Raw genomic sequence first — 122,951 nt, forward strand, 5'->3', positions numbered from 1 at the left:
AAAACACAAGTAGATAGGCTTATACGTGTCTATGTAATTTAGGGATTTAAGAAAAGTGAACATCTTATCTTGAATGCTATTTCCTTTCTTGATTTAGCATAGCCTACTACAGCTGACAGCTAGTATTAATCCAAACACAAGTGTACTAAGGTCAGCAAGACACAAATCAATAATACTATCAAAATCACATTTGCTTGACCCATTTGATAAGAGCCCAGTTGAAAATCCATGTTATATTGGAAAGCAGACCTGGGTTGTGAGCTATGATTCAGATAGGTCAGTTATCTATTGTTTGTACAGGATGGTTGCATTGATGGACACCAGCATGACATTGTGGGACAGATGGGCTTCTGGAGGTCAATGGCGTCTTCAGGGTTTTCATAATAGCTTGGTCCAGATTATTTAGTCGAATTTGTGAGAATCCCTCAACGCTGCCTGAAGAAGATTCTTGTAGTCGAAACACATTGCAGTTGTATGTCCTGATGTTATGTAAACCATGGGCTGATCTCCTCCTACTTACAGTATAAGTATTCTTTGTCAATATTATCTGTAAATATTTAACAAAGTTTTCTGCATTGTACTGGCCGGCTACTTGTTTTCTTTCTTGAGAATCCCTCTAAAGAATTCTCTATTCCATATAAATTAACAAAAATGTAAACCATTGAGTCTGCTCATGTGAGTCATTGACCTGTCACTCCTCCCTCACTCACAATAGTCGTTCTGTCAATCCTGGACATGAGAGGCTGCCTCCTCCATTCAAGGTCACGTCAGTCAGATGTTAAATAGTTCCTCATCCTCCCCAGTGTGAGCCACTATGTGCTGGCTCTTACTGTAATGTTCAGACCACGAATAGTAAATGGCTTGGATGAAACCCCTACTCTACAGGAAGATGATAGTCAGAGAGTGGAGAGGATGCAGTAACAGCTACCTTGCACAAAGTAACCCACTTTCAACACAAAGCAAGCTGTGGATAGTATTTTTTGTTAGTAGTACATGTTCATTAGGGAGTAGGATATGACGTGTGTGTGCTTGCATGTAGTTATTTAGGTGTCTAGGAGCCTCACTGTCATCATGACATCACTATCCTATCTGTCTGCAATGGATTCCCCCCAGATACTGGTATTATTAGGGCTGTGAGAGATAAGTCCCATGGTCTGATAGATATGGACATAGATTCAGCACAGGTCACCCCATTACCCATAGGCTATCTATGGCCAAATCAGTGTCTATTAGCAGGCAGCTAAAAATAATACCTGAAATGATGTTGCAGAGTCCTGTAAAGTTCTACTTCATTCTGTTTCATTGACACGAGGGGGAAGTTTCCTGGACACAGATTAAGCCTAGTCCTGGAATAAAATGCAAGATCAATACACAATTTAACATGCTTTTTCGACCAGGATTAGGCGTAATCTGTGTCCAGAAAACTGCCCCAAGAAGTCTAGTCTGTACAGAATGTTGTGTGTGAGAATATCGCCTTTGAAAAATTGAGCAGTGATGATTGACATTGGTCCCTGGTTGTGAGTTATACAGGGGTGTGAACTGTAGTAAGAGATGGTTTCTGCCTCTTGCAGCTGGCTATTGTCTGCCTGAGATTGTGGTTATTTATAGATACTGTGACATGGTTCAGCTGATGTGGGGTTGTTATGGCGATCTGCCAATTAACTTGTCCCAGGCCCTTTTTGAATTGGCAGTAGATGTTTAATGCACATTACTCTAATACAATGTAAAAGTTAATTAAAAGCTAAAGGTTATTGGTGTCTTATTGATGTTCAAATGCAGTGAAATTCATCATAAATAGTGAGTCCCCAGGATCAGTGTTGAGAGACACAGAGATACAGACACGCTGACTGTTGTAGATTTCACATCACAGTAAAATATCATGTCATGGCCATTATCTCAACAAACAATTGCCATCTGTTAGGTGAGTTTACTTTGCATTCTAACATTATCGTAAACCTCTCTGTGATTGTATTTGACTCCGGGAAGAAATGTACATAGACCGCTGCCATGCACGTTTGATGGAATTGAGCCCTCTGGCCCTAACTCTTCAATGGGCATATATCTGTGCTAATCTACTGCACTCTAGTGGACATAGATAGTGTATGAAAATAGGGAATAATAGGCATCCAAAAAGTGTGTACTGGCAAATAAACATTTATTAAGATGCTTTTGTTTAAACTGTTTGGTAACAAATATTGAAGTGAACATACCGGTAGTAAAGATTCAAAGGTAACAATAACAAAAACAACAAATCCATTGGGATTTTACATCCCTTCTACAGAGATTGGCGAAACAATCCAAACCATAACACAAGTCATCACAGTTCACCAACACATTTTCCTCCTTTACAGAAACCTTTAATGGTAGGATCGTCATTGGTTCAGCTTTGTATAGAACTAGACCTATGGATATATCTTCCCAATAAGTAGGTATAGGCTCAGTATTTTAGGTTTTAAAGTATGGAGGTGCTCTTTGTGTGGAAGACCATAAAGGACACCTCCCTTTTGTCCAAGTCCAGACAAACCCTGATCCTCCCAGGTTTCTGCTTTATTCCTGTAGCTCACCATCAATCACCTCATTTGCTCACATTGTATATAGACTTATTTTTCTACTGTATTATTGACTATATGTTTGTTTTACTCCATGTGTAACTCTGTGTTTATATGTGTCGAACTGCTTTGCTTTATCTTGGCCAGGTCGCAGTTGTAAATAAGAACTTGTTCTCAACTTGCCTACCTGGTTAAATAAAGGTCAAATATATATATATATTTTTTAATCTCCCCTACAACCCAATGACTAGCCTTGTAGTTCTCTTTAGAATTGTCTTTCCTGCTTATGGATTCACTAGCCACTCCTACCAACCAGTTGGGATTGTGCCCCACCTCCAAGTCCCAACAATGAGTCCCAGAGGTGTCTTCTTCTTCGGTGGTAGTCCCAGAGGTGAATCCCTGTGTACTCTTTTCCCTCTTCCTCCCTCAGAGCGGCTTGCCTGGCATCCTCTTCCTCTCTCAAAAAGCAGTGCAGCTTATTGAGCTCCTCTTTTATCTATTTTCTATTTCCTGAACCAAGATGTGAGACGCCATTTTGTTTTCTCCGATATCATTTTTCTTCTTTCCTTCTGGCTTTCTCCACAGCTGTCTATCGCTGCATTTTTTGCCAGGTCTTTTGCACTCTATCCTCCCTTAAAAGTACCTCCCTCTTCTGCCCTACCAAATTCAATACAAGAGAAATGACAGTCCATCGTTACTTTAAGACATGAAGGTCAGTTGCAAAAACCATCAAGCACAATGATGAAACTGGCTCTCATCAGGACCGCCACAGAAAAGGAAGACCCAGAGTTACCTCTGCTGCAGAGGATAGGTTCATGAGAGTTACCAGCCTCAGAAATTGCAGCCCAAATAAATGCTTCACAGAGTTAAGACACATCTCAACATCAACTGTTCAGAGGAGAATCAGCCCTTCATGGTCAAATTTCTGCAAAGAAACCACCACTAAAGGATACCAATAAGAAGAAGAGACTTGCTTGGGCCAAGAAACATGAGCCCGGTGGAAATCTGTCCTTTGGTCTGATGTAGAAAATAGTAAAAATAAAGAAAAAACCCTGGAATGAGTAGGTGTATCCAAACTTTTGACTGGTACTATATATATATATATATATATATATATATATATATATATATATATATATATATATATATATATATATATATATATATGTGTGTGTGTGTGTGTGTGTGTGTGTGTGTGTGTGTGTGTGTGTGTGTGTGTGTGTGTGTCCAGTTACGACATATATATAAGCATTTTTATGAAGGGACAATAGACTAAAAACAGCAGGAAATCGTCTCCAATTGAATTTTTTTTAAGAAATCTGTCCCCAAGTATTCCCACACATAATAGAGAAGAAGTGATCATATACAAATGTAAGCACGGTTTGAAATTATTATGTTTTAGACTAACATTATATCTGTTTGAGCTTCTTGCTGTCAATTTGCCCTCTACAAGTTATTTGTAATTATGTTCCAGCCCCCTGATCAGCCGCTCAAGAAAAAATCAGACTGCGGCTGAATCTAGTTGATGATCCCTGGTGTAAACTGTAGGGGTACCTATGGTGCTGGAGATCAGAGATGCCCAGTGAGAGAAAGGCAGGTTGGGGTTGCCAGGATCAGAGTAGTGCAGAAGGTGTCATATGCTGAGACAGGGAAGAGAGAAGTAATGGAAGATGGGTCCAGGGTGAGGGATCCTAAGAGCATCCCTGCGAGTAGGCCGAAGTCAATAGAGAGTGATAGGAATAACATGTGCTTCAGTAAGTTTTAGCATTTATAGCCATGGTTGTCAATTGTACTGTAGAAATTAAACGAAAGTCACAGAAATAGAGGTTGTGGTGGCAGCAGCAGAGAAGTACTTGGGATTGCGAGGATTTGCTGCAGAATATCTGCAAAGGGTGTTGAGTGGTAGTGTTATGTCCTCTCAGACCATTGGTCTGGAGTAGGACTAGATAGGGTTGAATAGTGAGGTGGGTGGCGTTTTTTGTTGTTGTTGAGAGGAGTAATAGATGCCAGGGCAATTGTTGTGTTATCTTATCAAAGAATATAATGTAGCTAGACCGTTAACGGCCTCACACACCAGTACAGTAGGTGGTGGTGTATGCACCTAAAAGTTGGATGCGATCTGCCAAGCAAATCCCAAAGAGAGAAGAAGAAGAAGAAGAAGAAGAAGAAGAAGAGTCCAGTTTGCCAGAAAGCCACACGAAGAAGAAAGGTCAAAGTTGATCTTGTCCATGTGTGTGTTTTGGTGCAGCGGTAGTTAGCTAGCTACTTGTAAAAGGGTTTCATCTTGCACTTTTGTGATCGTACAAATGTCGTAACTGGATGAACTCTCGACTTTGTGCTATAAGCAAGGCGTGTTATTTAACGATTGTTCGTGGATCACTCGTGAGTCTCCTGCAAATGATTTGTTTCAACTTATAGCAAAAGCGTTATTGCTAGTCATGGTAGCTAGATAGCTAACCATAGGAAATGTCTTGTGATAAAGCTAGTTTAGTTAGCTAGCTGAATCTGTAACGATAACTAGCTATCTCCTAATTTTGATCTTCAGAACTTTAACATTATCATGAAGCTTGTTAAACTTAACATTCAATGAAGACATGAGCAATGCAGAAAATTCGAGCCTTGATAGCAAGTCCACGAGTGTTGAGTATCAAAAGCAACGGTAAGCTTAATTTAGCCAAATTAGCTGACTAGTTCGGAGGAAATCCGATTTGAGTATGTCATCGATATTGTAGTAGCTGGCGTTCTAACGTTAACTCGTGTTAAGCGGTCAAGTAATGATGACCATTTGTTGGCACCTCCTCCAGGTAACGTTAGTCCTGTAGATCTGACATTATTGGAAGGATGTCCCCTGTAGTGATGAACCGTGTTGTATTTACATATCCATACCTTCTAGATGAGTACCTACCCACCTTCACCATAGTACATATGGTGAAGGTGCTAAGTATTGATTTCAGCCCGAGGATGGATTTAATTTCAGAAAGTTGTTCCCTCCTGTCTGGTTATCTTCACTCCCCTTATCTGAAAATCATATCTTAGATCAAGGAATTGTATATGTGGAATAACTAGGTGTGAGTGCACACTTACCCTGGTAGTGAATGAACAGGGCTGAAATGTCATAACTTGAATTAAATACATCCCTTCACTCACTAGCTATTTTTTTGTGTTTTTATCAGGTTGGCTTTACAAGTGTGCAGGGATAAGGTGGATAATGAGCGAAGAGTCAGGGAATGCGCAGACAAAGCCACTGAAACGAGTGGAGGAGGGAAATAGAGAGTCGGGTGAGAATGGGCACATCAGAAAGAAGCTTAAGTCTGATGTAGAACAGACTGGCGATGAGAGGAAACTCCCCAAAAGAAAAGTGGTCCTGCTTTTGGCGTATTCAGGCAAAGGTTACTACGGTATGCAGGTTGGTATTAACCCTCTTAATCTTTCCATAAATTGTATCCCATTGAGGGATGTTTTTAAACAAAATTGCTACTTTCTAAATTCTTAATCTGTTTTGTGTTTCAGAGAAATGCTGGATCTTCCCAGTTCAAAACCATTGAGGATGAGCTGGTTACAGCACTGATTAAGTCAGGGTGCATCCCAGACAACCATGGAGATGATATGAAAAAAATGTCATTCCAAAGATGTGCAAGAACAGACAAGGTATGGGAGACAAACATGGAAAGGGCTTAGTTGCTGTCTGCACAAATGCGTCCCTTGAGCAAGTAGTCTTACTTACCTGTGTTTTTATACCTGAAGTAATGGAATGCACAGGGTAAGACATGCACTGTGTGTGGCATCAAACACAAATGGATAATTACCTTGCTTTGTGATCAGCTCCATTTGTTTTGTCAGGGGGTTTCTGCAGCAGGTCAAGTGGTCTCTCTAAAACTATGGATGATTGAAGACATAAAGGAAAAGCTCAACTCCAATCTTCCACCTCAGATCAGAGTGCTGGGTGAGATCGCACTGCTTCCAGTTAAAAGTGTTGGAGACGAGCCTAAACCCTTCACAAGGAAACCCATGGTGTCAGAATTAAAAATATGTTCTTGAAGTCTAGGTGGTCGCTTTTGGGATGTCATTGATTCAACTTTTAGTGAAAATGTGTTGGACGTGGGATGACAATGGAATTGTTAATTGTCTCATGCTGTTTATTCTGCTTATTGTCTTGAATATATACTTTTAAAAATTGATCTAAAAAAGAACTTGGGTCGCTTTGGTTACCAATGGGGTTCCATATAGTTTGTGATATTTTTTTTTGTCCCGGTAGGTCTGAAACGAGTGACTGGGGGCTTCAATTCTAAAAACAGCTGTGATGCCCGCACATACTCCTACATGCTCCCCACTTTGGCCTTCGCCCCAAAAGACTATGGCACCGAGAATTTCGCTGCATTCCGCCTGGAGCCAGAGACACTGCAGAGAGTAAACCGTCTGTTTGGCAGCTACAAGGGCACTCATAACTTTCACAACTTCACCTCCCAGAAGGCCGCGCGGGACCCCAGCGCCCGCCGCTACATCACAGAGATGACCTGTGGCGAGCCCTTTGTGCGCGGCGGCGCCGAGTTTGCTGAGATTACCGTGCGTGGCCAGAGCTTCATGATGCATCAAATCCGGAAAATGATTGGCCTGGTGATAGCTGTGGTGAAGGGCTATTCTGGGGATGAGGTGTTAAAGCGAAGCTGGGGCGAGGAGAAGGTGGATGTGCCCAAGGCCCCTGGGCTGGGCCTAGTGCTCGAGAAGGTGCACTTTGATAGGTACAACAAGCGCTTCGGCGGGGACGGCCTCCATGAGTGCCTGGAGTGGACTGAAGAGGAGCAGGCTATCTTGGCCTTCAAGGAGGAACACATCTACCCCAGCATTGTGGAGACTGAGTGCCAGGAAGGGTCCATGGCCAGCTGGATGGCCACACTGCCCATACACGACTTTGAGGCCACTGCAAAAGGGGCTCAGGATAAGGACAGGGGGCAGGTGGGTGAATACAACAGAATAATATTTGCCAGCTCAATTGTCAGTGGTTGTTTGTTTTTGTAAGTCCTACAAAATGTTCAACATTAGTAGCTTAATCGACTAGGAGCAGTTCACACTGAGGAGTCATAAAACCTGCTGTCTTTTTGGGAGATGCCATCACCCTCTTTTTTTTTTAACCCATAAAATGTTTCAATTTTCAGGATGATGATGAGGGTAATGGTTCAGATTCTGCACTTTGAAGTCTCCAGCGAGTAGAAAGACACCCTTTGCTGTATCTCTCAAGAAGGAGCTTTTGTTTTGCTATGGAAATGCGTTGTCAATAATGCCACTGATTTTACATAATTCATTTGAATAAACATTTTGTTCTTTAATTTAAACCGTTGAGTGTGAATCCTTTCCAGTAGTAATCTTTAACACATTGTATTTTGGAGGATTTGTTAGCTGGAAGCATTCATAAAAGAAACACAGCTTGAGAAGACAGGTCTATGATGCGATGCCATGAAATTAATTATGGTATTTGATAACAATAATGTTAATCAATTATGGAAGTATAGTTTTTCTAGAATATTTGAGGTACTTTGAATATTATTTGGCCATGCCCAGCACGATATACCCACCGACTGCAAGGGCGCGAAATTAGAACATTAAGTAAAAAAGAGGACACCTATTCAGAGGCGCAGATATAAAAACACCCAAAATAGACATCAATTATTATTTAGAGCAGGAAACATGCCAACGATGTGTAAGACGTTCTTGAGTATCTTCAGGTATGTAACTAAACAGAAACGTTCTGTGTGGTCCGTGTTATCGCTGCGTTTTGAAAGCTAGCTAATCAGACCCCCATATCAATTTTGCCCTCCTAGTTGTATTGGTTATTGACGATCCATATTCGATATCAATGCACATTCTTCACTTTCATCCTCAGTCAGAGAAAGAGAAAGTTGTTTGTGCGATCAATGGATGTAGTAAACTGTTCTGCTCATCATTAGAGGGGAGACCAGTATGTTGGGAAACTGCCCAACGAAGACACGTTAATAGGTGAGTATCAGCTAAACTCCAACTCCCGCAACCAGGAAAAAAAGGTTGTGGCATTTCCTCACCAAGTAATGACAGCGTATGTATTCTGATTGGGGAAAGTATTTAGTGAATGACATCTATAGAGTTGGACTGCAAACGAATGATGTAGGTGTATTTGATTTATTTTACTAGGACCCGAGGCTATGCCAGTGACTGACTGACTGTTTTGTTGCAGGTGGTCGCAGTGCGGACGAGAAGTACTGCATGTTCATGCGCCACCGCTACAATGGCAGTTTGGAGCTGCTGCTGGAGCACATCAGACGTGAATCATACCAGATTAAAGTGAGTGACTTTTCTGACTGTCAATATTAGGGCCAGGAGGGAAGACTCTAGTCTGGTACCAGATCAGATAGAGCTCTTGCCTAATCCTCACTCAAGAAGTTTGTAGAAGCAGACTGGCTTCTACTCTCAAGAAGAGTGTAGAAGCAGACTGGGCCCTAGTATAAAAGGCCTGCTTTTTTTAGGGGGTAGACATATACAGTGCATTCGGAAAGTATTCAGACCCTTTGACTTTTTCCACAGCCTTATTCTAAAATTGATTAAATAAATGTCCCTCAACAATCTACACACACTACCCCATAATGACAAAGCAAAAACAGAAATACCTTATTTACATAAGTATTCAGAGTCAACCTGTGCTATGAGACTTGAAATTGAGCTCAGGTCCATTCTGTTTCCATTGATCATCATTGAAATGTTTTTATGAATTGGAGTCCACCTGTGGTAAATTCAATTGATTGGACATGATTTGGAAAGGCACACACCTGTCTATATACGGTCCCACAGTTGACAGTGCATGTCAAAGCAAAAACCAAGCCATGAGGTCTAAGGAATTGTCCGTAGAGCTCCGAGACAGGATTGTGTCGAGGCACAGATCTGGGGAAGGATACCAAAACATTTCTGCAGCATTGACGGTCCCCAAGAACACAGTGGCCTCCATCATTCTCTGTCATGGGTTCCCAAGTGGCGCAGCAGTCTAAGGCACTGCATCTCAGTGCTTGAGGCGTCACTATAGACACCCTGGTTCGATTCCAGGCTGCATCACAACCGGCCGTGATTGGGAGTCCCATAGGGCGGCGCACAATTGACCCAGCGTCGTCTGGGTTTGGCCGGTGTAGGCCGTCATTGTAAATAAGAATTTATTATGGACTTGGTCTTTTACGAATTAGGGCTATCTTCTGTATTTCACCACTACCTTGTCACAACACAACTGATTGGCTCAAACGCATTAAGAAGGAAAGAAATTCCACAAATTAACTTTTAACAAGGCACACCTGTTAACTGAAATGCATGCCAGGTGACTACCTCATGCAGATGGTTGAGAGAATGCCAAAAGTGTGCAAAGCTGTCAAGGCAAAGGTTGGTTACTTTGAAGAATCTCAAATATAAAATATATTTTGATTTGTTTAACACTTTTTTTGGTTACTACATGATTCCATATGTGTTATTTCATAGTTTTGATGTATTCGCTATTATTCTACAATGTAGAAAATAATACAAATACAGAAAAACCCATGAGTAAGTGTGTGAAACCTTTGACTGGTACTGTGTATGCCAATTATTTGATGGTCCGACCGCTTCATAAATTAGGATGATTAGGGCCTGGTGTTTTTCCCGGGTCTGCTCGGTCACAGGTAAATAAAAAACATTGGCCTTAATCATTGGTGTGGTGTGTGAAATATATTTTCATGGATTTAGTCAAATGTTGAGTGTGATGATGCTATTTATTCCGATGCAGGAGAGTGCCCTGATGAAGTTTGCCTCCATGGAAGGGAAGTTCCACCTCCATGACTTGGACTGGAGTAAACACTACAGCTTCCCAAGGAAAGTCATCCAGGTAGGGGGTTCAATGAAATACTACATGTTAGTTGCTTGAATGTTACACCATTTAAGCGGTCATTGGGGTGCTTGGTATACCAAAGAGGCAAGTTTGAAACTGGACCCACCTGTATTTATGCCAATTAACAGCAATGATATTATATACATAATTGTTTAGCAGACACTTAGTCATGCATTGTTAGTAGGGTGGCCCCAGCAGGAATTGAACCCATGATTCTTGGCGTTCTGTGAGCGGTCGTGCCTTTGAGCAGTCGTGGCTTGGGTTTCTGAAGTATAAGGTATAAGATCAACTACACTGCTCAAAAAAATAAAGGGAACACTTAAACAACACAATGTAACTCCAAGTCAATCACACTTCTGTGAAATCAAACTGTCCACTTAGGAAGCAACACTGATTGACAATACATTTTACATGCTGTTGTGCAAATGGAATAGACAACAGGTGGAAATTATAGGCAATTAGCAAGACACCCCCAATAAAGGAGTGGTTCTGCAGGTGGGGACCACAGACCACTTCTCAGTTCCTATGCTTCCTGGCTGATGTTTTGGTCACTTTTGAATGCTGGCGGTGCTTTCACTCTAGTGGTAGCATGAGACGGAGTCTACAACCCACACAAGTGGCTCAGGTAGTGCAGCTCATCAAGGATGGCACATCAATGCGAGCAGTGGCAAGAAGGTTTGCTGTGTCTGTCAGTGTAGTGTCCAGAGCATGGAGGCGCTACCAGGAGACAGGCCAGTACATCAGGAGACGTGGAGGAGGCCGTAGGAGGGCAACAACCCAGCAGCAGGACCGCTACCTCCACCTTTGTGCAAGGAGGAGCAGGAGCACTGCCAGAGCCCTGCAAAATGACCTCCAGCAGGCCACATGTGCATGTGTCTGCTCAAACGGTCAGAAACAGACTCCATGAGGGTGGTATGAGGGCCCGACGTCCACAGATGGGGGTTGTGCTTACAGCCCAACACCGTGCAGGACGTTTGGCATTTGCCAGAGAACACCAAGATTGGCAAATTCGCCACTGGCGCCCTGTGCTCTTCACAGATGAAAGCAGGTTCACACTGAGGACGTGACAGACGTGACAGAGTCTGGAGATGCTGTGGAGAACGTTCTGCTGCCTGCAACATTCTCCAGCATGACCGGTTTGGCGGTGGGTCAGTCATGGTGTGGGGTGGCATTTCTTTGGGGGGCCACACAGCCCTCCATGTGCTCGCCAGAGGTAGCCTGACTGCCATTAGGTACCGAGATGAGATCCTCAGACCCCTTGTGAGACCATATGCTGGTGCGGTTGGCCCTGGGTTCCTCCTAATGCAAGACAATGCTAGACCTCATGTGGCTGGAGTGTGTCAGCAGTTCCTGCAAGAGGAAGTCATTGACGCTATGGACTGGCCCGCCCGTTCCCCAGACCTGAATCCAATTGAGCACATCTGGGACATCATGTCTCGCTCCATCCACCAACGCCACGTTTCACCACAGACTGTCCAGGAGTTGGCGGATGCTTTAGTCCAGGTCTGGGAGGAGATCCCTCAGGAGAACATCCACCACCTCATCAGGAGCATGCCCAGGCGTTGTAGGGAGGTCATACAGGCACGTGGAGGCCACACACACTACTGAGCCTCATTTTGACTTGTTTTAAGGACATTACATCAAAGTTGGATCAGCCTGTAGTGTGGTTTTCCACTTTAATTTTGAGTGTGACTCCAAATTCAGACCTCCATGGGTTGATAAATTGGATTTCCATTGATTATTTTTGTGTGATTTTGTTGTCAGCACATTCAACTATGTAAAGAAAAAAGTATTTAATAAGATTATTTATTTCATTCAGATCTAGGATGTGTTGTTTAAGTGTTCCCTTTATTTTTTTGAGCAGTGTATAACATATAGACCACCTTGTTTGGACTGGAGTCTGCAACCCAGAATTACATTTTCTTCTCATGTCTGTCTGTCGCCCCCTGTAGTTACCCAACAGCGTGTACAAGAAGGTGCTGGTGATCCTCCGTGACTCCATCCTGCCCCACATAGCAATCCCACACTGATGATCGACTTCCTGGCTATAGCCTATGATGTTGGCGAGTTGGGTTTCCATCGTCTGTTTTTATAGACTGTTCTATAGAAGACAATCTGAGTGGATGCTATGCTGTACTGAAAGAGAGTAGACCTCTCGTTCATGCTTATTCCATTAAACTATCAATGACTGGCATTTCATCCTCACATCTGCTGTAAATCTGTTAACAGTCAACAACACCTTTTGCCCATTGTGTCTCGTCTTTCTCTCGAAGTCACCTGCCAGAGTACTTGGTGGCAGCGTTTGCCAAGCGTCTGTCACGCCTGGCCCTCACGGCGGTGCCTGCTGCCTTGCTCATGGTAATACCCTTCATCTGCAACCTGATCCGCTGTCATCCGGCCTGCAGAGTCCTCATTCACCGCCCCCATTTCACCCCATACACTCACCTGTCTGGAGATGGGAATGAATTAGATACTGATTGTAATGTTGTGGTGGGTTTACATTTAGGCAAGGTCTCAAAGGGCTTTCCAATAGACAGCAGATTGTTTGTCATTTTCTCTCTGTGAGTGTGTGTGCTTGAACAGAAGCCTGTGATGACCCCTACCTGATGGAGGAGGAGGACCCCACCCAGTGCCATGCCCTGGAAAGCAGCCTGTGGGAGCTACAGGTGTGTAGGGATATCCAGAGAAACACACATGAACACAACGAAATCAGTGCCCTTAACTTTTTATTCTTGCGTTCCTCCTGAGTATAGACTCTTCAGAAGCATTGCCAGCCTGATGTGGCCAAGGCTGCCATGGCGATCAACAAGCCCCTGTCACAGCAGAAGGATGACATCAGCGAGCTCCTGGAGTTATCCACCTATGGGTTGAGGTGACATCTCCAAACAGTGATTTTCTTCAGCTACTCTTTGGTCCCCCTTGTGGTTTAAAAATCCAAATGTTTTTTTTATTGGTTGGTTAGGATATAATGTCTGGTGCGGATTCTTTCTTTGTTATCATTTCTTTGCATGTATATTTATATTGGTGTTTGTCACCATGTTATTGATGGAATGTGTTTCCATGTCTGTGCACATAGCAGATGGAGCGGGACCTGAAGCAGAGCAAGACTGTGCCACTGGAGTTTGACCGTGCCATCAAGCTACTGCAGGGCACTGGAGGGGTGGGGGTGCTGGGCCTGCACTTCTCTCTAGAGTAGAGACAACCAGCACCAGGACATTCATACACCCAGCTCTTTGGACCTCTCTCCGATATCCCCTTTATATTTCAGCTCCACATTTTTCTTGTGTTTTCTGTTTGGGATTCATTGTACTTCAATCATGTGTGTTTCCCAAGTGGCACAGTGGTCTAAGGCACTGCATCTCAGTGCTAGAGGCATCACTACAGACCCTGGCTTGATCCCGGGCTGTATCACAACCGGCCGTAATCGGGAGTCCCATAGGATGGCGCACAATTGGCCCAGCGTCTCCCGGGTTTGGCTGGGGTAGGCCGTCATTGTAAATAAGAATTTGTTCTTAACTGTCTTGCCTAGTTAAATAAAGGTTCAATAAAAAATGTAAACCTTTCTAGAAAACTGTGCTGTATTTACAATTGAGGCTTATTGTCAGATAAGATTTACAATGTTTTGTAGATGTTGACATTGGTATGCATGTGTGCAATCTCTGTTAGACATGGGGTGATACAATTTCTATAACCATTTTAAACATTAGTCATATAAAGTTTGACAGGGAGGGAGTTGCACTTGAAAGATGCATTCACAACTCTATGCACCATGTTTATAATGCATTTGAATGGGCGCATTGAGATATAAAAAAAAAGGCAAGGAAGTTGTTCAGAAATGTCAGAAATCCACCTAGCGGTTGATCATGATTCTGTTACCTTAAACATAGTCATTAAGCGTCTTCTGTACGGGGGAGTTTTGTTAAGCGCTCAGATGCTTGGTCTCGACATCAACGCACATAACTTGCAGTACGGTTTAGGAAACATAAGGACCTTGTCTTTCATATCAGTCAGAAATCATTTTCAGAAAACCAAAGGTTAAATTGATACACACTTTTACAGAGTTAGTGTACCGGAGGAGGAAGGCACCCATAGCTGTATGGATCTGTCCTAAACTGCTACAGTACGTGTATATTTTTTTAATTAAAGGATTTTTTCTCGCTGTTGAAAGATTCGGTCTATATATTTCGAAATCCGTATTGCATTAAAATAGATTCCGCTTTTCTCACATGAGTGTGTCCTTCATTGGAATCCGTAGGATTGCTCGGCATTCATTGGCTGATTGCGTGATCGTTGTCACTGTTTACGTCAATACGCGTAGCTGCTTCCTGAAGCTTAGCAGATCCAGCAAAATTGAAGATGGTAAGTCTGAAAAGACAGTAAATATTAGATTTCGAGGCTTATTTATATGTTTCCTGAACATTACTTGTATGAAGACGTTAGCACTAGCCTTGTTACCGTAAAATCTACCTCTAGATCCCGGTAAATAAAACTTGTGAAGATCTGTTGGTCTGCTAGCTAGCTACGATCACATGACAGTTGAAAATGTGATCTGAATAAGCATCATACCTCAAAACACCACCTGTATTCGGTTGTACTTTAAGTTTGTCATTATTTGTTCGTTTTTGCAAATCTGTGTGATGAGCTTGCTCGAGTAGCTAGCTAACGTTAGTTAATTTCCTTATCAAATTGTTAGCAAGCTTCAGACAGTAGCTAACCAGTCAGAAATGCTAGCTAGCGTGTGATTTTCAAAAACAATCTGGTTTAACTACCACACCATGTGCTTTACACATCGCAGTTATCTACGAATATAAATTCAGTAATGTGAGTTTTTGTGTTTGTTTGGTTTGAACTTCATGGCCCTTTGTTGACGTTTAGAGTCAGTGCACCAATCTAACGTTAGTGCTTGGTAGGGACACTTCATCACTCACACTCTCTAGTTTTGATATAACCTGCAACCCACTAACAATTAAGGCTATTTACTATTGTCACCTAGCTAACACTTCTTATTTGTTATGAATATTTCATTACTTTATTCATCCACTTTTAATTTATAATTTCAGTTTTCACTCTTGTCCCTTGTTTTTTTTTTCCTTTCCAATCTTTGACCATGCTTCATGTAAATCTCTCCACACACATCCGCTTTCCACCCCTTTCACCCACCACTCCCTTCCCACCCTCCCACCACTCCCTGTCTCCAATCAACCTCTGCTTGTATTCAGGCTGTTCACCGGGTAAGTGCCCCGCTCTCTGTGTTGGATTTTGTCCTCTGCCTGTTCTGCCCGTTTGTTTTGCAGGGGGGTGGCGGCTGTCATAGTAACCCTCCACACCTCACTATTCTCTGCAGGTTAGGCCTATAATGATGCCCTAATGGCAAATAGATCTTAATTTATTGCATTCATCCACTAACACACATAGACACTTAGAATGCTGCATTCCATTCAGGTGAGAATATTTAGCAATTCTGTTTATTTTATTTTTTTATCAGTAACCACGTTTCCATCCACAGTTTTTATCGGAGTAAAGTAGCAACGGTCATCAAAATTGTCAAAGGTTTTAAAATAATCCTAATAAATGCAATAGTTGGATAATGGATAAAGATACTCCAAGCCGTTTAATTGTTTTTAATCCGTCAGATATTTACTGAATTATAGCACACAATGTTTACTGGCACGGACAAATAATGATTGGCGTTCAGGGATTGTCAAATTTGACTTTTTTATTTATAGAATGCACTCAAATATACATTTTCTAATGGTATCAGGTAATAAAAAATGGTGTTAAAAATAAAGACAATTATATGTGCCTCATTTGCATAAAGACAACTACAAGTATCCATTATCCATAATAATCTCATCATGTAGGCAATCCTACCAGCACTGTATCTGCAAGCTTTTGGCAAGAGCGCAAGTGCTAAAACCAGACTTGGCACATTTGCTATTTAACGCAACAGTTTTTGTGACAAAACTATCGGTAAAGTTGAAAATGCGATCGAAGCGCATTGAACTTTAGATTTTTATTCAGTACATGAAAACTTAAGTGAAAACGTGCATTTTGCACTACGTCTACGTCATCACACACTGAATTTTGTTGGAAACACAACTGGTGAAAGAAATGCATATAATTTTCTTTATGCGGATTTTAGAATATTCACATGAAAATCTGTTGCCAATTGGATGGAAACCTAGCTAGTAACCACATTTCCATCCTGTTTTTATGCGAGTAAAGTCATACCGTATATTAAGAAAAATCACAACAGCTGTGATGGAAATAGGAAGTTCCAGTACAATTTCACTAATTGGATGGAAACCTACAGTTGAAGTCGGAAGTTTACATACACTTAGGTTGGAGTCATTAAAACTCGTTTTTTTCAACCACTCCACAAATTTCTTGTTAACAAACTATAGTTTTGGTAAGTCAGTTAGGACATCTAATTTGTGCATGACACAAGTAATTTTTCCAACAATTGTTTACAGACAGATTATTTCACTTATAATTCACTGTATCACAATTCCAGTGGGTCAGAAGTTTACATACACTAAGTTGACTGTGCCTTTAAACAGCTTGGAAAATGGCTTTAGAAGCTTCTGATAGGCTAATTGACATCATTTGAGTCAATTGGAGGTGTACCTGTGGATGTATTTCAAGGCCAACCTTCAAACTCAGCGTCTCCTTGCTTGATATCATGGGAAAATCAAAAGAAATCAGCCAAGACCTCAGAAAAAAAAGTTGTAGACATCCACAAGTCTGGTTCATCCTTGGGAGCAATTTCCAAACGCCTGAAGGTACCATGTTCATCTGTACAAACAATAGTACGCAAGTATAAACACCATGGGACCACGCAGCCGTCATACCGCTCAGGAAGGAGACGCGTTCTGTCTCGTAGAGATGAATGTACTTTGGTGCGGAAAGTGCAAATCAATCCCAGAACAACAGCAAAGGACCTTGTGAAGATGCTGGAGGAAACGGGTACAAAAGTATCTATATCCACAGTAAAACGAGTCCTATATCGACACAACCTGAAAGGCCGCTCAGCAAGGAAGAAGCCATTGCTCCAAAACCGCCATAAAAAAGCCAGACTACGGTTTGCAACTGCACATGGGGACAAAGATCGTACTTTTTGGAGAAATGTCCTCTGGTCTGATGAAACAAAAATAGAACTGTTTGGCCATAATGACCATCCTTAGGTTTAGAGGAAAAAGGGGGAGGCTTGCGAGCCGAAGAACACCATCCCAACCGTGAAGCACGGGGGTGGCAGCATCATGTTGTGGGGGTGCTTTGCTGCAGGAGGGACTGGTGCACTTCACAAAATAGATGGCATCATGAGAAGGAAAATTATGTGGATATATTGAAGCAACATCTCAAGACATCAGTCAGGAAGTTAAAGCTTGGTCGCAAATGGGTCTTCCAAATGGACAATGACCCCAAGCATACTTCCAAAATTGTGGAAAAATGGCTTAAGGACAGCAAAGTCAAGGTATTGGAGTGGCCATCACAAAGCCCTGACCTCAATCCCATAGAACATTTGTGGGCAGAACTGAAAAAGCTTGTGCAAGCAAGGAGGCCTACAAACCTGACTCAGTTACACCAGCTCTGTCAGGAGGAATGGGCCAAAATTCACCCAACTTATTGTGGGAAGCTTGTGGAAGACTACCTGGAACGTTTGAACCAAGTTAAACAATTTAAAGGCAATGCTACCAAATACTAATTGAGTGTATGTAAACTTCTGACCCACTGGGAATGTGATGAAAGAAAGTAAAGCTGACTTAAATCATTCTCTACTATTATTCTGACATTTCACATTCTTAAAATAAAGTGGTGATCCTAACTGACCTAAGACAGGGAATTTTTACTAGTATTAAATGTCTGTAATTGTGAAAAACTGAGTTGTAATTGTGAAAAACTGAGTTGAAATGTATTTGGTTAAGGTGTTTGTAAACTTCCGACTTCAACTGTAGCTATAGTCTGTGATTATGGAGTTTGGATGCACTGACCTTTTGGGCTGGTTTCATGGTGATGTAAGATGACTTTTCTGATGACTGATTGTGGTGTGGAAAAATCAATAAACTTTTCTTGTTTGGGCCTTCCGAGTGGCACAGCGGTCTAAGGCACTGCACTGCATCGCAGTGCTTGAGGCGTCATACAGACCCGGGTTCGATCCCAGGCTGTGTTACAGCCGGCCGTGACCGGGGGACCCATAAGGCGGTGCACAATTTGGGCCAGCATCATCCGGGTTAGAGGAGGGTTTGGCCGGCCGGGATTTACTAGTCCCATCATGCTCTAGTGACTCCTTGTGGCAGGCTGGGAGCCTGCAAGCTGACCTCGGTTGCCAACTGGACGGTGTTTCCTTCCTTTCCCGAGTCCATATGGGAGTTGCAGGGTTGGGACAAGACTGTATCTACCAATTGGCTATCATGAAAAAGGGGTAGAAGTACCAAAAATAAACCACTTTTCTTGTTTGTCTGAAACAAGGCTTATTTTGATTAGTCGCGGGTCAGACAAACTGATCCAAACATGGGGATAACCTTGTACCTAAGGGGACAAGAAGCTTTAGTCCTTGACCAAATTGGCAAAACACAATCTTCTCTTCCAGCGCTAATGACGATGGAGTATTGATATACCCTACCTAAGAGAACATACAATTATAGTAAAGCAAAAAAAGTGATCATCCAACTCAATGACTAATGTTGTGGTATTTATTTGATGAATTGACATTCAATACAACAGACCTGTTGAAAATGTGCAAGTCACATGTTGAATTTCAATTAATTTCCTGAGTTGACTGAGCTGAAATGGTATATTCCAAACTTAATATCACCCTAATTGACAGCCTACATTTCGTAAGTATGACTGAGCCCCCTCCCGTAACTGTTGCTAACATAACTCTCCATCCACTGTTTGATGCCAGTTGGTCCTGGTGTTAGGTGACCTGCACATCCCCCACCGATGCAACACCCTACCAGCCAAGTTCAAGAAGCTGCTAGTGCCAGGCAAAATCCAGCACATCCTCTGTACAGGCAACCTTTGCACCAAGGAGAGCTATGACTACCTGAAGACCCTGGCTGGGGATGTACACATCGTCAGGGGAGACTTTGATGAGGTTTTTGTATCTGCTTCCCTTCTGCTTTATTACATGATCCATTATCTTTAAACGTATATGTAATCCTTTAATGGGTTAGAACAGTGGATGAACTGTAGTGTGTTGTTGGCCTTCTCTGCCCTACAGAACCTGAACTACCCGGAGCAGAAGGTGGTGACAGTAGGTCAGTTTAAGATCGGCCTGATCCATGGGCACCAGGTGATCCCCTGGGGGGACATGGCAAGCCTGGCCCTGCTGCAGAGGCAGCTCGACGTCGACATCCTCATCTCTGGACACACGCACAAGTTCGAGGCCTTCGAAAACGAGAACAAGTTCTACATCAACCCCGGCTCAGCAACTGGAGCCTACAACGCACTGGAAAGGTAATGGCGGCATTTTTACACATTAAGCCGTTCATATATTTATTGGGTCATTTAGCAGGTGACTTGGTAAGTTGCTAACCGCTAGCATTAAACTGATAAGCCTTCCTCTCTTTTGTTTGGTTTCTCCTCAGCAACATCATCCCGTCCTTTGTATTGATGGACATCCAAGCATCCACAGTGGTGACGTACGTCTACCAGCTCATCGGAGATGACGTAAAAGTGGAGAGGATTGAGTACAAGAAATCCTAAAACCAGGGCTGAAGTAGGGGGTTCTGTTGTTCACTAAGTGTATCGTTTCATTCCTTTCTACCTGCAGCTCCAACTATGTCACCACTAATGCTTGACTTGGGCAGAAGCTAACTGGAGCTGAGTATCTGCACCTCAAATGTTCTACTGCTTGAGCTCCTGTTCCTCTTATAGAATAATAGCGCCAAAGTATTGTGGAGCTCCTGCACCTAAATATAAACAGTACCAGCACACAAAATGAGTACTGGAACCTATTTCAGTCCAAGTCAAGCACTGGTCACCACAATGCTAATGCTGTACCATAACTGTGTTTGCCACTTAACTCTATAAAGAAATGCATAAAATTGTTTATTTCATCAGCATTTGCTTGTGTTCGACCCACCATCTGGTGTCTGTAGAGAATGCAATAAGGTCACGAGTTTGCGTAATGTCATTCAAATAAATATTTTAAATTTTACGTATTGGGATGTAAAATGTCCTGTAAGTACGTGTAACTCCATGGCCTTTATCTTCCTGTAGTGGGCGTTCTCTCACTCATTTTTTCCCCCCACAATAAAAATCCCATTTCACTTTCAGCCACTTGTTGTTATTAAATTGTAAGACTAACCCCTATAGAAAATGTCACTACATGTAAAAACACCGTGACAACAAATGAGCGTTGCTGTCATGTATCTGATAAGTTAGTGAATAAGTCATCACCCCCATGAACAGTGAGCTCATGCATTCACTCATCTCCTCTAACTCCAGGTCATCTTCCCACTGGTTGAACCCTGATGACAAAGGCATAGATGTAAACATGGCAAAATTTAGGTTAGAACAAAAATTGTGCAATACTGAAGCTTCAATAACTGCCCTGAGCGCTTTCAAACATGCAGTGCCTTCGGAAAGTATTCAGACCCCTTGACTTTTTCCACATTTTGTTACATTACAGCCTTATTCTAAAATGGATTAAATGACCAAATTTCCCCAGCAATCTACACACAATACCCCATAATGACAAAGCAAAAAGTTATTTTTTGAAATTTAGCAAATGTATTAAAAACATACCTTATTTACATAAGTATTAAGACCCTTTGCTATGAGACTTGAAATTGAGCTCAGGTGCATCCTGTTTCCATTGATCATCCTTGATATGATTCTACAACTTGATTGGAGTCCACCTGTGGTAAATTCAATTGATTGGACATGATTTGGAAAGGCACATGCCTTCCTATTTAAGGTCCCACAGTTGACAGTGCATTTCAGAGCAAAAACCAAGCCGTGAGGTCGAAGGAAATGTCCGTAGAGCGCCGAGACAGGATTGTGTCGAGGTACAGATCGAGTCTCACAGCAAAGGGTCTGAATACTTATGTAAATAAGGTATAATGAAACTGTCTCATGAGGACCGCCACAGGAAAGGCAGACCAAGAGTTACCTCTGCTGCAGGGGATAAGTTCGTTAGTTACCAGCTTCAGAAATTGCCGCCCAAATAACTGCTTCACAGAGTTCAAGTAACAGACACATCTCAACATCAACTGTTCAGAGGAGACTGCGTGAATCAGGCCTTCATGGTCGAATTGCTGCAAGAAACCACTACTAAAAGACACCAATAAAAAGAAGAGACTTGCTTGGGCCAAGAAACACGAGCAATGGACATTAGACCGGTGGAAATCTGTCCTTTGGTCTGATGAGTCCAAATTTGAGATTTGTCTTTGTGAGACGCAGAGTAGGTGAATGGATGATCTCCGCATGTGTGGTTCCCACCGTGAAGCATGGAGGAGGAGATGTGATGGTGCTTTTCTGGTGACAATGTCAGTGATTTATTTAGAATTTAAGGCACACTTAACCAGCATGGCTACCACAGCGATACACCATCCATTTTGGTTTGCACTTAAGTGGGAATATCACTAGGTTTTCATCAGGACAATGACCCAACACTCCTCGAGGCTGTAACAAAGATGGACAAATCCTTGAATGAGTTGTGTCCAAACTTTTGACTGGTTCTGTGTGTATATATACTTAACAAAATAATTAAACAAAACATGCAACAATTTCAAATATTTTACTGAGTTACAGCTCATTTGAGGAAATCAGTCAATTGAAATAAATTCATTAGGCCCTAATCTATGGATTTCACATGATTGGGAATACAGATATCACAGATACCTTAAAAGAACTCACAATGGGCTTCTGGCTCTCTTCACGAATTGCCATCGATAAAATGCAATTGCGTTTGTTGTCTGTAGCTTATGCCTGCCCATAACCCCGTTACTGGCTCAAATAGCCAACCAATCAGCCTGTTACCAACCCTTAGTAAACTTCTGGAAACTATTGTGTTTGACCAGATACAATTCTAATTTAAAGTAAACAAATTGACAACAGACTTTCAGCACGCTTATAAGGAAGGACATTCAACAAGCACAGCACTTACACAAATGATTGATGATTGGCTGAGAGAAATTGATACGTTTGTGGAGGCTGTTTTGTTAGACTTCAGTGGGGCTTTTGACATTATTGATCATAGTCTGCTGCTGGAAAAACTTGTGTTATGGCTTTACACCCCCTGCTATATTGTGGATAAAGAGTTACTTGTCTAACAGACCAAAGAGGGTGTTCTTTAATGGATTCCTCTCCAAAATATTCCAGGTGGAATCAGGAATTCCCCAGGGTAGCTGACTTTTTTCAATCTTTATTAACTACATGCCAATGGCTTTGAGCAAAGCCAGTGTGTCTATGTATGCGGATGACTCAACACTATACACGTCAGCTACTACAGCAACTGAAATGACTGCAGCACTTAACAAATAGCTGCAGTTAGTTTCAGAATGGGTGGCAAGGAATAAGTTAGTCCTAAATATTTCTAAAACTAAAAGCATTGTATTTGGGATAAATCCTTCACTAAACCCTAAACCTTAACTAAATCTCGTAATGAATAATGTGGAAATTGAGCAAGTTGAGGTGACTAAACTGCTTGGAGTAACCCTGGATTGTAAACAGTCATGCTCAAAACATATTGATACAACAGTAGCTAAGATGGGGAGAAGTCTGTCCATAATAAAGTGCTGCTCTGCCTTCTTAACAACACTATCAACAAGGCAGGTCCAACAAGTGTCGCACGCACCTAGACTACTGTTCAGTCGTGTGGTCAGGTGCCACAAAGAGGGACTTAGGAAAATTACAATTGGCTCAGAACAGGGCAGCACGGCTGGCCCTTAAAAGTACACGGAGAGCTAACATTAATGAAATGCATGTCAATCTCTCATGGCTCAAAGTGGAAGAGAGATTGACTTACTCACTACTTGTTTTTGTAAGAAATGTTGACAAGCTGAGTGTACCGAGCTGTCTGTTTAGACTACTAGCACACAGCCCCAGACACCCATGCATACCCCACAAGACATGCCATCAGAGGTCTCTTCACAAGTCCAGAACAGACTATGGGAGGCGCACAGTACTACACAGAGCCATAACTACATGGAACTCTATTCCGCATCAGGTAACTGATGCAAGCAGTAGAATCAGATTATTATTTTTTTAAACAGGTAACAATACACCTTATGGAATAGCGGGGACTGTGAAGAGAGACACAAATCTACAGAAACACGCATACGCACACAAGCGCTAGCACACACACTCTTCACACACGTATATTGTAATATTGTTGTATGGTGGTATTATCAATCAATCAATTACATTTATTTATAAAGCCCTTCTTATATCAGCTGATTTTTTTTATTTATTTCACCTTTATTTAACCAGGTAGGCAAGTTGAGAACAAGTTCTCATTTACAATTGCGACCTGGCCAAGATAAAGCAAAGCAGTTCGACAACATACAAAAACAGAGTTACACATGGAGTAAAACAACATACAATCAATGATACAGTAGACAAAAAATAAGACCCACTATATATATATAAGACTATATACAATGTGAGCAAATGATGTGAGATAAGGGAGGTAAAGGCAAAAAAAGGCCATGGTGGCAAAGTAAATAAAGTATAGCAAGTAAAACACTGGAATGGTAGAATTATAATTTGAAGAAAGTTCAAAGTTAAAATATAAATAATATGGTGCAAAGGAGCAAAATAATAAATAAAATAAATAAATACAGTAGGGGAAGAGGTAGTAGTTTGGACTAAATTATAGTTGGGCTATGTACAGGTGCAGTGATCTGGGAGCTGCTCTGATAGCTGGTGCTTAAAGCTAGTGAGGGAGATAAGTGTTTCCAGTTTCAGAGATTTTGTAGTTCGTTCCAGTCATTGGCAGCAGAGAACTGGAAGGAGAGACGACCAAAGGAGGAGTTGGCTTTAGGGGTGACTAGAGAGATATACCTGCTGGAGCGCGTGCTACAGGTGGGTGCTGCTATGGTGACCAGTGAGCGGAGATAAGGGGGGACTTTACCTAGCAGGGTCTTGTAGATGACCTGGAGCCAATGTGTTTGGCGACGATTATGAAGCGAAGGCCAGCCAACGAGAGCGTACAGGTCGCAGTGGTGGGTAGTATATGGGGCTTTGGTGACAAAACGGATGGCACTGTGATAGACTGCATCCAGCTTGTTGAGTAGGGTATTGGAGGCTATTTTGTAAATGACATCGCCGAAGTCGAGGATTGGTAGGATGGTCAGTTTTACGAGGGTATGTTTGGCAGCATGAGTGAAGGATGCTTTGTTGCGAAATAGGAAGCCAATTCTAGATTTAACTTTGGATTGGAGATGATTGATGTGAGTCTGGAAGGAGAGTTTACAGTCTAACCAGACACCTAGGTATTTGTAGTTATCCACAAATTCTAAGTCACAAAGTGCTGTACAGAAACCCAGCCTTAAACCCCAAACAGCAAGCAATGCAGGTGTAGAAGCATGGTGGCTAGGAAAAACTCCCTAGAAAGGCCGGAACCTAGGAAGAAACCTAGAGGAACCAGACTATGAGGGGTGGCCAGTCCTCTTCTCGCTGTGCCGGGTATTATACATTTTGTATTGTAGATGTGTATTAATGTTATGGTGTACTGTTTTATTTTTTGTTTTATATGTAATGTAAGTGCCTTAATGTGTTTGAACCCCAGGAAGAGTAATGGGGATCCCTAATAAGTACAAATACAAATACCATAACCCCACCATGGGTCACTCTGTTCACAACGTTGACATCAGCAAACCACTGACCAGTCAGGTCAAGAGTCTGGTGAGGACGATGAGCACGCAGATGAGCTTTCCTGAGACGGTTTCTGACAGTTTGTACAAAACTGCAGTTTCATCAGCTGTCCGGGTTGCTGGTCTCAGACGATCTCGCAGGTAAAGAAACCGGATATGGAGTTCCTGGGCTGGCGTGGTTACACATGGTCTGTGGTTCAAATCAAATCAAACCTTATTTGTCACATGGGCCAAATACAACAAGTGTAGACTTAACCGTGAAATGCTTACTTACAAGCTGTTAACCAACAGTGTAGTTCAAGAAGAGCTAAGAAAATATTTACCAAGTAGACTAAAATAAAAAGTAATAATAAAAAGGTAACACAATAAGAATAACAATAATGAGGTTATACAGTGAGGGAAAAAAGTATTTGATCCCCTGCTGATTTTGTACATTTGCCCACTGACAAAGAAGCGTCTGACCTCTGTGATTGCCAACAAGGGTTTTGCCACCAAGTACTAAGTCATGTTTTGCAGAGGGGTCAAATATTTATTTCCCTCATTAAAATGCAAATCAATTTATAACATTTTTGACATGCGTTTTTTCTGGATTTTTTTGTTGATATTCTGTTCAAATAAACCTACCATTAAAATTATAAACCGATCATTTCTTTGTCAGTGGGCAAACGTACAAAATCATCAGGGGATCGGGCACCGGTACCGAGTCAGTGTGCGGGGGTGCAGGTTAGGTGAGGTAATTTGTATATGTAGGTGGGGGTGAAGTGACTATGCATGACAATAAACAGTGAGTAGCAGCAGTGTACAAAAGGGAGGGGGGGGGGGAATGTAAATTTTCCAGTGGCGATTTTATTAATTGTTCAGCAGTCTTATGGCTTGGGGGTAGAAGTTGTTGAGGAGCATCTTGGTCCTAGACTTGGCGCTCCAGTACCGCTTGCCGTGCAGTAGCAGAGAAAACAGTCTATAACTTGGGTGACTGGAGTCTCTGACAATTTTATGGGCTTTCCTCTGACACCGCCTAATATATAGGTCCTGGATGGCAGGAAGCTTAGCCCCAGTGATGTACTGTGCTGTTCGCACTACCCTCTGTAGTGCCTTACGGTCAGATGCCGAGAAGTTACCATACCAGGCTGTGATGCAACCGGTCAGGATGCTCTTGATGGTGCAGCTGTAGAACCTTTTGAGGATCTGGGGACCCATGCCAAATCTTTTCAGTCTTCTGAGGGGGAAAAGGTTTTGTCGTGCCCTCTTCACGACTGTCTTGGTATACTATGATAGTTTGTTGGTGATGTGGACACCAAGGAACTTGAAATTCTCGACCCACTCCACTACAGCCCCGTCGATGTTAACGGGGGCCTGTTTGGCCCACCTTTTCCTGTAGTCCACGATCAGCTCTTTAGTCTTGCTCACATTGAGGGAGAGGTTGTTGTCCTGGCTCCACACTGGCAGTTCTTTGACCTCTTCCCTATAGGCCGTCTCATCGTTGTCGGTGATCAGGCCTACAACTGTTGTGTCGTCAGCAAACTTAATGATGGTGTTGGAGTCGTGTTTGGCCACGCAGTCATGGGCGAACAGGTAATAGAGAAGGGGACTAAGTACACAACCCAGAGGGGCCCCAGTGTTAAGGATCAGCGTGGCAGACGTGTTGTTGCCTACTCTTACCACCTGGAGGCGGCCCTTCAGGAAGTCCAGGATCCAGTTGCAGAGGGAGGTGTTTAGTCCCAGAGTCCTTAGCTTAGTGATGAGCTTCGTGGGCACTATGGTGTTGAACGCTGAGCTGTAGTCAATGAACAGCATTCCCACATAGGTGTTCCTTTTGTCCAGGTGAGAAAGGGCAGTGTGGAGTGCGATTGAGATTGCATCATCTGTGGATCTGTTGGGGCGGTATGCGAATTGGAGTGGGTCTAGGGTGTCCGGGAGGATGCTGTTGATGTGAGCCATGACCAGCCTTTCAAAACACTACATGGCTGCCAACGTGAGTACCACGGGGCGGTAATCATTTAGGCAGGTTACCTTCGCTTCCTTGGGCACAGGTACTATGGTGGTCTGCTTGAAACATGTAGGTATTACAGACTCGGTCAGGGAGACTTGCCAGTTGGTCTGTGCATGCTTTAAGTACACATCCTGGTAATCCGTCTGGCCCAGCGACTTTGTGAATGTTGACCTGTTTAAAGGTTTTGTTCACACTGGCTACCGAGAGCGTTATCACACAGTCATCCAGAACAGCTGGTGCTCTCGTGTATGCTTCAGTGTTGCTTGCCTCGAAGCGAGCATAAAAGGCATTTAGCTTGTCTGGTAGGCTCACGTCACTGGGCAGCTCGCATCTGGGTTTTCCTTTGTAGGAAAATAGTTTATAATAGTTTTCAAGCCTTGCCACATCCAATGAGCTTCACAGCTGGTGTAGTAGGATTGAATCTTAATCCTGTATTGATGCTTTGCTTGTTTGATGGTTAGTCTGAGGGCATAGCGGCATTTCTTATAAGCGCCGGATTAGTCCTCGCTCCTTGAAAGCGGCAGCTCTAGCCTTTAGCTCGATGCGGATGTTGCCTGTAATCCATAGCTTTTGGTTGGGATATGTACGTACAGTTACTGTGTATGCACTTTGTCGATGCACTTATTGATGAAGCCAATCAATGCCATTGGATGAATCCCGGGGTGGCAGGTAGCCTAGGGGTTAGAGCATTGGACTAGTAACCGAAAGGTTGCAAAATCAAATCCCAGACCTGACAAGGTAAAACATAAATAAATAATAAATACAAAATCTGTCGTTCTGTCCCTGAACAAGGCAGTTAATCCACTGTTCCTAGGCTGTCATTGAAAATAAGAATTTGTTTTTAACTGACTTGCCTAGTTAAATAAAAGTACAATTAAAATTAAATGAATTCCAGTCTGTGTTAGCAAAACAGTCCTGTGTTGTAGCAATCTAAAATAACATTTGATTTGTCCTAAGCACCAGGTACACCTGTGTAATGATCTTGACGTTTAATCAGCTTCTTGATATGCCACACTGTCAGGTGGATGGCAAAGGAGAAATGCTCACTGACAGGGATGTAAACAAACTTCTGCACAAAATGTTTGTGTATATGGCACATTTCTGGGATGTTTTATTTCAGCTCATGAAACATGGGACCAACACTACATGTTGCGTTTATATTTAGATATCGGCGCGCAGGTGAAATTGTTAAGGTTTTATTGGTGGACTTCATCCAAAAAGGTATCCAGTGTGTATCACAACCGGCCGTGATTGGGAGTCCCATAGAGCGGCGCACAATTGGCCCAGCGTCGTCCGGGTTTGGCCGGTGTAGGCCGTCATTGTCAATACGAATTTGTTCTTATTAACTGACTTGCCTAGTTAAATAAACGTTACATAAAAAAAGTAAAAGTTGTATTGTCGCTACAGAAGGCACAATTGTTTGTGCGCATGCGTGAAAATATACCGCTCGTCCTGGTTCGAACGATAGCTTTTGTCCCGAGACGATACCCGTAGTTAGTGAAAGTTTTCTGTCCGCGAACGTGTTGGCTGTGCATTTACTCGCCGTCATTGTTTTGCAATATTAGTCTTGAAGAATTAAGCGACACTTCATTTCAGTCCATGCGGTTTTCGGGATAGGATAGCAGAAATGCCTCGTTATGCTCAACTGGTGATGGGCCCCGCGGGAAGTGGAAAGGTAGCTACTAGATTATAGCTACGTTAGCTAAGTAACGTTATTTATCCACACAGCCTGTTGTGCTGAAATGCTACCGTTATTTTCAGTGGGTAGGTGTTTGTTGGTTGTTCCATGTCGATTCCAAAATGTAGCAAAATGAGCAGGGCTAGGCTAGGTTTTACTATTAATACCAATTCACATATTATTAACATATCTAGCGATACCACTTGCTAGATTGTTAGTGGGCTAGCTAACAGAGTTGCAACCAATTTTTTATATATACACTAATGATTGCAACTTCAAGGTCTAAACTACTACAGGCACTGCCATTGTCATTTCAGAAATGCAAATCTAGCACTTTAATAACGTGGTTGTACTGTAGCTGTTACTTGATGTATCCTATTCACTGTTCTCATATCATCATGTATGTTTTTGCCACTGAAATATAAAGTCAGCTGTGGTTTGTATATATCTCCTCAGAGTACCTACTGCTCTACACTGATCCAGCATGCAGAAGCCATAAACCGCTCTGTACAGGTGGTCAACCTAGACCCAGCCGCAGAACACTTTGATTACCCAGTCATGGCAGGTAAGAAAACCCATCTCTTAGGAGTTCTGATACTGTGGTAGTCCTGTTTCTCTAACATTAAGTGGCACTAATGGCTGTTTTCCTACCCTCAGATATCCGGGAGCTCATCATGGTGGATGACGTGATGGAGGATGAGTCACTGAGGTTTGGCCCAAATGGAGGGCTGGTGTTCTGCATGGAGTACTTTGCCAACAACTTTGACTGGCTGGAGGAGAGCCTGGGTCACGTGGAGGACGACTACATACTGTTTGACTGTCCTGGTAAGGTGCTTTTCATAGAGGAGGGCAAGGAACGTGACCTGGATGATGATGATGATGATGATGGAGATTAAGTGAATAATATGGATCTGATTTTGATGTTGACCATGATGACGATGATGGTGATGGCGGTTGAGAAGTTTGTGCTGAAGGCGATGTGGTGAGAATGGTATTGATGACGATGATGACGGTGTTAGTGATGTCTGCAGGTCAAATCGAGCTCTACACACACCTCCCTGTGATGAGGCAGCTGGTAGAGCAGCTCCAGCAGTGGGAATTCCGTGTCTGCGGCGTCTTCCTGGTGGACTCACAGTTCATGGTGGAGACCTTCAAGGTAATATGTCCTCTGCTAACTCATCTTATTTCCAATCCCATGCTGTCTTTTATACAGTTGTTATAATATGCTATAACAGTTGTATTTTAAGTTCATTGCAAAGCAATTGTCTCAAAAACCCAGTTCATCTCTGGTATCATGGCTGCGTTGAGTGCCATGGTGTCCTTGGAGATCCCAACCGTCAACATCATGACCAAAATGGACCTGCTCAGTCCCAAGGCCAAGAAGGAAATAGAAAAGTAGGTGTCCGAATTTTGGAATTCCTCCTTTTTATGTGTATCTGTTGCTGTGGTCTATGTCCATCTGGTTTTATGTCTGTGTGTGTGTTTGGCTCTGAATGCATCCTATGCACAAGCTTAGCGGATCTGTATTGGCTGGCACTGACATCCCGCTCTCGCCATGCAGGTACCTGGACCCTGACATGTACTCAATGATGGAGGACAACTCTGTCACCATTAGGAGCAAGAAGTTCAAGAAGCTGACCAAAGCCATCTGTGGTTTGGTAAGTTTTATTGTAATTAATTGCATTGTCTGAAAGCTTTCAAAATACACTGAAAACATCCTAAAATACGTCTATACAGCTAAAAACAACAATGCAATGTAAAAACAAGTTGACATTGAGGTTAAAGAAAGTATGCTTTCTCAATTTGCCTAATTTTGCTAATCGTTCCTTTCGACAAAATCAAGACGGCAAGGGTCTTGTAACGTTTTTTGTATGAAAAATCTTCAATTACAGCTTAATTTGAGCAAATTCAGAATTGACAAATAATAATAATAATTTAGTGGGTAATTGGTCCTATTTCACACGTACAATCGTGCTATTAACTCGATTCAATGTTTTTATCGTTTGACAGCCCTATGCCGTACACAACCGTGCATAGAGAGAATGCAGCACTGATGTCCATAAATAAGTCATGATCCCTAGTTTGTGTTTTCTAGATTGATGACTACAGCATGGTGAGATTCCTGCCTTTTGATCGCACAGACGAGGAAGGTATCAACATAGTGCTTCAGCACATCGACTTTTCCATACAGTACGGAGAAGACTTGGAGTTCAAAGAGCCAAAGGTAAATACAAGACAAATCCACTACTTTGTGGACTGAAATGTATGCTTAGCCCTAGAGGTTAGTAGAGCAGACTAACTCTAATCCTGTTTTGGGAAATAATGTACTAAGTTACTAAGTCGACTCTCCAACTAACCAAAACCTTTCACTCGCTCTCCTTTTTTCTCTCTCCTAAGGAGCCTGACGAGGAGCCAGACAACACAAATTATGATGATTTCTTCCAGGACAAAGAGGACTGAGATTATATACATTACAAAATATTAAGTGCACCTGACAGACTGACCAGGTGAATCCAGGCGAAAGCTATGATCCTTTATTGATGTCACTTAAATTAGTGTAGATGAAGGGGAGGAGTCAGGTAATAGAAGGATTTTTAAGCCTTGAGATAATTGAGACATGGATTGTGTGTGTGCCATTCAGAGGGTGAATGGGCAAGAAAACACATTTTAAGTGCCTTTGAATGGGGTATGGTAGTAGGTGCCAGGCGCACCGGTTTGTGTCAAGAACTGAAACGCTGCTGGGTTTTTCACACTCAACAGTTTCCCATGTGTATCGATAATGGTCCTCCACCCAATGACATCCAGCCAACTTGACACAATGGTGGGAAGCATTGGAGTCAACATGAGCCAGCATCCCTGTGGAACGCTTTTGAGTCCATGCCCCAACGAATTGAGTCTGTTCTGAGGGCAAAAGGGGGGTGCAACTCAATATTAGGAAGGTGTTCTCAATTTCACCCAATCCCTCCCCATCCCTGTCTGTGAAGCACCACCACGTGACCTGTTGATTTTTGACTGTAAGCAGAATTTAATGGAAATTAAGAACGTTTCTTGTTGAATATCTGGATTATGTTTTTGTAATTGTAAAAAAATGACTTAAATGTAAATGTAATTAAACTATTGTAAAACAACGTTCTGACATTCATTGCGATGAAAATGTTGATCAATTGCGCAACCTTGTGGTCATTCATATAGTACACACCGCGTCTCTATTCGTTGGTCTATTTCCTGTCAAGTCTGTTGGGTGGGACAGGCGGAAGCAGCAGCACTAGTAGTAGCAGTAGTGTCCTGACAAACGCTTACATTTTTAGTTTGCTGAGGCTGAAAGATTACATTAATCTCTCAAAATGCCGGTAAGTAAATACAATATTATGACCACCTCTTAAATGTGTTCGCTGGAATGTAATTATTTGTATCTTCCTCAATCTGTATCGACTGTAGCATTTTCTAATTAGCTAACGTTAGTCATTTCAGTCTAACAATAATGTTTTGGATCACCCAAAATAACGTGGCAACGAAATTGTAAAAATATTGCTTGGTATTAGTCTGTAGTTGCCAATTGAATGAAAACCGGTAAAATAGAGACATGTTAATTTATGCAGCCAATGGAGTTAGTAGTTTGGTGGGTTTAGCTGCTAGCTACTCTGCTAGTTTAGTAACTATAGCTCTGACCGCTATCCAGTAGAGTGCTGTCGTTCTCATTTTGTCAGAAAGATAATCTCATGTTCATCATTATATATGTATCAACTGTTTCATTTTCCTTTGCAGGCGTACCACTCTGGCTTGATGGATGGGGACACCAAGATGGTGGGGAACATGGCTATGCTGCCACTAAAAACCCAATTCAAGGGCCCTGCAGCGAAAGAGAGTATGTTTCAGCTAGCATATTTAACAATTTATTGACAAACTTTAAAGAGCTGGTGTTAACATTCTTCCCTAATTTACCATACTCCATCCATGGGGTTTAGAAAATAGCCTACAAGAATGTACAAAGTTATTGTGTGATATGAACAAGTTTTAGATATCCTACTTATAATCCTACTCTATTTTCAACTCGTCTTTGTTGTTTCAGCCAAAGATTCAGACATCATTGAGGAGGCCATCTACTATTTCAAAGCTAATGTCTTCTTTAAGAATTATGAAATCAAGGTACGGCAACATTGAAATGTGCAATTTTGTTTAACATAATGGCGACTGTTAAAAATGGAACTGGTCATCTGCTATTTATGGAATGCTGTCTGAGTATAATAGAGTAGACTACATGTTATAAGGAAGTTCATGTTTTTACAGTACCTCCCCTCTTTCTACAGTGGTTTGGCCTGTGGTATCCCGCGTGCCCTAGCCTGCTTCTCTGAATATTTCCCTTGGCAATAGTCTTCTCATAGCTCTGTTAGCAGCGCTTAGTTAGGCAGTGACTGAAACTAGGATCTGCTCTCATACACCCACAAGGAGTACTCAAACTTTTTGATAGCAAATTCAACAGGGACCCTTCATAATCGGAACATAACTCGAGCGAATATAAGGAGTTTTACTATGACTTCGGAACATTTTAAAAGCACACCTTTTGCCATAGAGAACGTTTTGCAAATTTCCTGCAATTCTACTAATTTTGTCATGGAGCAGAAAGAAAACTTTACTGTTTTATAAAATAAACAAATATTGGCAGAATAAAAAGTATCAAATGTATAATTGGAGTACTGTAGTGGATACCAATATCCCTGTGAGCCTCCTAGGCCCATGTTGCCCAGGGTTAAAGGGATTCTCCAGTACTTTTGTATACTTTCTAGGCAGTAGTTCTGAAAGTAGCGCCCACAAGCTACAAGTGGAGGAAAATTACAAGTACATATTGTATTTGATTCAGTCAATGGTTTCTTTTAATTTTGATAAGAGATTAAAACGTAATGAATTGAAGGTTATTTGCTGACATAACAATATTGGGGTGTGATAGGGTCATGAGGAAAATGGGGTCCCTCAGAAATTCTGTCAGGGAAAAGTGGTCTCAAGCTGAAAGTTTGAAAACCATTGCTCTAAACTTATTCCACGGATCCCTTGGATTTTGTTTTAGTAATATTTTGTAAATATAAAAAAGTATTTTGAGAGTCTGTGAACCCCTGCCCGAGACAACCCTGGACACAGCATGTTGACATTAGACAACAGATACAGTATTCTCATTACTATGGACTTAAGTCTGTCGCTCACAAGGCTTGGTGTATCATTGGAGTTATTTTCTCCCCAGAACGAGGCAGACAGGACACTGATCTACGTCACCCTGTACATTTCTGAATGCCTGAAGAAGCTACAGAAGGTAACAAAATCAAATTGTTTGCCAACAGGCTTTTCTAATAAAGTAAATCGCTATTGATTCCAAATGACCCCCTCCCTTAGTGATATGGAATGTTGGGTCCTCTGAACAATTCAAAGACATGATTTGTTTTGTATGGTGAACTCCCCTCCTGAATTCTTATGTTTATTTGCAGTGCAGCTCCAGGGGTCAGGGAGAGAAGGAGATGTACACCCTGGGCATCACCAACTTCCCCATCCCTGGAGAACCTGGTTTCCCTCTCAACGCCATGTATGCAAAGCCCAGCAACAAGCAGGAAGAAGGTAAGGAACTACAGTAATAACATTTCATCTTTTCAGTAACACTATTGAGTAGACTGATAGAGATGCCACACTAACAGTACATTAGTGTTTTAGGCTGCATTGTATATTATTCAGTAATACCAGCAGTTGTGATTTACGTTTGGTCAAGATCTGTTTTATGTGGACCCTTTTGCAACAGCTAATGGGGATCCTAATTAAATACCCCCGTGGTTTTTCCTGATCAGAGACCATGAGGGCGTACCTGCAGCAGATCCGCCAGGAGACGGGGCTGAGGCTGTGTGACCGTGTGTTTGATCCCCAGACAGACAAACCCAGCAAGGTGAGACATCCGACCGCTCCTGTCACTATTTGTTTTTTAATGGATTGATGGACTAACCCTGACTGTGACCTCTTTTTCAGTGGTGGGTGTGCTTTGTTAAGAAACAGTTCATGAACAAAAGCCTGTCAGCTCCTGGACAGTAGACAACTCAGGACTAAACTAGTGCAAGGCAGATGGATTTTTGTTTTGTTTTTGTGCCTCCATTTGTGTGGCTAAGATGATTTTATACTGAAGAGTACATGGACATACATACTGTTGTCAGGTGGCTTCTTTGATCATGTTAAGCGATTGGTTAATGCAATAAAACAATTATGAAAACATGTCTCGGTTGGTCTCTTACACAATCAAGAAGTGGTTACGTTGTCAAACATGAAGATATTACTGTTTTAAAAACTTTATTGGGCTCAAGTTAAACAAGGTGGGTGTAAAAACCTGTGATTTCACAACTCATGCCAGTCTTCACTCCACACAGGTGAATAGGTATTACTATCAGTTAAACTATTGAGCTACAAGTCTTATTGCTTGTTCTAACAATCCATCACCACTTTCATTATTTTGATTCTTTGCATTGCATGAATAACTTGCGTAACACTCAAGCATCTCGTGGATAGAAATTGTGCTGTTGCAAAGGGCTAGTGTAATCTGCTTCCACAGGAGAAAATGGCAATACTGGTGTGGACATTCAACCAAAACTGGCATCGCCTTATTCACATCCTTGAGACTACACAAACTACTTTTAAACAAAAGACAACCATCTGAAAAGTGATTACCTTTCTTTCTGTAGATGTTAACAGGTGACCAAAGGTTAAATAATTACAAGGATAGACGTAAAGGAAAAATGACACAGAACACACGTCCCTGAAAAATATCCTACAAAGGAAATCAAGACTAACAGCAAGGAAAATCAAGTACATGAAGGGGAAAACCAAAAGACATAACTTGAGATCTGATATACAGTACATAATATTTACATATACAATTAGAGCTGAGATCTTTATTACAAAAAATATTATATTTTCCTCATGCTAATATTCTTAGGTTTGTTTATCCCCCAAAAATTATTGATCAAAAATTGAAGAAAACAGACATCACTGGAGACAGTTTCCTTAGATTACAGGGAAACAACTTAAGGCAGCAGAGTGTATTAACCCTTTTGAGAGAAAGGACTTTGCAGAACACTTTGGAAGGAATGGGCTTCCATAGGTAAAGAACGGGGGCAACGAAAGCCATTGTTGGTTGGTATCTCTTCAATGACCACAATTGCTCCAAACTCCAATTGCATAAGAGACAAGTCAAAAGTAGATGGCTCAGTGGCAGGTTGAAAATAAAGAATAAGCTCTTCAAAACAAAAACATGCATCTTGAGTTGTCATAATTATTTAAATAAATAAGTCTAAGGTGAAAACTGGGCAATAACCACGAGGGGATGTTTTTTCCTCCACATAGAAGAAATGAGACAACCCTATTTACACAACTAAAGAAAAAGGGCTGGCTTTTTATTCCACATCTTCCTAAGAGCAGAGCACTGGTGCAAAAGTCTTTATTGAAGAGTGACATGATCCATCTCCCGATGTTAAAATTCTAGCTAAAAAAAAAAATAAAAAAGTTAGCTTGCAGACAAAATATAAATCAAGGGAAACGAGAATGAAAGCAGCATCAAGACTGATAGGGAAACAAACAATGGAAGATGTACTATCCAGCCAAGGCACTGAATGGGTCTCAATTTGTGCAACGTGAGTGTGAGATTCTAGCTGAGCGCTGTGTGGATCCAGAAAGGTACTCACTGGGTGTGTGGCAATGGTGGGGGAGGGGGCCTAGTCAAACGCCATCTCCTGACTCTTTCGTACACAGCGAGCCACCTTCCTCTTGAACTCTCCGCAAGGATCCTCTCTCCATTCTTTCTGCAGGGCACAACACAACTGTACATTAAAAACCCGAGCTTCGCAAGCACTACGATCAACTAAACTGGTGGATAATCCCTCACTACTATCAAAAATGTTGTTCTACAAAAACAAGTCAAAAACTATATGAGCACTGACATTTCACTCGTTTCTGTAAATTCGTTTTGAGGCCATAAAAACAAGAAAATAACAGCACCATCGTTTCAGCTTTTTCTCATTGAATTACAACGTCTGCGAGGGTATATGTCTGGGACTTACGGCTGCGTCCACGTTGGCGGGTGAGTCGCCGTTCGGGTCGGCCAGCATGGAGATGACACTGATCATGATGGTCTCTACAGTGTGGATGGGCAGCCAGCGCTCCTCAGGCTTCTCATAGCCAAACTTGTCCTCTCCGGGCTCGTGCAGGATGGAGATACACACGTCACCATTCTTTGCAACTGAAAGAGAGGAGTACAGGAATCCTAAATTGCTGACCAGCTGAGTAACACACAGGTCTTTAGTCCTCAGCTGTGTAGCACATGGAACAAAACTGAAGATCTTCAACTCAAATGTCAAATCCATTTTTCTGTATGGATCTGAAACATGGAGAACACTTTGAACAAACTAAAGTAATTCATTAACCACTGTTTCAGATGGTGTCTGGCCAGTAGACTCCCAGAATACATCAGCAACATCAGGCTGTGGAAAATTACAAAACAAGACCCAATAGGAAGCACAATGAGAGAAGGAAGTGGAGCGGGATAGGACACACTAAGAAGAAACAAATCAATCACAAAACAGGCTCCAACATGGAACCCACAAGGCAAACACAAAAGAGGAAGGCCTAGAACCACCTGGAGATTAAGCACAGAGCAGGAGATGAAGGCAGGAGGTGTGCCATGGCAAGGCCTAGAGTAAATAGCACAGAAAGGGATGAAGGCGATTCATCAATGAAACCACTTACCATTGGGATGCCATATTTCTGTGATGAACTTCATCTTCGGAGGCCTATGTGGGTAGTCATGGGGAAAGGTCAGGTAGGCTTTAAAGAAACCACCCTCGCTGTAAAGAGACAAGATGAGAAAATGAGTGTCACTCATATAGGAGATGCTAAGTGCCCGTCACTATTTACCACAGACACAAAGTAAACCCCGCCTATTTATACAATTCCTCTTCTTAAAAAAGCCCCCCCCCCCCCCACCCCCAGAGGAAGTTGCCACCACCATTTCATTTCCTGTCCTAGAGATGACATGCACATTTAGGTTCTACCTCCGAAGAATGACGAAGTCTACTTATACATATTCATGACTTGGGAGTGGGAATTTCCACATGGAGTTGATAAACATCAACAAATAGGCCACTGACATCTGTCAGTGTAGCTAGCTAGCATGCTAACCTTATCTAGCTAGCTATCTTATTAACCTTATCTAACTAGCTAATGTTGTGTTATGTTTTTTTTACTACACTTTATTCTAAATATTAGTCAGCTGCCTCTATGTCTGGTCCTGGAGCTGTATTTGTCATAAGCTTTGATTTAGGGAAAACTTTGCCACAGATGGAAACCACTGGCTTATCTCTGACTTCGCCACCTATTGTCATCTCCAAAGTTTTGGCATATTCCATAAATTGCGGCCGCGAATCCACCATAGAAACAGTTTGAGGAGATTAAGATGAGGCTCTGGTAACATAGATAATAGGGTTGAATGGCAGGTACCGGTTACACAGATTTACCACCCAAAATCAGTCCCTTTCCCCGGGATAAATAACTGCGAGAAACTGGTAAATGATAAAAAAAATATTTATATGAACAGCATGGGGTGAAATGGAACTTAAATTATATGCGATGTCTAAATCTGGCTTCTCTACGGCCTCTGCATGATAAATCACAGCTGAGGGTGGGGACAGACAGCCCATCTCAGTATGGAGCGCAGTTCACAATGCATGGAGACCTATCATCTCATCATGGTAACGGTTTTTTATTGTGATTGGTAGGCCTATATTTTCTGCAACATAGTCTATGCTACAGTAATATAAAGACCAAATGCGCGTCTAATTTACCCATCTCCATCTGGCTTTTGAGGGTCACCTTGTTTTTGTTTTTTTGTAAAGATAATTACTTTTGCAGCGTTTTAAAACAGCCCATCACTCGAATATAGTTGCTTTAAATCTGTGCACGTGCGAGCACGCTCTCCTAGCCTACCTCTTAAGGTAATAAACTCAATGCAGTATTAGCCTTACATTTAGCTAATTAAAAGATGGGTTATGCATAATAACCTAATTTATAGCCTCTGTCTCTTGCGCTATACGCAAGTGCCTGTGATCTGCTGGTCTCTCCTTAAAAAACACCCCTTACCTCAGAGTCCCATGCAGAACTAACTAGACTAGAATAGCTTGCTGGACATTTGTTTTTGGTATAACTTATACCAATAAGCTATTCGAAGAGGGACGCAATCTCTTTTTTGCTGAATGTTAAATACAGCAGCCAATAAAGCTCACGGGTAGTATGAAAGAAGAGTGAACGCACGGTAAGCTATAGCAGTTATTTATTCAGACCCATAACCATTCAATCTGGAAGAGAAGTGAAAGCCTCCTGCATCGAAATTCTAGTCCTATATTATTCAAGGATGTCATTAGAATGAAGATAAATGAAATAAGTTGTCCTTAACTGTTGAAAGTGAGGAAGGAATGAAGCAACAAGAGAGAGAAAGAGGAGGTAGGCTAATAACCTTAGGGGAAACATTATGAAAGGTATACATACAGTGCATTCGGAAAGTATTCAGACCCCTTGACTTTTTACAGATTTTGTTACGTTACAGCCTTATTCTAAAATGTATTAAATAAACTGAAATAGCACATTCACATAAGTATTCAGACCCCTTACTCAGTACTTTGTTGAAGCACCTTTGGCAGCGATTACAGCCTTGAGTCTTCTTGGGTATGACACGACAAGCTTGGCACACCTGTGTTTGAGGAGTTTCTCCCATTCTTCTCTGCAGATCCTATCGAGCTCTGTCAGGTTAGTTGGGGAGCATCGCTGCACAGCTATTTTCAGGTCTCTCCAGAGATGTTAGATCGGGTTCAAGTCCGGGATCTGGCTGGGCCACTCAAGGACATTCAAAGACTTGTCCCGAAGCCACTCCTGCGTTGTCTTGGCTGTGTACTTAAGGTCGTTGTCTTGTTGGAAGGTGAACCTTCGCCCAAGTCTGGGTTCTGAGTGCTCTGGAGCAGGTTTTCATCAATGATCTCTGTACTTTGCTCCGTTCATCTTTGCCTCGATCTTGACCAGTCTCCCAGTCCCTGCCACTGAAATACATCCTCACAGCCTGATGCTGCCCACCACCATGCTTCAAAGTAGGGATGGTGCCTGGTTTCCTCCAGACGTGATGCTTGGCATTCAGGCCAAAGAGTTCAACCTTGGTTTCATCAGACCAGAGAATCTTGTTTCTCAAGGTATGAGTCCTTCAGGTGCCTTTTGGCAAACTCCAAGCAGGCTGTCATGTGCCTTTTACTGAGGAGTGGCTTTCATCTGGCCACGCTACCATAAAGGCCTGATTGGTGTAGTGCTACAGAGATGGCTGTCCTTCTGGAAGGTTCTCCCGTCTCCACAGAGGAACTCTGGAGCTCTGTCAGAGTGACCATCGAGTTCTTGGTCACCTCCCTGACCAAGACCCTTCTCCCCTGATTGTTCAGTTTGACTGGGCGGTCAGGTCTAGGAAGAGTCTTGGTGGTTCCAAACTTCTTCCATTTAAGAATGGAGGCCAATGTGTTCTTGGGGACCTTCAATGCTGCAGAAATGTTTTGGTACCCTTACCCAGACCTGTGCCGCGACACAATCCTGTCTCGAAGCTCTACGGACAATTCCTTCGACCTCATGGCTTGGTTTTATCTCTGACATGCACTGTCAACTGTGGGACCTTATATAGACAGGTGTGTGCCTTTCCAAATCATGTCCAATCAATTTAATTTACCACAGGTGGACACCAATCAAGTTGTAGAAACATGTCAAGGTTGATCAATGGAAACAGGATGCACCTGAGCTCAATTTCAAATCTCATAGCAAAGGGTCTGAATATGTAAATAAGTTGGGGTATTGTGTGTAGATTGATGAGGAACTTATTTTATTTAATCCATTTTAGAGTAAGGCTGTAAGGTAACAAAATGTGGAAAAAGTGAAGGGGTCTGAAAACGTTCTGTACAATGCCCTGTACACCAACTTTTTAAAGGGCTGGTAGTAAGTTCAGAATTCTATCACCTGAAGCATGTGGCAGAATCATGTAAACACGTGCACAAGCTCAGCAAGTATGCATGCCTAGTGCATGTATTTTTCATCTTTCACCAATGCAATTCAACGTGGGGTCTCCAGGCTATGCCTTCAACAAACAGCAGATGTGTAAAACACTCACAATAATGTATCTTGAGGGCCAATAACAACCACCTCCCACTGATGGATGTTATCATCGTCTATGAGACCGGCAGAAAATCCCTCCACTGGGTTCTTGTTGAGCTCTAAAAGGAGTAAACAAACACGCGGACATTATTACCCAATACCCACCCCTGGAAGTCTGATCTACTTGATGCCATGTCATGTCATGCGTGTTGTCAAGCTTTTCATAAACGTCAAGTCTAGAATTCAGCTAACGGACCAGTTAAAATGAACATTTAATGTTATTTAGCTTGAGGAAATGATCTTGACGTGTGGCTACGATGACATAAATGGCACACTTCTACAAGTCTTAGCTAGCGAACAATACGTTACCACCAGTGTTGTGTTTTGCTAGCGAGTTACCTAGCTTGGTTAACTCGCTAGCAAAATGGTATGTCATACGTTAACTAGCTAGCTAAACATACTTCAGCTGGGAATTTGCATTGCGTACTAGCCGTAGCTACGTTGACATTTAAATACAAGTAAAACAAACATTATTTGATTACAAGCTAGCCAAGTAACAGGTAACTACTACACTTGTTCAACTCGGCTTAATTTAGCTAACGTTAGCTTACCTGCCAGTTGTTTTCGAAGCAACAGTGATGATTGATCGGTCATTTTATGTGGATTAGCCTACCTATAAAGACAACGACCTGAACTGCCGCTAACATAAAATATAACAGAACAAAGAATTGGAGAGAGAGAGAGAGACCTAGCTAGCTCGTTACCGATGTTTCAGCAAGGCCTTATTGGTTGATCGTTTCACACAGAGAGGTACAGCTTCCTACAGCTAGGCTAGCAAAATCCCGATACACCGCATGCGCCCTACTCGTCGAGAGAGGGAGGTGCAAGCCTACATCAGGGTTACCCAACCGTGCGAGTGATTTTATTTGGCCTAACATTTTCTGAGCAAAACGAATTGTTTATGATTTGGTTTATTGTTGTACATAAGACTGTAAAAACACACGCAAAGAATCTCCAAGTGATTTTAATGTTGTAAATCGGTTCCAAAGTATTCCCACACCTAATGGAGATATACACCGAGTGCACTAAACATTAGGAACACCTTCCTAATATTGAGTTCACCATCACCTTTGCCCTCAGAACAGCTTTAATTCGTTGGGGGCATGGACTTTACAAGGTGTCGAAAGCGTTCCATAGGCCCATGTTGACTCCAATGCACTTGTGTCAGGTTGGCTGGATGTCCTTTGGGTGGTGGAGTAGAGGTTGACACAGGGGTGAAAATTCATTACTGTCCTGTCAATTGTTTTCCTGTTCTGTCCTGATCCTGCAACATTTCTATAACACCAGAACCTTCTTGTTCCTTCCTGATAAAAACCAATCCAGTCCCATCCCGTGCTCATTTTTGCATGTAGAAATATGTAGGCTGTGTTTGTTTAGGAAGTATTTAAAATAATTTCAGTAATGCCATATGCGACTGTGATATGTGGTTGTCTCACCTATTTTAGTTAAATGCACTGACTCTAGGTCTAAGTCACTCTGGATAAGAGGGTATTCTACACTGAACAAAAATATAAACACAACATGTAAAGTGTTGGTCCCACATTTCATGAGCTGGAATAAAAAATCCCAGAAATTGAGAAGTATTTCTGTCCTTAATAAAACACTGTTGTGGGGAAAAACTCATTCTGATTGGCTGGACCTGGCTCCCCAGTAGGTGGGCCTGGCTACAAAGTGGGTGGGCCTATACCCTCCAAGGCCCACCCATGGCTGCATCCATGCCGAGTCATGTGAAATCAATAGATTAGGGCCTAATGGATTTATTTCAATTGACGGATTTCCCTATATGAACTGTAACTCAGTCAAATCTTTGAAATTGTTGTATGTTCTCGTAACATTTTTGGTCAGTATAAATTACCTAAATGTATATCGATTAAGGCTGGATGAGGACAGAGACCCCAGCAGGATGGTCTGCTCAGCACAGCACTGGCATAAATCTGTAGCCTACAGCTGATTATTGCCACATATGAACATTTACAACACATTAACATTTACAACATGAACATAAAAAATACATATGTCAGTCTGGTTTTATTTCACTCTTCACCTCAGATGGCACGGATTTAGTTAAATATGCGAACAATTGGGCTTGCTATGCCGCTTCAGGACGCTTTTCCCCCAGTTGTAGCCTATTTGATCATGTGTGGAGCAACCAATAATGCTCCACACATTACATATTTCCGCCCCAAAAACGTATTTTATACTGTACTGCCTGTTCCTTTAGACCAGGGTTCTCCAACTGGCAGCCCACGGGCTGAATTTGGCCCACGGGTAATTTTATTTGGCCCCTCAAGTTTTCTGGGCAAAACAAAACAAACGTATTTTTTTTTATAATAAAATAAAATGGTAGACAGAAAGGACTGTTAAAACACCAGCTCCAAGGGATTTTAATTTAGGAAATCTCTTCCAAAGTATTCCCACACATAAGAGAGATATATGTGATCGTATACAAATGTAAGCAAGATTTATCTGTTTGGACTTCTTGTGGTCAATTCTGTCTACAAATTATTTTTAAATATGTTCCGGCCCCCTGACCATCCGCTCAAGAAAAAAAATGGCCCGCGGCTGAATGTAGTTGATGATCCCTGCTGTAGACTGTTGATCCTGTTCCCATGTTAGTCTCTATGGTGGACCATTCTTGATACACACAGGAAACGGTTGAGCATGAAAATCCCAGCAGCATTGCAGTTCATGACACAAACCTGTGCGCCTGGCACCCACTATCATACCCCGTTCAAAGGCATTTACATTTTTGTCTGGCCCATTCAACCTCTGAGTGGCACACATACACAATCCATGTCTCAATTGTCTCAAGGCTTAAAAATCCTTCTTTAACCGGTCTCCTCCCATTCATCTACACAAGAGCTCTTTAACCCTGTTCCTGGAGAGCTACTGTCCTGTAGGTTTTCATTCCAACCCTAATCTAGTACACCTGTATATAGCCTCGTTGCTGTTATTTTATTGTTTTATTGTTGCTCTTTTAATTTTATTGATGCTCTTTAATTATTTATTTCATTCTATATATATATATATATATATATATATATATATATATATATATATATATACTGCTCAAAAAAATAAAGGGAACACTTAAACAACACATCCTAGATCTGAATGAAAGAAATAATCTTATGAAATACTTTTTTCTTTACATAGTTAAATGTGCTGACAACAAAATCACACAAAAATAATCAATGGAAATCCAATTTATCAACCCATGGAGGTCTGGATTTGGAGTCACACTCAAAATTAAAGTGGAAAACCACACTACAGGCTGATCCAACTTTGATGTAATGTCCTTAAAACAAGTCAAAATGAGGCTCCGTAGTGTGTGTGGCCTCCACGTGCCTGTATGACCTCCCTACAATGCCTGGGCATGCTCCTGATGAGGTGGCGGATGGTCTCCTGAGGGATCTCCTCCCAGACCTGGACTAAAGCATCCGCCAACTCCTGGACAGTCTGTGGTGCAACGTGGCGTTGGTGGATGGAGCGAGACATGATGTCCCAGATGTGCTCAATTGGATTCAGATCTGGGGAACGGACGGGCCAGTCCATAGCATCAATGCCTTCCTCTTGCAGCAACTGCTGACACACTCCAGCCACATGAGGTCTAGCATTGTCTTGCATTAGGAGGAACCCATGGCCAACCGCACCAGCATATGGTCTCACAAGGGGTCTGAGGATCTCATCTCGGTACCTAATGGCAGTCAGGCTACCTCTGGCGAGCACATGGAGGGCTGTGCGGCCCCCCAAAGAAATGCCACCCCACACCATGACTGACCCACTGCCAAACCGGTCATGCTGGAGGATGTTGCAGGCAGCAGAACGTTCTCCACGGCGTCTCCAGACTCTGTCACGTCTGTCACGTGCTCAGTGTGAACCTGCTTGCATCTGTGAAGAGCACAGGGCGCCAGTGGCGAATTTTCCAATCTTGGTGTTCTCTGGCAAATGCCAAACGTCCTGCACGGTGTTGGGCTGTAAGCACAACCCCCATCTGTGGACGTCGGGCCCTCATACCACCCTCATGGAGTCTGTTTCTGACCGTTTGAGCAGACACATGCACATTTGTGGCCTGCTGGAGGTCATTTTGCAGGGCTCTGGCAGTGCTTCTCCTGCTCCTCCTTGCACAAAGGCGGAGGTAGCGGTCCTGCTGCTGGGTTGTTGCCCTCCTACGGCTTCCTCCACGCCTCCTGATGTACTGGCCTGTCTCCTGGTAGCGCCTCCATGCTCTGGACACTACGCTGACAGACACAGCAAACCTTCTTGCCACAGCTCGCATTGATGTGCCATCCTGGATGAGCTGCACTACCTGAGCCACTTGTGTGGGTTGTAGACTCCGTCTCATGCTACCATTAGAGTGAAAGCACCACCAGCATTCAAAAGTGACCAAAACATCAGCCAGGAAGCATAGGAACTGAGAAGTGGTCTGTGGTCCCCACCTGCAGAACCACTCCTTTATTGGGGGTGTCTTGCTAATTGCCTATAATTTCCACCTGTTGTCTATTCCATTTACACAACAGCATGTGAAATGTATTGTCAATCACTGTTGCTTCCTAAGTGGACAGTTTGATTTCACAGAAGTGTGATTGACTTGGAGTTACATTGTGTTGTTTAAGTGTTCCCTTTATTTTTTTGAGCAGTGTATATATATAATGATTTTTTTACTTCAGTTTATTTCAGTAAATACTTTGTTAACACTTATTTTTCTTAAAACTGCATTGTTGGTTAAGGGCTTGTAAGTAAGCATTTCACTGTAAAATCTACACCTGTTGTATTCTGTTGTAACCCACAGGAGGGTAGCTCTCCAGCAACAGGGCTGTAGAGCCCTGAGCTACACTGATTAAAGTGGATTTAAAAAATGACATCAATAAGGGATTATTGCTTTCACCTGGATTCAGTGGTAGAAAAAGTACCCAATTGTCATACTTGACTATTTTTCTGTCCTGCTAAGCATTCAAAATGTAACAAGTACTTTTGGGTGTCAGGGAAAATGTAAAGAGTAAAAAGCACTTTTTTTTTTAAAGGTATCTGTGACCAACAGATGTATATCTGTATTCCCAGTCATGTGAAATCCATAGATTAATGCCTAATGCATTAATTTCAATTGACTGATTTCCTTATATGAACTGTAACTCAGTAAAATCTTTGAAATTGTTGCATTTATATTTTTGTTCAGTGTAATATTTGATTAAAACAATAATTTTGAACCTTGCTTACATTTTTTTTATGATCACGTACACTGAGTATACAAAACAATAAGAACACCTGCTTTTTACATGACATAGACTGACCAGGTGAATGCAGGCAGTGGTGTAAAGTACTTTAAGTAAAAATACTTTAAAGTATTACTTAGGTTGTTTTTTGGGGTACCTTTATTTATAGTTCTGACAACTTTTACTTCACTACATTCCTAATTTAAAAAAAGTTAGGGGCATGGAACAGAAAATCAGTCCGTATCTGGTGTGACAACCTTTTGCCTCATGCAGCGCAGGCTGTTGATTGTGGCCTGTGGAATGTTGTCCCACTCTAGTTCAATGGCTGAGCCAAGTTGCTGGATATTGGCGGGAACTGGAACTCGCTATTGTACATGTCAACCCAGAGCATTCCAAACATGCTCAATGGGTGACATGTCTGGTGAGTATGCAGGCCATGAAAGAACTGGGACAATTTCAGCTTCCAGGAATTGTGTACAGATCCTTGCCGTGCATTACCATGCTTAAGTATGAGGTGAAGGCGGCGGATGAATGGCACGAAAATGGGCCTCAGGATCTCGTCACGTTATCTCTGTGCATTCAAATTGCCATCGATAAAATGCAATTGTGTGCATTGTCTGTAGTTATGCCATAACCCCACCACCACCATGGGGCACTCCGTTCACAACGCTGACATCAGCAAACTGCTCACCCACATGACGCCATACACACTATCTGCCATCTCCCCGGTACAGTTGAAACCAGGATTCATCCATCGAAGGCCCACTGAAGACGGTCATGACGCCGAACTGCAGTCAGGTCAAGAACCTGGTGAGGACGACGAGCACGCAGATTAGCTTGCTTGAGACGGTTTCTGACAGTTTGTGCAAACATTCTTCGGGTGTGCAAACCCAGTTTCATCAGCTCCCTCAAAACTTGAGACATTTGTGGCATTGTGTTGTGTGACAAAACTGCACATTTTAGAGTGGCCATTTTTTGTCCCCAGCATGGTGCACCTGTGTAATGATCATGCTGTTTAATCAGCTTCTTGATATGCCACACCTGTCAGCTGGATGGATTATCTTGGCAAAGGAGAAATGCTCACTAACAGGGATGTAAACAAATTTGTGCACAACATCAGAGAAATACGTTTTATGTGCGAATGGAACATTTCTGGAATATTTTATTTAAACTTATGAAACATGGGACCAACACTTTACATGTTGCGTTTATATTTTTGTTCAGTGTATATCCGTTTGGCCTTTTCGTGGTCAATTTGTATTATTTGTAATTATGTTCCGGCCCCCTGAACATATGCTACAATATATATATTTTTTAAAAGCATCCTGCAGTTGAATGTACTGTAGTTGATGAACCCTGCCATACGGTCATTGGTGCAAGCGCAAAGAAGTGCTGCTGTTTGCATGGCTACCACTAAAGACACCTTGAAATTGTAACATGCCAATGGTTACAATTAGCATATCAACGTAATAATTGTAGAAGTAAGCTATTAACATCCTTTCAAATAAATAAAATACATTTTCTACCTCAGCTCCAGAAGTATGAACCTCATTTTCAAGAAAGAACCACCAGTAAAAATCAACATACACAACCTAATTCCTTTCACAATTTTATTTCTGCAGCGCCTTTCAAACCAGAAATGTTCACACAGACATTGTAATAGTGTATAGTTTTTTTCTCCTTTTTACAGGCTTAAATGTACAGTCAGAGATATAGCTCCAACAACAGTCTAGAATTGATAGTAGGGAAAGTTTCTATTTCTAATACTTTTCTTTGGATGGGTGGGGAAATTCTGTCCATGCTTTGTAATATATACACATTCAGAGAAATAACTTAATTTACTATCCTTATGTACAAGTGATACTGAGATAGTATGGTCAATATTCAAATCAGCAGTGTGGAAGAAACTTTCAGGTGTACTGCACTTATAATGCCAAAAGCAAAACGGCAAACGTCTTAAGTTGGCAAAACCTTGTTTTCAGTGTTATCCATTATGGAAATAGTGGGTATCATTAGTGTCACGTAAGCACTGGAGTGCAGATCAAGCTTTTACTTCATGGGCCTTTTCAATCAACCAGCCCTGTAAGTTGTCATCCTTCTACAGAGTGACTTACATGACATATGTTGCTTTAGATTCTTACACAACATTAGGATGGCTGCTAGGCTACTGGTCATAAGAAACAAAACAAAAAAGTGACGCATGCATAAAAAACCAAAAGGTCTACCATTGCCTTGCTACCAGCCACTCATTGAACATTTCCCATTTTATAACAACTGATCAGGTGATGAAAGCCATATGAATCACTAGACATGACCACACCATTCATCTGGGATGTATAATATAAACTAGACATTTATGTTGTATGCTTGTGCAACAGAATTTCAGATTGGGATTCTTTTTTTGTACATTTTGCTGACTGGTGAAAGGAAAAAGGCAAGAAAGCATCTATGGGCAAACCAGAATATTCAGACAATCTTCACAGGGGAAAATGCTTCCCTGCCCTTGTTTCTGTTAGTTCCCTGTAGTAAGGAAATATAAAAGCCATTCATTCATTCTTTCAAACAGTTTCACACAAATGCATACACAAAACACACAAGCTTCTTCAAGTGGGTAGAGGTTGCCTCTAACCACCGATCCATTGCACAGTGAGATATTTTGTCTATCCCCTATTGGTTAATGTTGAGGATACAAGCTGTGGTTAGGGAAATATCCACCCACCTCTAATATAAATTCCACAACCGATCCACTACAATTCAATAAACTGTACTGCTTTTCAAAATCCAACACAAGCATCAGTCCTCATTTTGGCTACTCAATACAACAAAAATATTTTTTTCAGTTACACATTTAGCATTTTTCTTCTTTTTTTTTCCTTCTTCAAAGGCACCTTTCAAAGTTTAATAGCTTATGACATTTCCCTGTCAAGATTAAGACAACCATCACACTTCAACATCTGACAATGAATAAACCTAACACAAAACTGCCTAAAACTACAATAAAAACCATAGAAATAACTCCCAAAACAAAATTCACTCCAAGCATGTACATGAAAAACTGAACATATATGTTTCATGTACATCTTATAACTCACCACCCCCGCCCTCTTCTTTCTGTACAGTACTGATAAACCTCAACAAAGTGCATTAACACCAGTAGTCTTTGACAGGTGAAGTCCAGTCCGGCACCTCTACTGCTAACAAGTTTTACAAGCAGACCTACATTGAAACTGATTGTGACGGCTGTACTCCATAAGAGGTTTGAATGGGAAAATATTAAATAAATAAAGCTCAACTAAATCTCATGTGTTTGGTCAGAGATCAGTGGCAATAGGTTTCTTTTCCAATCTGGGCAATATTAATTTGTCTAATTTGTCTACAAAGTGATATTCCTGTCTTTTTACTGGTTAAGAACAACTTTAGGAAATAATAAGATGATGATTCATCTCAAGCACTCTGACTAAAAAGCTGAATGGGGAGTATGTGGTTCCAGCTGTTCTTCCAACATGGCTGCCATATCAAACACTGGTCAAAGGGAAATGCTCAGCGAGGCCCATTTCCTGTCTATATTTAATATCCTGTCAAAGGCCCAGTGGCACAGACAGCAATCCTTTCTAGATTCTCCTGTCTATGGTCCAACAATCTACCTACTGGGCAACATTCTCACTCTTAATATGGCAAATGAAGCATCAATAAAGTGTCATAAACAGGGATAAAAAAAAAGTAAAACACTTCTGTAACAGCACCTATACATGGTTCTATCCCAGGCAAGGTCCATAACTTAAAATGACCTATTTTCTACATACAACTCAAAATGGACACACACAGGCCAGTGGGCTGTGACAGGCCATGCAATTGGGTTAACGTTCTTAAACTCTTCTGGTTTCCCTGAAAAACACAGCAAAAATGATATATTATATTTTTACACTGAGTGGCTTCTTATATAGTGAGACCTCATGTCTTAGGAGTGAAGGTTAATTTGTGATTGCTTTGCACTGAATTACTGACAGGACTAAATGGAGCGCGACTGCAGTAGCATCGTCCTGCAGACAGCTTGACTGTGATTGGTCAGGGTAGCGTTCCAGACGGTAAGGGGCTGTGTGTGTGTGTGTGGCTCTGCAGAGAGTCAGTCCATTTAGTGGGGTCCTGTCTGACACACAGAGGAGTGTGTAGTTGCTCCCTCACAAGCCCTTCATCTCCAACATCAGTTCACCTAAGAGTGCTTGGTGGTGGGGCAGACACAGAGACCACCAGTCCAGAGTCTACCCAGTCCAGACTACAGGCACTTCTTAACACACACACACACACACACACACACACACACCCCCCCCCCCCACCGGCTGACATCTCCATGGAAACTAGAGGGTGGGGGGAAGATACGGAGTTGGTTGGGAGGTTGAATGGGCATGGTGGTGCCGGTCCAGAATGAGTGACATCATAGCATAGCAGCATCACGGGTGCTGAGCAGTCCTCAAACACATAGCCCTGACTGTAGAGCTGTGAGGCGACGCTCAATGCATTCCTTACCTGCCGAGAGAGAAAGTAGAAGTAGTATTATTCATCGATTGATGTTGTGAAAGGGTCAACTCACTAAACTACCAGTAAGTAAAAAAGAACAGCCAAAAGTGTCCAATTACCTTTGTGTAGTCATGGAAATAAAGTCATGTTTTATACAGGTAGCCTAGAGGCAGGTAGCTTAATGGTTAGAGTGTTGGGCCAGACAGAGATGAACAGAAAGGATGCAGGTTCAAATCCCCGAGCCGACAAGGTGAACAAATCTGGCAACGTGCCCTTGAGCAAGGCACTTAACCCTAACTGCTCCTGTAAGTCACTCTGGATAACAGTCTGCAAAATGACTACATTGTAAAATGTTTAAAAAAAATACAGATACGCTACTGCAGTTCAGGCTTAATGGATGTGACGGGTCAGAGGTGAAAGTTCTGAGGTGACTCACACTTGCTGACGCTGAGGATGTCGTTTTGCTCGGTGAGGAGCAGGGACAGGCCCTCCATCAGCAGCAGGGCCTTGTGGTAGCGCAGCACCGACGCCTCTCCTTGGTGGAACATCTCATCCAGAGCAGCAGCCTGCACCTGGGGGGGGGGGGGGGCAGGGAGGAGAGAGGAAAAATGGCACGATAAAGGTTTGTATATGGGTTTGAATACAGCATGGGATTCCATTTGGCAGTATGGCTGAATAATAGCAACGAGCTATTATTGAAATATCACCTTACTACAGCTACCCACTATATACAGTGATCTTAAACATGTAGCTGTATAAATGGTGCAACGAGTCAACCACAAGCCGAGTAGAGGGCGAAGAAGAGATCAGGGGCCGTATAAAGCATCTCAGAGTAGGAGTGCTGATTTGGGATCAGTTTTGCCTTTTAGGTTACAATGAATAAGATTACATGGACTGGATCCTAGATAAGACCTCCTGCTCACAGAAGCTTGATAAACATGGCCCCAGATGCTGAGATGACAGAAACAGTTGAGCTGAACACAGTGTCTCCCTCACCATCTGAACAGTGTGACTAAACAGCAGCCTCTCGGCGGTGATGGTATTGACGTGGTCCATGAGACGGTGCTTGCGGGAGAAGAAATGCTCCAGCCGTGCGTTGAGGGAGAGGCAGGACGACACGCTGGACTTGTACAGCTCGTTCAGCCTCTTGACCACTAAACACATAGTCACAGAGGAGAGGGCTGAGAGTGGAGCAGTGTTCACGTTGGAAAGAAAGAAAGAGAGAGAGAAAGAGAGAAAGAGAGAGAGAGAGAGAGAGAAGTCCTACTCCACAGCAGGATTGGACTCATTACATTTTTTTTTAATGATTTATCTGCCATTTGAGTGTAATGTTAAATCCTTCTGTAAATGTTGGCTTTTAATCAGACGTGTTCTAAAGTTGTTGGGTCTCACCTTGTTTGACAGTAGAAGAGGGGTACAGTTTTCCCTGTTTGACGCGCTCCATGGCTGTGTGCAAGGCAGACGACAGAAGCTCTGCAGTCTTCATGTACAACACCAGCTGCTCGGCATAGCTGACACACACACACACACACACACACACACACACACACACACACACAAGTCATGATTTTGTAGCTGCCGCTACAGTCATTGCAAGGTGTCTCTGAATCTCAAAGTGAACAGTAACCAAGGCTGACTCGCTGTTATCATCCATTTGTAAAGATCTCATATTCCATCAAAAGACTCTAGACAAAGTTGTTTCAGTAACAATGGTTTAGCTTCATTAGCTGGTGGCTCTCACCTCCACTCCCGGCTGAGGGAGCTGATCTGGTCAGCCACTAGGCTTTGCTGCTGCAGGAGGGAGGGCGGGGAGGTGTCCCCGTGCTTCGCCCCAGCCCCCCTGACCCCTGCCACCTCCATCAGACAGCGGGCAAAGTCCAGGGTGAAGCGCAGGCTCCTCAGGGTATCTGTGTGCTCCTGCTGCACTCAAGAGAGACAGAGGGAGAGAGAGACGAGGTCACGCACATTGAACGTCATAAAATATAGCCTACAGGGAGATGGGCGTTCAGCAGCAACCCCACATCCCAACCCCTACTCCTCCTCTCACCTCCATCAGTGTCTCCTCTGGCAGCTCAGGGGCCAGGAAGCTAACAGGTCCCCCCATGTTGGCCGTAATTGGGTCTGTGAAGCTGTAGCGTGGTCTGGAAGGACCCTCAAAGCCATCCAGATAGGTACCGGTCTGAAATCGGCTGGTGAAGGACCCCACTGGGCTTATGGAGCTGGAGGAGCCTGTATAGAAATAAGTGGTTTTGTGGTTAGAGCATGGAAAGTACCTCAGAACAGGCCCTTGATGGCACTTAGTCTAAACTGACAGTCGTTTAACTGACACAGAGTAGTGTATTGTGCATATCATTGCCACTAAGATCAGCATCCCTAGGACACTATAATGTATTTGGATGCTGTGTGGAGCAATGACACCTAGCTGCTGAGCCAATCATCTCACCTGAGAACTGTCTGGTCCTGGAGGGCTGTGGAGGGATGCTGCCGCTGGGTGGGGAGCCCACAGTGAACACAACCTGGGCTGGGCGGGCTGAGCCTGCTGCCATGACTCCACCACCAGAGGGTACTGAGGACAGAGACACAGAACTCATCAGACATAACACAGGGAGGATGAATCACGGTAATGACCTAGCTACATGCAGTGGAGCAAGTTAGTAATTTGGCCTGGTAGTTAGTGTTACTGCTTTAAAAGTCCTGTTTGCCCATATTATCAGAGCAGTAGACGTACAACCTTTACCTTCCCCATTCAAAACCTACAACAGGGATATTCAAAACATAATGTTTCTCTACGCACCGATGTGTGAGCTGTAGAAACACATTTCAGTTCCTATAGAAAAAAGCAATGTTCCATTAGAGCAGGGGAGTAGGCTTGGGTGGGCACAGCCCCACCCACTGGGGCCCTGCCAGGCCCACCCAATCAGATTGAGCAAAAACAAAAAAGAATACATAATTATCTCAAAAATACAACAGTCATCAGAACCTTAGAACCAACTTCTCTGGTTTTAAACAGCCTATGTGGCATTGATGAGTCTGAAAATAGTGTCAAAATTGACTACAAAGTGTACATAGGATAATTTTGGTCATAAAGTCAGTCTCGTCTAAAACTGAGTTTTGTAAGTGAGTTAGTCACGACTTACTGGAGGGGTGGGTATGGATTACAATCATGCCAATTTGCCCATGCCCACTAATACGAGATAAGCAGCTGTGCTGATTGCACTGTGCGTGCTCTATCCAATCATAGCAGCCAGAACCTCCAGACAGTGAGACAGACCTGCCCATTACACGGCGCCTCAGGCTTGTTTACATAAGACAACACCTCACCAATGTTATGTTGAAAGAACCCTTAAGCCCTTTATGGAGTGCTCACTTGCTGATGTTTGATAGTGCCAATCACTCGAGTCTGCCACTTTTTGGGGCAAAATTAGAATTGAGATGATCAGAGCGCATTTGTATCAAAACTGCAACTTGTCAATATTCCAAAACCCATTTGCAAGCATCGTGTCCCCCCGCAACCTGTTTTGTAACATTATTCCCTATACAACACTGTCAGACAGACACACACTCTGGTCATAGGTAGTGAGAAGGTTCTAGTGGTGGCGCAGCGGTTTAAGGCACTGCAGTGCTTGAGGCGTCACTACAGATACGGGTTCAATCCTGGGTGGTGTCGCAGCCGGCCGTGACCGGGAGACCCATGAGGCGACGGACATTTGGCCCAGCGTCGTCCGGGTTAGAGGAGGGTTTGGCCGGCCGGGATGTCTTTGTCCCATCGCGCTTTAGCGATTCCTGTGGCAGGCTAGGAGCATGGACGCTGACACGGTCGCCAGTTGTATGGTGTTTCCTCCGACATATTGATGCGGCTAGCTTCTGGGTTAAGCGAGCAGTGTGTCAAGAGGCAGGGTGGCTTGGCAGGGTGGTGTTTCGGAGGATGCATGGCTCTCGACCTTCGCCTCTCCCGAATCCGTAGGGGAGATGCAGCGATGGGACAAGATTGTAACTACCAATTGGATATCATGAAATTGGGGCGAAAAAGACACAAAAATGTTTAATCATAATAAAAAAAAATATATATATAAAAACGGCGCCCAAACGCCATCACTCGCCAGTGACTTGATAAACCAATTGTGGCCTGGCTACTCAATGTGCCTGCTAGCTACTACTGTACTTGCTAGCTTCATTGACAAATGCACAAGTTGGAACCTAGCTAGCTAGCAATTGATTTTGGGCACTAATAAACAGTGCGTAGCTTGTGCTTTATTTAAGATAGTTTGGCAGCTTGCAGATGAAGTTGTAGACATGTTATTGTTCTCAGAAATCAGTTTTCAGCTCGCAGCCAGACTTTCTCTTCATGATAGATTTTAAGGAAGCTATTATTTTGAAGAAGTGGCTGGCCATGTTGTTGCTACGGTGATTCAGTAGGGACAAACAGTACCTGCCATGATACGATATTCGAACATAACACACCCACATAAAACCACACACCCACATAAAACCACACCCCCAAGACAACTCGTTTGCCTTCAGTCATGGCCGCTAGCGTTTCTTAATGAACCACCAACACAAATCCAAATCAGGAAGCGCAGTCATCCATTAAAAAGTTTTGTGTTGGAATTGACTCCTGTGGAACTTCACCCAATTGATACTGTGACCCCAGTCTAAAAAAGAAGTGAGGAAATATGCACAGCTCTGCTGACCTTGGAAGCTCCAAATTCTAACCCCCAAACAGATCTATACGGAGTGACCCACATCCATACAAAGGAAAAACCAAGCCAGTCACTGTGATATTAACTATCTAGTCATCCTCAGTTGGTGAACATAACAGCTCTTTATGCTTTAGTCATTCAGGTAGACAATTACTGAAGGGTAAGACTTGGTGAATAGGTTTACTATGCCCACCTGTGATGTCTCTGTCTGAGTTGAGGTTCTCACTGCTGCCCTGCTCCCCCAGTGGTCCTCCAAACGCAGCCATCAGCAGCATGTCAGACAGACGACCTGCACTCTGAGATCTGCTGAAGCCCTTGTTGTCCTCTGTAGTCCTCTGGCTGTATTGCCCAAGCTGGCCAGTAGGTGGCTGTCCTGGGTACCTGTAGTTTGAGGCAGCCCTGCTGCCGGGCGGGGCCAGAACCAGACCCTGCTGGGCCAAGAAAGTCACCAGGTTGGGGGAACTGGGAGGTTTGGGGAACTCAAAGGGTGGTATGGCCTGTGGACAGGATATCAGTGTCAGATGCAAAGTAGAGTCGAGAGACTATAGACAGTGGAATTGATTGTTTAAAGCAATAGTACAATTGCTGAAGAGTTCAGTTTCCTCTAAAACACAGGCGTTGTACTAGCTGCGTCCTAAACATGAACTCACTCTAGAGGGGGATCCCAGGATGGTGGGGAGGGGGCTGCGCTGCATGAGTTCACACAGTCTGGGGGAGGAGTGCAAGGGCCGCATAGCCATCATGCCGGCCTGCAGGTTGGCCACCACGGGGTCAGAGTGCTGCTTCCTGATCTTCTGCCTGCCGCCACCACTAGTGGCCTCCAAGAGACAGGGGGCGCTGTGGAGCCGGGTGCCCAGGCCTTGCTGCTGAGGGGGAGGCCGTGTGTCGGGGAATTGGAGAGCTGGAGATGGACAGGGGTTAGAAGTTACAGCACAATGTCATCTTTACATTATCAAGATGAGTTACTAACTATACAGCTGAAGGAAAGACACAGGGAAGTAAAACATCTAAAGGTGATGGTTCCTTTAAGTCAGGTTAAAACCCCTCTGATCAAGCCAACAGGAAGTGAATAGCCTTGGTCTACCACAGAGCAACTCCCCAATGCCCCTGACCAGTTTAACCATTTCCACCACTAACAAAACACTAAAACAGTCAGCCCAAAAGTTGGCGCGACGGACAGGGAAGGAGGGAGGGGAACCCCGGATTCCCACCTCCGCCCCGCGACCCCCGCTGCCCGTGTCCAACGGGCGTGCTTGCCCTGGCAGCTCAGGGATGGTGCCCACTTCAGACACAGAGGGAGACGAGAGAGGGAGACAAGAAAAATTAAGGAGAGGAAAGAAAGAAGAGGGGACATTTTGACACATCAATGCACTCTGGCAGACAGACCTTGAGGAGAAAGCTGGAAGGGTCTGGCCCCTCCTACAGACAGCCTGCGGGGGCCAGCTAAGGTCCCGTGGCCTCCTGGGTAAGGCGGCGATGGGCCAGTCCTTCCGAATCCCAGGGAACTATTGCTGCTGCAGCGGCGCACCAGGGTAGACAGCCTGTGGCGGGGGGAGGAACATAGTCACAAAATAAGACAATATTCCCTGTTATCTCCAAGCTAGCAATGTTACTACTGTGCCACAGAAGAGACTGTGTTTATATAAGCTTGTGTGTGTAAGTAATGCATGTGCATGTATTCTGAGTGTAAAAAACATTAAGGACACCTGATCTTTCCATGACAGACTAACCAGGTGAATCCAGTCGAAAGCTATGATCCCTTATTGATGTCACTTGTTAAATCCACTTCAATCAGTGTAGATGAATTGTATTTTTTATTTTTATTGAACCTTTATTTCACTAGACAAGTCAGTTAAGAACAAATTCTTATTTACAATGACGGCCTACCTCGGCCAAACCCTAACCCGGACGACACTGGGCCAATTGTGCGCCGCCCTATGGGACTCCCAATCACGGCCGGTTGTGATACAGCCTGGAATCGTACCAGGGTCTGTAGTGACGCCTCTAGCACTGAGTTAAGTGCCTTTGAATGGGTTATGTTAGTAGGTGCCAGGTGCACGGGTTTGTGTCAAATCAGTCACATGCGCCGAATACAACAACATTTCACCTTACAGTGAAATTCTTACTTACAAGCCATTTAACCAACAATGCAGTTAAGAAAGATGTTACCGTAATTTCCGGACTATTAAGCGCACCTGAATATAAGCCCACTGAATAAAAAAATAAAAAAATATTTAGAACATAAATAAGCCGCACATGTCTATAAGCCGCAGGTGCCTACCGGTACATTGAAACAAATGAACTTTACACAGGCTTTAACGAAACACGGCTTGTAACAAAAATAAATAGGCTTTAACGAAACACGGCTTGTAACAAAAATAAATAGGCTTTAACGAAACACGGCTTGTAACAAAAAATAAAAAAATTGCAGTAAGGTTAAGTTGTCTTTTTGCACTGAGTCAATTCCTCACGCTGCTGTTTCCAACGTCTTATCATCGACTCATTAAGACCAAGCTCCCGTGCAGCAGCTCTATTTCCTTTTCCAACAGCCAGATCAATTGCCTTCAACTTGAAAGCTGCATCATATGCATTTCTCCGTGTCTTTGCCATGATGAGGGTGACAAAATGACTACCGTAATCAGAATGATGGGAAGTTTGAGAGCGCTCGATTTAATCTAAACAGTAAACAAAAAAGTTGTTTGACCTTAACCCGTTCGGCAATTCCATTGGTCTAATGAAAGCTTCATGCCGGCAAAAAACTGAGCACGTCACAGAATGTGTTTTTTTTTAGAAAAAAATTTGAAAGCGGGAAAAATCCATATATTAGCCGCGTCATTGTTTAAGCCACGAGGTTCAAAGCCTGGGAAAAAAGTTGCGGCTTATAGTCCGGAATTTACGGTAAGTAAAAAATAGACAAGTAAAAAAAATCGAAAAAATAAAAGTATCAAATAATTAAAGAGCAGCAGTAAAATAACAGCAGCGAGGCTATATACAGGGGGTACCGGTACAGAGTCAATGTGCGGGGGCACCGGTTAGTCAAGGTAATTGAGGTAATATGTACATGTAGGTAGAGTTAAAGTGAGAATAGCAGCAGCGTAAAGGGGGGGGGGGGGGGGGGGGGGCATTGCAAATAGTCTGGGTAGGCATTTGATTAGATGTTCAGGAGTCTTATGGCTTGGGGGTAGAAGCTGTTAAGAAGCCTTTTGGACCTAGACTTGGCACTCCGGTACCGCTTGTCGTGCATTAGCAGAGAGAACAGTCTATGACTAGGGTGGCTGGAGTCTTTGACAATTTTTAGGGCCTTCCTCTGACACCTCCTGGTATAGAGGTCCTGGATGGCAGGAAGCTTGGCCACAGTGATGTACTAGGCCGTATGCACTACCCTCTGTAGTGCCTTGCGGTTGCCATACCAGGCAGTGATGCAACCAGTCAGGACGCTCTCGATGGTGCAGCTGTAAAACTTTTTGAGGATCTGAATACCCATGCCAAATCTTTTCAGTCTCCGGAGGCTTTTGTGTGCCCTCTTCACAATTGCCTTAGTGTATTTAGACCATGATAGTTTGTTGGTGATGTGGACAACAAGGAACTTGAAGCTCTCAACCTGCTCCACTTCAGCCCTGTCGATGAGAATCGGGGCGTGCTCGGTCCTCCTTTTCCTGTCGTCCACAATCATCATCTTTGTCTTGATCATGTTGAGGGAGAGGTTGTTATCCTGGCACCACACGGCCAGGTCTTTGACCTCCTCCCTATAGGCTGTCTCATCATTGTCGGTGATCAGGTCTACCACTGTTGTGTCATTGGCAAACTTAATGATGGTGTTGGAGTCGTGCCTGGCCGTTCAGTCATGAGTGAACAGGGAGTACAGGAGGGGCCTGAGCAAGTACCCTAGAGGGGCCCCTGAGTTGAGGATCAGCGTGGCGGATGTGTTGTTACCTACCTTCCCTTACCACCTGGGGGTGTCCCGTCAGGAAGTCCAGGGTCCAGTTGCAGAAGGTGTTTTGTACCAGGGTCCTTAGCTTAATGATGAGCTTTGAGTGCACTATGGTGTTGAACGCTGAGCTGTAGTCAATGAACAGCATTCTCACATAGGTGTTCCTTTTGTCCAGGTTGGAAAGGGCAGTATGGAGTGCAATAGAGATTGCACCATCTGTGGATCTGTTGGAGCTGTATGCAAATTATGTGGGTCTAAGGTTTCTGGGATGATGGTGTTGATGTGAGCCATGACCAGCCTTTCAAAGCACTTCATGGCTACAGACGTGAGTGCTACGGGTCGGTGGTCATTTAGGCAGGTTACCTTAGTGTTCTTGGGCACAGGGACTATGATGGTCTGCTTGAAACATGTTGCAGACTCAGTCTGGGACAGGTTGAAAATGTCAGTGAAGACACTTGCCAGTTGGTCAGCGCATGCTCGGAGTACACGTCCTGGTAATCCGTCTGTTTAAAGGTCTTATTCACATCGGCTACAGAGAGCGTGATCACACAGCCGTTCAGAACAGCTGATGCTCTCATGCATGTTTCAGTGTTGCTTGCCTCGAAACGAGCATAGTGTACACTTGTCACTGGGCAGCTCGCGGCTGTGCTTCCCTTTGTAGACTGTAATAGTTTGCAAGCCCTGCCACATCTGACGAGCATTGGAGCTGGTGTAGTAGGGTTCAATCTTAGTCCTGTATTGACATGTTGTCTGTTTGATGGTTCGTCGGAGGGCATCGGGGGATCTCTTATAAGCTTCTGGGTAAGAGTCCCGCTCCTTGAAAGCAGCAGCTCTACCCTTTAGCTCAGTGCAGATGTTGCCTGTAATCCATGGCTTCTGGTTGGGGTATGTACGTACAGTCACTGTGGGGATGACGTCATCGATGCACTTATTGATGAAGCCAGTGACTGATGTGGTGTACTCCTCAATGCCATCAGAAGAATCCCGGAACATATTCCAGTCTGTGCTAGCAACACAGTCCTGTAGTTTAGCATCTGCTTAATCTGACCACTTTTTTATTGATCGAGTCACTTGTGCTTCCTGCTTTAGTTTTTGCTTGTAAGCAGGAATCAGGAGGATAGAATTATGGTCAGATTTGCCAAATGGATTGCGAAGGAGAGCTTTAATCGCGTCTCTGTATGTCGAGTAAAGGTGGTCTAATGGTGTTTTTTCCCCTCTGGTTGCACATTTAACATGCTGGTAGAAATTAGATAGAACGGATTTAAGTTTGCCTGCATTAAAGTCCCCGGCCACTAGGAACGCCGCCTCTGTATGAGCGTTTGAGTGCGGACTTAGTGGCAGCATCGGTTTGTGGTGGTAAATAGACAGCTATGAAGAATATAGATGAAAACTGTCTTGGTAAATAGTGTGGTCTTCAGCTTATCATGAGATACTCCACCAAAACCTCCTTACTATTAAATTTCATGCACAAGCTATTGTTTACAAATATACATAGACCACCACCCCTTGTCTTACCAGAGGCGGCTGTTCTATCCTGCCGATACAGTGTATAACCCGCCAGCTGTATGTTATTCATCTCGTCGTTCAGCCACGACTCAGTGAAACATAAGATATTACAGTTTTTATTGTCCCGTTGGTCGGATATACATGATCGTAGTTTGTCTATTTTATTATCCAATGATTGTACTTTGGCTAATAGGACCGATGGTAAAGGCAGATTACCCACTTGCCGTTGGATCCTTACAAGGCACCTGGGCCTACGTCCCCGATATCTCTGTCTCTTTCTGAGTAATCGCTGTCCTGATATCTAGAAGCTCTTTTCGGTCATAAGAGACGGTGACAGAAACATTATGTACAAAATAAGTTACAAGTAACGCAAAAAAACACAATTGCACAATTGGTTCGGGGACTGTAAAACGGAAGCTATCTCCTCCGGCGCCATCAAGAACTACAACGCTGCTGGTTTTCTCACGTTCAACAGCTTCAGTGTGTATCAGAAATGGTCTACCACCCAAAGGACATCCAGCCAACTTGGGCCAGCATCCCTGTGGGCCAGCATCCTTGTGGGCCAGCATCCCTGTGGAACACTTTCGACACCATGTAGAGTCCATGCCCTGATGAATTGAGGCTGTTCTGAGGGCAAAGGGGGTGTGTGCAACTCATATTAGGAAGGTGTCCTTAATGCCTTGTACACTCAGTGTATGTATATACTGACTGTGGGGAGCCATCATGGCTGTGGGAATGAAGGTTCTGCTCCATGCGCTGGTAGTTGGGGACCTGAGTGGGAACAGGAATGGGCACCGACTGACCGTAGTTACCACAGTTACTGCCAGAGAACTCACTTGGCCGACTGAAAGAAGAGAGAAAGCGAGAGTTAGCTACGTTTAACCATTCCCTGTCTGATCAATGCATTAACAAAGAGAGTGAAACAGCAAAAATACTGACAGAATAGTAACCAACAAAACATTATGTAATAGTGAGAGTGAGAGAAAGAGAGCAATGTGAGCCCTTGATTTGTGATTGCTTTGGTAGAGATGATGATGATCAGCTTGACCTACTGAATACGGCTGGGAATTGCCAGGGACCTCACGACACGATATTAATCACGATACTTAGGTGCTGATACGATGTGTATTGTGATTCTCACAATTCTATACAGATTCCGATTTGATAATGCAATTTTATTGCTATTTGATGTTCCAAAAATATTGCTCACTGCTGCAGAGAGAAAAATTGTTTTAAATCAGTCCTGGAAATAAGAGCTGAAAACATATTGGCTCACTATCTTAAAAAATTTCTTTTTTTTTTGCTGTGTAGACTGAGGCTGTAAAGGAACAAAACGTGGAAAAAGTGAAGGGGTCTGAATACTTTCCGAATGCACTGTAGTAGGCCTAGCCTGTAGAATGGGATCCTGCTCTTTTTAATTGAGGCCATCAAAACTCTGTTCTCTCACACAATTGCATAGCCTAAAGAAATGTTGTGCAACATGAGCTCATGGGCTCTCATGAAGTGTTTGATAAGACTACATTTGCTGATGTCAGAGTGATTAGAGCGACAGAGTGCTGAGTACCAGGCAGTTAGCAAGTTTGGTAGGCTACTAATGACCATCAGCAGCATCAGAGACTAAACGGTCACGTGGAATTTGACTGCGGTCAAATGACTTGGGACCGCCGGTGTGGCGGTAATATGGTCACCGTAACAGCCGTACCCATCACTACTACTGACCTAACATATTTTTGTCATCAAGCCTTACAAACGAATCCCCCTACTCTAGAAGGGTATCATTGGCCTGGGCTTCCAGTGCACAATACACATTGACTCACCCAGCTGCCAGACTGAGAGAACTGGCGTTAGCATGTCATGGTTTTAGTATGTCTGAACACTGAGAATAAGTGAATCCCTTTCCAGTAAGAGTGTGATCAGCTCTTACCTGATGGGACTGCGGGAGCCACTGTAGGAGGGGGAGTGGGGTGGGGTCTTGCCCTGACTGCCCAGGCCACCAGAGGCCAGTAGAGAGCTGAGGAGGAGGAGACAAGAGTTTGGGATTGTTCTTGAGCCGGTTTCACATTGGCATTACCCAACAGCATTGTGTACAGGTGCCCACATAAGACCAATGTTAGGGCTGGGAATTGCCGGGGACCTTGCGATACTTAGGTGCCAATACGATATGTATTGCAATTCCCACAATTCTATATGTAAAGCAATTCAATACTGCGATTTTATTGCAATTTGATGTTCCAAACATATTGCTCAGTGTAAGTCTGCTGCAGAGAGACAAGAAACAGCATGGGAAAATACATTTTGATCAGTCATGGAAATAAAAGCGCTGAAAACATGGCTTACTATTTAAAAAGAAGAAAAAGCTATGGAATTAAAGATACCTGAGTTTTGGCACAGGAACAGCTGAGCTATAGATACATAGATAGATAGATATATAAACTCAGCAAAAAAAGAAACGTCCCTTTTTCAGGACCCTGTCTTTCAAAGATAATTTGTGAAAATCCAAATAACTTCACAGATCTTCATTGGAAAGGGTTTAAACACTGTTTCCCATTCTTGTTCAATGAACCATAAACAATTAATGAACATGCACCTGTGGAACGGTCGTTAAGACACTAACAGCTTATAGAGGGTAGGCAATTAAGGTCACAGTTATGAAAACTTAGGACACTAAAGAGGCCTTTCTACTGACTCTGAAAAACACAAAAAGAAAGATGCCCAGGGTCCCTGCTCATTTGCGTGAACGTGCCTTAGGCATGCTGCAAGGAGGCATGAGGACTGCAGATGTGGCCAGGGCAAGAAATTGCAATATCCATACTATGAGACGCCTAAGACAGCGCTACAGGGAGACAGGACGGACAGCTGATCATCCTCGCAGTGGCAGACCACGTGTATAACAACATCTGCACAGGATCGGTACATCCGAACATCACACCTGCGGGACAGATACAGGATAGCAACAACAACTGCCCGAGTTACACCAGGAACGCACAATCCCTCCATCAGTGCTCAGACTCTCCGCAATAGGCTGAGAGAGGCTGGACTGAGGGCTTGTAGGCCTGTTGTAAGGCAGCTCCTCACCAGACATCACCGGCAACAACGTCACCTGTGGGCACAAACCCACCGTCGCTGGACCAGACAGGACTGGCAAAAAGTGCTCTTCACTGACGAGTCGCGGTTTTGTCTCACCAGGGGTGATGTTCGGATTCGCGTTTATCGTCAAAGGAATGAGCGTTATGCCAAGGCCTGTACTCTGGAACGGGATCGATTTGGAGGTGGAGGGTCCGTCATGGTCTGGGGCGGTGTGTCACAGCATCATCGGACTGAGCTTGTTGTCATTGCAGGCAATCTCAACGCTGTGCGTTACCTCCTCCCTCATGTGGTACCCTTCCTGTAGGCTCATCCTGACATGACCCTCCAGCATGACAATGAAACCAGCCATACTGCTCGTTCTGTGCGTGATTTCCTGCTAGACAGGAATGTCAGTGTTCTGCCATGGCCAGCGAAGAGCCCGGATCTCAATCCCATTGAGCACATCTGGGACCTGTTGGATTGGAGGGTGAGGGCTAGGCCATTCCCCCCAGAAATGTCTGGAAACTTGCAGGTGCCTTGGTGGAAGAGTGGGGTAACATCTCACAGCAAGAACTGGCAAATCTGGTGCAGTCCATGAGGCGGAGATGCACTGCAGTACTTAATGCAGCTGGTGACCACACCAGATACTGACTGTTACTTTTGATTTTGACCCCCCTTTGTTCCAGGGAAGCTCATCTGCGTGCTCGTTGTCCTCACCAGGATCTTGACCTGACTGCAGTTTGACATCGTAACCGATTTCAGGGGGCAAATGCTCACTGTTGATGGCCACTGGCATGCTGGAGAAGTGTGCTCTTCACGGATTAATCCTGGTTTCAATTCTACCGGGCAGATGGCGTGTGGGCGAACGGTTTGCTGATGTCAAAAGTTGTGAACAGACTGCCCCATGGTGGTGGTGTTATGGTATGGACAGGCATAAGCCACGGACAACGAACACAATTACATTTTATCGATGGCAATATGAATGCACAAAGATACCGTGACAAGATCCTGAGGCCCGTTGTTGTGCCTTTCATCCGCCGCCATCACGTGATGTTTCAGCATGATAATGCACAGCCCCATGTCGCAAGGATCTGTAGACAATTCCTAGAAGCTGAAAATGTCCCAGTTCTTCCATGGCCTGCATACTCACCTATTAAGCATGTTTGGGATGCTATGGATCGACGTGTACGACAGCGTGTTCCAGTTCCTGCCAATATCCAGAAACTTCGCACAGCCATTGACGAGGAGTGGGACAACATTCCACAGGCCACAATCAACAGCCTGATCAACTCTATGTGAAGGAGATGTGTTGTGCTGCATGAGGAAAATGGTGGTCACACAAAATACTGAGTGGTTTTCTGATCCACGCCCCTACTTTTTTTTTTTTTTTTTTTTTAAAGGTTTCTATGACCAACAGATGCATATCTGTATTAGCAGTCATGTGAAATCCAGAGATTAGGGCCTAATTAATTTATTTAAAGTGACTTGATTTCCTTAGATGAACTGTAATTCAGTAAAATCTTTGAAATTGTTGCAGGTTGCGTTTATATTTTTGTTCAGTGTAAAATCATCCTAAATAATATTACGATATGTAACTGTATCGATTTTTGCCCCCATCTCTAAAGACCATGTCCATTAAACTCACCCGCTGTTCATCAGACTGTCGTGGAACACCTTCCCAGTAGGCCCGTCACAGGTGAGCTCACCTGCTGAGAAACCATGGCAACATGTAAAAGAGGAATGACCATACAGCCAAATAGATGAACCTCAGAATCATCTCAGAAAGTGGACTACACTGCTATTATACCTTCATCTAAACAACTTCTCTCACAATCTCTGGATTCTATACACATGACAGACTGAAGCGCTACAAGAACACCACTTAGTGGTTGAGGAATGAGGATGCGCTTACTGGGAAAGTGGACGGGCACCATGACAAAGTCATCTGTGTCACAAGAGGAGTTCTTGCTGCTGCAGCCTCCTCCAGACGAGTCCTTGAGGAGAAAGCCTGGGGCATCCTGGGTAGGGGAGGCAAGGGTCTTGGCGCGGAGCTGCTGGACCTCAGCCAGAGACTGCTACAGAGAGAGAGAGAGGAACTATGACCACAGCACTGACTCTGAACAACCCACTATATAGTACACTACCGGTAGTACACTACCATTCAAAAGTTTGGGTTCACTTAGAAATGTCCTTGTTTTTGAAAGAAAAGCAAACTGGCTCTAACCAGAATAGAAAGAGTGGGAGGCCACGGTGCACAACTGAGCAAGAGGACAAGTACATCAGAGTGTCTAGTTTGAGAAACAGACGCCTCATAGTCCTCAACTGGCAGCTTCATTAAATAGTACCCGCAAAACACCAGTCTCATTGTCAACAGTGAAGAGGCGACTCCAGGATGCTGGCCTTCTAAGCAGAGTTCCTCTGTCCAGTGTTTGTGTTCTTTTTCACATCCTAATCTTTTCTTTTTATTGGCCAGTCTGAGATATTACTTATTATTTGCAACTCTGCCTAGAAGGCCAGCATCCCGGAGTCTCCAGACATTTCACGTGTTTTCACGGGTGAGTCGCTTCGAAAACCGTGATGCAAGACCAGGCCAGCCGCCAACAAGACAAGTTGGCAGCGATCAGAGAGGTTTGGCACAAGTGGGTGGAGCGCCTGCCACTCATCTATAACCTAAGTCCAGACATCACAGTGGGTGAGCATCTGGTCGCTTTTAGGGGACACTGCCCATTCAAACAGTACATGCCAAGCCAACCGTCTAAATATGAAATAAAGATACGGGCAGCATGTGATGGCAGGACAAGTTATGCCTGGAACATGCAGGTTTTCACTGGGAAACCTGCTGACGGTGTTCCCGAAAGGAACCAGGGGAAGAGGTAGTCCTGGAAATGACTGCAGGCTCTGGATAAGAGCGTCTGCTAAATGACTAAAATGTAAAATGTCTCCAGGGGCACAACATAACATGTGACAATTTCTTCACCTCATATGCTCTTGGTCAGGAGCGGCTCCAAAAGAAAATGACCATGGTGGGGACGGTCAGAAGGAACAGGTCTGAGTTGCCTCCTGCCTTACTCACTACCAAGGACCGGGATCGTTTTTCCTCTAAATCTGCCTTCACCGATAGACACACTCGTGTCCTACTGCCTGAAGATAAAGAAGAATGTGCTCCTGATGACAACTCTGCACCGGGATGCCGCTGTGAGTACCTGGGAGGACAAGAAGCCCAACACTGTCCTGGATTACAACAGGAACAAAGGGGTATGTAACTTTCTTTTCTATAACCAGATTGTTTTATCTGCACCATAAAAACAAGACATGTTGTTGTTTGGTGAAATGCTCATTGAATTTGTGAACAATATGGAGTCAATTCTATTCATTTGAATATGTAAAAATGTTTTAGATGTGATAAATTAAAACAATGCTTTGATGCAATTTTTCACGTTACTATGCAAGACATGAAGTATCACTTGTATGTACTCATTATTTTATTTACTGATTGTTGCACTTTTGCAGGTTACTGGCACATACTCTTGTAAGAGGATAATGGCACATGGTTGTGTTCTTCAACATCCTGGATGTGTCGGCCTACAACGTGTTTGTGGTGTGGATGGAGGTGAATCCAGGCTGGAAGCAGGGGAAATTCTTCAAGAGGAGACTATTCCTAGAAGAGTTGGGGAAAGCCATGGTGGCACCCCTCATTCAAAAGCGCCAACACCTTCCTCCAACACCATCCTCTGCTGGATTGGTGAAAGATATACAAGGGCCAGAAGCTAGATCTATGGCCGCCAGAGACAGAAGAGACAAAAGGAAGGAGGTGCAATCTGTGTGCACCAAGAGATGTCAAAACGAGCATTATGTGCCATAAATGTAGTGCATATATTTGCAAGGGACATACAACCACCACGTATTGTCCAATATGTGCATGAGAACACACAAAATGTAAACACCATTGATTGACAGATTGTGAACATTTTTATGTTTCTGTTAGTGTTACTGTTGTTCTTTAATGTGTTCAGACATTCATTTTGTAATATGGTAAAGTTGTCATCTGTAGTTTTGGGCCTATGTCCTTTCTTTACTAATAAAATCATACCGGTCAGTTTTGTTATAGTCAAAATAATCCATTCATTATGCTTTTTTTTAAACTCAAAAACGAGTTGTATGAGCTCAGGCCAATGAGGCCTACATGCCATCAATAGCAAACAGAAGCTCAAAACTTGTAATGTTCATACGAACTTAAGTTGATAAAAAGATCTAACACAACATTAGGTGATAATATATGTATTATTATGGATTTATTGTCAGCTATAATGGGGCAGTCATTTTGGACCAGGAACACAGAAATAATTAACATGAAACGAACACAACTGGAGGGTTAAAGCAAGGCCCCTGAACTCTCCTGTATTTTCTGGACTATGCAATGATATGGGCAGCGACCATGTAACGCTTTTACAACATACAGAAGCGCGCTGGTTTTCAAGGGGAAAAGTATTGACACGAGTTTAAAGTTTTCTTCACTGACCATCATTTTCACTTGTCTGACCGCTTGCATGATGACGAGTTTCTCACATGACTGTCCTATCTGGGTGATGTTTTTTCTCGCCTGAATTATCTGAATCTAGGATTACAGGGACGCTCCACAACTATATTCAATATGCGAGACAAAATTGAGGCTATGATTTAAGAAGTTGGAGCTTTTCTCTGTCTGCATTAACAAGGACAACACACAGGTCTTTCCATCATTGCATGATTTTCTGTGTGCAAATTAACTCAAGCTTACGTACAATGTCAAATGTGATATAGAGAAGCACCTGAGTGAGTTGGATGCGCAATTACATTTCCGCATCGGATGACACAAACAACTGGATTCATTATCCCTTTCATGCCCTGCCTCCAGTCCACTTATCGATATCTGAACAAGAGAGCCTCATCAAAATTGCAACAAGCGGTTCTGTGAAAATTTAATTTAATCAGAAGCCACTCCCAGATTTCTGGATTGGGCTGCGCTCAGATGATCCTGCCTTGGAAAATCGCGTTGTGAAGACATTGATGCCCTTTGCAACCAAGTACCTATGTGAGAGTGGATTCTCGGCCCTCACTAGTATGAAAACTAAATACAGGCACAGACTGTGTGTGAAAAATTATTTAAGACAGACTCTCTCCAATACAACCCAACATTGCAGAGTTATGTGCATCCTTTCAACCACACCCTTCTCATTAACCTGTGGTGAGTTATTCACAATTTCCGATGAACAAATAAAGTTTTATATGTAAGATGGTTAAATAAAGAGCAGAATTATTGATTATTATTATATTATTATTTGTGCCCTGGTCCTATAAGAGCCCTTTGTCACTTCCCATGAGCTGGGTTGTGACAAAAACTCACACTCATTCTTATGTTTAAAAATTTGTCGTATAGTGTGTGTGTGTGACAGGCTTACAATGATGTCAAAAAACTACATTTGAGAGTGCGCTGACCCTGGTGCTAGAGGGGGTATGCAGCTGGAAGTTGACTGTTTGAAGGGGTACGGGATTATAAAATGTTTGGGAACCACTGCTGTAGACTGACCAGGTGAATCCAGGTGAAAGCTATGATCCCTTATTGATGTCACTTGTTAAATCCACTTCATGAAGGAGAGGAGACAGGTTAAAGAAGGACTTTTAAGCCTTGAGACAATTGAGACATGGATTGTGTATGTGTGCCATTCAGAGGGTGAATGGGCAAGACAAAAGTTTTAAGTGCCTTTTAATGGGCTATGGTAGTAGGTGCCAAGCGCACCGGTTTGTGTCAAGAACTACAACGCTGCTGGGTTTTTCACACTCAACAGTTTCCCGTGTGTATCAAGAATGGTTCACCACCCAAAGGGCATCCAGCCAACTTGACACACGTCGGAAACATTGGAGTCAACATGGGCCAACATCCCTGTGGAACGCTTTCGACACCTTGTAGAGTCCATGTCCCGACGAATCGAGGCTGTTCTGAGGGAAAAAGGGGGTGGAAATGAATATTAGGAAAGTGTATAGCACGCACACAAGCATGTATATACACACACACACACACACACACACTCACCGGTGGAGAGGCTAAATGTGAGTTGGAAGAGCTGCTACAGGAGCTTGCTGAAGCAGAGCTGGGAAAGCATGTCATGGTCACAGCAGGAGCTATATCAAAGAAAAATATCAATATAAATTCTCAAAATAATAAAAACATTAATTCATTTCTAACACAGTCCAATTCATATGATAGATTGGTTTGGATGTTTCAATTAGGGTTGAGAAGATGGATGCATAAGGACTGTTACTCACTCTTCTTCATGGACGAGCTTGTCTCTAGGAAGGGGTGACAGAAGAACTCCTCTACAATGACAAGAGAAAAAGATTGAAAGTGAGGAACTAGCTACTCAATTTTAAATATCTCTTAAATAATGAGCACTGGTATGACCCCTGTGAGTGTGGCCCCACTGACCGAAGTCCATGCGGTCCTTGTGGTTGCGCTGCAGAAGACCCAGCAGCAGATTCCTCAGGTGACACGAGGTCTCTCTGGGGATGCTGGGAGGGGAGACAAACAAGTCACCATGAATGCATGATGGTACTTTACACTTCATTCCTGCTGTAACAATTGATCGGGGGCCTGTTTTGCATTTCCCCACAAATGGTTCATGTTAGGATTGTGGTAGCTGATCCTAATCAAAATGTTAAAAGCAGTGCGTGAGACTATGATAATCATAAGTCATTTGTAACATATCCTGTGGTCAAATCTAGTCTACCACAGCATTAGTTAATTAACATGGAAGCACCATTCAATACACACTCTCATGTGAAAGGAATCTGTACTCTCTATCTCTAAAAACACACAAGACTACTAGAGTTGATCAACACTGACTTGGGGCTGAGGCTCTTGTTTTTCTCATAAAACAGCCGGAGGTCCTGGGGACTGCTAGCCTGTGGGTAGCACACACAGACACATACACACAAATGTTAACAGAACAAATCAACTGTGCAAACTTCAGTGTTCGCATGCACACAAGTTAGTTTAAAAAGGGAGTGTAAAGATCTGAAGAGGAAACAGAGTCAGCTGATCCTGTCTGGCCAGTTTGGGTTACTTGCTTTCCTAAGAGCCTTAGGAAAGGTTGGATAAATAGTCTTGTTGTTTTAACTCTAGCTTGTCTACAGTTTGCGATCTCTCACATTATGTGGAAAGAAAAGCCAGTCTGTTCGGCTAAGCCGAAGAGAAAACCAAAGCTGATTGCTGTCACGCCAGTCTTAAACATTGCATGGAAAGTCAAAAACAAACTGTGGAAATTACTGTTTCTATCGCTCTCTCTCTCGCTGAATGACCCCTTTCTGCATTGAGTGGATTCATTTTAACCATTCAAACACCGCCCCTTTGAGACGGGTATATATGGGTATGATTTGAGTCCTATATCGTGCTCACCTGAAACGGGGCTTTCCCAGTCAGACACTGGAACAAAATGGTACCGATGCTCCACAGGTCAGCCTTGGCATCATAGTTCTGAGCCATGATGACTTCAGGTGCCTGGTGGATACGGGGGAAACATTTCAGAGACGCACACACGACACGTCAGACACGTTACCTAATGGGACAGATACAAACCCTCTGCCTGCCTATGGTCAGGCTGTAAGGAATTAGAAGTGCTCACCATGTACATAGGGGAGCCACACAGAGTGGCAGCCATCATGTTGTTCTGAAGGTAGCGGGCAAACCCAAAGTCAGCTGGAGAGAGGGATAGAAGAAGGACAGCGGGGGGGGGGGGACTCAGATACTCAGCAAAACCTTGGGGCGTTCACAAAATGTTTGCACTGAGCGGAAAAATGTAATACCAGTTGGGAACGACTGAAGAGGTTACAGTGGAGAGGACTCAATTGATTTTCCACTGAGCCACCAAGAGGACCAGTGACTAGAAGTTTTGTAAGAGATTTTTGAAACCTGCCATCTTACTCTTAATTGTCAATTACAGTGTTGCACTGTCAATTACAGTGTTGCACTGTTAACTTCCTTTCAAAGTGAGCAATCCACACACACAACTGTTTAAAGATGTACTATGCAGAAATCCCTCTGCCATTTCCTGGTTGCTATAATTCTAATAGTTTGCCTAACTTCCGTTTATGTGACTCAACAAGCAAGTATAGTGTAGAGAATCATTGTACAAACTAAACTGCTGTAAAATATATTTTCCATAACCAAAAATATTGTATTTTCAGCAATTTGAAACTGGTTTACAAAACCAAAAGTGGCAAAAAAATACACTTTTTTGGTTATCTACCGCTTTTTAGACTTGCTTTCAATGAGAATGACAGACCAATAACTCACATTTCTATGTGCTTTCTGTTGGGTCGCCCAAAAAGAAACATATTGCAGCTTTAAGAGTGTGTGCGGGTGATCTTGGAGCTGAGCAACTTTCAACAGTGGCATGAGGATTATAACACTGTTGTGAGGTATGCTTCAGCCTTCACAAAGGCAATACATTCTATTCTGTCTGCAGGATAAATGGGCTTGAGAGGGATTAATATGAGTGAGTTTTAAACACATACAAAAAACGCTGCTCTTTTGTCTTCAGCCCTGCACTAATTCATTCTTCACACAATGGTGATTATCAGCTATTACATGGGTGTCAATTAATTCGGTGGAAAGATGGAACTCTTGTCGCTATCATTTATATGATGCATTACAGTGCACGTGCATGCACCCACACGAGAAGTACTCAGACCCCTTGACTTTTTCCACATTTTGTTATATTACAGCCTTATTCTGAAATTGATTCAATTGTTTTTTTAATCAATTTGCCCCATAATGCAAAAACAGGTTTTTAGAAATGTTTGCAAATGTGTATATATAAAAAATTAAAAACGGAAATATTACATTTACATAAGGATTCAGGCCCTTTACTCAGTACTTTGTTGAAGCACCTTCGGCAGCGATTACAGCCTCGAGTCTTCTTGGGTAGGATGCTACACAAGCTTGGCACACGTGTATTTGGGGAATTCCTCCAATTCTTCTCTGCAGATGCTCTCAAGCTCGGTCAGGTTGGATGGGGAGCGTCGCTGCACAGCTATTTTCAGGTCTATCGATAGATGTTCGATTGGGTTCAAGTCCGAGCTCTGGCTGGGCCACTCAAGGACATTCAGAGACTTGTGTCGAAGCCACTCCTGCGTTGTCTTGGCTGTGTGCTTTGGGTCATTGTCTTGTTGGAAGGTGAACCTTCGCCCCAGTCTGAGGTCTTGAGCGCTCCAGGGCAGGTTTTCATCAAGGATCTCTCTGTACTTTGCGCCGTTCATCTTTCCCTCGATCCTGACTAGTCTCCCAGTCCCTGCCGCTGAAAAACATCCCCACAGCATGATGCTGGCACCACCATGGTGCCAGGTTTCCTCCAGACGTGACACTTGGCATTCAGGCCAAAAAGAGTTGAATCTTGGTTTCATCAGACCAGAGAATCTTGTTACTCATGGTCTGAGAGTCCTTAAGGTGTCTTATTGGCAAACTTCAAGTGGGCTGTCATGTGCCTTTTACTGAGGAGTGGCTTCCGTCTGGCCACTATACCATAAAGGCCTGATTGGTAGAGTGCTGCAGAGATTGTTGTCCTTCTGGAAGGTTCTCCCATCTCCACAGAGGAACTCTGGAGCTCTGTCAGAATGACCATTGGGTTCTTGATCTCCTCCCTGACCAAGGCCCTTCTCCCCCGACTGGGCGGCCAGCTCTAGGAAGAGTCTTGGTGATTCCAAACTTCTTCCATTTAAGAATGATGTGTCCACTGTGTTCTTTTATTATTATTTTATTATTATTATTATTATTTTATTATTATTACCACCCCTTTTTCTCCCCGATTTCGATCTTGTCTCATCGCTGCAACTCCCCAATGGGCTCGAGAGGTGAAGGTCGAGTCATGTGTCCTCTGAAACATGACCCGCCAAACCGCGCTTCTTAACACCCGCCCACTTAACCCGGAAGCCAGCCGCACCAATGTGTCGGAGGAAACACCATTTACCTGACGACCGAGGTCAGCCTGCAGGCGCCCGGCCCTCCACAAGGAGTTGCCAGAGCACGTTGAGCCAAGTAAAGCCCCCTCGGCCAAACCCTCCCCTAACCCGGGCGACGCTGGGTCAATTGTGCGCCGCCCTATGGAACTTCCGATCATGACCGGTTGTGATACAGCTCGGGATCAAACCCAGGTCTGTAGTGATGCCTCTACCACTGTGATGCAGTGCCTTTGACCACTGCGCCACTCGGGAGGCCCTCTGCAGACATTTTTTGATACCCTTCCCCAGATCTGTGCCTCGACACATTTCTGTCTTGGTGCTCTACGGACAATTCCTTCGACCTCATGGCTTGGTTTTTGCTCTGACATAAACTGTCAACTGTGGGACCTTATATATACAGGTGTGTGCCTTTCCAAATCATGTCCATTCAATTGAATTTACCACAGGTGGACTCCAATCAAGTTGTAAAAACATCTCAAGGATAATCAATGGAAACAGGACGCACCTGAGCTCAATTTCGAGTCTCATAGAAAAGGGTCTGAATACTTATGTAAATAAGGTATTTGTTTTTAATTTTTAATACATTTGCAAGAAATTATAAAAACAGTTTTTCCTTTGTCATTATGTGACATTGCATGTAGATTGATAGATTTATGTAATGTAATCCATGTAAAATGTAATCCATTTTAGAATAAGGTTGTAACGTAACAAAATGGGGGAAAAGTCAAGGGGTCTACATACTTTCCGAATGCACTGCACTGTGCGCATGCACACACCTATCTTGATGCAGGTGTTGGTGGAGTGGGACTTGCGTCCTGTGTGGTAGGAGAGCAGGATGTTCTGGGGTTTGAGGTCTCGGTGGATGATATCCTTGACCTGCAGCACCCTCATGGCTCCGGCTATCTGCTGCAGAAACACCCGGATGGTGTCCTCACTCAGGGTGCCCTTGGCTAGGGGAGAAACAGGGGTGGAGGGGTGGGACAGGACAGCCGGTAAGGGGAAATAAAACGAACTGTATTAACAGAAACATCAGACTTGTTCCTGTTTCACAGCAACCTATGAAAACACAGCTTCCCTGAAGCCTGGGACTGTAGTCTAAATAAATAAGCAGCCCAGGGAGAGAGGGCCTAAACATTCTGTGCTAAATTCAGGACCTGGTTGGTTCAGCCCACACCCTCATTATCCAATGTTACATTACCCTGGCTTTCATTTTCACTTTGCTAACATACCCTTATTCTGATAGTTTGCCTCAATGCTCTATTCAATTTACCCAGCCTTTTACCACACAAGCCAGCTCCAGTCATGGTGCGCTCTGAAACCTTCCCCTATTGAGTTTGCCCCACTATGTGCCACAGAGGCCCAAATTAAGGAAAGTCTAGCAAGCAATTCTAATGAGAGGGTCGTCCTTGAATTACAGTGGCATATTTTTTACTTTGAACTGTTTATCAATGATAAAACATAATGGAAGTCCTTTATACTGCAAAACAGTGGGAGGCCGTTCCTTCTCTTGTTAAAACAAATCCGGTCCATGCTGCGTGCCGACCCGGGTGTAGCGACAAACCTGCAGATTCTGCAACGCTTGTCAGCGGGCTAAAAACTTGATTTTGCGCCAATCAGAGAGCACCAACACCCCCAGGTGGGGGAGCCAACAGGAGTGACAACAAAAAGGAAAAAAAAAAAAAAGAGGGCATTTTCTATTTCATGAGCCAGTCGCACTTCATATGCAATGTAGGCTATGTGATGGTAGCTAGCTAAGTGCACAGACGCAATGCACAAAACACACATACTTTCTCCAGGCTGTAGCTACCCCGGCGAAACCCGGACGACGCCCTATGGGACTCCCAATCATGGCCGGATGTGATATAGCCTGGATTCGAACCAAGGACTGTAGTGACGCCTCTTGCACTGAGATGCAGTGCCTTAGACCGCTGCGCCACTCGGGAGCCCTAAGTATTGCGACAATTTCAACGCAACATGCGACAATTTCAATGATTTTACTGAGTTACAGCTCAGATAAGTCAATTGAAATAAATTCATTTAGGCCCGAATCTACTGATATCAGATTACTGGGCAATCTGAGATAGCTGTGGCATTGAGTTGTGTGACAAAACAGCACATTTTAGAATGGCCTTTTATTGTCCCCAGCACAAGGTGCACCTGTGTAATGATCATGCTGTTTAATCAGCTTCTTGATATGCCACACCTGTCAGGTGGATGGATTATCTTGGCAAAGGAAAAATACTCAGTAACAGGGAAGTAAACAAATTAGCTTGCTAGCTAGCTAGTACATAATGTTGTGGTAGCTAGCGAATATGCTAACATTAGCTAGCTATTTAAACTGGGAGTATGGGATTATGGAGAGTGAATCAAAAGTTTCTTCGTCATCTTACTAGGTATTTATCTAGCTGTGGCCATCTGTCTCAACAAGGGCTTTCTGCAAAATAGCAACATTAGCTCAGCTAGCTAGCTAGCCAACATTGGAATCTAGACCATAAACTAAGCAACACATACATGCATACATTGCCAAACAACACTTCTGCCACCTTCTGGTTTGAAGTATTTTAACAAAGCTTTGTGGCTGACGACTTCAAGGTCTTTGTTGTGTGAACACAAAAGAGATTGACTGCTGACACTGTTCAGAGGTGCTGACACTGTTCAGAGGTGCTAATTACCCTTGGCTGGCGATCGGTAGACAATCCTATGTGTGTGTCCTGCTTGAGAGATATCTATTTATTTTGAATGCTAGAAAGTGAAAAAAATGTATTTAATATATTGTATAGATCAAGAAAACCGCCTTGAAAATCACTCATTACAAACATTTACAAGGTCCTTGAGCATTCTCTCCTGTGGCAAACTGTTATTGGGGAAGGGGTCTACATTAAAGAAAATTATTAGCTAATCACACCCTTTTAGTTTGTCATTATTTGTAAGATTCCATTGATCATTTGGTGTGTATAAATCCAGTGTCACTTGGCGTTACTCAATTTAAATGAACGTAAATAACATTGTGAGCAAAATTATTAATCATATCACTTTACTAAATTAAAGGTCATTATTAAGGATTAATGACCTTAGAACATTTGTGGCCTCCATTTCAGAAAATTCTCACTTAACTAAAATTTGTCATTGGTGTTACTACTCCTACTGGTGGCAATGTTATAATAATGGTACATATTATTTGAAGTCATTGAGCTACCAGATTAGTTGATTTAGAAGATGACAGTTTATTTTTTCCAAAATGCCATGCACAAATGCCACCTTAATTCAAGAAAGACACGAGAGCTTCCCTGGGCGATTGACAGATGAAACAGTCCACTTACAGTGCAGATAGTCCGCCAGGTCCCCACCATTGCAGTACTAGAGAGAGAGGGAGATAAAAAATAATGACATTCGGAGACATACAGTGCATTCGGAAAGTATTCAGAACCCTTCACTTTTTCCACATTTTGTTACGTTATAGCCTTATTCTAAAATGTATTAAAATATATTTTTTTTACTCATCAATCTACTCACAATACCGCATAATGACAAGGCGAAAACAGGTTTATTGACTTTTTTGCAAATTTATTTCAAATAAAAAACAGAAATACCTTATTTACATTAATATTCAGACCCTTTGATATGAGACTCGAAATTGAGCTCAGGTGCATCCTGTTTCCATTGATCAACCTTGAGATGTTTCTACGACTTGATTGGAGTCCACCTGTGGTAAATTCAATTGATTGGACATGATTTGGAAAGGCACACACCGGTCTATATACAGTTGAAGTCAGAAGTTTACATACACCTTAGCCAAATACATTTAAACTCAGTTTTTCACAATTCCTGACATTTAATCCTAGTAAAAAAATACCCGTTTTAGGTCAGTTAGGATCACCACTTTATTTTAAGAATGTGAAATGTCAGAATAATATTAGAGAGAATGATTTATTTCAGCTTTAATTTTTTTCAGCACATTCCCAGTGGGTCAGACGTTTACATACACTCAATTAGTGTTTGGTAGCATTGCCTTAATTGTTTAACTTGGATCAAATGTTTTGGGTAGCCTTCCACAAGCTTCCCACAATAAGTTGGGTGAATTTTGGCCCATTCCTCCTGACAGAGCTGGTGTAACTGAGTCAGGTTTGTCGGCCTCCTTGCTTGCACATGCTTTTTCAGTTCTGCCCACAAATGTTCTATGGGATTGAGGTCAGTGCTTTGTGATGGCCACTCCAATACCTTGACTTTGCTGTCCTTAAGCCATTTTTCCACAACTTTGGAAGTATGCTTGGGGTCATTGTCCATTTGGAAGACCCATTTGCGACCAGGCTTTAACTTCCTGACTGATGTCTTGAGATGTTGCTTCAATATATCAACATAATTTCCTGCCTCATGATGCCATTGATTTTGTGAAGTGCACCAGCTCCTCCTGCAGCAAAGCACCCCCACAACATGATGCTGCCACCCCCGTGCTTCACGGTTGGGATAATGTTCTTCGGCTTGCAAGCCTCCCCCTTTTTCCTCCAAACATAATGATGGTCATTATGGCCAAACAGTTCTATTTTTGCTTCATCAGACCAGAGGACATTTCTCCAAAAAGTACGATCTTTGTCCCCATGTGCAGTTGCAAACCGTAGTCTGGCTTTTTTATGGCGGTTTTGGAGCAGTGGTTTCTTCCTTGCTGAGCAGCCTTTCAGGTTATATCGATATAGGACTCATTTTACTGTGGATATAGATCATTTTGTACCTGTTTCCTTCAGCATCTTCACAAGGTCCTTTGCTGTTGTTCTGGGATTGATTTGCACATCTCGCACCGAAGTACGTTAATCTCTTGGAGACAGAACGCGTCTCCTTCCTGAGCGGTATGACGGCTGCGTGGTCCCAGGGTGTTTATACTTGCGTACTATTGTTTGTACAGATGAACGTGGTACCTTCAGGTGTTTGGAAATTGCTCCCAAGGATGAACCAGACTTGTGGAGGTCTACAATTATTTTCTGAGGTCTTGGCTGATTTATTTTGATTTTCCCATGATGTCAAGTAAAGAGGCACTGAGTCTGAAGGTAGGCCTTGAAATACATCCACAGGTACACCTCCAATTGACTCAAATGATGTCAATTAACCTATCAGAAGCTTCTAAAGCCATGACATCATTTTCTGGAATTTTCTAAGCTGTTTAAAGGCACAGTCAACTTAGTGTATGTACATGTCTGATCACTAGAATTGTGATACAGTGAATTAAAAGTGAAATAATCTGTCTGTAAACATTTGTTTGAAAAATTACTTGTGTCTTGCACGAAGTAAATGTCCTAACTGACTTGACAAAACTATAGATTGTTAACAAGAAATTTGTGGAGTGGTTGAAAAATGAGTTTTAATGACTCCAACCTAAGTGTATGTAAACTTCCGACTTCAACTGTAGGTCCCATAGTTGACAGTGCAAGTCAGAGCAAAAACCAAGCCATGAGGTCTAAGGAATTGCCCGAAGAGCTACGAGACAGGATTGGGTTGAGACACAGATCTGGGCAAAGACACCAAAAAATATCTGCAGCATTGAAGGTCCCCAAGAACACAGTGGCCTCCATCATTCTTAAATGGATGAAGCATGGAACCACCAAGACTCTTCCTAGAGCTGGCCGCCAGGCCAAACTGAGCAATCGGGGGAGAAGGGACATGGTCAGGGAGGGGACCAAGAACCTAATGGTCACTCTGACAGAGCTCCACAGTTCCTCTGTGGAACCTTCAAGAAGGACATCTATCTCTGCAGCACTCCACCAATCAGGCCTTTATGGTAGAGTGACACATCTGGCCGTGATTGGGAGTCCCATAGGGCGGCGCACAATTGGCCCAGCGTTGTCCAGGTTTGGCCGGGGTAGGCCGTCATTGTAAGAAAGAATTTGTTCTTAACTGACTTGCCTAGTTAAATAAAGGTTCAATTAAAAATAAATGTAAAAAAGACAGAGACCACTCCTCAGTAAAAGCCCCATGATTTCCCACTTGGAGTTTGCCATATATGCACTTAAAGGACTCTCAGACCATGAGAAACAAGATTCTCTGGTCTGATGAAACCAAGATTGATTTCTTTGGCCTGAATGCCAAGCGTCACATCTGGAGGAAACCTGGCACCATCCCTACGGTGAAGCATGGTGGTGGCAGCATCATGCTGTGGGGATGTTCTTCACCGGCAGGGGCTGGGAGACTAGTCAGGATTGAGGGAAAGATGACCAGAGCAAAGTACAGAGAAATCCTTGATGAAAACCTGCTCCATAGTGCTCAGGACCTCAGACTGGGGCGAAGGTTCATCTTCCAACAGGACAATGACCCTAAGCACACAGCCAAGACAATGCAGGAGTGGCTCCGGGACAAGTCTTTGAATGTCCTTGAGTGGCCCAGCCAGAGTCCGGACTTGAACCTGATCGAACATCTCTCGATAGACCTGAAAATAGCTGTGCAGCGACGCTCCCCATCCAACCTGACAGAGCTTGAGAGGATCTGCAGAGAAGAGTGGGAGAAACTCCCCAAATACAGGTGTGCCAAGCTTGTAGCTTCATACCCTAGAAGACTTGAGGCTGTAATTTCTGCCAAAGGTGCTTCAACAAAGTACTGAGTAAAGCTATATTTAAGTTTTTTATTCTTAATATATTTTCAAAAATGTCTAAAAACCTGTTTTTAACTTTGTCATTATGGGGTATTGTGTATAGATTGATGAGGGAAAAATACAATTTAATACATTTTAGAATAAGGCTGTAATGTAACAAATGTGGAACAAGTCAAGAGGTCTGAATACTTTCCAAATGCACTGTACATAGGCCTTGTTTGGGAGGCTACTGGCTATCTGAAATATGAAAATAATCAATGAAATCACCAGGTAGCCTATTGTTCTAGCAAAGATGCGTCCGTAGCAGATAGCTGAACTGTATTTTATATGGAGAATATAAACGTAGGCCTACTCTGTTCTTGCCAGCTTTCTGGTCACTAATCTGCATAAGTGCCTTTGCGCACCAATGCTGATGACTGGTCACTGGTCAACAGTCAAGACGCACAACATTTTGGTTTTGAAGCACGTTTTGTGTCTTTGAGACAAGAATTTGGTGCAATACCAAAGCCCTACATTAGTAACCAAATAGAATAGGCAAACATATAAATATAAAACAGGTATATGTAGCCTATTAATATATATAGAAAAAAATGTATTTTTCCCATTCAGCTTCACACTTGCGACCTCTATCAAAACCTTCTTGCGACCACCGGGATGAGAACCAGTTAGAGTAGGAGTGTGTGTGTTGAACCTGACACCAAAACAAGGGCCAAAGACAGAAATGACACAAGTAGCTTACCTCCATGACCAGGTACACAGAACTGGCCGTTTCCTAGAGAGAGACAAACAAACACAAGTCAGGGTTGTGGCAGACAAGAGAAAAACAACAATACAGGTGTCTGGGGTTTTAGCATGTCAACACTTACAATAGGAATGTTGTGAATGTGTGTTATAGAGCAGGAGGTGTTGAACATAACTAGATGGTTACTGTTTCCCTGAAGTAGGAGAGGTAAATGAAGTGATGACTACTGTGAACAGGGACACTTCTAGAGAAGGATATGTTCAGTCAGAAGTTGATGTTAGTCAAATAAAAGTCTACCTCACTGGAACATGTTCCCATCTTATTTGACATAATCCACTATAATGACTACTGACCTTTCAAGTGGTTTGAGCTCAACCCGGAGGTAAAGAATTAATGACACGTCGCTACTCGCTAGCCTAAATCTCTGGGTCATCCATGCAGGGTTAAGGTATGGGCCATGTCTGCTTGGAAGTCACGGAGGTTAGTGCAGAACAGGAGTAGTCAAGAGGCCACAAAACCTCCGTGTGCCGGCTGAAGTGTGAACTATGCTAAAGCTAAAGGAATTTTCTGAGTCTTCACATTCATTCAGCTAAATGTAAAGAGGATCAATATCAGGGTTCTCTAGAACAATAGAACAACAATAGAACTGAGCTCATCGCACATCATACTGAGAGCAAGGATTAGGCCACAGAGCCCTATCAAGAGCAAACAACATGGGGGGTGCATGACAAACAAACAGGAAAATGACACTTTCGGGACTAATAGGCCAGTCGTCGCCCATAGCAACAAGTTGGCACATCAGGCTGAGTCTGCATTACAACTAATTGGATTTTGTGGTGGGGGGGGGGGGGGGGGGGACAGCTCGACTTGACTGACAAAGGCAAAATATTGGATCACCGGGAGGTTAATACTCTTCGAGAGAGCACAAACAAACAGCCCGAGTCACACGCCATATTATGCCAATGTCAGAAGCTTGGCTGCTTTTTGCCACTGAAAACAAATGGGCATTACAGAGCCCAAACAACCATTTTGTCTCTGTCATTTTTACCAACAGCATGTCAGCCATAGCACAGGCCTTACAAAAACAAGACAGTGCAGCCCACTTGAAAAAGCCCTCTTATCAAATAGCAACAGATGACTCTGCTCTTTCTCCCTCTCTAGGTCTCTTTCAACAGCCAATCAGAGCTGAGTAATGGCTCATCCCAGAGTTAACTACTGCCGAGTCAGCGCTTCTGAAGTTGTCTTTTTGGCCATGTTGGTGATTGCAGCCAGCAAGCCAGCCATCTGGTTTCCATTGTGCTTTGCCAGGCAGGCAGGGCCAGACATACTTGTCTACCCGAGGTGGTTTTGGCTTACTGACCTGGTAACATCTCCTGTTTATGACAACCAGCCTATAACAGAGCACGAACAGTGTCGGCTATGTAAAATCATGCAGCACTCCTCCCCAATGCTACGTGCCGAAAAAAGTGTAGGCCTACATGCCAGCCAGGGAGGTGATAAAACTGCCCTGCTCTAAAATCCTGCAGGGGCTGAGATACTGTACACAAGATAACAGGACATATTAACACTTTAGTGATTGACAGAGCTCACCAAATGGAGTGTAGAGTAGGACAATACACTACCCCTCCAATAGGACGCTTCCAAATAGGTCTCACACTGTTTGCCATCAAAGTAGGCCTCATGACTTTGGTTAGCTTCCCATTACACAACACTGTTACCCTAGCCTAGTTTGTACCCTTGCAAGAGTGTGGGAACTCAAAGTTAACAACAGTGTTAGGGCTGTCCACGCCAGAAAAAACTATTGGTAAAATGAAAGTCGTCTGTTCTTTCGACCAATTTTAAAATGTATATTTTTTCATATACAGTGCATTTGGAAAGTATTCAGACCCCTTCACTTTTTCCACATTTTGTTACGTTATAGCCTTATTCTAAAATGGATTAAACAACAAAAAAAAGTCCTCATCAGTCTACACACATTACTCAATCACTTTTCACAGCTACTGTTTACAGGCCTCCTGGGCCGTCTACAGGGTTCTTTACTGAGTTCCCTGAATTCCTATCGGACCTTGTCATGGCAGATAATATTCAACATTTTGGTGACTTTAATATTCACATGGAAAAGTCCACAGACCCACTACAAAAGGGTTTCGGAGCCATCATCGACTCAGTGAGTTTTGTCTGGACCTACTCACTGCCACAATCATACTCTGGACCTAGTTTTGTCCCGTGGAATATTGTGGATCTTAATTGGGGGTGCACGATATATCAGAATCGGCCGATATTAGCTAAAAATGCCAACATCGGTATCGGCCCGATGTCTAGTTTAACACGGATGTTAAAAACCGATGTCAAAGCTACCGCGCATACCTATGTAACGTAGGTACATGACGTAATGACGCCATGTAAACTTTTGCGCTACACGTGCAACACAGCATAACCTAGCCCACAATGTCTGCTGTGTGGATTGAGCAGTCAACAAGTCGAGCAGTCATTTGAAAGAGTAAGAAAATGTCAGCGAGACAACTCAAAGGCGAAATCCATTAAAGCCAAGATAATGGAATTAATTTCCTTTGACAATCAACCGTTCTCCGTTGTGGGTGATGTTGGCTTTCGCCGACTGGTCGAGCACCGGTACACACTACCAAGTGCGCTATTTTTCAGATGTTGCCCTACCGGAGTTACACAGTAATAGTGTCACTGCCATGAGCTTCACGACATGCATACAATGGAACGTTGTTTGGGTCTTTGCGTGTCAAAAAAGATACAGTAGCACTGTTAAAGCTGTACAAAAAAGTCTGCAAACAAGCAAACACCGGCCACGAACGATGTGTTTACAATACCGTGTTGGTAATAAAGCATAATTTGTTCCACCGCAACTTCTGGGGCAGCTAGCTTTAGCTTGGTACCTAGCTAGCACCAATACAACCAGCCTAAAAAAAACAATGACCAGTAGAAACTGCAGTCATTTTCATTATTCTTAGCAATGATTTAGGAATCCTTGTGAGTAAGTATTAGCTAGGTTGCCACTTGTTGTTCGCCTATTGAAATGGAACTTCAGTTCATGAAAATAAATAGCTAGCCAGCTACTTAACCCTTTTGCCCAAAGCTAACGTTATAAGCAGCCAGCTAGCTTCATCTGGCTAGTGAGGCTGGACCGGACCGGGTTATGTGTTGTGTAGTGTTAAGGATGGGGCCGAAGAACATGGCTAACGTTTTACATTCTCCCAACCAATTGTGCTATTTTTTAATCATTTTTTTTGCGTTTTGTGTAACTTCTTTTTTAACTTATTGTGTACATAATGTTGCTGCTACTGCCTCTTATGACCAAAAAGAACTTCTGGACATCAGAAAAGCGCTTACTCACCGCGGACTGGAAGAAACCTTTTCCTTTAACGAGTCCGACGAGAAGGATATCCTGCTTTCACTGGAACAGGCCCAGATCCACGCCTTTTGCATAAAGAAAAGACGCCGGAAAAGGTTTCGCAGATCGCGCATCTTTCTGAAAATCCAGAGGCGAGTGAGTAAACTCCCACTGCCTTCCATTCTTCTTGCTAACATGCAATCATTGGACAATAAAATGGACGACCTACGATTAAGATTATCTTACCAATGGGACATTAAAAATTGTAACATCTTATGTTTCACCGAGACGTGGCTGAACAAAGATACGGACAATACAGAGCTAGCAGGATTTTCCATGCACCGGCAGAACAGAGATGCTACCTCTGATAAGACGAAGGGTGGGGTTGTGTCTTTTTGTCAATAACAGCTGGTGCACAATGTCTAATCTTAAAGAAGTCTCGAGGTATTGCTCGCCTGAGGTAGAGTACCTTATAATAAGCTGTAGACCGCACTATCTACCAAGAGAGTTCTCATCTGTATTATTCGTAGCCTTCTATTTACCACAACAAAACGAAGCTGGCACTAAGACCACTCTCAACCAACTCTATAAGGCCATAAGCAAATAAGAAAATGCTCACCCAGAAGCGGCGCTCCTAGTGGCCAGGGACTTTAATGCAGGCAAACTTAAATCAGTTTTACCAAATTTTTACCAGCATGTCAAATGTGCAACCAGGGAAAATAATCCTGGACAACCTTTACTCCACACAAAGAGATGCATACAAAGCTCTCCCTCGCCCTCCATTTGGCAAATCTGACCACAATTCTATCCTCCTGATTCCTGCTTACAAGCAAAAACTAAAGCAGGAAGTACCAGTGATTCGCTCTATACGGAAGAGGTCAGATGACGCGGATGCTACACGACGGGACTTTTGCTAGCACAGAGTGGAATATGATCCGGGATTCATCCAATGGCATTGAGGAATACACAACCTCAGTCATCGGCTTCATCAATAAGTGCATTGATGACGTTGCATTGATGACGTCGTCCCTACAGTGACTGTACGTACATATCCCAACCAGAAACTATGGATTACAGGCAACATCCGCATCGAGCTAAAGGCTAGAGCTGCCGCTTTCAAGGAGCGGGAGACTAATCCGGACGCTTATAAGAAATCCCGCTATGCCCTTAGACGAACCATCAAACAAGCAAAGCATCAATACAGGATTAAGATTGAATCCTACTACAGCGGCTCTGACGCTCGACGGATGTGTCAGGGCTAAAAAACGATTAAAGACTACAAAGGGAAACCCAGACGCGAGCTGCCCAGTGACGCAAGCCTACCGGACGAACTAAATGCCTTTTAAGCTCGCTTCGAGGCAAGCAACACTGAAGCATGCACGAGAGCACCAGCTGTTCTGGATGACTATGTGATAACGCTCTCGGTAGCCAATGTGAACAAAACCTTTAAACAGGTCAACATTCACAAAGCCGCTGGGCCAAACGGATTACCAGGACGTGTACTTAAGGCACGCGCGGACCAACTGTCAAGTGTCTTCACTGACATTTTCAACCTCTCCATGACCGAGTCTGTAATACCTACATGTTTCAAGCAGACCACCATAGTCCCTGTGCCCAAGGAAGCAAAGGTAACCTGCCTAAATGATTACCGCCCCATGGCACTCGGTAGCCATGAAGTGCTTTGAAAGGCTGGTCATGGCTGACATCAACAGCATCCTCCCGGACACCCTAGACCTACTCCAATTTGCATACCGCCCCAACAAATCCACAGATGACGTAATCTCAATCGCACTCCACACTGCCCTTTCTCACCTGGACAAAAGGAACACCTATGTGAGATTGCTGTTCATTGATTACAGATCAGCGTTCAACACCATAGTGCCCACGAAGCTCATCACTAAGCTAAGGACTCTGGGACTAAACACCTCCCTCTGCAACTGGATCCTGGACTTCCTGATGTGCCACCCTCAGGTGCTAAGAGTAGGCAACAACACGTCTGCCACGCTGATCCTTAACACTGGGGCCCCTCAGGGGAGTGTACTTAGTCTCCTTCTGTATTACCAGTTCACCCGCGACTGCGTGGCCAAACATGACTCCAACACCATCATTAAGTTGGTGTTGACGACACAACAGTGGTAGGCCTGATCACTGACAACGATGAGACGGCCTATAGGGAGGTGGTCAGAGAACTGACAGTGTGGTGCCAGGACAACAACACTCAATGTGAGCAATACAAAGGAGCTGGTCGTGGACCACAGGAAAAGGCGGGCCGAACAGACACCCATTAACATCGACGGGGCTGTAGTGGAGCGGGTCGAGAGTTTCAAGTTCCTTGGTGTCCACACCACCAACTAACTATCATGGTCCAAACATACCAAGACAGTCAGGGCACAACAAAACCAAGAGGGCACCAAGAGGGCACGACAAAACCTTTTCCCCCTCAGGAGACTGAAAAGATTTGGCATGGGGCCCCAAATCCTCAAAAGGTTCTACAGCTGCACAATCGAGAGCATCCTGACCGGTTGTATCACCGCCTGGTATGGCAACTGCTCGGCATCTGACCGTAAGGCACTACAGAGGGTAGTGCGAATGGCCCAATACATCATTGGGACCAAGCTTCTTGCCATCCAGGACCTATATAATTGGCGGTGTCAGAGGAAAGCCCATAAAATTGTCAGAGACTCCAGTCACCCAAGTTATAGACGGTTTTCTCTGCTACCGCATGGCAAGCGGTACCGGAGCGCCAAGTCTAGGACCAAAAGGCTCCTCAACAGCTTCTACCCCCAAGCAATAAGACGGCTGAACAATTCATAAAATCGTCACCGGACAATTTACATTATTTTCTTCTTCTTGAACTGCACTGTTGGTTAAGGGCTTGTAAGTAAGCATTTCACGGTAAAGTCTACACTTGTTGTATTCGGCGCATGTGACAAATCAATCAAATGTTTTTATAAAGCCCTTCTTACATTAGCTGATGTCACAAAGTGCTGTACAGAAACCCAGCCTAAAACCCTAAATAGCAAGCAATGCAGGAATAGAAGCACGGTGGCTAGGAAAAACTCCCTAGAGAAGCCAGAACCTAGGAAGAAACCTAGAGGAACCAGGCTATGAGGGGTGGCCAGTCCTCTTCTGGCTGTGCTGGGTGGAGATAACAGAACAGGAAAATATCAGATATCGGTTTCAGCCAAAAATGTAATGTCGGTGCATCACTAATCTTAATGTTTTTCCTCATAATCCTGGACTATCGAGCCACCAATTTATAACATTTGCAATCGCAACAAATAATCAGCTTTGACCCCAACCAAGGATCATCAAAAGCCATGCTATAAATTCTCGGACAACCCAAAGATTCCTAGATGCCCTTCCAGACTCCCTCCACCAACCCAAGGACGTCAGAGTACAACAATCAGTTAACCACCAAACCGAGGAACTAAATTGAACCTTGCAGTCGTACCACTAAAAACATTTGTCATAAGAAACTAGCTCCCTGGTATACAGAAAATACCTGAGCCCCGAAGAAAGCTTACAGAAAATTGGAACGGAAATGGCGCTACACCAAACTGGAAGTCTTCCAACTAGCTTGGAAAGACAGTACCGTGCAGTATCGAAGAGCCCTCACTGCTGCTCGATCATCCTATTTTTCCAACTTGAGGAGAATAAGCACAAATGAAAACTTATTTTTGATACTGTCGCAAAGCTAACTAAAAAGCAGCATTCCCAAAGAGAGCAGCATTCCTTTAAAAAAAAAATGAAAAAGCTGTTGCGCATCAACTCACTGCCTTCCTGAAGACAAACAATGTATACGAAATGTTTCAGTCTGGTTTTAGACCCCATCATAGCACTGAGACTGCACTTGTGAAGGTGGTAAATCACCTTTTAATGGAGTCAGACCAAGGCTCTGCATCTGTCCTCGTGCTCCTAGACCTTAGTGCTGCTTTTGATACCATCGATCACCACATTCTTTTGGAGAGTTTGGAAATCCAAATTGGTCTACACGGACAAGTTCTGGTCTTGCTTAGATCTTATCTGTCAGAAAGATATCAGTTTGTGGATGGTTTGTCCTCTGACAAATCAACTGTAAATTTCGGTGTTCCTCAAGGTTCCGTTTTAGGACCACTATTATTTTCACTATATATTTACCTCTTGGTGATGTCATTCGGAAACATAATGTTAACTTTCACTGCTATACGGACAATACACAGCTGTACATTTCGATGAAACATGGTGAAGTCCCAAAATTGCCCTCCGTGTGTTTCAGACATAAGGAAGTGGATGGCGGCAATTTCTTTACTTTTAAACTCGGACAAAACAGAGATCTTAGTTCTTGGTCCAAAGAAAGAAAAAGAGATCTTCTGTTGGATCTGACAATTAATCTTGATGGTTGTACAGCCATCTCATATAAAACTGTGAAGGACCTCAGCATTACTCTGGACTCTCTTTTGACTAACATATCAAGACTGTTTCAAGGACAGCTTTTTTTCCATATACATAACATTGCAAAAATCAGAAACCTACTGTCCAAACATGATGCAGAAAAATGTACCCACGCTTTTGTCATTTCTAGATTAGACTACTGCAATGCTCTACTTTCCGGCTACCCACACTAAATAAACTTCAGTTAGTGTTAAACACAGCGGCTAGAATCTTGACTAGAACCTAAAAAATGTATCATATTACTCCAGTGCTAGCCTCTCTACACTGGCTTCCTGCTAGGGCTGATTTCAAGGTTTTACTGCTAACCTACAAAGCATTACATGCTCCTACCTATCTTTCCGATTTGGTCCTGCCATACATACCTACACGTACGCTAAGGTCACAAGACGCAGGCCTCCTTATTGTCCCTAGAATTTGTAAGCAAACAGCTGAAGGCAGGGCTTTCTCCAATAGAGCTCCATTTTTATGGAATGGTCTGACTATTCAAGTGAGAGACGCAGACTCGGTCTCGACCTTTACGTCTTTATTGAAGACTTATCTCTTCAGTAGGTCCTATGATTGAGGGTAGTCTGGCCCAGGGGTGTGAAGGTGAACGGAAAGGCACTGGAGCAACGAACCGCCCTTGCTGTCTCTGCCTGACCGGTTCCCCTCTCTCCACTGGGATTATCTGCCTCTAACCCTATTACGGGGGGCTGAGTCACTGGCTTACTGGTGCTCTTCTATGCCGTCCCTAGGAGGGGTGCGTCACTTGAGTGGGTTGAGTCACTGACGTGATCTTCCTGTCCGGGTTGGCGCCCCACCTCGTGTTCGTGCCGTGGGGGAGATCTTCGTGGACTATACTCTGCCTCGTCTCAGGGTAGTAAGTTGGTGGTTGAAGATGTCCCTCTAGTGGTGTGGGGGCTGTGCTTTGGAAAAGTGGGTAGGGTTATATCCTGCCTGGTTGACCTCGTCCGGGGACAGCGGCAGTGTCTCCTGACCCCTCCTGTTTCAGCCTCCAGTAATTATGCTGAAATAGTTTATGTGTCGGGGATCTAGGCAATGGAACCCTGACCTGTTCACCAGACGTGCTACCTTGTCCCAGACCTGCTGTTTTCAACTCTCTCTCTCTAACTTTGAATGATCGGCTATGAAAAGCCAACTGACATTTACTTCTGGGTTGCTGACCTGTTGCACCCTCTACAACCACTGTGATTATTATTATTATTATTTGACCCTGTTGGTCATTATGAACATTTGAACATCTTGGCCATGTAATGTTATAATCTCCTCCTGGCACAGCCAAAAGAGGACTGGCCACCCCTCAGAGCCTGCTTCCTCTCTAGGTTTATTCCTAGGTTCCTGCATTTCTTGGGCGTTTTTCCTAGCCACCGTGCTTCTACATCTGCATTGCTTGCTGTTTGGGGTTTAAGGCTGGGTTTCTGTATAGCACTTTGTGACATTGGCTGATGTAAAAACGTCTTTATAAATACATTTGATTGATTCATTATCCCATAATCACAAAGCGAAAATGGGTTTTTAGACATTTCTGCTGATTTATACAAAATAAAAAACATAAATATCTTATTTCCATAATTATTCAGACTCTTTGATATGTGACTCAAAATTGAGCTCAGGTGCATCCTGTTTCCATTGATCTTCCTTGAGATGGTTCTACAACATGATTTGACTTTACCACCGGTGGAGTCCATTGATTGGACATTTTATTTTACCTTTATTTAACTAGGCAAGTCAGTTAAGAACAAACTCTTATTTTCAATGACGGCCTAGGAACAGTGGGTTAACTACCTTGTTCAGGGGCAGATTTTTACCTTGTCAGCTCGGGGATTTGATCTTGCAACTTTTCGGTTACTAGTCCAACGCTCTAACCACTAAGCTACCCTGCCGCCCCACATGATGATTTGGAAAGACACACACCGGTCTACATAAGGTCCCACAGTTGACAGTGCATGTCAGAGCAAAAACCAAAACATTTCTGCAGCATTGAAGGTACCCAAGAACAGTGGCCTCCATCATTCTTAAATGGAAGAAGTTTGGAACCATCAAGACTCTTCCTAGACCTGGCCGCCCAGCCGAACTGAGCAATCGGGGGAGAAGGGTCTAGGTCTGGGAGGAGATCAAGTACCAATGGTCATTCTGACAGAGCTTCAGAGCACCTCTGTGGAGATGGGAGAACCTTCCAGGAGGACAACCATCTCTGCAGCACTCCACCAATCAGGCCTTTATGGCAGAGTGGCCAGACGGAAGCCACTCCTCAGTAAAAGGCACATGACAGCCCGCTTGGAGTCTTCCAAAAGGAACCTAAAGGACTCTCAAACCATGAGTAACAAGATTCTCTGCTCTGATGAAACCAAGATTGAACACTTTGGCCTGAACGCCAAGTCAATCAATCAATTTAATCACATTTATTTATAAAGACCTTCTTATATCAGCTGATGTCACAAAGTGCTATACAGAAACCCAGCCTAAAACCCCAAACAGCAAGCAATGCAGGTGTCACGTCTGGAGGAAACCAGGCACCGCTCATCACATGGTCAAAACCATCCCTTGGGTGAAGCATGGTGGTGGCAGCATCATGCTGTGGGGATGTTTTTCAGCGGCAGGATCGAGTCAGGATCGAGGCAAAGATGAACGGAGCAATGTACAGAGAGATCCTTGATGAAAACCTGCTTCAGAGCGCTAAGGACCTCAGACTGGAGGATCACCTTCCAACAGGACAATGACCCTAACCATACAGCCAAGACATCGCAGGAGTGACTTCGGGACAAGTCTCCGAATGTCCTTGAGTGGCCCAGCCAGAGTCCAGACTTGAACCCGATCTAACATCTCTGGAGAGACCTGAAAATAGCTGTGCAGCAACGCTCCCCATCCAACCTGACAGAGCTTGAGAGGATCTACAGAGAATAATGGGAGAAACTCCCCAAATACAGATGTGCAAAGCTTGTAGCGTCATACCCAAGAAGACTCGAGGCTGTAATCGCTGCCAAAGGTGCTTCAACAAAGTAGAGTAAAGGGTCTGAATACTTATGTAAATGTGATATCTGTTTTTTATTTTTAATAAATAAAAAATTTCAAAAAACCAGCTTTTGCCTTGTCATTATGGGGTATTGTGTGTAGATTGATGAGAAAAAACTATTCAATACATTTTTGAATAAGGCTGTAACCTTAACAAAATGTGGAAAAAGTCAAGGGGTCTGAATACTTTCCGAAGGCACTGTATATCCATAAAAACTGTGTCAGCTGATTCATGATTTCGACTGGCTGGGAAACGCTGCCTGCCTCATCCCGACAACTTCATTACTGCGGGACAGCTGGAGATCGAATTTGAATATTGAAACAATGTTGCAAATGTCGGAGAGACAGACAAGGTTTATGCAAACATCCGCTGCTGAAATTGAAATGTTAGTCTAAAAGAAATGTGAGATAATAGACACCGGCTGGAATGTGGTTTTAACCAATCAGCATTCAGGATTAGTGCCACTTGAGTATAATGATTGATAAATGAATTGTACAGAGAAGCTCAGTACAGAACAACAAACTAATGTAACAACCAGCAAGTAATGCAACAAAGATGACATGAAACAAAAGTGGGTCAAAATATGCATTTCACCCCTTCCACCTTGCAAAAATTTGAATAGATAGCCTATCTTCAGTTTGTGACAAAACAAGCAATGTATAATGTAGAGAATCATTGTACCATATAAACTGCTGTGAAATATATTTTCAATAACCCAAAATATTATATTTACAGCTGTTTGAAGCTGGTGTAATAAAACGAAAGTAAAAGACGCCAAAATGAAACTTAAGACCAGGAAGCATATAAATAGCGCACATAGAACAAATCTACCACTTCAGACTTGGTTTCAGTGAGAATGACAGATCTATAACTCACATGTGTGTGTGAATTTGGTCAGGCTGTCCAAAAAAATGACATGTTGTTGCTTCCAAATTCACATCCAAATTTGAGTTATAGAGTTATGTCATTCTCATTGAAAGCAAGTCGAAGAAGGGGTAGATCTGTATTATGTGCACTATTTCTATGCTTCCAGTTCTTAAGTTTTGGTTTTGTACACCAGCTTCAAACAGCTGAAAATACAATATTTTAGGTTATTGACAATGTCTTTCACAGCGGTTTAGATGGTACAATAATTCTCTACACTTCTTTGTCACAAACTGAAATTAGGCGAACTATTCGAATTTTTGCAACCATGAAATGGCGGAGCGATTTCGGCATATTGCACCTTTAAGGATTTGGCTTGATACATACCTGAAAGTCATGTAATGCAACAATGTTCTCATGTTTTAGTTCCTGGGGAAAATAAATGGGAAATGCAAGTTTACAGCTATTCAAATTGAAAGTCTTACTGTATACACTATCGAAAATAAAACTGGTTGCCTTACCTTGAGTATCTTGATCTCTTTTCCCAAAAGGGTCTGAGATTTTGCCAAGTTTTTCTTGTTTATGCATTTCACAGCCACCTCCCAGTCATGTTTCTATAGACAAACAAAAATAATGAAAAATTATAATACACATTTTTCCTAATGTTTTATGGGTGCATGTAATGCCGTTTAATGAATGCTTATCGGTGAAAGGCATGGAACATAAGGAAGTGGAAAGGTAGCCTACTATAAAGCCTTCTGCGTGCTTTGGTTCGTCTGGTGGCTAGGCAAACCGAATGAGTGTGCTTGCATACTCCCTTAAAAGACATTAATTGAAAAACGAGAAAAAAGCAGCAATAGAACTGTTTGTCCATCTTGAGACACCGTAGCCAGTATACACTTCCTCAAATTAGTCCGAATTAATCTAACTCAAGAAATCTGTCATTCATTTTGACGTTTTTTGCAGAGGAGCTCTTAGTCGTGCAATTTTATTTTTGGTGCAGTATATCTCAAGTGAAAAAACGTGCATGAAAACTATGTCTCTCGTTGTATGACAAACAGTTCATTGAATAATCCCTAATGTTGACCAATCACCAACGAAGGGGCGTAGACTTCGGCTTACCTCGGGGGAAAAAATGTGTGTACGAACAGCTGAAAAAAACCCTTGCTGAAGACCAAAACTTCACAAAATGTCATTGGCGTCATAATATATGCACAAACTGTTCCGGATGAAAAGCAAATCATGCAGACGCCTTTAGACATAGCCTGCGGTCCAAACACTTAAAGACACACCCTCGTCCACTTACCCTCACCTTATGCCCTTGGGGGAATCCCCGTCACCATCTTGGAGGGTGGTCCAAATAATTAGCCAAGCAAGGGAAGTTTGCAACGTATGCCCCTCAGCCCTCGTTTTTAGTCGGCTTTGCGAGTGTACAATTATGTTCACTCCGGGGCCTGAAACTCCCCATAATTCAATTCGCGACGATTGCACATCCGCTAAGAAAAGTCAGCGAAAAGTTAAAAACTAAATCAATGGAGAAGTCAACATACAAGTGTAAGTAAAAATGAATGCAATTAAGTTTGACATTTTGCTACTATGTAAAAAGTAAATATGTTTTTTTCTTTTGGAAATTGCAGAAAGAAAATATTTTTCTTCAGAAGTTCCAGATAGGCAGGCTAACGTTAGTTAGCTAATTAATTTGCTAGCTATCATACAGTAGGCGTATATTAATAATTATATATTTAATATAAGCAGACATGCACTCATAATTGACTGTAGCAAAGCACCCACAAACTACCCGGTGGCTGAAAACACAATCATCGCGGGACGAACGAGTGAAGAATTTCCGGCCAAAGGTGGTCCATTTAGAAATCATTCCCTCACCCCTTGCCCTGCAAGTGTATACCCGTCAGACGTCATGATATGTCATCAGAAGTGTCCCCTTAATTTGAGGGCTGAGGGAATAGGGTGTGTCTTAAGTGTTTGGACCACAGCCATGGTAACAATCAATGTTGCTTAAGCTGTGCTCCTGCTCCACACAGCTCCCTGGAACAACCCACAGAAATATCAGCCACGGCATTCCTAGTCAATCTGCAAACATTTCTGTAAAAAAAAAAACTAACAATAAAACCTTGTGTTCCTATTTAAATTTTTTGGTCTCGGGCTGTTGACTTTAGGTGCAATCGATTCAGCAGGGTAGGAGAACTGTTTCCATTTTTAACCATTTCATGTGTCTGAAGGTACAAACTCTGCCTTCCCGGTGAGCCCAGAGAGCAAATCAAGTGCCCTATAGGTCTACTGCTGGCCAATCGGATGGCTCAGATTACCATCTCCGAGGTAACGTAGCAGGCATAAAAGAAAGCTACAGCAAAGTTGATACTGTGAGATTTCAAAACGTATAAAACCATGACTAGAGGAAAGACCGTCAACGAATACAGCTAAGAGATGCTGTTTTTATGAGTAATTTCATGTTTAAAGTTCTTACTCAGCACTGTCAACACTTTGTAGGCTATTCAACACTTTTATAAGCCATAAAATGCACGTTCTTCCTATTTCCACTGAGTGCTACAACAAGCACTGTAGCAGTAATGAATGCGTAGGAAAATGTATCTGTAGGCTTGCATTGTTGTTATTATTATTAGCGGCTTGGGTCTTTTTAATATTGCGGAATAGTCCACTTTCTCTGTTCATAGGAGTAACAACAAGAATTTGTGCATGAAGCAAAAATAATGAGGTGTGACTCGAGTTTCGCCATCAGCTGGAAGACAGTGTCCTTTTTTGGTCAGTGTCAGTGGAGCAAAGGGAGAGCAGAGGGATGTTGAGAGGCGGGGCCCTCAGATGCAGGCACCATCAGCCCAGTAAAATTAAAATAAAAAGGACATTATTTAAATGTATTCTCACTTAGCTGTGCTTCACAAGTAATACAACAACGGATGTATTACCAGTGTGATCATATAGCCAACCTCAAATGTTGAAATATATATTTGTAATGGCCCAAACAACAATGCAATTCAAGCAAAGTCAATATGCAGGCATACCTGTTAATTGAAATGCATTCCAGGTTACTACCTCATGAAGCTGGTTGAGAGGATGCCAAGAGTGTGCAAAGCTGTCATATGTGTTATTTCATAGATTTGATGTCTTCACTATTATTCTACAATGTAGAATAATTGTAAAAAATAAAGAAAAACCCTTGAATGAGTAGGTTTGTCCAAACTTTTGACTGGTACTGTATATTATTTAGTATATGTAAAGACAAGATTACATCAAGAATAGTCCGATGGGTGACAACATTAGCCTATAGCTTGTGAATAATGCCCAGATTGTGTGCAGTAAAGCAAGAAACGCATGCCTTTTTTGTGTGACTTTTCTAATCATAGTCACACTCCTCATGTAGCCTAGCCCATAGTCCTATATGTATTGATAAGGTTTGTATCACAACTAAAGTAGCCAAATAACTTCTTAATATTAAGCACATTAAATCAGCTTTACAATGGGTTTAGAGCCTAACTGGCATACATACACTACAGAGCACGTGAGTTTTACGTTTGGGGGAGATAATGTTTACCATAAAAATGCACCTTTAGAATAAAAGCATTACATACATAAATCGCATTTGTGGTCACAGAATGGTGTTTTCCAGCTAATGGAACATTTGCGCTTATAGCCTACTGCCATGTGAGCATTGCTGCATAATGTGATGAAATAGCCTAATAGTTTATCAACATTTTAAGCTAAATGTTCTGATCTGTGACAGCCTCATTGCGTCAAAAAGTTTTTTTTGATGCTAGTGGTTGAATTTATTTGGGATCTATCCCACAACTGTCCCAGACTGTTTGGAATTTCTTTCTCACACAGAATATAATGGCTAAACTTTTGTAATTTGGGGGATAGTAGATTGACATAGGCTCAAGCTTTTGCTGTTCGTTAGGCCTACTCATCTTGTTGGCTGATGAAAATTAAACGTGGACAGTTCTTCCAATATCTTCAATATGCGCCTCGTCCCTGACGTGTCTGTCTTTACTTGTAGCCTGTGAGAAAGAACCATTCACGTGACGGAGAGACGTTTGAGTGAGAGGAGCTTTGGAGCATGCAGCAGGGAGAAGGGAATTATCATTATTATGTTCAGCCAAGGGCACAACGGCCACTGGCTACAAAAGGCATGGATTTTTTTAGGGCATTACGGCCACACAAAGGGGAAGCCGCCGGGCAATTCGAGGCATTATCAAGAGTTTGTCAAGTTGTGAATGAGAGAATGATAAAGTTTCATGGAATGTAGGCCTACATTGAACACCACACATTGGCTGCTACTGTAGGCTGAATGACAGAACAGCTATTGCCATGTTAAATTGTTATTGAATGCATTTTCTCCATTGTTTTTGATGGTAGGCCACTCTGGTAGGCCCACATTATGATCAAATAGCTACAGTAGTCTTCATGGCCACTGTTAAAACTGTAACTTAAAGCAGGTACAGCCTCAGCGTTCACAGTAAATGCACACTGGAAGTTGCACAGAATTTTCACAACTTTCAAGTTTGGCTCAGCAGACCTGAAATTTGCTCAGTGCTGACATTTTTGACATTGGTAACAACTTGTGCTGGGAATTGGCAGGGACTTTAAATTATGTTTTGCGATTCGATACTGTGATTTTTTGCGATTTGATGTTCCAAACATATTGCTCACCATATATCTGCTGTAGAGGGACACGAGAGAGTCATGCGAAAACACGTTTTTATAAGTCATGGGAAAAAAAAATCCTTAAAACAAATTGCCTCCCTATGAAAAATAATATGGAGAACAAGCTATGAATTAAACAAAATACTGGTACAGGTGCAGCCAACTAGTGATATTGTCAAAACGATACAATATAATCAAAAATAATATCCCAATATGTAACTGTATCTCTGCCCCCCCCCCATCACTAGTAACAACATACAGTGGAATGAATAAAGTAGGCCTGGCTTTCCATTTTCCCCATGGACCAGAATTCTCCCTCCTCAGCATAAAGTGTGTTGTTGTTGGACAAACATGTCTCAACATGCCATTGTGAACAATGGTCAAGTTTGGACTTTTGAAACAGACAAAAGCCCCCCCAACATAGAATTATAATAGGCTAGATGTTCGACCATCCCCATCAAACACACCCACCAAAACTGTGAAAGACAAATAGTCATTTAGGTTCATAATGCACTTGTAATAAATTAGTCATATTTCATCTGCAAATGGCTGTTCATATTTTTCATCCTCAAACCAGATGATTGCATCTTTCAGCTGCCATGTCCAAATTAAGGTCGTACGACAACATACAAATGATAACAATGCAGACGCAACTATTTCATTTGGATAATAGTTACATTTACACAATCCAGGTTTACACAATAACATTGCCACATCGTTCCCTCACCTCTCTATTCCTGCCTTTGAACACCACCGCAAATGCACCGTGTCCTATCAAGTCCTTCCTGCTGAACTCGAATTTCCCGACGGTCTCCATCGCTCCAGAACCTCGGGGTTTTATTTTGAAGTGAAATTACAAGCGTTGCACGGTCGCATATCTCCTCTCTCGGAAGTCCCTTTCTCCTCCGTGAAGTCGGGGCAGCAGGAAAGTTCACCCAGTCTTTCAATTGCCATGAACTGCCTTCTTAAGAAAGAACGACTTTCTTCTCTCATGTTTAGGTAACGAATGGAAAGGAGTCAGCCTCCTTTTAACAATATACGAGTCCCATGTTTTTTTGTTTTGGTAGCTAGCTAGCTAACACAACTGACGCAGTGTTTACAAAGACACAATGCCCCAATGTACGCTAGCTAGCTGCTAGCAAAACATATCCACCTTAAAAACAGAAGGCACGCCTGGGTGTTTTTGTTGATATACAGAGGATATCATTGGCTCCGTTGCAACCCGTTCAATAATGTGTTTTAATTTGTTCCAATGCAAGTCCATAACATTTATGCAAGCGGCATCTCGTAATATTTTCAATGGGCTTGAGAAGCTAATAGTTCCCCCCCTAGAGGAATCCTCGTATCGATTATGGTCTCAACAAGGTTAGTGCACGCCTTCAGTTGCTCTCCAAGCCCCGCAACTTTGCGCACGCGCACAAGCTACAGCTGTATTGTCTTTTACGTCAAACTAGGGTGGTGTCACATCAAGTGTGTTGTTGTTTTTGTTGGCCCACTTTTCTGCATGCAACCACCTAGACTAGACCTATTACCTGGACAGCAAAGTAAATAACAGTAACCTAACCTACAATTGGCTGACATCAACAGAAATTGCCTGCTATCTTTGATAGCAGAACTGATGTAGAGTGTTATTATGGCCCAAGCACAAATTGTATGGAATCTTTTATAGCCTATACACATTTTTGGTGAAGTGAAATAACATGATGTGTGTTTGTATGATGTTCTCATAGGAACAGGTATGGACTGAGTCAATCATTAACTGTCTTTAGTTGAAACCAAGTTTACATCTCTCTACTGGCACCATGTGTTATAAATCAGTGTTGCATGAGGGTCATGCAAGCGACAGACCAGACACAACACATTTTGTTTTGTCATTTAGCAGACACTTACAGGAGCAATTGGGGTTAAGGGCCTTGCTCAAAAGCCTGGTCTCATAGACTAGACATATTACATGTAAATCCGGGATGCTAAAATTAGTATGATATGTTACATAAGATAGAAGGTTACTTAAGGCAAAAATGAAAGGAGGGTGGTTGGTCAAGGTGGATGAGTGTGCATATAATTGGAACATCCAGCAACAGGTTAAGGTTAGGGTTAGCTAAAAGGGTTAGGGGAAGGGTTAGCTAACATGCTAAGAAGTTGCAAAGTAGCTAAAAAGTAGTAAGTAGTTGCAAAGTTACTAATTAGCTACAATTGTCCGTAATGAGATTTGAATATGCAACCTTTGGATTGCTAGACGTTGCAAAGGATGCGTGTTTGAATCTCATCGAGGACAACTTTAGCATTTTAGCTAGTTAGAAACTACTTACTACTTTACAGCTACTTTGCAACTACATAGAATGTTGGCTAACCTTAACCCTTTTAGCTAACCCTTCAAATAACCTTAACATTAGCCCTTTAACCTAACTCCTAACCTTAACCCTAACACCTAGCCTAGCTAATGTTAGCCAGCTAGCTAATGTTAGCGTTGGCCAACTATTCGTAACATATTGTACGTTTTGCAAACATATTGTGCGAATTGTAATTCATAACATATCATACAAAATGGATATCCACAAATTAATACTAACCATACTAAATGGAGTGTTTGGATTTACGTACAGAATAACCCAAAATCCTCTGAGACCAGGTTGTGCTTAAGGCCATGTCAACAGATTTTTCACCTAGTCAGTTTGGGGATTCAAACCAGTGACCTTTCGGTTACTGGCCCAATGCTCCTAACCGCTAGGCTACCTGACACATCTCCCACATTGTCTGTGTGCGTGTGCATGCGAATTATGCCTAATTATTATAGTTTATAATATGAATATTGAATAGGAACATGTAAGAAAGGTCCATTACTATGAATACTAGCAGCAAGCCTATTAAAATATAAGTATGTGTTGTCCTGAGTGTTCTATCATGGCTACAAAACATCATGTAGGCTAATAATGAGGTTTGATACCACAATAGAATAGAATGTGAGAATATAATGTTGTCTACTCTGCAGTAGATTGGGCAGTGTCTCTAATTCTAGGGACAACCTGACTAACAGACAGTACTTCAATTCGATGCAATGTACAGTATTTTCCCTTGAAGGAATTTGAGGAGGCTACGTAGAAGACAACACAGACTCAAATAACATAGAGGACAGGACATAGAGAACAAAACATCAAGAACAGCAGCTTACAGCAGATAAGGTTAGCTCATGTTGATATTTGTTTGCCATTATTTAAAAAACATAGTTTTTTTTTCAAACATCATAAAGTACAACCCACTGGGCACAGAAGTCAATTCACTGTCTATTCCACGTTGGTTCAATGTAATTTCATTGAAATTACGTGGAAACAACATTGATTCAACCAGTGTGTGCCCAGTGGAAACCACTTATGAGACAAATAATGTATTGTTTAAGAATCTTTACTTTGTACATAAAAAAATAAATAAAATCAAATCAAAAGGCTAGGCTACTTATTATGGGTGCTTAGAGGACACAGTCAGAATCTACCTACAACATGACGTATTACAGTAACCTAATGTCCGGAGATGAGTTTCCTATCATCAATCTTAACCAAATGGACATCTCAGCACAGAAAGTTGGATGTGCGATTCAACGCATACAGTACAAGGGTGAAGAAAAGATAAGCTACTAAATGGAATGTGGAAGCATTTTAAGTAGAATGTGCTCAATTGTAGTGTGGTTATTAATGACGATAATGATCTAGGCCTAATTATCTAGTTCAGGCTTCTACTAAATGATATCATTAGCCTATCTTGTCATTATTTATTCGTTTCATAGGCAAATTTGTGTAAAAGTATCAACATGGTCAGTAAAGCAAGTTCGAGCTTTGTGGTGGTCACATATACAGTGCCTTCAAAATGATTCACACCCCTTGACTATTTCCACATTTTGTTGTCTTACAAAATGGGAAAAAATTGCTTTAATTGTCTTTTTTTGTCAACGATCTACAAAGAAAAACGGAAATGGAAAATAGATTAGATAAGTATTCAACCCCCTGAGCCAATACTTGTTAGAATCACCATTGACAGAGATTACAGCTGTGAGTCTTTCTGGGTAAGTCTCTAAGAGCTTTGCAAACCTGGATTGTACAATATTTGCCCATTATTCTTTTAAAAAATCTTGAAGCTCTGTCAAGTTGGTTGTTGATCATTGCTAGACAGCCATTTTCAAGTCTTGCCATAGATTTTCAAGCCGATTTAAGTCAAAACTGCAACTAGGCCACTCAGGAACATTCAAATGTTGTCTTGGTAAGTAACTCCAGTGTATATTTGGCCTTGCGTTTTATGTTATTGTCCTGCTGAACGGTGGATTTGTCTCCCACTGTCTTTTGTAAGCCAACTGAACCAGGATTTCCTCTCAGACTTTTCCTGTGCTTAGCTTCCTTCTATTTCTTTTCATCCTAAAAAACTCCTTGGTCCTTGCCGATGACAAGCATACCATAACATGATGCAGCCACCGCCATGCTTTGCCCCAAACATAATGCTTTGTATTCAGAACAAAACGTTTTTTCTAGTATTGCTTTAGTGCCTTATTGCAAACAGGATGCATGTTTTTGAATATTTTCATTCTGTACAGGCTTCCTTCATTTAGGTTAGTATTGTGGAGTAACTACAATGTTGTTGATCCATCCTCAGTTTTCTCCTATCACAGCTGTAACTGGGTTAAAATAACAATTGGCCTCATGGTGAAATCCCTGAGTGGTTTCCTTCCTCTCTATACACTGAGTCACCTGTATCTTTGTAGTGACTGGGTGTATTGATACACCATCCAAAATGTGATTCACAGAGTGAGTCCATGTAACTTATTATCTGACTTGTGTTGTGGAAATTCAACACCAGGGACACCTGAAGTCATTTTTTAAAATGTTATTTAACTTTAATTAAGATAGGATCCTAGGTGTAATTTAGATTTTGTCCACAAGATGGCAGAAGTGTGTGTGCAAAGTTTCAGGCTGATCCAGTGAAGATTACCCCACTACACATATTGAGCAACAACCGTCCCGGTTTAGGGACACCGATCCCGTAGAGGTTATTAATAAGTGTGAAGCAGAAAGTGGATATCCAACAGAGATTTGTAATAAATATATGGAGTAACATTGTTAGGGTAGACTAAAATTAAAACAATGCCTTCCAATAAGGATCATGTTATCATGTTTGTTTAGGTTTTTAACGTTACAATAAGGGTAAAAGAAGAACATTGTTTGAGAGGGATCCGTGTGTATTAGCAGTAGTGATTGAGAGGGTCTTCCTATTGGGAAGAAAGAGTCCTAGTTGAAGGAAACAGATATGGACACTAGTGAAGGTAACAAAGTGAATGGTAATATTAGTGGCTTTCAGATAACACTCTAATAATGCAATACATTTACATTTACATTTTAGTCATTTAGCAGACGCTCTTATCCAGAGCGACTTACAGTAGTGAATGCATACATTTCATTTCATGCCTTATTTTTTAAATTTTTAAATTTTTTGTAATACTGTAATACTGTAAATTCTTTAGTAATTTGAAGAAGTAAATGTTTCAATATAAGGTCACATGAAGAACAGAAGGATTGAGCCTTGGGACTGATTATGTTAGAGGCTGCCATCTGGTGTTTGGGTTAGATATAAGCTCCCTGTGGATAAATAGATAAGCAGCCAGTGAAAATGAGTGGTAGTCACTGAACTCAAACAGGCTCTAAGGGACACAGTGGGACATTTAGAGGTATGAATAATTGAATAAGAGACGTTTTTGACTATTTCCTATTATTATTACTAAATTCTATAGTTTGGGTAAACCAGTGATTTAAGGAAGAAGGTAATGTCATCTAAAACAATAATCTGTTTCCATTATGTGGAACTGGGTCCAAAATTGAACTAGATCCAAGTAAATGTTTTTAGTACCGAATAAAGCCAGCACCAACTTTTTGAAGGACCTAGCATATTAGTTAAACAACAGGTTTCATATTTTGGCTAGTTTATGTCACAGGGACAGTCAGTACAGGACATATGTCAGTGCAACAGGTCAAAATGATAAGATTACAAGAAAGGGGATCTGGGATTGTTTACTTTAGAAGGTGCCTATTACGCTTAACGGGAAACAATATCATCTGATGTGTCTGAAATATGATTCTGCACACGCATACATTTTCAGATATTACACATTTCTAATTTTTTCAGATTTGCATTGCTAGTTATAGCCTAATGTTAGCTAGCTAACGTTGTACCTGGTTGGGCTCTGGCTGGGCCACTCAAGGACATTCAGAGACTTGTTTCCGAAGCCACTCCTGCGTTGTCTTGACTGTGTGCTTAGGGTAGTTGTCCTCTTAGAAAGTGAACCTTCGCCCCAGTCTGAGTTCCTGAGCACTCTGGAGCAGGTTTTAATCAAGGATCTCGCTGTACTTTGCTCTGTTCATCTTTCCCTCAATCCTGACTAATCTCCAAGTCCCTGCCGCTGAACATCACCCCTACAGCATGATGCTGCCACCACCATGCTACACCGTAGGGATGGTGTCAGGTTTCCTCCAGACGTGACGTTTGGCATTCAGTCCAAAGAGTTCAATCTGGGTTTCATCAAACCAGATAATCTTGTTTCTCATGGTCTGAGTCCTTTAGGTGCCTTTTGGCAAACTCCAAGCGGGCTGTCATGTGCCTTTTACTGAGGAGTGGCTTATGTCTGGCCACTCTACCACAAAGGCCTGATGGGTGGAGTGCTGCAAATATGGTTATCCTTCTGGAGGAACTGTGGAGCTCTGTCAGAGTGACCATCGGGTTCTTGGTCACCTTCCTGACAAAGGCCTTTCTCCCCCGATTTCTCAGTTTGGCCAGGCAGCCAGCTCTAGGAAGAGTCTTGGTGCTTCCAAACTTCTTCCATTTAAGAATGATGGAGGCCACTGTGGTCTTGGGGACCTTCAATGCCGCAGAAATTGTTTGGTACCCTTCCCCAGATCTGTGCACCGAAACAATCCTGTCTCGGAGCTCTGCGGACAATTATTTTGAACTCATGGCTTGGTTTTGCTCTGACATGCACTGTCAACTGTGGGACCTTATATAGACATGTGTGCCTTTCCAAATCTTTAACAACCTTTTTCGCTTTGTCATTATTGTAACAGGTGCATCAAAGCTGGGACCGAGAGACTGAAAAACAGCTTCTATCTCAAGGTTATCAGACTGTTAAACAGCCATCACTAACATTGAGTGGCTGCTGCCAACATATTGACTCAAATCTCTAGCCACTTTAATAATAAAAAATTGGATGTAATAAATGTATTACTAGTCACTTTAAACAATGCCACTTTATATAATGTTTACATACCCTACATTACTCATCTCATATGTATATACTGTACTCTATACCATCTACTGCATCTTGCCTATGCCGCACGGCCATCGCTCATCCATATATTTATATGTACATATTCTTATTCATTCCTTTACACTTGTGTGTTTAACCTCTCTAGGGTAGGGGGCAGTATTTGCACGGCCGGATAAAAAACGTACCCAATTTAATCTGGTTATTACTACTGCCCAGAAACTAGAATATGCATATAATTGTTTGATTTGGATAGAAAACACCCTAAAGTTTCTAAAACTGTTTGAATGGTGTCTGTGAGTATAACAGAACTCATATGGCAGGCAAAAACCTGAGAAGATTCCTTACAGGAAGTGCCCTCTCTGACCATTTCTTGGCCTTCTACACTCTCTTTATTGAAAACTGAGGATCTCTGCTGTAACGTGACACTTCCTACGGCTCCCATAGGCTCTCAGAAGGCGGCAGAATGTTGAATGATGACTTTGCAGGCCATTGCTGAAAAACAGTAACGCATTTGGATAGTGGTCGATCAGAGAACAATGAGCCTGGGGGCGCGCGTGCACGAGAAGAGTCCATTTTAGATTTTCTGTCTTTGAACGAAAACAGGGTTTCCCGGTCGGAATATTATCGCTTTTTTACGAGAAAAATCGCATAAAAATTGATTTTAAACAGCGGTTGACATGCTTCGAAGTACGGTAATGGAATATTTAGAATTGTTTTGTCACGAAACGCGTCGGGCGCGTAACCCTTCGTCACCCTTCGGATAGTGTCTTGAACGCACGAACAAAACAGAGGATATTTGAACATAACTATGGATTATTTTGAACCAAACCAACATTTGTTATTGAAGTAAAAGTCCTGGGAGTGCATTCTGACGAAGAACAGCAAAGGTAATCCAATTTTTCTTATAGTAAATCTGAGTTTGGTGAGTGCCAAACTTGGTGGGTGTCAAAATAGCTAGCCCGTGATGGCGAGCTATCTACTCAGAATATTGCAAAATGTGCTTTTGCCGAAAAGCTATTTTAAAATCGTACATAGCGATTGCATAAAGGAGTTCTGTATCTATAATTCTTAAAATAATTGTTATGCTTTTTGTGAACGTTTATCGTGAGTAATTTAGTAAATTCACCGGAAGTTTGCGGTGGGTATGCTAGTTCTGAACGTCACATGCTAATGTAAAAAGCTGGTTTTTGATATAAATATGAACTTGATTGAACAAAACATGCATGTATTGTATAACATAATGTCCTAGGAGTGTCATCTGATGAAGATCATCAAAGGTTAGTGCTGCATTTAGCTGTGGTTTGGGTTTATGTGACATTATATGCTAGCTTGAAAAATGGGTGTCTGATTATTTCTGGCTGGGTACTCTGCTGACATAATCTAATGTTTTGCTTTCGTTGTAAAGCCTTTTTGAAATCGGACAGTGTGGTTAGATTAACGAGAGTCTTGTCTTTAAAATGGTGTAAAATAGTCATATGTTTGAGAAATTGAAGTAATAGCATTTCTAAGGTATTTGAATATCGCGCCACGGGATTCCACTGGCTGTTGAGTAGGTGGGACGATTTCGTCCCACATACCCTAGAGAGGATAAGGTTGTTGTTGTGAAATTGTTAGATCACTTGTGGGATATTACTGCACAGTCGGAACTAGAAGCACAAGCATTTCGCTACACTCGCATTAACATCTGCTAACCATGTGTATGTGACCAATAAAATTTGATTTGATGAACTCAGTCACCGTGTCCATGTATACGTCAATGTTATTCTCAGAGGCTACCCAGAACATATCCCAGTCCTCGTGATTAAAACAATCTTGAAAGATGAATTCCAATTGGTCAGACCAGCATTGAATATACCTTAGGACTGCTACTTCCTGTTTGAGTTTCTGCCTATAGGAAGGAAGGAGCAAAATGTAGACTAATCAGATTTGCCGAAGGGAGGTTGGGGGAGGGCCATGTAGGCATTTCGAAAGGGAGAGTAGCAGTGGTCCAGTGTTTTACCAGTGTGAGTACTACAGTCAATCTGTTGGTAGGACTTCGGTAGCGTTTTCCTCAAATTTGCTTTGTTAAAATCCCCAGCTACAATAAATGCGGTGTAGTTCCTTGAGGGCTGTCGTGGTATCGGCTTGAGAGTTATAGTTTCAGGTAGCCTATACAGGACAGTTGTAAATTCAAAAAAATCTATTTGTAGCTGATTAGTATGCTATTGCAATAGCAACTTTAATTATTGAACAAGTAATGACATTATTGCCACCAGCCAGCAGTCTAAAAATGGCAGCATTAGGACACTGTATATAGCTTCGTGAAATGTTAGGCTTAACATGAGAAAATGACGACCAAATAAACCTTTATCCATTAGCTATAGAAAAGCTACACATGCCCTGGAACCCAGAGTGCAAATTACACCATGACATTGGGGGTTGCTATTGAGGTCAGGCGTTTGCACATGCACAAATGTATTTATGGGCTAAATAATAAAGACATCATTTAAATGGTAAACATTTATTACCTTTTAATGTGGCATGAACACAACCAGTCATGATATTTTCATTTGATTGTCAAACAAATCACTTTAAAAAGTAGTCTACCTGTGCATGTTCGTCCAATAATTCCAGCATCCAAACTATATGTACTGTATACTCTCGCCATTTGATAAATTTAAATAGACATCTGTTACAAAACAACAAAAATTGTGCTTAATGTCTTTCGGCAATTGCCATTGATTAGGCCTACATTAATTGATGCATCTTGCTGACAAATTGACCTTTTGTGTAGCCTGAAAAGTTGGGACATCTGAAATGGGGCTGAAACTGTTCTGGGAAAAACATGATGGTCACCCTAATACACATGGTCAATTTAGGTCAATTTGCTACACTGGGCTACAATGTGTATTACCATGAACTTCTAATAGGCCTACCCGTAGCCAGTGATGTAGTAGTAAAACAATTGATGGCTAAACTCTTATTGCCAGTCACGGTAAAAAAAAAAGTTATGCTCCCTGTACTTTCAATGCATTTTTCTGAAAAAGGTGGGTAAACTTGCGCTTACCCTCCAGTAGGCCTACAGCACTGCAGGTAGTCTACCCTCTCAGCCGAGGCAATTTTACACACGTTGTAACACACATGAACACACACAGAACAAGTAGCCTACATGCAATATAATAGCCTACATGAGTTTAATCAAAACATGTTTTACACCCTAGTTTATGAGTTGTCCATAATTCATGAATGAATGCTTGGAGTCTTCACAGATCGAAACGCAAACCGTGCCAATATGTCCTCCAAACACCGTCTTCGAGGGCATTATCACTTTTATACAACCGGTTACCAACATATTTAAATAATGATTGACATATTTTCATTACAAATGTTATATTGAGGAATTTATTCATACTATTTCATCCTTCCACAAGATATAGTCCCGGCACAAATTTAGGGTTGCTACCCAAGCTGGCTGGTCGTTCATTCTATTGGCTTGGTTGCTAGAGACCCGACCCAGTTGTTCAGTCTTTTTGTTCTGTGTCTATGAACCCGACCCAGTCGTTTGTTCTAAATTTTATCCATTGCCATATTGGCTGGCAACGTTCTTATCCCTTGCTTGCTAGCTAGCCAACTACGGCTAACTTATATTCAAGTCAAACAGTGCCGCCAGAATAACAGCAAAGTAGCCACATTTGCATTTTTTAAAGCTGTTTTCTAGTGACATTTATTTGGATACATCCATAACAATGAGCTAATGAGGCGCGTTTTCGCCCTGGCACAGAAAATGTGCTCTCTCGTCAGGACACTGTTGTTCAGAGCTAGCCAACAACACCGCTAACACAATTGCTTCAAACTGAAGCTTGAAAGACTGCAAACTAGCTGCACTTAATTTCATTTTACCTTTTTTCAATTGACATTCCTTTGTATATATACATAAAAATTATGCCAGCTGATTCATGATTTCGACTGGCTGAGAAACGCTGCCTGCCTGTCTGTCTCGTCCCGACTCCCGACACGTTCATTATGCTCCCTGAAACACTTCAGCGAGCAGGCCTTTCTAATCGACCTGGCCCGGGTATCCTGGAAGGATATTGACCTCTTCCCTTCAGTAGAGGATGCCTGGTTATTTAAAAAAATGCCTTCCTCACCATCTTAAATAAGCATGCCCTATTCAAGAAATGTAGAACCAGGAACAGATATAGCCCTTGGTTCTCTCCAGACCTGACTGCCCTTAACCAACACAAAAACATCCTGAGGCATTCTGCATTAGCATCGAACAGCCCCTGTGATATGCAACTTTTCAGGGAAGTTAGAAACCAATATACACAGGCAGTTAGAAAAGTAAAGGCTAACGTTTTCAAGCAGAAATTTACTTCCTGCAACACAAACTCAAAAAAGTTCTGGGACACTGTAAAGTCCTTGGAGAATAAGAACACCTCCTCCCAGCTGCCCACTGCACTGAGGATAGGAAACTCTGTCACCACCGATAAATCCACTATAATTGAGAATTTCAATAAACATTTTTCTACGACTGGCCATGCTTTCCACCTGGCTACCCCTACGCCGGTCAACAGCACTGCACCCCCCACAGCAACTCACCCAAGCCTTCCCCATTTCTCCTTCTCCCAAATCCAGTCAGCTGATGTTCTGAAAGAGCTGAAAAAATCTGGACCCCTACAAACCAGCCGGGCTAGACAATCTGGACCCTTTCTTTCTAAAATGATCTGCCGAAATTGTTGCAACCCCTATTACTAGCCTGTTCAACCTCTCTTTCGTGTCGTCTGAGATTCCCAAAGATTGGAAAGCAGCTGCGGTCATCCCCCTCTTCAAAGGGGGATAACCCAAACTGCTACAGACCTATATCTATCCTACCATGCCTTTCTAAAGTCTTCGAAAGCCAAGTCAACAAACAGATTTCCGACCATTTCGAATCCCACCGCACCTTCTCCGCTATGCAATCTGGTTTCAGAGCTGGTCATGGGTGCACCTCAGCCACACTCAAGGTCCTAAACGATATCTTAACCGCCATCGATAAGAAACAATACTGTGCAGCCGTATTCATGGACCTGGCCAAAGCTTTCGACTCTGTCAATCACCACATCCTCATCGGCAGACTCAATAGCCTTGGTTTCTCAAATGATTGCCTCGCCTGGTTCACCAACTCCTTCTCTGATAGAGTTCAGTGTGTCAAATCGGAGGGCCTGTTGTCCGGGCCTCTGGCAGTCTCTATGGGTGTGCCACAGGGTTCTATTCTTGGGCCGACTCTTTTCTCTGTATACATCAATGATGTCACTCTTGCTGCTGGTGAGTCTCTGATCCACCTCTATGCAGACGACACCATTCTCTATACTTCTGGCCCTTCTTTGGACACTGTGTTAACTACCCTCCAGACGAGCTTCAATGCCATACAACTCTCCTTCCGTGGCCTCCAACTGCTCTTAAATACAAGTAAAACTAAATGCGTGCTCTTCAACTGATCGCTGCCTGCACCTGCTCGCCCATCCAGCATCACTACTCTGGACGGTTCTGATTTAGAATATGTGGACAACTACAAATACCTAGGTGTCTGGTTAGACTGTAAACTCTCCTTCCAGACTCACATCAAACATCTCCAATCCAAAGTTAAATCTAGAATCGGCTTCCTATTTCGCAAAACAAAGCATCTTTCACTCATGCTGCCAAACATGCCCTCATAAAACTTACCATCCTACCGATCCTCGACTTCGGCGACGTCATTTACAAAATAACCTCCAATACCCTACTCAACAAATTGGATGAAGTTTATCATAGTGCCATCCGTTTTGTCACCAAAGCCCCATATACTACCCACCATTGCGACCTGTACGCTCTCGTTGGCTGGCCCTCGCTTCATACTCGTCGCCAAACCCACTGGCTCCAGGTCATCTACAAGACCCTGCTAGGTAAAGTTCCCCCTTATCTCAGCTCGCTGGTCACCATAGCAGCACCCACTTGTAGCACACGCTCCAGCAAGTATATCTCTCTGGTCACCCCCAAAGCCAATTCCTCCTTCGGCCGCCTCTCCTTCCAGTTCTCTGCTACCAATGACTGGAACGAACTACAAAAATCTCTAAAACTGGAAACACTTATCTCCCTCACTAGCTTTAAGCACCAGCTGTCAGAGCAGCTCACAGATTACTGCACCTGTACATAGCCCATCTATAATTTAGCCCAAACAACTCCCGCTTCCCCTACTGTATTTATTTATTTATTTTGCTCCTTTGCACCCCATTATTTCCATTTCTACTTTGCACTTTCTTCCACTGAAAATCTACCATTCCAATGTTATACTTGCTATATTGTATTTACTTCGCCACCATGGCCTTTTTTGCCTGTACCTCCCTTATCTCACCTCATTTGCTCACTTTGTATATAGACTTATTTTTCTACTATATTATTGACTGTAGGTTTGTTTTACTCCATGTGTAACTCTGTGTTGTTGTATGTGTCGAACTGCTTTGCTTTATCTTGGCCAGGTCGCAATTGTAAATGAGAACTTGTTCTCAACTTGCCTACCTGGTTAAATAAAGGTGAAATAAAAATAAATAAAATAAATAAATAAAAATTACTATTGGACAGCTGGAGATCAAATTTGAATATTGAAACAATGTTGCACATGTCGGAGAAACAGACAGCAAGGTTTATACAAATCTAAATGTTAGTCTAAAAGAAGTGTGAGATAATGTCTAGAAGCTTCTTATAGTGGAGATGAAGTTTATAAATTGCCTGGCTGGGCTGATGAGACGGTGGATTGCGTAGTCAGATGGAACAGAGTAAATAGGCATTTTAATGTCATAGATTTAGCCAGTGGTAACTTGTGGAATAGACACCATCTGGAATGCGGTTTTAACCAATCAGCATTCAAGATTAGACCCACCCGTTGTATAATTGTCATTATTAAGCATTTAACAATTGAATTAGAACATTGAACTTAAACCCTGTATGAGTCATGGACCTTGGAGATCTCGAAAATTGCACTGTTAATGTAACTATGGCAATGTATCATTTCATTATGTTTCACCGTGAAAACAGTTCTCATGGTCACACAAATCCAAAATAATGTAGTCCTATGCCAATACAAAATCAAATGCTTCTAACCTAACTTTCCATTCTTCTAACCGAAAGAGTCACCTTACTGCCATTATGTATAGGCTACTTGTTGGATGGATTGGATGCGCATCAGTGTCTAGCTGTAGGCTAGTTGTCTAGTGATATTGTCGACCAGCATCAGCTGATCTGGGAAAGAAAACAAATAATAGAGCTAAATAAATGGTCTACTACTTCTGGCCAAGGATGGCACAGAGAACACCAGTATGCGCACACCTGAGCACTCTAAACAGCTGACTGACAAAAGCAAACAATGATAAATCAACAGATAAATCTAATGCATTGGAATAAAGGCATAGGTTATTCTTTTTATCAAGGATGCATGGAAAACAAATGGTGAAAATGATGAGGTACAAAGGAAATCTATGCATAAAGGAGCTCAGCTTGAGGCCGAAATTCAGCACTACTGAGTGGACAGCAACTGCCACATAGAAATCAATGGTTGAAACCATAACAGACAGGTGTGTGTGTTTGTTTAATTTGGAAGCTTTTATTTTCATATTTACCACTGTAAAACATATTTACCACTACATTTGAAACAAATAGGGAATGGATACATTTGTGTTTTTTAGAGATCCCCCAAAGTTGGACTTTGTTGCTTTTAGGGGAGCTAATGTCTAATTCAGGGGAGCTTAACCCCCCCTGACTCCCCTGTAATTTGCACCCTGCTAGCACTACAGAAAGCCTACCAAGGATTCGATAGATATGCAACCACATACATAGACGTGTCACAATTTCAGCACCATGGACAGCGATCAGTAGTTTATACTTTGTGAGTGGCTGTCTGTCTGGCTGAACACATTCGAGGTCTCTGGCCTCCAACATTGCGGGGGTCCAGAGAAACTGCATTACGCCAGTGTGAACAGGGTAAAAAATGCACCTACCATTGGATTGTATTCAAATTTCCCAAATTTCCCAAAGTATTTCATAGTTTTGATGTCTTCACTACTTTTCTTCAATGTAGAAAATAGTAAAAATAAAGAAAAACCATTGAATTAGTAGGTGTTCTAGAACTTTTGACCGGTAGTGTATATGCCTAAAATATTTAGTCATGGCTCCGAATGTCTTGGACGTGAGATATAGAATACATTAGAATAGATTAGAATTTAATTGAATACTGAATAGAGCATTGCTTCATTATTCTCAGATGGAACTTCATAATTAGGCTAGTTAGAAGTGGTAATGGCAATGTTGCAATAGGCTACATGGATGGTCACACTGTCCAACATAGGCTATTAAATAAAACGCAGTAATGTCATATGGCTGCATCATTAAGCTTAAAACACATTAGCTGTTTGTTACAGCACTTATTGATCATAACACATTGGCTTAAAACTCATTAGCTGTTTGTTACAACATTTATTGATCACAAAACATTGGCTTTATTGGCTGTGTGTTGTGTAATGTGGGTACAATTGAAGCCTCATACACTCAAAAAGACAGCCAAAAGTTAGTTGAATTTCCAATATGTTGTCACTATGCTTTCAAACATTTATAAGCACAGCAAAGTTCAAAATAGCAGAACCAAATGACCTGGATTGTAGTTGAGATTACATTAAAGTACATGGTGCAAGTGATCAATGCCGTTTGAGATTCTGCACAGATTATTACAGAAATTCTGAATATCTCCACAGACCTGCAACGACTTATGCATGATATCTTGAACATGCATGCTTTATATAACAAAGGAGTTGATTGTTGACTTCAGGAAGCAGAGGGAACATGACCCAATCCACATCAACAGGACTGTAGTAGAGAGAGTCAGCAGTTTTAAGTTCCTCTGCTGTCTATGTCCACATCAGCGAGGACTTGTCATGGACCACCAATACCACCACTCTTGTCAAGAGGGTGCAATAGCATCTCTACTTCCTAAGGCGTCTGAAGAAATTTGTCATGCCACCGCGGGTCCACGCCAAATATTACCGCTGCACCATCGAGAGCGTCCTGACCAGTTGCATCACGGCCTGGTACGGAAATTGCTCCGTCCATGACCACAAGGCCCTTCAGCGGGTGGTGAAGACGGCCCAGCACATCACTGGACTCCATCGAGGACTCTGATTATGATTGCTAAATACTGCACAATTCAAACACTTGCCCCTCAATCCCCCCTTCCCCAAAACACGTGTAAGTATTGGACTATAAATTGTGCCTTCCTGTATTATACTTAGGCTAAAATATTTATTCTATTCTACTGAGCCATATACAGTTGAAGTCAGAAGGTTACATACACTGTAGCCAAGTACATTTAAACTCAGTTTTTCACAATTACTGACATTTAATGAGTAAAAATTCCCTGTCTTAGGTCAGTTAGGATCACCACTTTATTTTAAGAATGTGAAATGTCAGAAAAATAGTAGTGAGAATGATTTCTTTCTTTCATCACATTTCCAGTGGGTCAGAAGTTTACATACACTCAATTAGTATTTGGTAGCATTGCCTTTAAATTGTTTAACTTGGGTCAAACATTTCAGGTAGCCTTCCACAAGCTTCCCACAATAAGTTGGGTGAATTTTGGCCCATTCCTCCTGACAGAGCTGGTGTAACTGAGTCAGGTTTGTAGGCCTCCTTGCTTTCACAGATTTTCTATAGGATTGAGGTCAGGGCTTCGTGATGGCCACCTTGACTTTGTTGTCCTTAAGCCATTTTGCCACAACTTTGGAAGTATGCTTGGGGTCATTGTCCATTTGGAAGACCCATTTGCGACCAAGCTTTAACTTCCTAACTGATGTCTTGTGATGTTGCTTCAATATATCCACATAATTTTCCTACCTCATGATGCCATCGATTTTGTGAAGTGCACCAGTCCCTCCTGCAGCAAAGCACCCCCACAACATGATGCTGCCACCACCGTCCTTCACGGTTGGAATGGTGTTCTTCGGCTTGCAAGCCTCCCCCTTTTTCCTCCAAACATAACGACGGTCATTATGGCCAAACGGTTCTATTTTTGTTTCATCAGACCAGAGGACATTTCTCCAAAAAGTAAAATCTTTGCCCCCATGTGCAGCTGCAAACCGTAGTCTGACTTTTTTATGGCGGTTTTGGATTAGTGGCTTCTTCCTTGCTGAGCGGCCTTTCAGGTCATGTCGATATAGGACTCGTTTTACTGTGGATATAGATATTTTTGTACCTGTTTCCTCCAGCATCTTCACAAGGTCCTTTGCTGTTGTTCTGGGATTGATTTGCACGTCTCGCACCAAAGTACGTTCATCTCTAGGAGACAGAACACGACTCCTTCCTGAGAGGTATGACGGTCCTATGGTGTTTATACTTGCATACTATTGTTTGTTAACTAGAAATTTGTGGAGTGGTTGAAAAACGAGTTTTAATGACTCCAACCTAAGTGTATGTAAACTTCCGACTTCAACTGTATTAACTTACATTGATGTGATAACAGTCTGTTTGCCATGACAATGAATGAGCATGGCAAAGGGGAATTGGCTAGCCCAATAGTTTCATTGAACAAAATTATGAATATGTTGGGACAGGAGGACTGAATGGTTTATTGGTCTATAATCAGGCATTGGGATTAAAGACATGATGCATGTTTGTTTGTTTCTACTCAGCGGCAGACGAGCCACTTGGGTTGGAACAGAACAATTCTATCATTGGTTCCTAAATCAACTAGGGCTAGTTGTGCAACAACCTAATAACAGTGTTTACATTATCGATCCAGGAACCAAATAAGTATTGGGGACGCATTTACAAGTTTTACTTTGAGTGGTTGTTGTTGCAGAACAAATGGGCTATGACTTTGATGTAATGCTGGCTGAGCTGTGATAAAATATGAGTAGGTTAGAGTTATTTGTTTGGACTTTCCAGAGATGCAAAATAAAAAAAGAGATGAGATCTCAAGAGGACAGGCAAAAAGAGACGAGGGGTTCAAAGAAGAAAGTTTGCAGTTGGAGACAGGAACATCCTGTGAGAAAGTTGAGAGTGATTGACACAGTTTCAATAGTTCTGTATAATCAATACCATTGGTGTATAGAAAGTCACAAGCATGGAGGATCCTATAATTCATTGATCTATTCAATTCTGTAGCCACAAGTACACTATATGTACAAAAGTATGTGGACACCCCTTCAAATTAGTGGATTCGGCTATTTCAGCCACACCCGTTGCTAACAGGTGTATAAAATTGAGCACACAGCCATGCAATCTCCAAAGACAAACATTGGCAGTAGAATGGCCTTACTGAAGAGCTCAGTGACTTTCAACTTGGCACCTTCATAGGATACCACCTTTCCAACAAATGTCTGCCCTGCTGGAGCTTCCCCGGTCAACTGTAAGTGCTGTTATTGTGAAGTGGAAATATCTAGGATCAACAACGACTCAGCCGCGAAGTGATAGGCCACACAAGCTCACAGAAGGGGACCACTGAGTGGTGAAGCATGTAAAAAATCATCTGTCCTTGGTTGCAACACTCACTACCAAGTTACAAACTGCCTCTGGAAGCAACGTCAGCACAAGAACCGTTTGTTGGGAGCTTCATAAGATAGGTTTCCAAGGCCGAGCAGCCGCACACAAGCCTAAGATCACCATACGCAATGCCAAGCGTCGACTGGAGTGGTGTAAAGCTCGCCGCCATTGGACTCTGGAGCAGTGGAAACATGTTCTCTGGAGTGATGAATCACGCTTCACCATCTGGCAGTCCGACGGACTAATCTGGGTTTGCCGGATACCAGGAGAATGCTACATCCCCCAATGCATGGTGCCAACTGTAAAGGTTGCTGGAGGAAGAATAATTGTCTGTGGCTGTTTTTCATGGTTCAGGCTAGGCCGCTTAGTACCAGTGAAGGGAAATCTTAATGCTACAGCATACAACGGCATTCTAGACAATTCTGTGCTTCCAACTTTGTGGCAACAGTTTGGGGAAGGTCCTTTCCTGTTTCAGCATGACAATGCCCCAGTGCACAAAGCGAGGTCAATACAGAAATGGTTTGTCTCGAGATCGGTGTGGAAGAAGTTGACTGACCTGCACAGAGCCCTGACCTCAACCCTATCGAACATGTTTGGGAGGAATTGGAACGTTGACTGCTTGCCAGGCCTAATCGCTAAACATCAGTACCCGACCATAATGCCCATGATTTGGAATGAGATGCACGAGGAGCAGGTGTCCACATACTTTTGGTCATGCAGTGTATCTTATGAGCCATTTACACATTCACTTTGTATTTCAGAACAAGGGCAAGGGATTGAAAACTCAAACTAAAGAATCTATCCTGCGAGAGTGGGACATTCAGACTAAGAGAAAGAACAAATAAATAAAATATACACTGGTCTACAGAGAGGCAACAGGGGAGACTGAGAGTGATGGCAATAATGGAAGCAGTTTTGAGAGAACATCAGGAGACAGGGGAGGACATTCAGGAATTAAAGACATCGGCAGAGAGGATAGATGCGATGCATGAGAGAAAGATGGAGGAGATGCACTGGGAGATTGAGATATTTAGAGAGATGGTGAGAAAGGGGCCGTGTTTGAGAGGGACGGAGAGATTAGTACACATGGAGAGAGAAATGGAAGACATGCAGAGGAAGATAAAGACTAACAGAGAGGGGAAGAAATTGCCAAAGTCAGAAAGAGATAGAGAGACTGCTACAAATGGAGAGAGAGAAGGAAGGTATGCAGAAAGAGATTGAGAGACTGCTACAAATGGAGAGAGAGAAGGAAGGTATGCAGAAAGAGATTGAGAGACTGCTACAAATGGAGAGAGAGAAGGAAGGTATGCAGAAAGAGATTGAGAGACTGCTACAAATGGAGAGAGAGAATGAAGGTATGCAGAAAGAGATTGAGAGACTGCTACAAATGGAGAGAGAGAAGGAAGATATGCAAAGTCAGAAAGAAACAATGGAGGATGGAGAGTGAAACCAGGGAGATGGAGAGGGAGATGGAAGGACTCATAGAAAAGGTGAGAAAGGGTGATGAAGAGAAACAGAAAGTGATAGAGACACTGGCCAGAATGGAAAGAGAGATGGATGTGATGCAGAAGGAGATAGACTTAATCAATTATTGAGGAAGATGGAGAGACAAAGGGATGAGAAATAGGATGGATTTGAAACGCAAAGAAAGATGGAACATGGAGATGCAAGAACAAAATAAATTATATAAAAGACAGAGGTGGAGATTAGAGAGGTGAGGCAAAACATGGAGAAAGAGAGAAATACAAATTCAACAACTGAGAAACAGAATAAAAACGGAACAAACAAGCTGGATGAGAGAGAGAGAGAGAGAGAGAGAGAGAGAGAGAGAGAGAGAGAGAGAGAGAGAGAGAGAGAGAGAGAGAGAGAGGTTCAATGACACAAAGACTAAAATGTCAGGGGGGAGGAGAGGCAATTTTGGGAGGAAAGAGAGACAGAAAAACAGAAGGGACAGAAAGACATAAAACAGAGAAAAAAACGATCTCATACAAAGCATGTTCAAGGATGATGACAAGGAAACGACAATGAGAATTGAAAATATAGAATATCAGAGAAAAAAGAAACAGAGACAACACTACCTAAAAACAAAAGCGAAAAGTGATGTGGACAAAGTCATGACAACAAAAGGGAAAGAGGAGAGAGAGGAGGAGGAAAGAGAGATCAAACTGAATGAAAGTGACAAGAAGAGAGAGAGAGAGAGAGGGTCATTGACACAAAGACAGAAGGAAGTGACAAGAATGACGGATAGAAGAGAAATTGGGGAGGAAAGAGAGGATGGGAGAAGAGAGCAAAACATACATATTTAATGCAAAGCTGGTTTAACTAGGCCTGTCAGTTAAGAACAAATTCTTATTTACAATGACGGCCAAGTCTTATGGGACTCCCAATCACGGTTGGATGTGATACAGCCTGAACAAGGAAGATACAACAGTAGATACATTGATAATTGAGGAGGTAGGCCTACAAAAAATGGAGTCGGAGAGGGAAACAATTTCAAACATCAGGGAACGAAGAAAAAGGGACAAACCACTTAAGAGCTATTTTGTGATGGCAACGGGGGAAAATTGGAGACAGAGGAGGGAGGAAAGAGAGATAAAGACACAGACAGAAGAACAGAAAAGACAGCATGGCTACATGAATTTAAAAGCTTTCAAGATTTAAAAAATAGACAAAGACGGAGATAGAGTGGAAGAAAATGAAGGCAATGGAGAGAGTGAGAATCCAGAAAGAGGAGGAGAAACAACAGAAAGAACAAGAAAAGCTAATTTACTTGGAGAGGAAAAGAGAAGAGTCAAGACAAATAGTAGAAGAACAAAGGAAGTCCAAAGAGAGCTGGATGACAGACAAAAACAGATAGAGAGGGAGATAGTCCAGAGAAAGGAGGATAAATAGATGGCAAGGGAAAAGGAAGAAACAGAGAGTAATATAATAAAAATACAGAGAGAACAAGCTAAATAAATTGTGGGGAACAGCAGAGTCAAGCCAATGAGAGGAGGAAAGGTGGAAGGTAACTACTCAGCAAATGGATGAAGAGAAAAGGAAAAATGGTCACGTCCTGACCAGTAATAGGGGTTATTTGTCATTGTAGTTTGGTCTGGGCGTGGCAGGGGTGTGTTTGTTTTGTGTTGTCGGGGTTTTGGGTTTTTGTTCTATGTTTTGTATTTCTATGGTTTTTCTATGTTGTATATTTCTTTGGGTTGGCTGGGTATGGCTCTTAATCAGGAACAGCTGTACATCGTTGTTGCTGATTGGGAGTCATACTTAGGTAGCCCTTTTTCACCTGTCGTTTGTGGGAAGTTGTTTTTGCATAGCTGTGTGTGTAGCCTGCAATACTGTGTGTTCGTTCGTTCGTTCGTTCGTTCGGTTCGGTTCGGTTCGGTTCGGTTTGGTTTGGTTTGGTTTGGTTTGGTTTGGTTTGGTTTGGTTTGGTTTGTTTCGTTAAGTGTTCAATAAAAAGTTAAAACGAGCACTCAACCCGCTGCGCCTTGGTCTACTCCGTACGACACTCGTTACAAAAATCCAGAAAGTGGAGAAGAAACTGACGTGGAAATGCAGGAAAGACAACAAGAGATTGATAACGAATAAAAAAAAACAGACCGAACAAGAAAAAGCAAGGGAGAGGACGAGAGAGAGAGTACAAGACGAAAATAAAAGGATGTGAGGATGAAGGTAACAAATGGATGGAGAGAAAAGAGAGAGAAAGTGGTGCAAAATGAATCAGAGAGGAGGGGAATTGGAGAGCAGAGGTTACACAGTTAGCAATACAATTCAATAGTGTATAGAGGCAGAAAAACAGCTAGTATTAAAACAGGAGAGGAAGATGGAGACAGAGATGGGGGAAAAAAGAGCAGAGTTAAAAGGTTGGAAGAACAGTTTGAAGAAGAGTTGAATAGGGCAAGACAGGCAGAGGCAGAGAAACATTGAGCATTAGAGGAGGAGAGGAAGATGAGAGAGAGAGAGAGAGAGAAGGAAGAAAGACAAGAACAGATTGAAAGACAAAAGAGTAAAGAAAATTGAGTGGCAGAGCAATGAGGAAATGAGGACGGAAGAGAGTAAGGAAGATGTTGAGGGAAACAATAATACAGAGAAAAAGAAAAAGAAAAGCATCAGGAGGAAAATCAACTGTGAAAATTATAAGATCGAAAAAAGAAACAAACTGAAAATCGAAAGAACTTTTCAGAGGAGGAAGGTGATAACTAAGTTATACAGCATAGGTAAGTTAGTGGCTTCCATCTCTTCTACTGAAGTCAAAATGCCAGAGAAGCCGGTGTTTGGAGGATATATTGGCATGGGTATTGTTAGGCCCGAGATGAAGTCGAGGGCCGGCAAACCGTGCCAATATGTCCTTCAAACACTGGCTTCGAGGGCATTATCAATTTTATACAACGGGTTACCAACATATTCAAATAATGATTGACATATTTTCATTTAAAACTTTATTCATACTATTTCATCCTTCCACAACATATAGTCCCGACACAAATGTAGGGTTGCTACCCAAGCTGGCTGGTCGTTCGTTCTATCGGATCGGATGCCAGAGATGCGACCCAGTCGTTCAGTCTTTTTGTTCTGTGTCTATGGACGCAACCCAGTCATTTGTTCTAAATGTTCCATTGCCATATTGGCTGGCAACGTTCTCATCCCTTTCTTGCTAGCTAGCCAACAACGGATAACTTACAGTCAGCTAGAATAACAACAGTAGCTGCATTTGCATTTGTTTAAGCTGTTTTCTAGTGACATTTATTTGGATACATCCATAACAATGAGCTGAGGTGCGATCTCGCCTGGCACAGAAAATGTGCTCTCTTGTCAGGACGCTGTTGTTCAGAGGAGCTAGCCAACAACACAGCTAACAAAATCACTTCAAAGTGAAGCTGAATACTGCAAATGAGCTGCACTTTGTTTCGTTTGACCTTTTTTCAATTTACATTTCTTTGTATATATCCATAAAAATGATGCCAGCTGATTCATGATTTCGACTGGCTGAGAAACGCTGCATGTATGTCTGTCTCGTGCCGACACGTTCATCACTATGAGACAGCTGGAGATCGAATTTGAATATTGAGACAGACAGCAAGGTTTATACAAATCTCCGCTGTTGAAAACTAAATGTTGGTCTAAAAGAAATGTGAGATAATGTCTAGATGCTTTTTATAGTGGAGAACAATTTTATAAATTGCCTGGCTGGGCTGATGAGACAGTGGATTGCGCAGTCAGATGGAACAGAGTAAATAGGCATTTTAATGTCATAGATTTAGCTGGTGGTAACTTGTGGAATAGACTCTGTCTGGATTGCGGTTTTAACCAATCAGCATTCAAGATTAGAACCACCCGTTGTATAAATACTTCATAGTGTTGGATTCGACATTTTGAACATTGAGATATTAAAGATATGATAGATCAGATGCATAGTATATTAAGGAGTGAAAGAGACTGGGTCTCTGTAGAAAGACAGATAGCTGTGGAATGTGTTGCGTGGACAAGAGGAGAGCAACTTGTTGATACAGGGGAGACAGATGGACATCTGTGGATTAGTTGAGGTCAGGAGGTGAGGACAGGTCCCCTGAAGGGAGTAATACCGGTTTGGTATCTTGTTACTCTTTTCCTGTTAAACCATAAGATGTAAGGATTGGAGAGAAGGAGGAGTGTCTTAAGTGGGATATATATATCTGGATGGGGGAAATGTTGGGTTGTCTGAATTACAGCTGTACAGAACCTCTGGGAAGAATTAAACTTGGTTAAAGCTTCTCTAGTGTCCTTGAGTTATTTACTCTGAAAAAGAAGAACCTAACAATAGTTAAGTTCCTTTTTGAGAAAGGAAGTAAAAATGTCATGACTTAGGTATTGTTTCAATATACAGTACCAGTCAAACATTTGGACACACCTACTCATTCAAGGGTTTTTCTTCAGTTTTACTATTTCCTACATTGTAAAATAATAGTGAAGACATCAAAACTATGAAATAACACATGGAATCAAAAAAGTGTTAAACAAATCAAAATAGATTTTATATTTGAGATTCTTCAAAGTAGCCACCCTTTGCCTTGATGGCAGCTTTGCACACTCTTGGTATTCTCTCAACCAGCTTTACCTGTAATACTTTTCCAACAGTCTTGAAGGAGTTCCCACATTTGCTGAGCACTTGAACTCATCCCAAACCATCTCAACTGGTTTGAGGTCGGGTGATTGTGGAGGTCAGGTAATTTGATGCAGCACTCCATCACTCTCCTTCTTGGTCAAATAGCCCTTACACAGCCTGGAGGTGTGTTTTGTGTTATTGTCCTGTTGAAAAACAAACGATAGTCTGACTAAGCACAAACCAGATGGGACAGCGTATCATTGCAGAATGCTGTGGTAGCCATGCTGGTTAACCTCTCTTGGGTAGGTGGC

At 42.6% G+C, this 122,951-nt stretch overlaps 7 protein-coding genes across 15 annotated transcripts; 5 read left to right on the plus strand and 2 right to left on the minus strand.

Annotated features, from left to right (window-relative positions):
- The first annotated feature begins 4,711 nt into the window (after positions 1-4,711).
- On the plus strand, positions 4,712-7,879 carry LOC106563154 (pseudouridylate synthase 1 homolog). 2 transcript variants are annotated; one of them, XM_014128418.3, is made up of 6 exons: positions 4,712-4,931; positions 5,723-5,955; positions 6,060-6,197; positions 6,390-6,492; positions 6,805-7,502; positions 7,703-7,879. In XM_014128418.3, the coding sequence occupies exons 2-6, from the start codon at positions 5,758-5,760 to the stop codon at positions 7,739-7,741; spliced, it is 1,176 nt and encodes a 391-aa protein (XP_013983893.3). In that variant the 5' UTR covers positions 4,712-4,931; positions 5,723-5,757; the 3' UTR covers positions 7,742-7,879. The 2 variants fall into 2 exon arrangements, with proteins under 2 accessions (XP_013983893.3, XP_013983892.3); XM_014128417.3 differs by having other exon boundaries at positions 4,721-5,208.
- Positions 7,880-7,965: 86 nt separating this feature from the next.
- On the plus strand, positions 7,966-13,939 carry LOC145859192 (nucleolar complex protein 4 homolog). Its single transcript, XM_082958141.1, has 5 exons — positions 7,966-8,861; positions 10,318-10,416; positions 12,372-13,085; positions 13,173-13,291; positions 13,496-13,939. Exons 1-3 carry the CDS (start codon positions 8,784-8,786, stop codon positions 12,447-12,449), a joined length of 255 nt encoding a protein of 84 aa, XP_082814267.1. The 5' UTR covers positions 7,966-8,783; the 3' UTR covers positions 12,450-13,085; positions 13,173-13,291; positions 13,496-13,939.
- A 4,933-nt stretch (positions 13,940-18,872) lies between these two features.
- On the plus strand, positions 18,873-20,699 carry LOC100194715 (vacuolar protein sorting-associated protein 29). Its single transcript, NM_001139760.1, is given in 2 exon segments — positions 18,873-19,878; positions 20,010-20,699. Coding segments are annotated over 2 exon segments (393 nt in total). The 5' UTR covers positions 18,873-19,603; the 3' UTR covers positions 20,128-20,699.
- Positions 20,700-28,724: 8,025 nt separating this feature from the next.
- On the plus strand, positions 28,725-32,040 carry LOC106563155 (GPN-loop GTPase 3). 2 transcript variants are annotated; one of them, XM_014128419.3, is made up of 8 exons: positions 28,725-28,909; positions 29,369-29,477; positions 29,570-29,737; positions 29,944-30,068; positions 30,192-30,307; positions 30,474-30,570; positions 31,008-31,136; positions 31,310-32,040. In XM_014128419.3, exons 1-8 carry the CDS (start codon positions 28,862-28,864, stop codon positions 31,370-31,372), a joined length of 855 nt encoding a protein of 284 aa, XP_013983894.1. In that variant the 5' UTR covers positions 28,725-28,861; the 3' UTR covers positions 31,373-32,040. The 2 variants fall into 2 exon arrangements, with proteins under 2 accessions (XP_013983894.1, XP_082814268.1); XM_082958142.1 differs by having other exon boundaries at positions 28,729-28,998.
- Positions 32,041-32,107: 67 nt separating this feature from the next.
- On the plus strand, positions 32,108-35,152 carry LOC106563156 (actin-related protein 2/3 complex subunit 3-B). The gene is made up of 7 exons (XM_014128421.2): positions 32,108-32,262; positions 32,678-32,777; positions 32,982-33,058; positions 34,146-34,214; positions 34,387-34,513; positions 34,738-34,832; positions 34,913-35,152. Exons 1-7 carry the CDS (start codon positions 32,257-32,259, stop codon positions 34,973-34,975), a joined length of 537 nt encoding a protein of 178 aa, XP_013983896.1. The 5' UTR covers positions 32,108-32,256; the 3' UTR covers positions 34,976-35,152.
- Positions 35,153-35,210: 58 nt separating this feature from the next.
- On the minus strand, positions 35,211-41,976 carry ube2g1 (ubiquitin-conjugating enzyme E2G 1 (UBC7 homolog, yeast)). 2 transcript variants are annotated; one of them, NM_001139625.1, is made up of 6 exons: positions 41,710-41,881; positions 41,115-41,217; positions 37,676-37,773; positions 36,991-37,169; positions 36,616-36,732; positions 35,211-36,416 (listed from the first exon to the last, which is right to left on the minus strand). In NM_001139625.1, exons 1-5 carry the CDS (start codon positions 41,750-41,752, stop codon positions 36,646-36,648), a joined length of 510 nt encoding a protein of 169 aa, NP_001133097.1. In that variant the 5' UTR covers positions 41,753-41,881; the 3' UTR covers positions 35,211-36,416; positions 36,616-36,645. The 2 variants fall into 2 exon arrangements, with proteins under 2 accessions (NP_001133097.1, XP_013983889.1); XM_014128414.3 differs by having other exon boundaries at positions 35,812-36,412; positions 41,710-41,976.
- Positions 41,977-47,967: 5,991 nt separating this feature from the next.
- Positions 47,968-99,149, minus strand: LOC106563157 (serine/threonine-protein kinase ULK1). 6 transcript variants are annotated; one of them, XM_014128423.3, is made up of 26 exons: positions 98,475-99,149; positions 93,592-93,684; positions 93,458-93,499; positions 81,396-81,428; positions 77,403-77,439; positions 74,859-75,032; positions 71,748-71,821; positions 71,522-71,623; positions 70,970-71,028; positions 70,553-70,635; positions 70,393-70,443; positions 70,160-70,248; positions 66,002-66,161; positions 65,735-65,798; positions 62,948-63,034; positions 61,733-61,867; positions 56,973-57,127; positions 56,237-56,487; positions 55,780-56,083; positions 53,330-53,452; positions 52,934-53,115; positions 52,628-52,806; positions 52,279-52,397; positions 51,883-52,040; positions 51,323-51,458; positions 47,968-50,895 (listed from the first exon to the last, which is right to left on the minus strand). In XM_014128423.3, exons 1-26 carry the CDS (start codon positions 98,562-98,564, stop codon positions 50,840-50,842), a joined length of 3,036 nt encoding a protein of 1,011 aa, XP_013983898.2. In that variant the 5' UTR covers positions 98,565-99,149; the 3' UTR covers positions 47,968-50,839. The 6 variants fall into 6 exon arrangements, 5 of the variants coding, with proteins under 5 accessions (XP_013983898.2, XP_013983899.2, XP_013983897.2 ...); XM_014128424.3 differs by having other exon boundaries at positions 65,735-65,795; positions 66,002-66,164; XM_014128422.3 differs by having other exon boundaries at positions 66,002-66,164.
- Positions 99,150-122,951: the final 23,802 nt, after the last annotated feature.

This window comes from Salmo salar, chromosome 11 (assembly GCF_965601325.2).
Source record: "Salmo salar chromosome 11, fSalSal1, whole genome shotgun sequence".
NCBI lineage: Eukaryota > Metazoa > Chordata > Actinopteri > Salmoniformes > Salmonidae > Salmo > Salmo salar.

Coding starts and splice junctions, on each gene's coding strand:
- LOC106563156 (XM_014128421.2), top strand. Junction 33,059..34,145: donor TTAAGAATTATGAAATCAAG/GTACGGCAACAT, acceptor TTTTCTCCCCAG/AACGAGGCAGACAGGACACT. Junction 34,514..34,737: donor CAGCAACAAGCAGGAAGAAG/GTAAGGAACTAC, acceptor TTTCCTGATCAG/AGACCATGAGGGCGTACCTG.
- ube2g1 (NM_001139625.1), bottom strand. CDS start 41,752: ATGACCGATCAATCATCACTGTTGCTTCGAAAACAACTGGCAG. Junction 41,218..41,709: donor GCTTCGAAAACAACTGGCAG/GTAAGCTAACGT, acceptor TACTCCTTTTAG/AGCTCAACAAGAACCCAGTG. Junction 37,170..37,675: donor AGAAATATGGCATCCCAATG/GTAAGTGGTTTC, acceptor CCTCTCTTTCAG/TTGCAAAGAATGGTGACGTG.
- LOC106563155 (XM_014128419.3), top strand. CDS start 28,862: ATGCCTCGTTATGCTCAACTGGTGATGGGCCCCGCGGGAAGTGGAAAG. Junction 28,910..29,368: donor GCCCCGCGGGAAGTGGAAAG/GTAGCTACTAGA, acceptor ATATCTCCTCAG/AGTACCTACTGCTCTACACT. Junction 30,069..30,191: donor TCATGGTGGAGACCTTCAAG/GTAATATGTCCT, acceptor TCAAAAACCCAG/TTCATCTCTGGTATCATGGC.
- LOC106563154 (XM_014128417.3), top strand. CDS start 5,151: ATGCAGAAAATTCGAGCCTTGATAGCAAGTCCACGAGTGTTGAGTATC. Junction 6,493..6,804: donor ACCTCAGATCAGAGTGCTGG/GTGAGATCGCAC, acceptor TTGTCCCGGTAG/GTCTGAAACGAGTGACTGGG. Junction 7,503..7,702: donor AGGATAAGGACAGGGGGCAG/GTGGGTGAATAC, acceptor TTCAATTTTCAG/GATGATGATGAGGGTAATGG.
- LOC106563157 (XM_014128422.3), bottom strand. CDS start 98,564: ATGGAGACCGTCGGGAAATTCGAGTTCAGCAGGAAGGACTTGATAGGA. Junction 70,444..70,552: donor CAAGGACCGCATGGACTTCG/GTCAGTGGGGCC, acceptor TTGTCATTGTAG/AGGAGTTCTTCTGTCACCCC. Junction 50,896..51,322: donor CATCCTCAGCGTCAGCAAGT/GTGAGTCACCTC, acceptor CTCTCTCGGCAG/GTAAGGAATGCATTGAGCGT.
- LOC145859192 (XM_082958141.1), top strand. CDS start 8,784: ATGTTCATGCGCCACCGCTACAATGGCAGTTTGGAGCTGCTGCTGGAG. Junction 8,862..10,317: donor GTGAATCATACCAGATTAAA/GTGAGTGACTTT, acceptor ATTCCGATGCAG/GAGAGTGCCCTGATGAAGTT. Junction 10,417..12,371: donor TCCCAAGGAAAGTCATCCAG/GTAGGGGGTTCA, acceptor CGCCCCCTGTAG/TTACCCAACAGCGTGTACAA.